This window comes from Oxyura jamaicensis, chromosome 3, assembly GCF_011077185.1.
Source record: "Oxyura jamaicensis isolate SHBP4307 breed ruddy duck chromosome 3, BPBGC_Ojam_1.0, whole genome shotgun sequence".
NCBI lineage: Eukaryota > Metazoa > Chordata > Aves > Anseriformes > Anatidae > Oxyura > Oxyura jamaicensis.
In genome coordinates, this window is record NC_048895.1 from 64,987,461 (window position 1) to 65,102,890 (window position 115,430).

The 115,430-nt window shown below is 40.1% G+C and overlaps 3 protein-coding genes across 6 annotated transcripts; all 3 read right to left on the reverse strand.

Annotated features, from left to right (window-relative positions):
* Nucleotides 1-7,255: 7,255 nt before the first annotated feature.
* Nucleotides 7,256-22,907, reverse strand: SMPDL3A (sphingomyelin phosphodiesterase acid like 3A). The gene is made up of 8 exons (XM_035321475.1): nucleotides 22,711-22,907; nucleotides 20,757-20,970; nucleotides 20,075-20,219; nucleotides 16,879-16,975; nucleotides 14,222-14,400; nucleotides 12,939-13,119; nucleotides 10,811-10,935; nucleotides 7,256-9,640 (listed from the first exon to the last, which is right to left on the reverse strand). The coding sequence occupies exons 1-8, from the start codon at nucleotides 22,823-22,825 to the stop codon at nucleotides 9,329-9,331; spliced, it is 1,368 nt and encodes a 455-aa protein (XP_035177366.1). The 5' UTR covers nucleotides 22,826-22,907; the 3' UTR covers nucleotides 7,256-9,328.
* Nucleotides 22,908-23,508: 601 nt separating this feature from the next.
* On the reverse strand, nucleotides 23,509-28,518 carry FABP7 (fatty acid binding protein 7). Of its 2 annotated transcripts, none has more exons than XM_035321476.1 (4): nucleotides 28,362-28,518; nucleotides 27,826-27,998; nucleotides 27,001-27,176; nucleotides 23,509-23,911 (listed from the first exon to the last, which is right to left on the reverse strand). In XM_035321476.1, exons 1-4 carry the CDS (start codon nucleotides 28,492-28,494, stop codon nucleotides 23,836-23,838), a joined length of 558 nt encoding a protein of 185 aa, XP_035177367.1. In that variant the 5' UTR covers nucleotides 28,495-28,518; the 3' UTR covers nucleotides 23,509-23,835. The 2 variants fall into 2 exon arrangements, with proteins under 2 accessions (XP_035177367.1, XP_035177368.1); XM_035321477.1 differs by lacking the exon at nucleotides 23,509-23,911 and adding an exon at nucleotides 25,253-25,611 and having other exon boundaries at nucleotides 27,075-27,176; nucleotides 28,362-28,517.
* An 11,892-nt stretch (nucleotides 28,519-40,410) lies between these two features.
* On the reverse strand, nucleotides 40,411-94,562 carry PKIB (cAMP-dependent protein kinase inhibitor beta). 3 transcript variants are annotated; one of them, XM_035322546.1, is made up of 3 exons: nucleotides 94,181-94,562; nucleotides 45,972-46,146; nucleotides 40,411-41,320 (listed from the first exon to the last, which is right to left on the reverse strand). In XM_035322546.1, exons 2-3 carry the CDS (start codon nucleotides 46,117-46,119, stop codon nucleotides 41,235-41,237), a joined length of 234 nt encoding a protein of 77 aa, XP_035178437.1. In that variant the 5' UTR covers nucleotides 46,120-46,146; nucleotides 94,181-94,562; the 3' UTR covers nucleotides 40,411-41,234. The 3 variants fall into 3 exon arrangements, with proteins under 3 accessions (XP_035178437.1, XP_035178439.1, XP_035178438.1); XM_035322548.1 differs by lacking the exon at nucleotides 94,181-94,562 and adding an exon at nucleotides 61,611-61,746; XM_035322547.1 differs by lacking the exon at nucleotides 94,181-94,562 and adding an exon at nucleotides 46,319-46,425.
* Between the last annotated feature and the right edge of the window lie 20,868 nt (nucleotides 94,563-115,430).

Sequence of the window (115,430 nt, forward strand, 5' to 3'; positions counted from 1 at the left end):
CTACCACCTATAAAATACATCCTGTAATGAAAGCAGACTACTTCATAATGCAGTCCTGGAAGGGGCTGATTCCTCTGATTATCTCTTGCTTACAAATGTGCCGTGGGGTTACCATAGTTCATGCAGCCTCATTAAAAGCAGTGCAAAACATGTAGAGCCTGAATGGAGATGGAATAAAAGCTCTATAGATGGCTCTTACACATAATCCATTTGTTACTGTGCTCCTGGCAAACAAAGAACCACACTGTTTATAGAACTGCTTTCTGCCAGCAGCAGGACAAATCCTTATATGATTCTAGTGGATATTTTATAATTCTCAACAAAACGAAGAGTGTGCCTTCTTCATAATGCTTGTGATTCATAACTGGGAGATGAATGGATGCAGAAGAGAGAGAATGAGAGTAAAAAAGTGAGGTTGGTTAATTAGTATCAGCTTTACAGGGAAATGGAAATTCTTGCTGGTTCTGATTGCCTAGAGAGCTGCAATGGAAGAGGGAAGGAATCTCTCATGATTTTATATGCATTTAATATATACAAACATTTAACATATACAAAGTTTAGAAGTATTTCCTAACCACTAACTTCAAGTGGTTTATAGTTCTGCATATCAGTGGGTGACAAACTCTTCTAAGTTTGGACAGAAAAAAAGTAAGAGAATATTTTTGAAATAAAATTTGGCTAGATACTGAAAACCACAATGGCAGGCACAGAATAAAGTAATGGATTTAACAAATATAAGATCTGTCTAGTTACACAATGAAAAAGTTTAAAATTGTTAATTCTAATTCTTTTACACATTTGTCATATATATGAAGACTTTTTTTTTACCCTAAACAATTAATGGAAACCACAGTTTGCAGTCCATGTATTATTTGGTTTTTCATACCCTGAGCTGAATCATGTAGATGCAGGCTTCATCCTGATCTCTCTGAGTCACACCAAATCCTAAGCCTGTCAGCCTATGTCTTGACCCACCCACCTAGAATTGGTTGATTCACATTTTTCACCACACCTTGTTCTCTTTTCCAGGAACTATGTCTTCAAGAGTACACTCTCTTCCCTCAAATATGTGGGGAAAAAATCAACAAAAACAAAAAACCCACCTCCTGAAGTCTGATTTCTGAAAACATGGTAAATGCCCTTTATGCTGTTATAAACTGAGGGGTGGGTTTTACGCCTAAATGAAGGAAATGGGTCTAGATGATTCATCCAGCTGAATACATAGTAAACTACATAGAGCTAACCATCCTGCAGTTTAAGGACAAGCTGCTGTTTTGTTACCTTGCCTACACACATACAAGGTGTCAGAAAAAATTATCACCTGAAAACAAACCACAGAAGAAGAGGTTCCGTGACAGAGTCAAAAAAAAATAAATAAATAAAAATAAATTTTAAAAAAATCTATTAAGAGGTTTCATTAGCAGCATAACAACTGCAGCTGAAGCAACAGATATTCACCTCCCCTGGTCACGATATGCCTTACTCCAGCTTAGAGCAGGAAAGGGCAGGGGCTCTTTCTAATAGCCTCAGAGCTGCTTCGGGAGGGAAAAAAATGCAAGAGGCTTTGAATGCAGCTAGGGGCCCCGAAATGGAGTCAATGTATCTGCAAAGGAAATAGCATACTATGAGGGCCTGCCCGTTAATGTTATTTTTGTCCCGTGAAGAGAAGTGGCCACTAAACATGGCCTAGTGTAAAGACATGAAGACAGCACTAAGTCAGATATGCAAATTTCTGTGGGAAAACATTCCCTCTGAGGCACTGAGAAGCTCTGACATGTTTTCACATAAGTTATTAGGTAAGATGTGATCCTATTTTCCATCCAAATGGCACTCCAGAACACTGCGGGAGCTGAGGACCACCTGCCTTCCATGAACACACAGCTGATCACACAGCAACTGTTTTTGGGTATCATGACATGAAAGCAGCAAATATGATCAGTATATAGAAATACTTTTTTTTTTTTTTTTTTTTGCTAAGGCTTTTCCTGTTTGTGTATCAGGGGTAAATATTGATTGCCGGTATACAGGAAGAGCAGTACTTAAATGTTCTAATTCTTCTTTTTTTCTGGACTCTAAAGTCCTAACATTATTGGAATTGGCTGTTGGTATCATAGGCAACTGATATATTCAAGAATGCAAACTCAATTGGGCTGGATTTCTCTTGCAACTGGGAGGTCTTATGGAATAAGTAAATGCAGTAAGAGAGTGGGAACTCTTGGATGGGTTTGACAGGTCAAAGCTCAAATGTTGGCATATTCTGGACTCCACTGAAAATTAGTTTTCATTTGAACTGATCCTATGTGAAAAGCAGTGAGTAATAGGTGATATTTAACAATTAAATAAAAGAGGAAATATATGGTGACAGTGAAAAGCACTGGGTCTTGGAAGATAACCTTAAAACTTTGAGAGATCAGCTAAGGAGACAGGCTGAGCTCACATTGCTGGAATGAGCAGAGGCACCTGCTCTGCCACCAGCAGGTCTCCAGCACCCACAGCCCCATAGAAGCCATCTGGACAAGCACCCTAAAGAGCCCCCCCAAGCCCTGCTACCCCCCCCCCCCTCCCCAGCTCTGCCCCTGACCTGCTCCCCAGGCGAACTGCCCTGCTCCTGCTGCCTGGCAAGGAGAGCCCCACCGCCCCTGAAGCCTCCCACCGCCCCACACATGGTGACTGACAGCACTGCACTTCCCCTGGGGGTTGCTCTGACCAGAATGCTTAACTCACACAAATATTTGGCAACATTTTTCAGCAGAAAATTCCCAGAACCACATTTGATGGAACTGTGGGCTGGGGTAATACAAGTGATTAATGGATCCTGGGTGGAACAAAACCTACTCAGATCTGTCACAAGATAGTTGCTATGGTTTTTTGACACAGCTTAGCAGAAATTTGCTTTGGCCGAGGGACTGAAGGAGGGGAGAAACACACACACACACACACACACACACACACACACACACACAAAAATACTATAGAAAAGTCCTCCATTGTACACTGGCAATTATTCTGGGCAAAATCCTGTGCCTGTCTAGAATCTCAAGCTCTGTATAAATACTTTCAATTAGATTTACAAAAAAAAAAAGGGGGGGGGGGAGGAGACTTTGTTAAGAACAGACAGCTTGAAACATGTCTTGTTAGCTATCAACAAAGTCTGTTAGAAATGTTGGAAGGTTTCAGCTAGGTTGATGTAAAAACAACATCAAATATCCCCTCCTGTGAGACTAAGTTAAATGTTCTTTGCAGTGACTCAATTAAGGCTAGGTAAAATGCACGGTTCATTGCAATCGTCAGCAACAACATCAGAATCTTTTAGAGGGATATTTCACCAAAGTCTCAAGTTTCAGCTGTTTTAAGAGCGTTTTACGGAGAAGGCAGTTTGCATAAGTGTAAAATATTCTAATATATGAGACATGTTCTGCCTGAAATGCCAAACAAAATAGGAAGGAGAAGTTGCCCAGAAAAAGCTTTTTGAAATGTCTAAAAGTGGGTGCTTCCCATTTTATAAGGTGTAAAAAAGCCAGAGCGGTATTCAAGAGTTTTAAGGTACCATACCCATCTGGAAGAAGAGCTTTTCTCCATGTATTTTGAGCAACATAACTCCAGGCTTTTATCACCACCCCCACACAAAGAAAGATCCTGCTAGACTGAACACTGGCGATTTAGGTAAGTTCATTGCTTATACAAGATCCTACAGAAGTTCCCATCTTTAGCATCCACAGGCATGAGGTTAAGTTATCTTGTGACCACCAAATTCAGAAAGATGCAGTGCCCCACCTCCCCAGAAACACTGTATAAGGGTTGTCCACCTATAGTCAACAAACATCAAACCCGAAGACCCAGGAGCACAACTTCCAACTCTTCATTTGGTTTTGTATACCTATACTTTGTCATGCATTTACATAACATAAATCAATGCTATATAGGCAAACATCCAGGGTAACTTGAAAGATTCTCCCTGCATAATGCAGCAGCATAGCTGTGTTATGACATTGCTCCAGTCTACAGGGGAAATTAGTCCAGGAAAAGCACTATGCTGATACAGCTGCTCTACTACTGTAACCTGAGCCTGCTTATTCAGTTTGAAGTATTACTGCATTATGTCACACAAATAGTTTTAAGCATTTTTGGAAAAACAATTGCATTCCTGAATCTCCATTAGGATTATTCATTATTTTGTTAATTAATTCATAGCTTCATTCATTTTGGTGGTCCAAACTCAGTTTTTACCAGATGATCATCTGGCCCACAAGAACTCTCATAGATAGTATCATAGATAATATAGGACAAAAAATGCTGGAATGTATCCATTGGCATGTATTGTGTTGGACAGGCAAAGTGTCAAACTATATAGCATGGGGGAGAACTTCCTGAGAATTACTTAACAGTTTTCAGTGGAAAATGCTATGTCAATATCACATTTTTTCATATAAATGTAATAGTTCTAATGCAAATTTTAATTTAGAAAGTTGCTCAGTTCCAGGGTAGAAAGAGAAAGCACACTCAGCACCATGACAGATGCAGACCAAGTGCTTGAGGGGGAAGGTGACAGGCTCAGGTGCAAATCTCAGCTTTGCTTATCTCCCTGCCTAAAACCTCGGCAAGGTCTTGGTTTTATTCCAGGGGACATATTGAAGTTTCAGGATGGGAAAATCCTCTTTTTGCCAAGCTCCACATTCAAAATTTCTCCAGCTTAAATATTCCTGATGTCTGAGTGGCTGCTTTAAAATCAAAGCCACTATAGGGTACAAGAACAGTATGTCCAGTTTTTTTACCCACTGCACACTAGAAGACATGAGAGAGGAATATTCCAGTAGTTATCCGCAACACATTTGACAGTTAGATTCAGATCACTAGATGGAAATACAGATAACAGAAGGATTTTTCCAGACAGTCTTTAAAAATAACTCTACCATTGAACATAATGTAAGTTGCATTGAAAATCTACAATTTGGTCACATTTATAAGCTTATGTTTAACGTCACCAGTGCTCCTTATACTGCTTCATTAAGTGCTTTGGACTTTTTTAGGGTTCACCACATTTCCAGCGGTATGTTTTCAGCTTTTTTAAGCAATTCCCTCATTACAATTTTAGTCAGCCACCTACTGCATCCATCCTACTGTTGTCCTAACTCCTGCTAGGGCAGCTCTGAGCAACACATACAGCCTGTTCACAGGAATTAACAGGAATAAGTCATCCACTAACACTGGAAATGTGAATTCAATAAATTATCTTTGCAACTCCCCCAACCATCAGAAACTAATTAAAGATGTCTGGAAACTAATTAAAGATGTGTGATGGTTAACATTTTTGATGATTTTTTTGTCTATGTATTTTCTTTGAATTTCTAAAGCTATATTTCACATGCAGTGTGAAAACAACATCCATATTATTCTTTGCAGACCTGCAAATAACAAAACAGGGTAGAATTCCTAGGTAGAATATTCCTCCATCAGAACAAGAAAGCTGGAGCTGACACATGACAAGTGAAATTATGTAGAGCAATGTTCTTTTTTTGAAAGTTGTAGCATTAAGCAGATAAAAGCCAGTCTCCTGCTTTGGGAAAGTAGGGAAGGAAAGCAGCTGGTCTTACTTAGACAGTTACAGTCCTTTTCTACATTGACACCGGCATAGTTCCTCTTGACTGTGCATGAGAGGGACTTCCTAGTGGTTTTATTCTTAGACAAATGTGACAACTCTCCTTGAGAAGTCTGTTTCCACAGAGGGAACTTACATGACTGTTAAACTAAACATTCCTCCTTGAAGATGCTATGTGCTCCTCAGTTGTCCACACAAGAAATGGATCACGAGGGACTACATGCACCCAGTTATCTATTTCTGTCTGCAGATAACTTTAGTTCAACACCAGTTTTACTGACAGTATGTTCACTCATTGCCCACCTCCTCCAGTCATCTCAATTTCTTCAGGCTGACAAGTGAAGAACAGAAATTATGAGACATCTCTCAGTGCCCCAATCTAAAGCAATTTAACATTGACCTCAGGGTGCACCTTCATTTTAATTTGGATCAGGATCATCCGCACCTACTGTGCTTTCATTCATGTTGCAGGGCGCTCTTGGAGAGTGCTCTCTCAGATGTGATGCAGCTGTGAGGTGCACTTCAAGGGTCCATCTGATATTCTTCAGTTACAAACGAAGCCTGCAGCAGTGGCATCAGCTTCTCAGCACCAACTCTGCTGTTAAAGTGCTCCTATTGAGCTGAACTACTTGTTAAGGTAGACATAAGTTCAGAGAGTGAACTCTAGGAGAGAATTAAAGCACAGAAACTAATGGGAAGAAGACACCATAGATGTTTTGTTTCTATCACATCCTTATTTACTTAGCTGAGCTGACCTCTGAGGATCCTTTCTGTTAGCCCACTCCTTGTGAATAAGGAGCTGAGACCTGCACTTGCCTCACGGTTCAGGATCCCCTTACGTGCCATGGCCTCTAGCAGCCAGAAACCATTTAATATCCAGAATTGTGCAGCATGGCCATGCTGCTACACAAGAAATAATTAGAATATAAATCCTAGAATATTTGAGAACTTTCTCACCTTGTTAATATGTCTCCAGTTTAATTCTAGATTAACACAAAGCTTTCATCTCCACTAGGTGGTGTGTTTTGTCTTTCTGTCACGTATGACCTTACAAAAATTCGTCCAAATCCTTCATTCAAGACAGGGACACAAAATATCATGAAATGTGAAACAGGAGTCTGGTCTACAGGGGGGCAGAGGTTTTATCAGGTCATTCCTCTTTGGTGTTTAATTGTTATGACTCCTTAAAAAAATTGCTGTCAGGAAAGGATAACTTACCTCTAGAACATTCTTAGTTCCATGGAGGAATGAAGTATGAACCTGAAACCAAAATATCACCCTCTATTTCTCCTTACCCCAGGTGACATTTAAGTTCTTTGTGATTTTGTTTAATGTTTATTACGGTGTAACATTCTTAACAGCTCTTTGTTTTATGTCCAAATTACAAGATGATGCAGTTAAACATATTCCTGGATTTTTCTTGGCCAGTTGCATTTGCACTTGAATAAATATAGTTACGTATAAGAGAAGCAGAGAATGCCAGGCTGCTTAACTGGATGCATCTTAGTAGATGGCCCCTAGCTAAATGTAACTCTTTAGGGGATACGTCCTTCTGGCTGAAACAAAAACAACTTCCTTGGCTGGTGCCATCCAACACGTGGCTTCAGCTAAATCCAGATGCAGTCAGAATTTATGTTTTTAAAACAAGCAAACAGATCATAGATTGCTATTAGACATTCGTAGGCATTTATTTTTTTTAATGCTCACTAAATAATAACTACAGACATACACACAGACAGAAAATAATCTAGGAAGCAAGAAGCCCAAGAACTCATCAACAGCATACCAGAGCTCTGTAACTAATCTGCTACATGGTTCAGTTCTCCCTAAGATTCAGCAATAAAAATATCCTTAGTGGGAGAATGTAACTAGGTAATTCTTACTGCACGTTTCCAGGATGGTTTGTAGGTATTAAGTTTAAACAGAAGTCAGAGGAATCACAAAAACAAACCAGTAAAAGAGACAGTTGTTCAAAGCACAAAACTGAATTGAACAAAACCCATCTGGCTAATTGGAGCAAAATCATCTGTAATTGTCTGTATGCTATCCACCCATAACTTTGCTTGCCCTTGGAGAAGTGACACCAGTAACACAGGCTTTTTTAAATGAACCAAACCATGAGAAAACCAAACAATAAACACATCCAACAAACAGGGAATCATCAATATTTACCACTGAAACTTTCTTGTACTTCCTCACAGTGACAGTCTGCATGGAACCCATGGTGACTCACACTATTTATATATCCAGATACATTTAAGATTAGCCAGAATAGACATCTCTAAAGAGTTTACATGCCCATGTACCTTCTCCAAGAATAAAATTGAAAATACAGTACAACTACCTGTTATGCATCATTAATGGCATTTCTAAACACAGTTGCCACAGAAGGATTTGTTTCTGAATCAAATTTAGCAAACCAGACATTTCCTCTGCTGATGGCTGATGCGTGACAAATCTGAAGTATCTGCATCTACAATTATGAACACTATAGACTTAGTGGAATATTTCAGGACACATTTCCAAGTATTTCAAGCTTGGATGGAAACAAAACCAGAAAATTCCTCAACAGCTACAATAAAGACTTTAATCTCATGAAAATAAACAGTTAGCAACTGGATTTGTCTCATAACCACTGCTACGGTCTAGTTACTCTGGAATTATATTTTATACAATAGAGTCTATATGATATTACATTGACCAAAGTTTCTAAAAGTGTGACTCTTGATGAGACAGAAAAATAGTAAAGATCATTCTTGGTTGTATGCTCTAGATAAATTGCCCCCTTAATACATCATCTTGTGCACACAGTCCCAAGAAGTGCTTTGTGCACTTGTAAACTGATACATGATAAGCTTTGCATTAAGTGCCCAACTGCTCTATGAAACACAGAAACCTGAGAAAACCAAGAAATATCATGGTTGTGCATGTTTGCCTGTATTGCACATTAGCTATATCTAATCATTGATGTTGATCAATTTAAACCTGATTTGTAGTCTGCTGCAAAATCTCATGCCAGCTGACCACTTGATAGCAGCACCAATATACACAGGCCTATCATAGGAAAGAAGCACTTGGTGCTGGATAAACACATTCTGAAAGTACACTCAGGTGTACTGAGTACTTTCAAGTATTTTCACGTTGGAGATTTGTGATCCATTAAGTCACATTCATGCTGTCATTAAAATACGCCCCTGAACAGAGGTGAATTTAAGAGGATAAGAGAGAAAAGGAAACTTGGCACAGGGACAGAGATGCCTAATACTGGCATCACATCAACAAGGTAACTGCACTCCAGCCTCAGCAAACACAGGTTCTGCAGACTTCACTTTGTAAATCGCAGCAGCAGATGGCTGAAATCCATCCCCATACAATTCCTATGCCTGAAATGGCATTGCCTACATTTATATATCACCCTGAAAGAGACTTGGATTTCCAAATAACTGGGTAACTTCTTTTCCCATACATTCTGATGCCTGTTACAGGGGGCACAGGACACTTGAAACAACAGCAAAATATCTGGCCACTATTACACAGCCGATAAACTTTTATTTACATGTGGAAAGAAAATATGCTTAAAAGAAGAAAAATCTAGGGAGATTTATTACTCCCCTGAAATTCAAGCAAATCCCACAGGTTCCCTGGCAGCATGTCAGCGCTTGAGAAAGAAGATGATCAGATTGTTTAAATCAAAGGCTCAAGTTAATAATGGCATATATTGCATTGGAGACTTCATCTCCACAATGTTTCCTGATTGATACAATCTGTGTATGAGGAATAATCCAGATATTGGATTGCACATACTTGGCAGGTCTTGCACCCCTCTTCACAGACAATGGTTTTGTCATAACTTACAATGAAGTTATTGTAATACTGCTCAAACAGCTTGCTGTGTGGCACAGACAACTGCTTGGCCATTTCATATAGGCTTTCAGGCTTCAAGTCTTCAATACCATAAGCTTTAGTCAGGATGTATTCTAATTTCCAATCCGATTCATTTTTCTTGTTGGCGTCTCTGAGGTCCAAGTAAAACTGCCAAAGATCCTACAGTTTGAAAAAAAAATAAAAAAAAAATAGGCACGGCTGTATTGCTTTCTTCCCTGCTTCATTAAGTCTCTAGAGTGATATATTGATTAGGAAGCTGTCACTCCTCATTATTCACAAATGAATAGAAGGTCATGTCCCACCCCAAGAGCTGGGCTTACACCCAAAGCTGGTACTTGCAGTGTGGTAATGGTGGGGGGATGGGGAGAAGAAAAAGGAAACACAAAAGGCAGCAGAGGCACTGTTAAAAGTCCTTCCTGTCCCAAATGTAAACCAAACTCCACTATGTTTGTGTCTGGCTTGGGTCTGGGGCAAAAGGGTGAAATGCAGAACTCTTTTCTGTGGACACTGCTTGAGGGGCAGAACGGACAGAGAAAGAACAGCCCAGGGAGAATTCAGAGGTAAGGGAGAGATGGAGATACAGGAATGAAAGCTGCACAGGAAAGAAGCAGACAACATTAGCACAGATCTCCAAAGGGAAACCCCAGTCTCAGTCAAGCCGCAGGATGTGTTGTCACTGAACTCGGCAAGGTCAAGATTTTACTTTGAACTGCTGAGAGAATGTCTGAGTTACTCAGAGCCAAAAATCACCATACAGGATTCACTATATCTCCAAAAACATAAAACCTACGGAAGTATTCTAAGTTTTCTCCTTTAAAATGTCTTTACAATTTCCTATTAAAAGTATAAACCCTATATAGGAAGCTGCATGATTATGAAAGGCATCACATGGCTAGAAGTGTGATTTTCTTCATCTGCTCTTCTATACACTGTAGAAGTACTTCATGCCTCCCAAAGCTCAGGCAATCACCAGCAAAACAACACTGGTATATAAACAAGCCCAGGATTTAGATGAACCTTTTTCACCATTGCAGAGCTGAGCTCCCTGCAAACAGTTTCAGGATTATGCCCAGAAAATTTCTGACCATCTTTGATTCTACATCATAGGAATGTTCAGAGAACAGGAAGCACTGGGTAGTTTTGCAGTCAGACAGACTGACCAAATTCTCTTTCAGATTTCATCTTCTTTGCCCAAGAAGAAAAATAACAGTAAGCACCAAAGTTCCACCGATTACCAGAATACTACAAAGGCTGACTCTCACTGTAATTTTTAGTGACAGTGTATTTAAATATTTAAGTCCTAAACAATGCTTTAAAATCCTTACTTACCAGCAAGCTATAATCAAGAGGGTCGTATTGATAGAATCTGACACCTGGGTTATTGGACTCCATTTGCCATACATTCTTCACTGGGGTTACAGCAGGTGCCACAAACAAGGAATTTACTGGCTTTTCTGCAGGAAAAGGGAGCATGAGGAAACAGTTACCTCTCAGTCATTTCTTTCTCAAACACTTTTTTATGGAGAACCAACACAACAAGAACTAGAGTGAGAAGATTAGGTACATCAGCAATTTTTTAACCTGGATTAGTTACACCACTATGAATTCCTGTATTTCCACTCGACAGACCAAAATCTGTGTGAAGTATCATAGCCCACATTCCACTGCTTATCAGTTACGTTTATCTGTACCAGATGGCTTCACACTAATTCAACTATCTAAGTGCTAAATGGTCTTGCCTACAGGTAAGGTTTCTGTACTTTGTGTATTTCTACTGAAGAAATATCCAGAACTTTGAGTAGCTTCCCTCACTCACGCTACACTTTACATGTTGCTTTATGTATTTGTTTTTCATGTATTTATAATGTCATTAGAAACACCAGGGTATCAAAAACTGACTCTGACTTCACTCATTTAGGCTAGCCCAGAACCTAGTTAGTAAACACTGGTCTTTACAGTAACTGAAACATGAGGACATACAAAAGTTTTAATAGGCAGAATATGCAGGTAAGAGTATTGAGAGGTTCTCTGTGGAACAAAAAGAAACCCTAACCATTCCTTTCTCCAACAACATCATGGTGGTGAAATAACAAGGCCAGTCTCCACAGATGATGAGAAGCTTTTAAAGCCTTGAAATCAGTAGATACTTCCAGAAGAGATAACACTGAGCTCTGTATCTCAGTATGCTGATGTTAGCTTAGTATTATATTTATCTTGAATTCTCTGAAATTTTGTCAAAAAGAAAAATGACATAAAGAGAAGACAGCGTAAAACTGTACAGATACAACACAAACTGTATCAAGCTACGTGAAATTTCACTGTTTGGATTTTGACAAAATATGCAAAATTATTAAAATACTCTGGAAATAGTTACTTGCACATGGAAACCATAATGAGAATGCATCAAGTTCTGTCTATTCTCAGTGAAATTTGCAGTAGAGGTGATGATTTCATGCACAAACGGGACAAGGTACAAAAACATGCATGTGTAAGACTATTCTGAAAATCATTTGAACCTATTAAAGGCCATTTCTTTCACTTGGGTTGGATTAATTTTTACTGGACATTAATTCCATGTTAATGGTAAGCAAGAAGGTAAATCATTTAAAACTCTGTTACCCCAGTCTGCATTTTGGGCATTGCATTTATGAGTTCATATAAAAACAAACACAGATATGGAGCCAATTAATACTGGGATATTTTATGTAAACCAAAGAATTGTACTCCTCACTATGCTATAGACACAAATATTTAACTATCTACTTGTTAGAGATCTTCTGTTAGAGATGTAAGAGTGCTTCATATAGAAATATCCATGCCTAAAATTAAGGGATTTCAAAGCAATAAACAAACTTTTCAAACCTGGGTGCTTTTCTTGAAGGGAAATTAGCTGATCTAAGAGATGCAACAAGCAGAGACTTTCATTCCCCTGCCTCCTGCTTACCCCTATCTTAATTAACTTTGAAACAGCAGGGAACTCAGCAGAGAGGCACAGTAATGATGCAGGAAACACAAGAACACAGAGCATGTCTAGTTGGCCTGAGAACATTCCCTTTGACACATTACACAATAGCAACTGGCTAGTACAATTTGCCCGTGACACTGAGAAAGTGGAGAGGAAAGAGTAGAAATTCTTGTCTAGGCATGAGCATTCATTAAAAATAGAGGAAGCCGAGGAAGCCTGCAGAGCCTCTTCAGACTTCAGAAAAATAAAATAAAATAAAATAAAATAAAATAAAATAAAATAAAATAAAATAAAACTGTCTGTCTTGCAAGGTTTTCTTTGAAAAAATCTGTGAGTGTGTGAGGCTTGAACTTTTGTAGATAAATAGCAGAATTTCACAATTTCCTTTTTCAGTTATTTACAACACAGACTGACCAGTAGCACCATGTAAGAAAACATTAATTTGTTTTTAATCAAAAAGGAAAAGATGAAGGATTCAATGAGCATCATTACCTTCTTCATCCAAGAGGACCATGATACTATCTCTATGTGTGTGGCCAAAAAACTGCCCAGCAATAACACTACTGTATTTGCGAAAAATCTTCACTAGTCTCTCATTGTAATACTCCCTGATAGCTGTAGTATTCCTTGCATATGGCAAGTATCCTACTGGTACGTGTCCTATTATATACACCTAAGAAATTAGATAGAGAAAACACAATTAGCATCTTCCTTTGAAACTGATAGTTTTAGCTTTAACTTAGAAAAGATTAACACAATTTTATTCTAATGCTATCTTTGAAATGGCATTCTGAAAGCCAGAAATCAGAGTAGTTTTATTATACAAAATACAATGAATATGTTTAAATTTATAATGAGAAATATATTTTTTTCTCAGTGCATTCTACAAAAAAGTTCTGAGAAAAATGTGATCAATTATTTCAAATTAAAATGTAAGTTAACTAGAAAAAGATTTATGATTTGGCACCTCAAGGGAATATTAAAAAAAAAATGTGTTAGAATATTATAGGGAATGGTCAGATATTCAGCATAAACACAGAAGAACTAATTACAATCTTTCTGTAAGTCTCTACGTCTGTTGTTTAGACTGAGACTGGCTTCCAACAGCACAAGAAAGGGAAAGATCTCCTTTCCCCCCACTATAATATAATATTTAAAAAGACAACAACTGTAAACATGTTTCAAACTAAACACTTTTCCTGGTCAGATGATGATCCAATCCCCACACCAATCAATAAACATGAGCAACAAGTTATAACCTCACTTCAAAACTGAATATTATTAGGCAATTTATTATTATTATAGCACTCAAATTGAAGCTTAGCTAAGTTTTGTGTTGTCAAAAGCTTTTCTAGTATCTAATTTTCACACTCATAATTACGTAACAATGTAAATGAAATACACTAACTTTTGTCTCAGACGAAGGGTGCACATTTTAAAATTGAAGGCTTAGAGTAAAAAGACTCAGAAACAAAAGTTAAAGTTTTTTCATTCGGGCTCTTACGGCACTTACACAGTAAGTGAGAAAAGGTATTTTACTGCATAATTAGAGAGAGTACTCAATTATTTTATTAATTGTTGTAGTATGTACATAATGTGCATATTCAACAACGAATTATTAACACAAATGAAACTGATCTTTGCCATCTCTTTGGTAACATTAATATTATTCTAGAATCGTATTTATATTTCCACTGTCTTTTTTTCTTACTTCCATTTTTTTCTTTTCAAAGTTTAAACAAATAATGCCAATGGATTCTGTTCACAACCCCTACCTTTTCCTGCTTTTGTGAAGATGTTTCCAATAGTCTCTCCAGCCAGGCCAACTGGTTGGCTGGGTCTGTGATATTCACAGTTACACTATTTGGGCTGTAATATAAGTTTGTGTTCAAACTGATTATCCTGAGTGGTTGAGAGCCAACGCTTGATTCAAACAGCTGTGTGTAGAAACCACCTGTGAAGTTAAGACAAACATCATCTGAAAAAAGAAAGACTTCAAAGCACAACTCTAGAATCAAAGTACAGCACCAACAATACATCCAGTCTTCCTCTTTCTAGTAAAATAGGATTTGTTTAGTCAAGCTACATATCACCTTATCACAACAGAACATCTTAATAATCTGTTTTCAGGAACATTTTGGTAGGAAAAGTTGACATTTAATATTTTATGAATTCTTGCCTGTAATTGCCTTTGTTTTTGTTTCCATATACAATTATCCAATTCATGCACAAGAAGTGCCTTGTAACATTTCTACCACAAACAGAGATGCAGTAATTGTTAGAAGTATACACTTCTTAAAATACTGCAGACACATAGGTTTGTCCAGGAAGAACTGTTTGAGTTTAGTAGCCTTGTACTTTGAAATTCATTTAGCTTTAGACTAGGACATAATTAAGAGCATGGCATACAGAACTTCAATAGGTGCAATTTCATAGTTCATGGACTTCACTAGAGCTGTGACAATAGAGCTGTAACAATATATTTAACATAAGATCTAGGAAACTACAGGCCAGTCAGTCTCAACTCTGTGCCCGGCAATGTGGGACAATGCCAAGCACAGATACAGGCTGGGCAAAGAATGGTTTGAGAGCAGCCCTGAGGAGAAGGACCTGGGGGTGTTGAATGATGAGAGGCAAAACATGAGCCAGTAATGTGTGCTTACAGCCCAGAATGCCAACCATATCCAGGGCTGCATAAAAAGAAGCGTGGCCAACAGGTCAAGGGAAGTGATCTTCCCTTTCTACTCTGCTCTTGTGAGACCCCACCTGGAGCACTGCATTCAGCTCTGGGGCCCCCAGCACAAGAAGGACCTATAAGCACAACTCCAGAGGAGGGACAGAGAGATAACCAAAGGGCTGTAGCACCTCTCCTGTTATAGAATCATAGAATCATTCCAGTTGGAAAAGACCTCCAAGATCATCAAGTCCAACCTTTAACCTAGTACTGAAGTCCACCACTAAACCACGCTACTAAGTATTCAATCTGCAGGTTTCTTGGAGACCTCCAGGTTTAGAGATTCAACCACTTCCCTAGGCAACCTATTGCAATGCCACACAACTCTTTCAGTAAAGAAATTTACCCTAATACCCAACCTAAACCTCCCCTGGTGCAATTTGAGGCCATTTCGCCTCACCTTGTCTCCTGGTGCGTGAAAGAAGAGCCTGATCCCCACCTCGCTATGACCTGTACAATTAAGGTAATTGTACAGCATGCTAAGGTCTGCCCGACACTCCTTTTCTCTAGAGGCTAAACAACCCCAGTTCCCTGCTCATAAGACCTGTTTTCTAGACCCTTCATCAGCTTCGTTGCCCTTCTCTGGACAAGCTCCAGCACCCCAATGTCCTTCTTAAAGTGAGGGGTCCAAAACTGAACACAGTACTTGAGGTGCGGCCTCACCAGAGACGAGAACAGAGGGACAATGAGGGGAAAGATGGAGTGCAGAGGGACAACTAAGAGGACAGGCTGAGGGAGTTGGGGTTGCTCAGCCTGGAGAAGAGAGGGCTCTGGGGAGACCTTATAGTGGCCTTCCAGTGCCTAGAGGGCACTGGTGCCTACAGGAAAGCTGGGACTCTTTATCAGGGAGTGTGGTGATAGGACACAGGGTAATGGCTTTAAACTAAAGGAGGGGAGATTTTGATCAGATGTAAAGACAAAATTCTTCACTCAGAGGGTGGTGAGGCCTTGTCACAGGTTGCCCAGAGAAGCTGTGGATTCCCCATTCCTGGAGGTGTTCAAGGCCAGGCTGGATGGGGCTTTTGGCAACCTGGTCTGGTGGGAGGTATCCCTGCCCATGGCAGGGGGTTGGGACTGGATGGTCTTTAAGGTTCCTTCTAACCCTAACCATAATTCTGTGATACTGATAACAGTTTTAAAGGAAAATATTGACATTAGTCTGGTAGTGATAATGCAAGCAAGTAAATATTTAGCTGATTATTTAGTAGCAGGGTAGTCAAGAAATACTGTACAACCCCAACCCAGATATATAACCAGAAGTTTCTATTCCCTTCCGTCCTTTCCTGGCTCCAGATCTAGGCACTTGCACAGAAGCAGTGTTAGCTGCTTTCCACGTGTCTGGACATGCCAGTGTCTCAACTCATCTTACTTCAAGTGCCACTTTAACATACATCTGTGCTGTAATGCATAAAAGGAACCTGCTGTGCAATAACATCTTATGTAAATTGTGAGCTGTGGTTGTTGCTACAGCTCCACTAAGCATTACAAGCACATTTCACCCCTCCACTTTAACTGGCCTTGGCAGGGAGGTTGGAACTGGATGGTCTTTAAGGTGCCTTCCAACTCAAACCGTTCTGGGATTCTAGATAATCCACTGTAACAATTCATTCTGTGAGAAAGCTAAACAAAGGCGACAAATCTATAGGATCATTAGTTCTCTAAGCCCTAGCTTTATGATGTATTACTGACATACTTTACCTTTTCTGAAGGTACTGATTGCTTCATCAGTTAGCCAAGGCTTCCAGAAATCTGCTACAGCATTGTAAACTTCACTGGTGGTTACAGGAAGCTGATCCTGTGAGACAGCAGAACTTACCTAAGTCTTATCATTCAGACACACATAGGAACAAAATTAATGTATCATCCCACCTGATTTCTCCCATAATACATAAGTGTAACCAGTAATCACCAGGTAGCACATCAGAAAGCAACAGAACTTCTCACCTTGCAGTACTGCTGATCAGGAAAAAGAAAATCCCAGTCTTAGAACTGACAGCATTAACAATGTTAATGCATTGTTAAACTAATGCCAGAAATATTTCAAGCCTTAGGAGCACAGCTAAGTAGAAAACCATACATCCTGAAAAATTATAAACCAAAGATTCACCTTCTATTTACCTTCTAAAAATACAGTCTCTTGGAGGAGAAGCTTGAACTCAGGTTTCTTATATAGGTTTCTTATAGCAGGTGATTTTTTTCACACAACTTGGGATACATAGCTCCCCAAAATTCCACTAAAGCCCTCAGAAATATTTCAGTGAGATTAATCAATATTTCCATGATATCCTGTAGTTCTGATTTAAAATGTAAAAGAAAAGTTTTTTCAAGGTTTTCACACACCAGCTCTAATAAGGACTGCAGCACTTTTCAGTCCAAGCCAAGCAATGCCCAAGTGCCATATCCTGATTACAGCCATGCTCCCATCTCATCCTGACAGGGAGATTCCAGTATGTCCTTGCCTTTCCTAAAATACCTGCTTTGATCTTTAATGCTAGGGAAGGAAAAAAAAAAAAAAAAAAAAAAACAGAGGTCCAAAAATAGGAACATTACTACAGTGCATGTTTTCTTAAACATAGAATTTGACCTTTCTAAGATCTTTGAAACTAAACTTACTTTATTAGAGGCTTAGGCATTAAGTCTCTGTCTAGAAGCAGTGCAATCAGTAGTCTGTTCAGACATTTGTTGCTTGTAATGCACAGATACTAGTTACTAAGAAAGCTTTGAGTCATACCAGTTCAGCCAGAGTTAAGTCACTAAGACACAGCAAAGTCTGATCTCAGATAAGAGGCCATGTTATGGTCTGAAGGTGGTTTGGTCTTGGGCTCTAAAAGGCAAATCAGTGTTCTGTGAACATTTGGATCAGACAGCAGTTAGGGCATTTGTTGTAAGCAGGGGCAAGAATGTGAAACAAAGTAAGACTATGCAGAAAGACCAAGGTCACAGTAAAAAAAAATCTAAAAGGTATCCCAGTGGTTGATTAACCTGAGTAGTATTTTTAACAGGCTTTGCAAGAAAAATCATCCAAGACCGTGAAATCATTATGATGGATAGGTCAGAACGCAATAGAAAGCAATAAAATTCTTCGGTGCACAGTAAGCAAACAGCCTCCACAGCTTCTCTGGAACAGCCTACAGAGTGTGGCTTGCTCCACATTACTTCCAGTCTATGGTATGTATTGCCAAGCACGTCCACAAGAAAAATAAAAATGTCTTCAAGAACAAAAAAATCCAACAACCTCATAGTGGCGAATTTCTGGTCCCATGGTTTTTTTTCCAACAGTAACAGAAAAGTATGCCAGTTCTGTGCATTAGTGGAGTCTGCCATTTTGAAGCAAAGCACCACAAAAATACTCGTGTGGTTTTGGACACAAAACTACAACAGTAATTCCAATAGGCAGCCTGCTTCAAAATGCTATTTCCTGTCCAGTTGCCCCTGCTGACCATCCTTTTTCTACCTTCAAATTTAATTTCACAATTAAACTCATATTTGTCAAAAAAGTGTCACTACATTCAAATGTCAATATCTGCCATGTGGATTTATATCTTTCTTTGTTTACGGGGTTACTGTATACAGCTTTTTTCCTTTATACCATAAGAGACTGCTGAATGACAACTATTTTCTGCTAACTTTAATTTTTTAATTAAAATAAAAGCAATATTATGAGTTAAACTTAATTTAAGGTGGTATTTAACAAATCATCAGTACTTTCTGGTGAACTAACTTTATTTCCTGTGAGTGCACATGACAAGCTCAAGCTATACTAAAAGCTTGAGACCACAAAACACTTCAGTCCCAGCTTGGTCTGGGCACTCACAGCTCCAAGCTATGCTACGTGCTTAGCTCTGATTTTCCTTCTCACATTGCCCTCTTCCCTCTCTAAGCACTTCCAATACTCCCTGATTTCAAAATCAGGGAGTATTGGAATTTAAATAAAATTCAGGCAATTAAACTACTATACCAAAGCCATCTACCATACCACATATCCCAGATAGGCCTACTTAATAACACAGAAGGCTGAACAAAAGTCTTTATCAAATTGTTTTAGTTGACCTGCTCAACATCCCTTCCGATCCCCTCAGATCCAATGGCAGAATTTGTTTCTCAGTCCCGTGTGCTGCCAGATCACCTTGCAATATGCTTTAAAGGACAAATGAAGCAACTGTTTATTTTTGTGCTATGCCAAGAAAAATATTCACAGATCACTGACTGTAAAGAAGCACTGTCCTCAGCTGCAATGGCCCACATATCCAGTAAATAGGAATATTTCTACATTTTGAATAAGGAAAGAAAGAAAAAAAGACACATTTTTAATAGTAGTGGCAAAACTATGGGAACATTACGAAAGTTATTCCATCAGTGTGATAATAAATAAATAAATAAATAGATAGATAGATAAATAGATAAATAAATAAATAAAGTCCACAGGTAGACTTCCAGTAGGTCTTTCGGCATGCCTTGAACTTTACCACATGCTGCTAGATGCACTAAGGATGTTATCTCTGTTATGTTAAGCTATTGTACGCACACCTGACTTACACATATGTATGGCTTACATAGCAAGAAAAAACATGTATTGACACACCGATGAGACCTGGTGGTTCTAAGCCATGAGGAGAGGAATGGTTAACAGTAAATTTGCATCACCTCAGGCGATGTACAGATTTTACCTGACACCAACATTTGCTTGGGTAACTTAACACATGGAAATGTACTTTGTATTTTTGATTGGAATTATTTATTTATTATTTTAAATGCTAATTGGAGAACCATAGGATACTGTTTCCAGAATAACATTTATACAAATTTCACTGTTATTTTTTTTTCCACACTTGCCCTCTGAGGAGTTAGAAACACACTCAACATGATACCTAAAAAAAATTCTTATTTGTTTTACCTGTGGCCAGTAATCATGATTTCCCAAGGCTGGGAAAACCTGAAGATCTGGAAAGAAACTACGAATCGTAGAACTCATGTTGCCAATGATGTTAATGACGAGCTTTGTTGAGAGTTCTTTCACTGGAACATGAGGAGGGCTATCTCTGAAAACAGAGAAGGTTTTATTAAAAAAGAGTTTAAGATTAGAAGTCATAAGCTATAATATAGCTTGATTCTAGATACTTCTTACAGAACCCACTACCTAATATATAGTCAAAGGACATCTAAAAAGGTATCCACTTTATATTTAATGACCTCAAGACTTAAAAAGTACAGTGCCTCCCATGATAATTCATTCCAGTCAGTTAATCCTCTGACCTTTCCTATTGTTTGCATTTTTCTACTTTCCACCCTCCCTGCAACACATTTATTAACTTGCATTAATCAAGTCATGTGGCACATGTGACAGTGAACAGTCCAACAATACCCACAAATAGTTACAGAGATCAAAATCTGTTCCTGAGGCCTTATATACTCAATCTTCCACTTATTAGCCACTCAGACAAGTAGAGACTCTTTAAAAGTAGCATTTGTGAGATACTAAACTGATGTGTTGGTGTGAACATAAATTTGTGAATTACTGCACTATATGCCTATCCAGCTGTTAAAAGCTTTAACTGTAGAGTGACTTAAACACTTACCCAGTCCAAATCATGAATGAAGCCTGCTGCTTTGAATCCTTCATGAATGTAAATGCTGACAAAATAAGTTGATACGGAGAATCACACAAAAAGTCTCCAAAAGGGCCTGGGTTAGAGGCATTGGCTCCTTTGGAAGAAGAACAAACTTTGGTGCGATCAGGGGTAACGTGGTAAGTTGGATCTAAATGCAGATCAGATACATGCCAGAACTGTCCTGTTTACAGAAAACAAAGATTAAAGAAAATGCATTATTTCTCACCAGGCTTCTAAGAATCCCATTCCTTATATAGCCCGGGGAAAAAGATAAATAAATAAATGTAATTAGCCGGATCTAAAGTTGACCAGGAATCTCTGATACTGACTTCTGAAAAGAGCAAGTATTTTACTTAAAAAATATGTAGTAGTTCTGTGACTTTCTGATTACAACTTGCAAATGTGAACTGGGTACACATGGATAACCCCATGTTTGCTCCATTTTTTTCTACTGCTGTTCCTCTTTGAAGTTTTATAAAGGAGAATGAATTTAACAAATTGCTGATTATCCCGTCTGATAAGTGTGCATGAGTGGTGCATTCCTGATAAGAGTACTTCACATAGTCTGCTTAGAAAAACTGAAAACAGAAGCAGAGGCATAGGTTTCAACAATCAAGCAGGAAAAAAAAATGAGGTTGGTAGGGGCTGGAATATGGAGCTCCTTTTCATTTATAGCAATCTGGAAACTGAAGAGCAGAGGAGGTGATAGAGGGACTTCTCCATTCTACCACCTGAAAAGAGAGGGAGTAACAATTTTAATTATTTTTCTACACCTTCCCTGGCTGGATGCTGCTATAAAAGATAATGGTCTAGAAGGAAAGGCAAGAAACAGCATGTGTGCAGATTTCAAAGAGCTTCTCCCTAGCAGCCACAGCGGCAAAAAGACTGGGCTTCTTACCAAAGAGAAGTGTATCAGCCTTAAATACTGAGTATTTTCTAGGTTGACACATTCTTAGTCACTTGTCACTTAGCACCGCGCAGGAAAACTCAATAGCATGGGAATATATTGAACAAGATGAATTAAGCTTGTACGAGACCAGCAGCCTTCAAGTTCCATGTAAAACATGAGCAATTTCTCTCTGTCAGTTTCAAAGCGTTTGGAAAAGGCAAGTCTATCGGAGGCACGGGTTGTGAAACTGGGACAGATATAAATTGATTTTCCCAAGGTCACATGCTCACTCAGCGACAGAGCAGGCAAGGCACGGCTCGACCTTGTGCAGCTTTATTTCAGGAAGCCAAGCCCAGCAGCAATCTTTCAGATCTACAACGCTGCGCCTTCTGCGAGCACAAGACGCAGAAGTGCCTGAACACTGCTGTGCGCTTGGTTTGAGACGTCTGTGATCACAGGGACGGCAAATCCCGTGCAAACAATGTCAGAGCACTCACCTGTAACTGTTGCTGTGCCGGAAATCAGGCCAGGCAAAGCACGCTGCTGGCTGACAGCACAGACACAGCACTCGTGTTTGCAGGGCATGCTCCAGGGCACCGCACGGCGGGCAGGGCACGGCTCACCTTACCTGACACCGGCTGGAGTACGGCATACCCTGCTGACTGCCTGAAGACCCTGGTTAACCCTCACCTACCTGAACAGCACTGCATTCAGTTAGCTAAAAATTACAGCTAGCTGGGACATAAAACAGCAGCAGCCTATATTTGGGTAAAAACACGCAGGGAGGCTCCAGACGGGGTTTGCCCCTCGGGTCGGGGCACACTGCGGGCTACGGGTCCCGCAGCCAGGTCAGCCGGGCCTCCCAAGGCTGGCAGGGGACCCCCGGGGCTGGCAGGGGCCTCCCGTCCCGGGGCTCCCCTCTGCCGGGCGGGCATGGCGGACCGCAGCTGCCCACTCGCTCGCTGCCCCTCCGCGGGGCCGGGCCTCCGCCGCTCCCCGCTCGCCGCGGGGCCTGCCGGCGGCCTCACTCACCCACAGCGGAGCGGGGCCCCGGGCCGGCCGGCGCCGCCTCGGCCGCTCTCAGCGAGGAGCAGAGCAGCGCCAGGCCGAGGGCCAGACGGGCGGCGGGTCCCCCCGGCGGCTCCATGTTAGCGGTGCCGGGAGAGGGCCCTGCCCGCCGACGGCTGCTCGCGGGACCGCCCCGACCGGGAGGGGAGGAAAGGGGCGAGCCCGGGGCTGCCCGAGCCCGGGCAGAGCGGGGAGCGCTTGGCAGGCCTAGGGTAGGCCAGAGCAAGTCTAGGGTAGCTTTTGGAAGGCAGGTTCTTCACAGGAAAATGCTGAGTTACATTGTAAACACCAGCCCCACTGTTAGGCATTACCATAGAGGAGCTCATTGCTCAAGAATAGTTTCCTGTGGAAGACTCGGTTTCAGTTTTGGTAGCAAATTAGAGTAATTGTCATCAATCCCCAAACTGCCCCTCCATACCCACCTGCTGAGGGTGGTTTTCTGTTCAGATCTTCTTTCCAGTGGTTTGCAAAGCCAGTTTTAGCAGAGCTGGAGGTCCCCTGTGTCAGTGTTTCCTTCACTTTCCCACTCTCTCCTCTGAACAGTGCCACAGGCACTTCACGAATACCACACTTCTCTATTTTTCCTTAGCTTTATTTATTTTGGTGTTAATATTGTTCATCTTTAGAACAGGAAAGTGCCTCACCAATAAGATTTATGACAGTTTCATATGTTACATATAGAATGCACATCTGTATGGAAAAGCCGTTTAAAAACAAACAAACAAACAAACAAACAAAAACTGAAAATAATGTAAAATATACAACATTCAGGCTTTATGTGTAAACCAAGTTTTAACAGTCTTGGTGTTCTTTGTCTCATATTTGATTTAAACTTTTTTTTCTTTTTTTTCACTTCATGCCCCATAAACCACTTGTCACAAAGATGAATGCCACTGATGGAGACCCAAGTCTGTGTTCCTCAGTAATGAAGTAAAAGCAGCTGTTCCCATCTCTGCAGAGAGGTGGCAAGGACCACAGCCAGTGTGATGAATATACACATGGGCAGATAGGCAGAGATGGGGTGAGATGAATGAAAGCTGAAACTGATGTTTAAATGAGCAAATAAAACCAAAGGACAGAAGATGCTGCTTAAGCACATGGAGGCTGAAACAGTCCAAAATAAAAAAGAATCCAGCCCCCATACCATTGAAACAAGTTTACATTTCTCTGATGAAAAGTTAGCTCCTAGATTTTAAGTGATCAATATCCACCATTTAAAACATATTTATGACAGCTCCTAATTAAGGACTGTCTTTTACCCTTCTAGTGTTCCCCATACGGGAAAAAAAAAAAAAAAAAAAAAAAAAAAAAAAAAAAAAAATAATTTTCTTTTCAGGCAGCTTCTTTGTGAAAAAGTGAAGCTGACAAATTAAGGCTTGTATTGTTGTTGGCTAGATGCCACAGTTGTGTCTGAACTTTTATTGGATGAGTGAGATAAGCTATTGAGGTTACCTTAGCCCTTAAGTAAGAAAGCTGTCTCAGGAAGCAAGAAGCCACTTCCCATGATACCAGGTTGCAGAGCTGAGGGGAGGCAGGAGTGCAGGATCAGGCCTGGGAGGCTGGGCAGGGCTCCCCTCCTGCACCTCCCTCAGCAGCCACACTCCCCCTGGTACTGAGCAGCTGAATGCCAGAGCTCCACCCTACCTGTTTAAAGGTTTGCAGCTACCTACATCTCAATATGGGCCACCAATCCCACGTGTCTGAAAACACAGGAGTTTCCAAACATGCTCCTCCATGATGCCAGCAACTGCTTCAGTTTTCCTAAGATAAAGTATAGGGCAGTTTTTACCCGACTAATCTTTTAGGGAATATTTTCCAGGAAGTTTTTAATTATTTTTTTTCTACACAGTATTTTATCTTAAATTGCTTACAGTGCATTGTTAATTCCAGTACATATTTGCTATAAAACGACAGTGCAGAGAGAAGAATCTCAGGGTTTTCTTGTATTGTTTTCCCTCCCACCTCTGTGGAGATAGATGAAAGACAAGCTTTGTATGTTGGGCTCCCCCAGTCCTGCCCTTTATCATGTCAGTCCTTTCCTCCCATCCTGTGAAACACTTCATTCTTTGAACAATGATGTACTTTAGTCTTCTGTATATTAGCAAAAACAAACAACAAAAAACCCACACCAACCAAACCAAAAACAAAGAAAGAACTCTCCTGTTAAAACAAAAACTATGGGAATCCCACAGAAATCAAAGGCTGTATATCTGCTGACCTTAGCAGGATAACCGGATAGCAAGTTTCCAGTGAAGAGAGGAGCTGAGACTGGGTTGAACCTCTCACCTCTGCCTACACACAAAGACAGGGGCTTTAAGATTTCTTCAGCAAAGAAACTACCTCTTCTGAATGAAGGCAGTTTTTCATTTCCCATGTATCCCACATCCTATACAGCCAATGCCCCAGGGTTTTGTACCACGTTTTCCTACTGCTTAACTGAGGAAAAGGAACTTTTACAACTCCCTCTAAAACACTGGAATATTGTCCCATAACATGCAAAAGGAGCACAGATTTAAAAAACATTTTATTTTCTTTTGAATCTCCATTCCAAAAACAATTCAAATATGTTCCATTTACTGTAAAAAACAAAGGCAAGTGTTTCAGAGTTTTAATGCAAAGTTTAACCTGTTGCACTATACAGCACAAGGTTGCCAATTTGATGGCATAAAGTTGTTTGTATTAGAAAAAAAAAAAAACACCCCCAAAAAAATCTTTATTAATCCTTCATACAAGAAATGTGCATTTAAGCTACTTTCAGTTATGGATGGTACATTAATCCATCCAGAAGTAACGTCTGGACAGGGATCAGGTAAACTACGCTTTCTCATAGTGACGAACAGCAACCACATCACCAAAGGTCAGAGTCTGCAAGTCCAAGGAAAAGACAGCGATGTTAGACACTAGACATTTTCTGTAATGACTAAGAAGTCCATATAAGAACAAGGTTGTTTTACATTACATAATCTATTAAAAAATACATTATTGATATTAAGTAAACAAGAGGAAAAATTTCGAAGTTATGGTTCCCACATTAATGTAACTTTATCCTTGCTACTTTCAAACCAAAGAAACACATAATACACACTTACAATACAGCTAAAGTGAAGCTAGAAATGACTGTTTAATTTTTCTAATTTTGTGAATGTAATTTCTTAAATGTATTGTTTTAATATAGATTTAACACTTATTTTGCCAAAGTTAATCAAAACATGCAGTCTAAAATCCGACTCCCTTATTTCTGTATTCTATACTGTTCTGCATAGGCATATACTTAAGGAGAATCTCATACTAAAATAAATTCATTCTATGCACTTATATGGCTACAACTGCCAAATATTCCAGTTACTGCAGTTGTTTAAAACACTAAGTGCAGTGTGTGAGCTTTGGAAGTATTTTGCTAATTGGAATATAGCATCTCACTGCATTCAAATTCCAAAGGAACTGCTTTTCTGTGTATGTGTGTTTCTGTTTCCAAAAACAAATCGTACTTTTCCTTGAATCATTGTCACACTGTGCTGCACTGACTATAAACTTTAAAAAGTTCATTATTTGTGAGTATCCATCCACACACATACTCTTTGAAGTATTCAGAAAATAAAGCCAACTGTTTTTCTCCAACGGCCAAATCACATAGATTAATTAAAATAGCTGAAGAGGTTTTATTTTGAAAGCTATATCTCTATGCCAAAAATAAGCACGGGTATTTTCAGTCTGGACATTAAATACAGTAACTTATACCATTTATCCATCCCATACTCCTGTTCCTGAAAAGTCAGGAAGATAATGGGAATTTAAAGGAAGAACGATTTTTCTTCAGACTATTGCTGTTTCAATCAGTTTTCAACAAGACAGGAAAAAATAAGCCCTTAAATTAAATATGAAAATACTATTACCTCCTGCAATACTCAAGTTTTATTTTCCTACAGAAATGCTTGTTCTGTGCAATTAAATATCATTTACATGTTCACATATAAAACATTTTTAACAAAATCTACATTATCACTGACAACAAATCATTGCCTATATAATAATAAAGAACTTCATATATTTTGCTGTAACTATTTACTTTTTTATTTTTGCTTGTGGGTTTACATGAAGTCTAGAAAGAAAGGCATATGCACAGGTTGGCCTGCCTAAAACCATTAGCAATTTTTGAATTGTCAGCAAAACTCGATGCAAAATAAAAAATAACTATTTGAAAAATCTCTGCTAGCTTTCCCTACCAATTAATTTTAGGTTTTGTGTGCAAGTAACACCCACAAAGCTGACAAAGTTTGAGATAATGATGTTAGTGGTGTACATAGATGTTCAGTGATTTTTATACTCACCATTACCATTTTGCCATCCTTTATTTCTCTAACAAAGTTTGTCTCTTTGCCATCCCACTTCTGTACATGAACTAGCTTGTCTCCATCCAGGGTTACAACAGACTGTGAGATATCAGAAAATACAGACACTCATTTATTTGAGGTATTTAAGATTCTACTCACATGTTAAGCATGCACTTTTCTATTGAAGTCTCTCTAGATCCACATGCATCTACTGAAAAGAAAAAGTAGTCCCAGCCATTTCGAAGCCAAGCACATGAATCACCCTTGTTTCAAGGGTGAACTCCATACAATTAGTATTTGTATCGAAAAAGGAAAAAGTTTCCTTTGAGTTCCAGTCTCACAGGAAACATCCTTTCAGATGTACTTTGGGGTAACTGTTATATTAAGCCCTCAACGACACAGGTAGAAGGCATTCCCTCATTTCAACCGGAAAAAGTTGCACCAAATGATCTTCTATCAAAAGAAAAGAAAAATGAGCACCCAACAGACTTCCTCAACACTGGAGGGTAGAAAGGGGGCTGAAGACATACTGTGTTGATTCAGACAAGATGCAGTGCAAGTAGACAAGATGCAATCTTGTCTTTTTCTCCTGTCCTTCACAGTGCTACAAATAGCAGTAGCAGAGGTTACATTTTTTTTTCCTTTGACTCTACCCTGCAAAGGATACAACCTCAGGGGTGGGGAGGGGAAAGAACAGAAAAAAATAAAAAAATTTAAAAAAGCCACTGCAGCCCAGGAGTTCACTTACTTTGCAGTTTCTATCATCTGGGGTAGTTTCATCAAATTCCTCTCCAAGTTTAAAGCTGATTTCTGTGTTTTTGAAAGTGCTCTGAGTCCTGATCACTACTTTGTCCCCCTCGCTGCTGATAATCACAGTGGGTTTTGTCACATTTCCCACCTGCCGTGTAGCAAACCCCACTCCTAAACCCCCAAGGAAAAACAAAGAGTCCATCAGACATTCGGTATCCTAAAACATCCTTCCCGCCACACACCGAGGCACATAAACCTCCTCCCCTGCTCCACAGCTTTAGATTACCGGTGAGAAATGCTGCTTTTCGCCCCGATCCCGCCCCAGGACCGCGGCTGCCCCGCCACCCGTCTCCACATGGCCGCAGCCCCGGGCCTGCCGCTGCCCCCGCTCGGTGCCACGAGGAGCCGCCGCGGGGGCACGGCGAGAGCCTTACTTCGTGCTCGCCCTGCCGCCTCCTGCGGCCGGGGAGGGGGCTCTCCTGCATTCCGGGCTTCCCACGGCGCCCCAGACCCGTCTCTCCCGGCCCTACCTACCCAGCGCCTTCATGTACTCGTCGAAGTTGTGGCTGTCCACCAGCTTCCACGTCGCGCAGAAAGCCTCGACCATGGCGGCCGGGTGCTGGTGCTGGGTACCGGGGAGCGCCGTGCCGCCCGCGCCGCCCCGCATATAAAGCCGGCGCCCGGCGGGGGGCCGGCAGGTGGGTTTGGCGGCGGTCCGCCCCCCAGGCAGGCCGGGGGCCGCGGCCCGGAGCCTCCCCGCCCCGCCGGGGGAGGGCGCTCCCCCGCCCCGCCGCCCCGGGGCCCCCGGGAGGGCGCTAATGGGGGGCCGCGGGCAGGCCCCGGGTGGGAAGTGGCGAGGGCTTCTGGCTGCTGGGGAGGGGAAAGGGAGCGCTGGGTGCCCAGGGTTGCTGCAGGCGGTGCCCACCTGGGGGTCTGCTGTGGGTGGAAGGGCAAAGGGATGTGCTCGGCAGGCCCGCTCGCCTCAGGACCCACCGTCCACACAGCACCCACCGTCCATGCTGTACTCCACTGCCAAAGAAGCGGGTGCCAAACGTGAAGGACTCGGCTTGAATAAAACTGTACTACCACAGTAACACCTTCATTAGAAGCTTTCCCTTTAGGCTTTTCCAGCCTCGTTTGTTCAGTGTTGGCCAAGTGCAGATCCGTTTCCCCTGCCATCTTGTGCTGTTCATGCCAATGCTGCCTGAAAGCAGTATTCGCTATTGTTGCGTAGAAACAGCGTCTTTCTTGCCTCCCAAACCAACACCATCTGGAAACTAAGAATGAGGAAAGAACGACAGAAAATTGCTTAAAACCGTTTCATCTAGTAAGATTTTTTATGCCAGTCTTTCCCTTCTTCTAGTTCTTTGAAATTCGTTGAAAGCTCATCTTCTGAGAGTTTTTTCAGAAATCAGTCTGGCGCTGTGGCTCAAGCTATGATGTGAGCTTTTCCTGACCTATGGCTGGGATAGGTTCCAGAGTCATGAATCTAGCTCTTAGCTCTTACAGCAGTACTCAGGGACTAAGTGAAAGAGATTTCCTGTGCCTTAGGAATAAAACCTCAACAACTGTCTACCTGGTCCAGCTACAGGAAATATAAACAATTGTGAATATTTTCCTAATATTTTTAAAGTAGCTTTGGGCTGTCATATGCATTTCTTTCAGGCTCTTGTGGTATGACACCTTCTTTGGGTGTAGGACAATTGATGCTTGATTTGTCACTTTTTGACTTGGCCTCAGAAAGAATTAACTCATCTCTGAACTAACACTAGGGATATAATCCTAATTCCTTTTACCACACAACACAATTTTGTTAGTTTTGATTACCTAACTAAAGATATGAACTAGGGCGCCTATTCCTCTTTAACGTTCCATCTACTTATTCTGAAGTACAGGCAAAGAAATAAAGTGTTGGTAGTTATGCATGCCATCCTCCTCTCTGTTTATGTCCAACTTCTTCTTCTGACCTGTATTTCTGAGACTTTTCAACTCATGTTCAGAAACACAGGGAGAGTAAGAGCATCACTTGAAATAACAGATCACCAACTGTTGATTGTAAGGCAGAAAGGACAAAAGTCCCTTTTTTTAGTCTAAGCTGGAAAATGCTGTCTCCCAAGTATGCAGAATACCAGCATTACCAGTGCATCTCACGTCCATGTCCACTAACCTAATGCCTGTAGTCAGTCAAACCCTCTATAACCCCAGTGTAATCAGTAAACCTTGCTCCCAAAGGCCATCCAGGGTGAATGTGGAACAGCTCTAACCTTCAGCCTTTGAATAAAGGACACAATTTTTTTTTTTTTTTTTTTTTTTCCCTACCTTTCCCCTCTGGTATAGCCCTGTTTCACAGGCCCCCAGGCATTCAGAGAATGAGGGGCACAAATTCAGGTCAACTCTGTTCAACCCTTAAAAAAAAAAAAAAAAAAAAAAAAAAATTGTTCAAGAAAAAAAAAAAAAAAAAAAAAAAGGGCACAAAACTGCCACCAGGCTCATGTGATGGAAAAGTTTGACCAACAGGTTGTCTTAGGTGGATTCCTCATAATAAATGCTGGGAGTTAGCTGCTGAGAATCTAATCAGTGTGGCCAGTCACTAACGGCTTAGCACTCTGGTTATGGAAAAGTAGTAAAATTAGTGCAGGTAGTGTTTGAAGTCAGGTTTATCTATCTTTCTGCCATGTCCCACTGTGAATCTAACACAGGAGGGCTACTCTTGCTAAAACAACACAATTAAACCTATCCTTTCAGCATCTGTTGTGTAGTACGATAGCCATTATTACTCTGTAGAGTTTGATCAATAATGTGATATTATAAGACTTCCAGATAATTTAGAGATGACTGTATTATTCAAACATTCCTGTGTGTGGATCAGCAGACCCTACAGCTGGAGAACATCTTTGCATGCATCCATGTATGCAAGAAAAAAAGTAGCAGTGACACAAACTCCCAACTTTCCTGATATGAAAGCAAGTGTCGGCACTCAAAGATCTTAGGTATTAAATCCCACTGAAAGCCAACGGGATTCAGGGTCCTAACTCACTCAGGCATTTGGGGAATCTCATAGAAGGGACTACTTTTGAATTAAGCACATTGAAAATTATGTGTAGCAGGAAGCAGAAGAGATTTCCTAGAGAACAGACTAGGGTATACTCAACACATTTTAACCTTGTATGAAGCCCTGCTGTGACTCTGTTCAGCTCTGATCTCAGCGTAATATAGAAACGACTGTATTTTAGTAGCTGCTGTGTCAGATGGAATGACGTTGCTTCAGGGCTGAGAATGATTTGATTTTTGGTGCTGCGGAAAAACCTAATGTCAAACAGGGCAGTAGAATGTCCTTAACAAAAATTATCTATGCATCCTCTAGCTGATTTGCAGATCCCAATAATAAAAATAAACAATTGTGCTTTTTGGTGAGTCAGAAAATTACTAGGTTCACTGATGTGCAGCTCCTTAGATATCCCAGTTTAAAGAAAAGAGATAAATGCCTGATGAAGAAGATGCCTAAATATGCAGCTGCACAGATGGTCATAGAATGGTCCCAGGTATAAAGGAGCTGTAAGATTAGAGTTTTGTGCTATGTAAATGTTTTGCTGGAACAGCAGACTGCATGATAGGCAAGGTGCAAGGTAATTCAGATGGGAGCAGGGAAGACATGTTTATACCACATGCCTTCTAAGAACAAGGCACATGTTAGGCATAGCTTAAGGTACATGTTAGCAGGCTTCCTATTTGTGTGAAAGTTCAATTAAAATAATGCCAGGACAGGCTAACATCAGAGCACAAGTTATGTTAAGATCTGTTCCTGGTGTCTCTGGCTAATTGGTGAACACAGAGTGGTCTATGATTGTGGATTTCATTTTGATAGACTCTCTCTGAGGATACAAATTGATGCAACATGAGATTAGGAAAGGCCTGGAAAGTAAATACCTGCTAATACCTCATTATGAACTATTATGACATTTATTCACATTAATTTAAACTGATAGGACAGCTGGTATACAATGGTTTAAAGAGTGAGGCAAATACTGCTAAATATCTCCAGGGTCTTCACTACTTCTTAAGGGTATGTTGGGGCTTGTTATCTGATATCTAATATTACTATATCTGCTATTCAGAAGACTGAAGACTGAAGCTCTCCCCAAAAAAAAAAAAAAAAAAAAAAAAAAAAAAAAAAAAAGATGATGCTAAAACTAGTCATCTTCCAGGCTCCTAGTTCTATCTATTGAAGATTAAGTTACTTTAACTTAGTACCATTAGGCCTTTGGTTATTTTAATATTTGCCTTTGCTTTCTTTTGTGTTTAAGCATAGAAAAGCTATTTAAAAAAAAAAAAAAAAAAAAAAAAAAACTTCAAAAAGGTTAACAGAAATGTTAGGTGTCACAACAGCCGCCTAGGTATAGCAAAATCAATACTAGAAAACAGCTTTCCAGACTTACAACTTAAGCATGGCTAAATGCGAGGTCATACACAAGAGGAAGAAAGAAAAGCAATCTTATAAATAAGTAACTATTTCAGGGGCAATAATGACTTTGAAAGAAACTCAGAAGGCATATGAGTAAGATGAACACACTGAAAATAATAATGTGTGTAATCAGAAGAATAGCACAAACATTTAAGCTGATTAGATGATTTGCATTTGACTAGATGCAACTTACTCTGGAAGACTTGTGTAGATTTGACCAATGAGAATACTAGTGGAGCAGAAACACACTGCATTAAGTTTCAAGGATTCTGTATTTTAGCAAAGGTACGGAATGATTTTTATCATCATCAATCCAAACTTTACAATATTAAATATACAGGTAATCTCTGAGTATCATACTCTCTTTCTACAGCCCTAGTATATGCCATGGAGGCTGTCTAACACTTACCAAGTGAGACTATTTGGCAATCAGTATAACCAGCCTCAAGACTTTGATATTGCATGAATCCCTCTGTTTTCCATCCAGCTATGGACGGGTAGGGCTGAGTCACACCCTGCCAAAGCCAGGAGTCATCCCTCAGACAAGTCAGAGCCACATCCCTCTGACACTCTCTCCTCTGAATCAGAATCACTTCTGTGGCACAAGCTACTTCTTTTGCAGTCCTAAACTGACAGAGGAATCCAGAGAGCATTAATGCACCCCTAAGAAATTTGTGAATTTCACAGTCTTTATAAATAATTTTATAAATATATATTTTTAAAATAATAATAGGTTATCAATTTATGGGCCTGTTGTTAATGGGAAAAACAAACAAACAAAAAAAAAGTCTGACGCAAATCACGCAGGAGTGCTTCTGAAATGTTAGCTCATGTTGGTTGACCTAGATACAATTACACACCTCCCTTGTCGATTCATTCACAGAGTGCAGCCATATCCCTGCTTTACACATAGGTTTGTGAGCAAGTGTTGCATCATTTTTCAGTTTTCATGAGTCTAAATACATAAACTTCCTGGAGAACAAAATTCTAAAGCAAGTTTGAGCATTGCAGGGTTAAGATAGCTCACTACTAGCTTTAAATATGGACTAATAACACGAGAAACTCGAATAAAACTTGTCATCCCTGATGTTGGGAGACAATCCCAGAGAAACAGAAATAAGAGTGAATCTGCACTCCAGTATACCAAGATGTGAAAACTCCAATCACTGGAAGTTGAGTAAGAGAACATTTTATTAAAAATAAAGTACGTATTAGCTGTGAGGAGGCTTAAGCACCAGATCAACTTACAAACTGCCTTATTAGATATTTCATCCCTGCAAGTTATAAACTATGCTAACAGCTACTGCTATTAGACGTGATACAGGAAGCAATTCAGAGAAGTTCCATATCCTGGATTATGCAAGAAATCACATAAGGAAGTCACAGTGGAAGACTTAAAAACACATCAGTAACTCTCTGAGTGTGGGCTTATGCTTTGCCAAATCCAGACTCTGTTATAGGAGAAGATGCAGATAAGCATCAAAAGGAAAACAGGCATGTAGTCCCTGCATGGATAATCATGGGAGTTACTACCTGGACTGTCCTGTAACAAGTGACAGTGGGAACGTACAGATACATCCACTATTCCTTCAACATGTATACATCCATGTACACGTATTTCAGAAGATCTCCTTCTCTGTGTGGCTGATACATAATCCAGAGCCTCTATGTATGGCAAGCTCCTTAACTAATCTTTTAATAGTTAAACAAGGCCTCTAACAGCATCTTCCTCCAGACCTTTGAAACTTTCATGAAGAAGTGGTGGGAGCTGCAGACATCCAGAGCCCAGAAGCCGCAGAGGGTACAGGAACAGGGCTGACTCAAGCCAAGACAGACTCGGCTGCTCTGCTCAAAGAAGGGCTGCAGAAAAGAAAGTGGACCAGCTTTCATTCCTTTAACCCATTCCCACCATCCTTAGACTCCCCAGGTTTATATATTCACCTTCTTACGTATCAGCATTTTATCCTTTATAAATTTAGCTAGAAATTTTCACTCACAGAAGCCCACACTGAAAACAAACAAGAAGTTACAAAGTCAAGAGTTCAAAGGCTGTCTGAAAGAAAATGCCTGAGACACACTTATTTCAGCACTTTTTAATATTGCAACACCACCTCTATTTACATGGTCACATGCTATTTTTTTTCCCTAGAGCAGCTTTCCCTCTCTCAGTGCCCAAGACAAAGGCTATTCAGGGTCTGGATCAAGGGTCTTAGGGGTCTGTCTGATATGTAAACTCTCTGTCCAGTACTTGCTGGGAGGAATAGCAATGAGTTGTCCTTCTACATCTCATTTTACTGTATATGAAGGCAACTGACGAGATTGTTTTCTCATACGGGGTGTTTAAGGCACTAACAGTTGATGTTGGGCATAAGGAGGTGTAAATAGGTCTATGAGTGAAGAACAGCGTGAGCACTGAAGGAAGGCGGTGAGGAGGTTGATGTGGGCGTCTAATGGCATTAGGTAAGACATTCAGACGGGAAAGGAATGGGCTGGGCTGGCTGAGCGATCGAGCAGGCGATCGAGCAGGCGATCGAGGCCGACGAAGCACTCCCGTGGCGGCCCGCACGCCGCGCCGGGGCCGCAAACAGCCGCGGTCTGCCCCGAGCGGGCGGGCGGGCGGCGGCGCCCTCTGCCGGCCCCACCGGAGCCGAGCTGCTTGGCGCTGCCACAGCTCTCCCTCTTTTTCATGTCATGGTTTTTAGCGAAGGAAGCCCAAACTCTGGTATTTCTGAGGCGCGGCGAGGCGGGGGTGGGGGGCGCTTCTGAAGACCGCCGGGGCCCGACCGTTGGCCTGCCGCGGACTCGGGCGCCATCTTGTGCCCGCCGGCCGCCTCCACTGGTGGGTCGTTTAGGAGTGCGACCGAAGTGCTCAAGGTTTCTGGCAAACATATAGATAAGGTTAAACCATTCTCTCAGGGATTCGTTTCTCAGTACGCTGTATGATAGGCACTGGACTTGCAGCCACTATACGGTGGATTCTCATAAAGTAGTAATAAAGCACTGGAAAGGATTGTCTAAATCATTAAGTGAGGGCCCTTTACATTGCAGGTTTTATATCATCAGCCAAATACATATATTTTCCATAAACATAAGGCTTGCATTAAAAGCCAAGGACCTGGCACAGGAAGAGTGCCAGTGAGTCTGAGAGCATTGTCTGCTGCCTTCAGTCCCAGTTGTGTAAGTGAACTCCCCCATCTGCTTGGGGTATGAACTGCTCCTCACCCACCTAAGCAGGGACATGAAGTGAAATAATAAAATAACAGATTCAACATTTATTGTTAACCTTTATCCAACACAGAGCAGCTTCAAATGGGGAAGGTGAAACAGAGTTCAAAACCACTCATATATGGTGGTATTGGCACCCTAACCCAAAGCACAGAACAGGGATGTAAACCTGGGTAGGCCACAAGCCAGAGTCAGACATCTGTTTTACTGTGGTGTTTATAAGTTGAACATACTTTTGGCTAGCTTAGCCCTTGGACCCTAAGTTCCTTGCCTTTGTACATATGGTGTGAGTGAGTTTCCATGGGAGATCTAGGTCCTCAGGTCAGAGGTAACAGACACTGTACAAGGAGTGGGTTAGAAGAGGCAGCAGGAAGAAGTGCTGCACATCTGCTAGTGACAGTGCTTATGTAGCTGGAGGGTTTAGCCAGGATTATTTTCCCAAGCATACTTAAGCCATTAGACCAATATTCTCAGAGGTGCAAGACCTCTGCTGTTTGCGATCACCTAACTTTCTGCATATACACAGACATCGAGGTACTGACTCTAATGACATGTTTGGACCCCTAGCAAAAAGCTTAGTAAGTGTCTCAGATCAGCTGGACACAGTCAGTCTCTAGCCCAGTTGTTGCCTGCTTTGCACTTCACTCTCAAGTAGCTGGCTCCCAGCTGGTGCTGACATTTCTTAAACAACTGACTCCATCTATTTGAACAAAGTACCTGGCAGACCGAGGATCCCACTAGGTGGCAGGACAGTTAAGTCCTTGTTGCTTCTAGCCAAACCACTTCGGAGCTCAAGACCATTGTTCCCTAGTGGGCTCAGCACAGCCCAGTGGGGATCCTGGAGACCCTCCATGCTCTACAGCAGGTCTGGGGCTTATGTTCCTTGGGCATAGCAAATCAGGCCTGTGACAAACTGGTGAAGAAATCCATGCAGAAATAAATCTCTGACTTTTTGGTTCTTCCTCATAGGTTTTATCTCACACAGAGCTCGAGCAGGGAGAACAGAGGAATATGAAGCAGCCCTAAGCAGTTTTCTACATCTTGAAATATTCCTCTTTGCATGTATGATATGTAGAGATATTTGGTATACACAATGGTAAAGTGTGGTTTAAACCTCTTCTAGCCACTGCTGTGTTGTCATTTTTAATTAAGGCAAGTGCAGTTATAATTCTTTGTATGATCACCACAGTATTAATGTGTCGTAACTGTGTAGCCTCTCACTATTTGGTAGTGATAAAGAAGGTATAATTCCACATCTCTGTTTGTCAGACAGTAGGTCATCATGGTGCAACTGTGAATATGCTGGGATAAAAACTAAAAATAAACCATCAGCTAATATTCTGATATGTGATTCTTACATGGAAGTAGCTAGGCATTATTTAAATAAGTTATTTCTAGAAAAACTGCAGACGCCTAACAGTGAAACAGGTGATATATGGCAGCTGACCTATCATTTATAAGAATCTGTTTATTAACAGAATCCATGAAGTGAGTATAGGAATACTGATTACTTTTAACATACACTTCAAGATTTACTTTCCTGTATAGTACACATGAAGAAACCTCTATGTGCAGGACCCTATTTGTCTGCTAGGCCCCATTTGGAAGTGTATTATGCATGTAAAAGACATATAAGTCATTACTGCTCCGTTATGACCTGGAGTGGAAGCTGCACAACAGAGAATTGGTCACATCACATCAAAGATCCATGTAACCAAGTATCATATCTTGGACAGTGCAAACATGTATGCTGTTTCCACTGAGCAGTCTCCTTGTCTCAATCCTTTGTTCGTGGACTTTCTAAAACGGGAGAAATTTTCTGTATGATTAGTAATTATGACTTAAAACTAAAATTAGATAGAATTCATACTGCAATTAGTGTAAAACGATCTTTGTCTTCAATGACAACTGAATTCAGCCTCTGCATTGCTGTACTATCAATGATTTGCAAAATCCTTTTAAAATATGCCACTCTGCAAACTGTTTTGCCATTCTTTTCATCCGATATATCTTTTTAAGCTCAGCTGATGCAATATTATATCAGCATAATGGCATATGCCATATGTGAAGGTAACTGTATGAAGAATTATAGCAAAAAAAGTTTCACATTAAAAAAAAAAAAAGTTTAATTACTCCTCTTAATCTTTCTAAATTAGAACATTCTAATAATCAGTCCTCTACCTTAAAACCTATTTACTCCTCCATTGCCTTCCAGAAAACAAATTGAGCTTTCCTGATTAATAACAACAAAAGACATGCTCAGCATGTTCACCCAACTCTTACATGGAGCTTTTTTTGATGAAGAGCTGACCAAAGAAAATTACTGTCTTAATGACATCTGGAAAAGATTGATGCCAATTTTATACATGTTTAGTGCACCTGAATTGTTTTATGCATGCACAATGAAGTTACAGGGGTTTATTTTTATTTCCTTGCTTTTTTTTTTTTTTTTTTTCTTTTAAGTATGCAGTGTGGCTGAGAATGAATAATTACTTCATTAAGTTCTAAAATTTTGAGACAACAGTTACCTTTTTCTTGGTCCTAATACATGTCTTGGCTTTATAAAAGCCCAGGACAGCGTTTTATGTTGATGAAAAAGATGCTATTGCCTGTGCTGCACTCGCTGCAAATGGAAATTGGGATTAATGCATTATAATACCAGGTTAGCCTTAATAGAAGTTTGATGGTGTAATTTATCAAGCTAATTAAGTATGTACCTAATTTTAGGCACTGATTGGTTCTATTGACTTCTGTGAGACGAGTCTGCCTTTCGAGTTAGGCACATTTTAAAATATTCTGCTGATTCAGGGCCATAAATCTGTTACTGTATGGATTAAGAGAGAACACTATCATTAATTATTCATTGGCTGAGCTAATGGGAGGGTGGTATACCCTGGATATTGGTTAAAGCTGGATAAACTGGCTCAGAGGGAAGTATTCAGAAGCACTTAATTGGCTCTTTACAGGCTCAGCCAAAGTTCATCAGGATTTATGACCTATCTTCAAGATACTAACAAAAAAAAAAGGAACCACGACTTTAGGGGTGCTTCAGACTGTAACCCTGTCTAAACCCCTAAACCCCAGGCCTGAAGGCCCCCAAAGAGCTCAGAAGGAGCTTGGCTACCTCCTATCTGGCTGAGTTAAGAGTAATACAGAACTAATAAATTCTTTGATACCAACGTTTTTCAGCACAATGTTTCTCATGCTAACCAGTGTTTGTAGTTCTAGGTATACTGGCCAGAAATATACAGCTGCCTCAGCATAGAAAGGCTTATTTGACAAGATCTAGAGTATAGTTAGCCCTGGTAGCTACTCATCTTCTACATCTGAACTGAGTACAGAAGAGCTCTCTCATGCAGCCTAGACTAACAATTCTTTAGACACAAACTGCACATGCATTTGGCAAGAAAAGTATTTCTGCATCTGCAACTTAGTTAATCTGCAACCAGATAATAAACGGGCAAACGAGGACTGACTGTAGCAATCATTTGCAAACCCCACATATTACAGATCAAACATATTAATCCGGCTTTTAATTGAGTTGCATTTTAAATCTTCCTGTTTGTCTTTATGTCTTGTGCAATGTTTCTTTTAACCTTCTTTCCATACCCTTTCTCTCAATGACAGGTTCATACAACTCAAGAACAAAGTAAGCATCAATTTTCCAGGGTGTTTAGCACCCTGCTTAAGGTTCTAAGCTCAACATCTGTGAGCAATTAACTCCACATGTGTATGTCTGTGGAGTGATTTTTATACATAGTTTAACACATTAATAATTTGCTAAATTCATCTGGTTCACTTGACTGGTATTTTAGTAGAAAAAAATCAAAATTTCTTAGGCTAGCAAAATACTTATTTACGTACCTACTCCTCTAACCCAAATTTCAGTGTCTGTTTAACGTAAGAGAAGATTCTAAATATAACCAGTGCTCCAACTGTGATGGAAGAGGAAAATTCAATATAGGCCATGACCCAGAAGAGCGTTTTAGCATATGCTCCACTTAAAGCATATAAGGAATTGTTTCAGTAATGTTCAACCACTTGATTTCCATGGGATCATTTTAACTTCTTGAAACAGTGCTTTTATGTGCCCGGATGCTATAAAGGAGGGTGGTGTACAAGAATGGGACTGCAACCCAAACAAGCATGTGTACCACAGATACAAGTTAACTCTGAGTCCCTCTCCACTGTGGTTTCCAACTCTGGTCCTCCATGTCAGCTACTTCAGACTTTCTTAAGCCACCTGTTTTGCACCAGCAGAGTAGGTTATTGACCTTTCCAACCTTGGAAGTAATTCTGAGATACTGCACTTGTTGAATGAATGCAGGTGAGTGGAGGGTATTTGGTATTGCCTCAGTTGGATGAAATCCACCCTTTACTGAATGGTCCCAAAAGACAGCCCATGAACAAATGCAAATCCATAGTATGGGTGGTAGCTGTTTGGGAAAACCTCTTGCAAGCTCTCTGCCAGCTATAAAATACACAGATATTTTGTAAATGGAATACCTGTCGATGTGTGATGTACCTACTGGGGATGCTTCTTCCCTCTGGCTGCAGCCCAGCAAAGAGACTGTATGGGCAAATAAAAGCATTTGATTGTCAGTGGTGGTTAGGTTTCACAAAGCACATAAAATGGCAGCTGCTTTAGACTGCAGTAACGGTGCATTCTGTGCATGAATCTCTGGTCTCCTACAAAAAGGGGGTGCATGTGGGTATTTTCAGGAGCATGACTTCCATAACACAACAATGCCTTTCAGCGGGGAAAACCCTTTGTAAATATCAAAAACATTGAAACATCTTCATCAGCATTAAAGAAAAAAAGCAAAACTGAGATGAAATAATTTTATATTACGCGGTTTGAGTCTTGACAAATAAAAGGAACATCAAGGATTCAAGTGAAGACAGAAAACATAATAGCTATTTAATTTCCATAGTAAGATCAAACAGTTTTAATCACTTACAAACATGGCTATTTTATTTCTGATACACATGAATAGCTACAATATTAAGCCTGAAAACAGAAATGACAGAAGTAGCAAGACTGCTGGGAGTGGGATATGTGAAATTATCTGCCATAATCACATAGAGTTTAAAGAGAGTTTAAAAATAAACACTGGTGGTTTATGTGGTATACAAAATGCTTTGAAGTCAGGAGAAAGAGAGAAAAATATATATGTACATATATATTTTTTTCACATTCATCTACATATCCTTAATGAGAACAAAAATCTCTGAAGATGAACTGCAGATTAAGTCTGTAACCTAATACATACTTATTATCATCTTAAGGTGGGAAGAATAAATACACCTTTGTGTCAGAGAGAAAGAAGCTATTTTGGAAAATTAAGAAATAGGTCTTTTATTTTAAAGAGATCATTACTTGGTACATCTGCTATTTATATTCATTGAAACTGTCAAAGAAGATTAGTTAGGATGAATACAATAACCATTAAAAAACTCAGAACAACAGATACATTCTTTAGTTCTCTTCCCGTTGGGATGTGTAGAACATTGTTTCTGATGGACTACAGTAGAAAGAAAGAAAGAAAGAAAAAAAAAAGTAGTTCCATCTTAATGCCACCTAGATACAAGGGTGTTGCAAAAGTCTTGTCTGCGCTGCTGCAGTAGCTACCACACTTCCGAACAGGTAACAACACAGGGAAACGGGAAACTCTATAAAGTCTGTTGCTGAGTTTCACTACTCCAGCAGTCCTTAAGTGTTAGGAATCACTGCTCTTTCCCTCTGCCTCTTGACTTTCCAGCAAGGCTTTGGATGATGGTACTTCTCCGCCTTCTGCTCCTTCATCTAGAAAAAACACAGAATCCAACATTTTTACCGTGCACACTCTCGGAGCTTTTTAATTACAGACAAATATTTGGGTTTACTGATCACCTCTATTTAGATTGTCTCTCTCATGGGTGCTATCACACTCATGGGTGCTTTGGAAAGGGAGATTAACTCAAAAGATAAAGAACTTGCAAAGGCATCATCCAAAAGCAATTTCCTATTGGTGCTGATTTCCCTGTTCCTTGCACCTGCTGATCAATGTGCACTTGGTTGTAAGAATCAGATTGGAGATAACTTTTCTTTATTGTTTTTTTTTTTTTTTTTTTTTTTTCCTGGGTTATTTCCAAAGTCAGGTTAGAATACTGCATTCCTCTCAGCATTGCTTGGTTTCAGGTAGATAACATTACAGTTTATGAACATGCCAGTTATCTGGCTGACCTTCTTTACCAATAAATACCTAGGAAAATTCATCGTTTTCACAAGATGAGGGGATGTGTATGTATATATATCTATATATGTATTTATTTTCTCTTGTGGTCTGACTTGGAAATTCATTCTTCCATACATTAGAGTGGAATGATTACACCAGTAGTACAAGTAAAAGCATCCTAGCATAAGTGATTTATGGTCATGATCATCATTAGAACAACAGAATTCAGCTCTGTCTCTTTTGATGCTCAGTTTCTGTCACTGAGAAATGAGAACTCTTCTTGCCTTGATTTCCTTGCAAAGCATAATTATTTACACATTATCTTCAAGTCCCACATGGCATTAACAATGGTAACAAAACAGTTTGTATACCCAAATCTAAGACCGTAGCTTTTGCAGGCAAGAAGGGGTCTGCTCAGCAAATGTGATTGTACCATCTTCCAAGTTCCATCCACTCTAACAGTCATAATCTAAGGGGTACATTTTCAGCTATTTGCCCTGAAGACTTCCCATAAAATATCACAGACAAATGAATTATATATCTTGGTCTCTACCTACCACAGCAAGACTGTACCTCTATACAAAATTTATCAGCTAAAGCTCTTGGCAGAAACTGCTTCATGTTCTCAGCTTGCTCAGTGGTTTAGAGGCTTTGGAATTTTACACTGGTAAATTAAGAAATGAGTTATTTGCCATCCTTCACTATTACATAGCACAGCACTGCTATGGAAAGGGGAGATAGAGCAATCTTCTCATTTGGCTGCTTCTGTGTGGAGTTAGATGTCCAATACCAGTGGAGTCTTGCAAACAGGGTAGAGGAAACATACTTTGCTCAAGGAAATCTAATCTCATACTTGGCAGCATTTAGGTGTGCAACAAGTGCTAAGCTGCTGAGTGCATCAAGTCAGTCATACATAGTCACCTAGAAAAAAAATCAATAAAATTTTTGGCAGAATTGTCCGCTAAAGCAGATTACAGGTGGCCAGCATAGCCTCTTTGCTCTCAAATGTCATGCAGACTCCCCTTTAACCTTTGGATCACCAGTGACACCAATCAATTGTTTAACGTGGTTCCACAACAACATCCTACCAGACCACCTATGGGAAGTATCAGCCCTCCAAAACTAACGCATCACCAGAGGTAGTTAGGCTACAGATAGCCTTCATTTCAGAATTAGGCTCTGAGAGAAGTAGCTGGTGCTGAAATCTCTCCCATCCATGTCAATTAGAACATGAATTTTTTGCAGCCTTCAGGGTACATGGGAATTTGTATCACACAGACAGGATCCTTGTATATTCATAAAGAATACATGCATCTTTTCTCAACCAGACAAATGGTATTAGCACATCCTGTTCCTGACCTTTCTCTCTGACAGCAAGTAACAGCATTTTAGAAGGAAAGGAAAAGTATGATCCAATGAGCATTAGCTAAATTTGAAGCAAGATGGAGAGAGTCCTCCTCACCATTTCCTACAATCTTCACTGAATCTTTCACAGCAGAAAAAAATAGGGCATGCTTTATATAGCCCCCTGTTCCATCTTCACTTTTCTCATTTATCCAGCCTTTTTGCTCTGAGCTGGAAGTAGCTTTCATTTTGTTAATAGCTTATTGTTAAAGCCAGAGACGGGCAAAAGAGTTGCTTGTCAGAGCCCAAAATGTTTCCCAAACAAACAATTTCCCAGTCACAGCATTTGAACTTACAAACTTCCTGTCCATTTTGACGAGTTCTCCTCATTTTGCTTGCTGGCTGATTGGAAGTTTAACTGACAAGAAAATGAGGCTGTAATTCCCATTCGATACTTGCAGAATTCCCAATTCCCAACCCCCAAAAGCACCCAAGGAGGGCCCACTCATCAGTGTGCCTAACTGTGTCCTGCATTCACTTTCTATTATCATTACTGCAGAATGCTGATAACAGCCGCTGCTCCTTCCGGGCATGCTCTGGTACAGCTATATGCCGACGACAAAAGCAAAGGATAATTCTGTGCTCTAAATTGTTCTCCAAATCCTGGCAGTGCTGGTCCTTGCATTTGTAAGGAAGCATTGGTACATTTTGCTAATACTAATGTAGCTGTGTCATTTCTTTTTCTTTATATGTTGGATGAACACCAGAAGAGGATTATTCTGTCTGGAGTGCCTATTATAAGTTGTGCTGTAACATTTCTTTTAACAAGACATTCACTCTTTCATGTTTATTTTTATTCAGGGGAAAAAATGGACAAAAAAAGGATCAGAGAGAAATTTTCCATGTTTTAAAAAGTATATAATTTCCAACTACTAGCTTTTCAGAGACCAAAATGAAAAAACATGAGGCACTTATCTACCACTGCTGTATGTTTTGAGCTTTGTTTAACATGGTTTTGTGCATGTCCCTCAAGGTTCACTGCTCTAAACAATACAAAGGTTAGTTATATGTAATGTAGAAATGAATATATCAGTGGGTTGGACTGGCCAGTTCAAGAGCTTTACTTCCACAGCTCCTGACACTAATAATAGCAGTAATTCCCATCTGCATCCCCTTTGATAAGGGAAACAGTTCCGTCTTGCTGGAACCTACTCCCTGTTCACCGCATGCAACCTGTGCCAGGTGGAAGAGCTTTTTGAAATTAAAACAAACAAACAAACAAACACCATATTTGAAAACTAAAGCATTAAACATTAAGTGTCTGTCTATACTTTGGAATGGATTTTCAGTGCTGACGTCACACACAACACAATGGGAAAGTCTGTAGGGATGTACTTCTACTTCTCATATTTCTCATATTCCTAGGGAAAAACCACTTCTCAAAGCCAAGGAGTTTGAACTGGGGCTTATCTGCTGGCATTAACCCGTGTTATTTTGAATGCACTCTGACACAATGCCCACTGCCTGCCCCACCTGCTCTTCCAGATTCCCCCAATTCTCCGCAGTACTGACTTTCAGCCTAAGTATACCTGACCATCCTTGTTGTTTTCCTTTTTTTTTTTTTTTTTTTTATGTCCACCCTCTCCCGGTTATAAGTCCTTGTTCCCTTTTTCAAAGTTAATGCCTCCTTCCAGCACCCATTCAGATCCTTATTTCCCTCTCCTTCCCACATTCAAAGCCAGAAGGTAGTGGTCCAGTCCCTTTTCATTCCTCCTGGAAGTGCTGTTTCTACCTGCCCTCTTCTTCACCACCAGCAGTCCTTTGATGTGCCCAAGATGGGTTTGGATTACAGAACCCCAAAGACATGAGTATACATGAAATGTTCAGAGGAAGAACAAATTGTAATCAAAGAATGCCCAGCAACTTAATGGTGTTTTAGGAGGCTGCAAATTCAATATCCTGTAATTGCTTTAAGCAATATACAAGCAGGACGTACAGGACATACATCCTTTGTGCCTTCCTGTAACCTACTTCAGCTCAGATACATGGACCCTCCATTCCTTAGCATGGGCTTACTGTGCTGCCCCTGCACCATTGCAGCTGCTAGAATTGGGACCACCACCTGCAGTGGTGTTTGTAAGAGCTGCAACAGTGACAGGCATGAGAAAGAAAAAAATCTTCCAAATCAGGACCTGAAAAAGTAGGAGCAAGCCATGCCCAGGGACAACCTATAATTGTCATTTCACAGGCATCAGAAATCAGACTTTTCCTCAGTCCAGTCTGAGCAGTGAAAAGAACCTGCAAATCTCGCTGAAAGTAAAAAGACAAACAAAACAAAACAAAACTTCAAATGCAAAGCCAGCATTAATTAGGCCTGTGATCATTAACAGAGCACTTACCAACCTAAAGAACATGGCAAAATACAATACTGCTGTCAGATAGCAATGTCCAAAGCTTAGTAGCAGGAGTAAATCAGTGTAAACCCTACTCTTAATTTAAATGTCTGAGTTGGGATGACAGCTGTAATCCGATCAGCAGCGCAGCTTACCATCTTGTGCTATGTTATGTCAGTGCAGGAGGAGACCCTAATTTATAGCTGGTGTGCTGGTTTTCCAGGCTACCCAGCAATGTACTGTTTTTCCCTTTCTTCAGTGAACTGGAATTCAGTTCCCAGCACCCTTCCTCAGCCTACTGCACAGAGAATCTGTGGGTGGATGTGGCAGACTCAGTCTGGGTTAAAATTAACTTGTCTTGTTAGGAGGTACAAGCGGTAACTGCTTTAGAAGGTTGAACTTAGTCCTGAATGAAGAAAGAAAGATTAATTAATATTGCCATCAAAATTGCATGACACCAGGATGCATAGAAATGTCTGCTTCTGAGACATGCAGGCATTACCTTCTGAAACGGAGAGCTCAGCCAGTTTGTGTGGCAGGTCTGAAGTCCCAGCACCAGCAGGAGAGCCCAGGATATCTGGCAAGGCATTCCGGCGGCCTGACCTTCCTGATGCTGCAAAATCTGTGACCAGGGGCTCCACATCAGTCATTGCTGATGCCTTTCCTCATAGCAACATCTGCAGATAGATCAAAAACAGAAGAAGAAAACAGCCTGGCAAAAAGAAACAAAACAACAACCATGAAGTCAGTTTGATTCTTTGGGATGGATGCTAATAAAACATGCTGCTCAACAAAAATGATAGCCATGGGCTTTGCCCCAGTGGGTCTGTTGTTAGTAAAGCCACATACCTCAATGTTGGGTGCTGAAGATGTTCATGCCTGTGCATTTCCTTATGTTGCCATTTGCACACCCGTGGAGCACAATGCACAGCTATCAACCTACAGGAAACCTGCAGATAGTCAGCAACAGACCTTTCTGCCAGCCACTTGTATGCATCTTTATGACCTGACCCCTCTTTTTAAGTGGTTTTGACACACAGCCACTGGGAAGGGAACTGAAACTCTTGTTTAGTCATACTGTCTCTACGAAGCAGAACATGTTTTCTTTATTAGGAATCTTGTTTGGACTATTATTTAGAATCTTGTTAGAACAAATTCCTTTCATGGAGGAGTAAATTATATAAAAAGACCTCTCAAAAAATAAAAATAAAAATCTGCACAACGTTTCTTTATCCTGTAAATTCCAAACCACTTGCTTTCCTCTGCTCCTACAGGAATTAACTCGTTAGCTTGGTTTAACCTCAGCTTGTGCATGTGACTTTTACCTGGACTTAATAAAACCAAGAGTGCTCTGTTCCCTCAAGCCTGTCTCAAAGCCAATTGAACTGAATGTGAAAACTCCTGCTGACCACAACGGGCTTTGGATCAGGAATGGATGTGTTTGCAGGATCACACCCCAGGACACCAGCTTCTGTGAGAACACCTGGAGCAGAAGGTGGTGATACTTAGCTGCCTGTCACACACAGGGTTAGTGAGTGAAAGCTCCCATTAGCAACTATTTTATTAAGAATCACAGAAGGCACACAAAATCACACCAGAAATCACACCAGAATTTTACACAGTAATTTCCAGTAATTAACAGAGTAAATTCTAATAATTAGCCATGAATTCTTCAATTAAAACCAATACTTGCTCTGTATGAGTGCGGTTCTGCGTGCAGTGCGAGAACAGGAATATTGTCTCTGTGTCACTGTGCTCAGCATGTGATGTGGAAAGGATACAGATGGCGTTGGAGACCTGCCTGAGGGAAGGCTATCAGGTTTTGATTGACAACTGCCTGTATGTAGAATAAGAGTTAGATGAGCAAAGTCTCATGTTTACTGTTCTTCATATAAGAAATGGAGAAACATAGTCACCACTCTAAAATTCTGCTAAGGCTGGGAAGTGCTCTCACTTCATGGACAGAAAAACCAAGGAAGATCTCTAGGCCAAACATTGCCTGTTCTGATGTGCAGGAAGGGAGGGGCAGAGCTTTGATTACTGATGCTGACCTTTTTTCTACCAAAAAGAACATTTCCCTCTTCTCCCCCAAACTTCCCTTCAGCTGTGTCACTCCAATTACAAGAATAAATAGCCTTAATCTTCTTTGTATCTCTGAATGCATTTAATAAAAGAACCAAATCCTCCTTGGCAAGAAATGAGGTTTAAGTAAAATCTGCAAGTCTGAAAGATGACTTGAACTGGCAAACAAACCACTTTAATTCAACCGAAGTCAGTGACTAAAGGTTCTGACTCTGAGATTTGAAAGCTCCATCCTACATGAAAACAGCCAGGCCAAGTCCAAATGAATCTTTCCCATAAACAGTAAAAATATAAAAGTGATAACAGACACTCAAGAATGAAACTTTGAGAAAATATACAAGGTATGTATGCCACAATTCTGGTTTAGATATGGCACTATACTGTGTATAATTACACTATTTTTTACCCACTAAAATGGGTGAGTCCAGCCCTGGATAAGAAACGTCAAAATAAGGAGAATGAATCCGAATTTACAGACACAGTCTCATGGCTTTTTGTAGGTGTTTGTATTTACTTGTAGGTGTCCTAAATATATTTCTCCACATTCTCACCAGAGAAAGTAAAGAGACTGTAAATCGCACTTTAGAACAGAAAATACTCAGCATCTTCCTTTGCTTGGTAAGGGCATTACGATTGGTGTGGCTGCAGTGCTGCTCTTCTCACTTCGGCCAGTTGGTGGTCCAACACTGTTGTGAGCTGGCAGCTGCTCATCAAAAGATCTCCAGACTGACATGAGTTAAAACACACCAGAGACTTTCTCAAACCTGCCTTGTCCATTTGTTTTTTCCTCTTTTCTCCCTTGCAATTACTTTGGAAATGGAGAAAATCCGCTCTACAGCTACAGCTGTGTCAAACCACCCTCTCCTGTAGCACAGTTTCATCCTAGCCGTCTTGGGCACTTATGTCAAATCCCTCCTTTTTCTCTCCAGCCTCTCTCTTTGTCCCTGATGTAATCTCCCTTCGGTGCATAATGCTAGGCAACCCAGGAAGATGATGAAGGGAAGTCTGCTATCCTTCCATGTACATGAATTTTGATTTATTATTTGATTTTAAAAGTGTGCAGGGGCAAATCTTAGAACACCTGTTGGACAAGAAATCAGCCCGTCATTATCTGTCAGGCTGGTGGGCACAATTCAAATATAGCTATCTAAAAATAACAGCAATACACTATCCTTTGTGTAGCAGTTACCATTATGGTATCAACATCATTTTTTCTGTATTAAATCTTAGGTATCAGAGGCTGAGGAGAAGGCTGAGTTCAAAAGTTAAGGGTTACTCACTTCTAAGTTTGTAGCACACTTCTAAGTTTGAAGATAAATGACTGAAGTATATTTCAAAGATGAGACTACTCCAGCAGGCTTATAATTTACAATATGAATCAAAACTTATGACCATTTAGGTTCATATAAATCAAAACTTAAGCCTACCTCCAAACATGGAACAGACTGTATTCAAAATATCTTTCTACGGTACTACAGCTAAATGGCATTTCTTTCTTTAACGTCCTAAGGAATTTGTTCAGTTTCTGCAGCTCCCTTACAATAGTATTTTCTAAGTCCTACATGTAGGTATGGATGTACAGCTCTTGTGCTCTTAATCTGTGTCTAGCTTTATTTTTTTCACCATTTCCATCAGGAAGTAACTATCTTCCTGAGGCTGGCATCCTCTCACACGTGTTATGTACCATTTTTCATGCTTTCTCACAGGGTAAATAATAATCAGTGTGCACAGCATCAATTTTCCCAATTCCACTCCTCCCACCAGCAACATCTACTTCAGCTTCACTGAGCTCATTTTTCTGTAGACTTATCCTAGATAAAGATATGTACATCTCGCCAATGCCAGCACGCAGTTGTCTTTCTCAGCTTCCAAATTATTGTTGTCAAGTTCCTCCCATGTCACCACTCACCAGGCTAATGGTATATGGTTTTAAAGGAAGAGTGACAGATTGCTGGAGCAGAAGATTCCCTACTTCGCTGCCCCTCTCTTTTCCAAAGCAAAAACCAGGCAGCCCAGATAGCAGAAAGGACTGGGTGGGACATGAGTTGAGCGAGGAAAGTGTCTGTTTGCAGCGGGGTCAACAGTAGGAAGGCAGATGGACTGCCAGACCAGCTCTCCTCCTGAAAATAGAGACCAATGGCTTTGGCTGTCCTTATAAATAAAAAGTATCCCTACAAGTACTCCATCAGTAAGTATTCCATGGTACCAGATTAATTTTGCTGCTCATTCATGGGCCATGACACAGTGCTAAGGGATTTTCAGGAGTATAGTTAATCTTCTCAGATAACCCTCTGAAATTCCTGCAGGACCACACAGGACAAACAGCAGACCACTCTGGTACACAAGGGGGAAGGAAGAAGTCTGCTTGTGCGAAGTGGCTACCACCAAAAGTAAAATTTGATTAGTGAACCCATCAGATCTTCAAGTGAGTGTCTTCAGAGAAAATGATGGCAGGCAAACTACCAACGTGTTTTTTTCTAAGCAAGACAGCTAGTTTGTTAATCTTTGAATCTTCTTTTGTCAGCAGCATAGCCAGCTTCTCCAGGGAAAATGAGTCACAGATTTATTTAAATAAATGACAAAGGAAAAGAACAAATAAGTCTCCCAAAACAAATTGTGTTGAGGATCAAGGCAAAAATGCTTTACAGTGTGCAGCTGTAACAGGTGCCACAATCCACGTTAAATGTCACTGCTGTCTCTTGCTCACCTTATCTACTAGAAAGTAGAAGTCACCACCGTACACATTTGTGACAGCTCTTTTTTCTTCTCATCTTTTTACTGTCTTACACAAAGACAAAATACTGTTTTTGTTCTGCTTATAAGGACAAACTGTTCTTCAGGAAATATCAAAATGGTCCTGACATCCATGTTGTTGCAACTCCATGTAGGAAACCAAACAACCAAACGCATCACTTCTTGCCACTCAGACTCTTCTCTCCTTTTGAAAACTTTTCTCTTAGGCCTTTGTCTGCACTATTGAATTGAAAGGTACACTTCCCAAACACCTTTCCGCGCCTTTTGAATGCTCATTAGTGAAAACAGACTGGAAAACATGAAATCCTCTTAGAAACACTTGAGAAATAGAATAGCCAAGTAATACTGCTAGAACCAGATTGATTGATTTTGTGCCTTGATGGTCTCTTGCTGTAAGATGTATTTCAGCATCTTGTTTTATTCAAGATGAACTTTAGTTGTTTTATTTATTTATTTTTTGTTTTACCTTTAAGTAAGAGGAGTGTTCTTCAAGCACCTTTACCCCAAAAGTCTGTAGGTTCAAAAGTGTTCAAGTAAGGAGAACAGAAAACTTATTGAATGCAGTACTTCCCACTGTGCAACTGAGAGGAAAACCACATCTCCTTGCTACGCACTTGCCTTGCTTTCACATCCTCTTCTGCTGCTGCTGCACCCTTGTGGCTTTGCCTGCTCTTCCCAGAGATGTCAGAATAGGAACATTGTCATACGTGCTAATGTAATCTTTACACTTTATCCTGAAGCAGTACAGGACCACAGAAAAGGAAAAAAAAAGCTAGGAGCAGTCATGATTTTAACGAAGACTGTCCAGAGATTATGATGATGACTAATAGTAACCTGGACATTCGCATAATTTTTGTGAGATATCTGTTCAGTGTTTTTCCCCACCAATGAAATTTGCAACACGTTCATTTGCCTAGTGGTAGGAAGCAAACAAATAAAAGGAAGCAGTCTATAGGATTTCTATAGCATACACAGACATCTTGGCTCTGTTTTGGGCTTAGAACAGGAGACCACACACTTCTTAATACTTGGAAAGGCAAAACAATATAGATAAGTATACAAAAGTTAAAAGTGAAGCACTCAGGAAAAGAAGTAAATTCTTTAGTTTTTTTGTTGGTGGTGGTGCTTTATATGTATATATATATGTACATATATATATATATATATAACTAAAGTTGAAATTAGATTATGTTATTTTTCATGGCAGAAAGATGATTTGTCTTTCCAGTACCTCCAGCAATGTTAACTAAACTAACAGGGAAATTAAATTATTTCCAGTCTCTGTGAGTCTATAATGCAGAAGCATGTCTGGGTCTACAGACTTCCTACATCTCTTGTCTCAGCCTGGGCTATTACAGCCCATATAACACATGACATCTTGGCATGACATCTGAAAGTTTGCTATGTTGTTTACAAGTTTTCAATCTGGTTTCTCTACAAAGTGAAAAAATCTGGACACACATAATGACGGAAGCTGACAATTTGTGCCCCTTGGTGACATACAATTTCTAGATATATCTCATCTGTGCTTTCCTTAGAAATGGTTCAAGATGGTGAATTAATTTTGTTAATTGTTAAGGACTATCACAATCATCTTCTGTCCAAATGCAAAATATATTTTTTCTTGACCTCTGCTTTCTCCTGTACACAGCAATTTGATTTTCTGTTTACTTCCATATAGCTTATGCTATAGGAAAGGGAAGAGAAAAAAGCTACGTTGACGTATTAGTCATGCTGCTTTCATACTTCTGGAGAATGTGCAGATGCTATGGTGAAGCTCACCTTCTGCAAACCTACACAGGGTAGAACAGGTTTACTGTGAGCTTTTAGACACTGAGTACACAGTGCTCTGATGTACAGAAAAACACATTACAAGAATAATAATAGCACTAAGTAATGGTACAAATTTCCCGTTGTGAAAGAATAAGGAAGAGAGGGGAAAGGTTCATGATGCTGACAACCTAATCAGAAGTTATTTGCAGTAAGTAATAAATGAAGTGACATTAGCTGAAGGCACTCAATACCAGGCAAGAGAATGTCTCTGAGTGACCAAAATCAATGACAGACACAAGTTTTAGTTGAAAATACAGTTCAACAGGGAAGAAAGGCTGATGCATAAGCTATGCTGGGGGGGTGGGGGGGGGGAGTCAAATGCATCCCCTTCTTTGAAATAAGAAATGAAGCTCAGTGTGGGGCAGGGGAACAACCTAATTCCTCCTCTTATATTTTGGCCATTCATCCTCACAGTCTTCATTACCCATTGCAAAATGTATATATATCCACATATCCCCTGTCATACATATACACTTTCCTATCTCTGCCACAGAGCCTCACATCCTTCCTGAAGATTTACACCTGGCCTGAAATCCTAGAAAAGTTTGTCCACCCATAGGTACATACTCAAGAAGTAACTTAGGAATTACTTAGACATAATTTTTAACTACCTAATTTTCCAGAGGCCCTGGTAACTCTAAGGTGGCAGTTATATTGTATTTATGATTTTTCATATTGCCAGAGGAACATAAGGAAGCAAGTATCTTTACTGTACTGCCGAGTCTTGTTACTATGGTCACACGTGCACCACACCTTTCCTCTGTCCTGTCCCACCAGCTTGTTCCTCAGTCTTTGAACTATGAATTCTTTGAGGGAGAACCAAAGGTGCTTTTCCCTCTGCTTTCATAGCCATTGCCCCAAAATCCCAGGAACATTTCCCAAAGCACACACAAATAAATAGCTACAGAAGCAAACATATGCATGCGTCAGTACTGCATTCTTTATGTGAATCAGGGAGTGATTTGGTCTCCGCTTGCTCTCTCTGTGGAAGAAAATGACTCCAACAAAACAACTTGGAAAGGCTCAGGCAGCAACCAGCTTATGACATGCTGTTATGACATGCCTGCATAATGCCCTCTGGTAAGGCAAGTAGTGCAGCGCAATATAACAAGCAACAGAGAGAAGATGAATTTATAGATATATAGGATATATAGGAACAGGACAATCTTATGCACTAAGCCAACACAGATATATACCCAAACTCTGTTACTCGAGAAAGCCCAAGTCCCCTTCTGGTCTTACAGGCACGAATGAGGAACATTTCCAACTAGGCCAGAGTGAATCAAGGGATACTGATATTCACAGGGAGGTTCATAGGAACAGAGATCCTTGTGGAAGTGCTTACAAAAGGGAATAGTAAGGAATAGTCTCTTTCCTTGCGAGGAAAGAGAAGTTGTCTGGTAGGAACACGGTAACAAATTGCTAGAAGACTGGAGCACAAGCATGGCAGAGAAGTAAGAGACTATAGGTGTGCTTGTACATCAGGAGAAGGAATGACTAACTGAGGTCTATCTGAGGTAAAGAAATTACCTGTCAAACTAAAGAAACAAGAAAGGGTAGCTCTGAAAAATGACCGAGGAAGAGGGATGAAATCATGTAATGAGGAGTTTATTTGGATGGCGAGTGGGATGTAGGCAGGGAGGAAGAGAGACATGGTAAAGTATGGGGAGACTTCCAGGAAACCAGTCCTACTAGAGGATGCATACATCCAGCAGAGCCTATGGATTAGCAGCAAATTAGGTAGGTAGCAGTAAAACAGGCATGTATGTACTTAAAAGTTTGTGTGTACAATTAACCCAATAGGCCTACATACAGAAAACCTGAAGAGTCTACACAAGTGACTTTAAAACACTACAGATTTATTTTTTTTAAGGGGGATAAACTATTTCCTTAACATGTCACATGCTATAATGTCTTGTTAACTGAAGATTCAGCATTTGCAATGACCCCTGATGTTGTGGGGACTCCTCAAAACAAGTAGCTACAATGCGAGCTTCTGCACAGTAGCTCCCTACCAGGGTGAGAAGTCCCTGTCTGCTTCACATTCAGACTTCCCCAGGACTCTCGGAGGCAGAAGTGGGTTTGGTGAAAGAGCTACCTTGCCATCATGAAACTCCGTGCTTCTCTCCAGCTAGGCAGTACGTGGTAACAGCCTGGCAGTGGGCAGACACCTGGTTAAAAGGCTTTGAAGTCCCTAAGCCTTCAAAACTTGGGTCTATTTCAATGAAAAGGCAAGGACAAGCTCTCAGAAGCACTTTACTGTTTTATTCATGCAAATGACAGATTACTTTTGTTTTATTATCTTTGTCATGGCTAGGTAATATTCCATAATTATATTGAAAAACATAATCATTTCTTATTTGTATGATTCTTCCTTCTTCAAACCTACAAGCTATATCTTTTAGCTTTTTGAAAAACAACAAAGATTTGAAGTACTGATTTGATTGGTTTATAAGCGCTTTTAAAAAAACAGTGTAAGGCTACATTTTGTCCTTGTTTACTGTCATGCCAATAAACAGATAGATATACATAGTCTTAAAAGATGTAGGATGTAGGCAGTGCTCATATAGGCAATGCTAGACCCAACCTCAGATTGGTCTGAATCAAACCCAGAGAACAACGTGTCCTACGTGTGGGCTTCTTCCCTGTTCAGGTTCAGTTGCACCTCACTGACATGGAAATACTCATGTTTAACCAGTTTTACTGCACACCTTCGTGCTTCCTTTCCTGAACACAGGAGAGCATCACTTTCTTGTGATGCTGTGGTTCACGTCTGCTGGACACTTTGGAAGAGCTGAAGTGTTACCAGATCCAAGCACCTACTCTTCTCCTTTGACTGAAGTAAAACTTGCCTATTTCAATTTTTCATTTCTGTATTCTGGCTTCATGGTGCCAAACACACAGAAGGAGAGAAGTCACTATTTACAGACCAAGAATTACTCACAGCAGTCTGTTTAAGGAAGGAAAAAAAAAATCCTAAAGAGAAATTTAGCATTTCATTGCTAACTACTCATAAGGGTCTGAATACTACATCTAAGGCCAAGTCAGCTTAACCTTCAGCTATTAATTGGGCAATCAAAGCACTAATGTACTGCTAAAGCACCAGAAGCCAATTTTATTTTCTTTATAGCTGCAACAAAGCCTGCTTGTCATTGTCATTAGGGTATTTCTAAATCTAGCATTTTTCGAGTTTTTATTATTTGTCTAGCTTCTTTAAGAACCAAATCAAAAGGCAAAGCTGTTGACAACTTCAAATAATTCACTAGTGCTAGCACCTATTCCACTTTATTCACAAAGAGCAAACATCAGTTTGATAGCTGCTTGGATGTTTGAGTGAAGTGTTGGGGTAATGGCTACAAGATAAGGTTCTCAGGGTTGCTACCGACTCAAGTTCTTTGCTTTCACCATGAAGGTTTGCATAACTATTTCCCCCCATAATTTATTCTTTCTCTCACTTTGGTTACTTCTTCTACCCACAAATGACCTGGGTTTCCTGAAATATTCTTCTAGCTCACTCACAAATGCTGCTGAAAGTCCAAACCAGAATACTTCTTTTAGCTTTCTTTAGTGGATAGGATTTTGGAAAGCAAAATGTTTTTGCTCAACTTTATGAATGTTTATTTAGGTAGTAAAATATTGTTTTATTAACGCAGCTCAAGGGTAGTAGAAGGTCTTGAATTTTGCAAATATAAGTGAGCTATTGTAGGATAATTCTATAAAGCCATCCTAGCTTGAAGAAGAGCTGCCACATCCAAAAGGTTTTGCAAAGACATTTTCCTAATTAATAAAATATATTTTCTGTCCCTGAAAACTTTTTTTTGCAAACACATCCTTAGGCCAACACAGGGACTGGAAAGCTCTGCTAAATCACTTTGATTCAGACTGCCTTCGGAGGAAGATGAACCAATGCATGTTGCTGTGCTTTTCACAGTAATCTGATGACTTCTAAGTAAGTCCCAGCAGAAAGCAACCACTTGATATGTGAAGTCTAACACAAACAGAACAGAGCTCACCCTGAGCTGTAAGTGAGCCTGGTGCACTGAAGCACCCCTTAATGAGTTATAGAAGTCTCTTACTGCCGTGCTTGACATCTCAGTGACTTTAACATTCACAGAGATGAAAAATCAATAGGACATAAGGTTGCATTTTGAGAGTTTGTGTTGTACTGCTTTTCTTCACCCTCTTCTAAAATTGTTTTTTAAATCTGGATCATCAGTTCCATTTCTTTCCTCCCCTCTGTATGTTGCATTCAAACTCTATTTATGACTTAGCATGTATTTTGCTTCATATACAATATTTCTTCAATATAAAATGAATAATTTTTCATGTTAATTTCACTTTTTGACACGTATCATGTTTATTCTAATATAATTCCAATCAGTCATATATCTTCTATAGCATAACCGTTCAGTCATGATAGTGAAACTGTTTACTGATTTTAGCGAAATTTTGGATAGAAAAAATCTGCCTCATCCTATGGTGACTCTCCAAGAAAATAGACTGAGATTTGAGAAATGTGTCTGCCTTTAGCTTTATAATTAAGTTAAACAATGACTTTGATTCATGAGACTTCCCAATCATATTTACAGAATATTTTAATGTGCTGATTGATTAAAAAAAAAAAAAAATCAATTACAATTCACTGAAATATATACCCTGATAGTATAAGTTTACATTTTGATCCTGCAGTTAGTTATGCACATGGTTAACTTTATCTAATTGGAAGGCTTCTGCTCTTTCCATTCAAATCTGACAGTACAGAAAGGGAGCTAAACTAGGAATATGCACTGTAACCTTCAGGCGTAGATCACTGGGTCAGATTTGTCCCACTCAGACTGGGAGACAGCAGTCTTCTCCAGTGGATCAGACGCTTAAATGTTATCTAAACCTCCACAGAATGGGGAGTATGGCAGCACAGATATTTGAGAGCATCTTGTCCCAGCTTTCTGGGAATGAGCCAGGTACAGCCTGCTCCCACTGAACAGCACTGCTGAAATTGAATTTCAAATAAATGAAGAAAATACCCCTGAACACACAATCTCTTGAGGACTAAAGATGGAAACAAGTAGGGTATATGATTAGCCACAGTACACACTAAAAACTTTTTCTTTGCAACTTATTTTGGATTAATTTTATGCTCAGGTGAAGGGTTTTATCTGCAGCACTCTACTTGCTCCTGCCTCTCTATATTTAGATGACTGTTTTTTTTGTTTGTATGTTTGTTTTTCCTTTGCAGCTCTGAAAGGATACTACTGATCACAGCGATTTATAAACTCCCTGACTTTCATGCTATTTCAGAGTGTCTCTTTTCCCTAAGAGAATAGGCCTAATAGGTGAAATTCATACTAGTTATAAGGCTAAACAAGTCAGTGGAATTGCACCTGGGATTCGTTTGGTTTAATTTCTTTAGCCTTTCAATATACTTCCATTTTATGAAAGCATGAATCATCTCTATTACCCTCCAATGCCCTTGCTCTAGGACATTAAACAGCCTTACCATCTCTAAGCTTCACAGTCATAGAGTAGCTCAGGAAAATAGACATATTTCAATCAAACTTCCAGTAAAATATACTAAGGAGATGGTTTTATGGTCTGCCTGGGCTTATCTGGTAATTGAGGAGAATTATTGTCTCTTTAAAAAAAAAAAAAAAAAAAAAAAAAAAAAAGTAAGCTCTAAAACCAGATCTCTGCCTCCAAAGATTATCACCTGTTGTTCAAGAACAAACACCAAACAGCTATTTCTATGACATGTACTGAGCCAGTCAGATAATTTCCACATAGTTGAATTAATGTTTTAAATTAATTCAATTAAAATTACCTATAATTAAGACAGGTGGCTTTCAAAGAGTCATTTCCATTTTGGTAAATGATCCTTCAGTAAACATGCCCTTCTACCAAAACATCTGGATAAAATGCTTTAAATAAGAACCAAGGGAAAAATAAAAAATAAAAATAAAATATAATAATAAAAAAACTTTTTTATATCCCAAATGATAACAAGGCTATGAAAACAACCAGTACAAATAGGACATGTTAAAAGATGACAGAGGAGAAAGTTTTTTTTAAAAAAAAAAAAGTGTGCTTTTATAAATGACTTGAATCAAGCGTGGCTAGATCCTTCAGCTATTTTTAGCTGGAACGTAACTGAGCACAGAGCTTTTATTTAACTTCCTTAATCTACATGGGCCACTGATGCATAAGGGAAGGTGGAGGGGTGGAAACCAAAACATTAAAAAGCTTTGTCCCTTGTCAAGTCTTGCTCCTATTTGTCATGCAAATAACGTTAGTTTGCAGGCCTGCACACCTATTTAACTGGATCTCTTGGTTATAAAAGTTTAACAATTTAAAAATCCTTGTTTTTATTGTTATTAATTTAACATTTTTGTCTGTTGTATTCTGAGTGAGAGACGGGCTTAATTTTGACATACCAGACCGGAGCTTTTCTCCCACAAGCAAAAGCAAAAGGAACAAGCAAGACCAGTCCAAGCAAGTGTTTTACTCTGTTTTTCTGCAGAGCAGAACTGGGTGAGATTTCCTACTGAGAGGGAGGCAGCTCACCACAGACACTGTGCTTGCTGTTCAAATCACTAGGTGACGGAGCTCTGATGAATGAGTGCCTGAAAGGACCACTTCCAAGTTGGTTACGAATTGCTTTTCTGTGGTGACATTTTGTAACCTTAACATTTTATGTTAAACTGGAATTACCGCCCTTGCAAGCTACTTGGAAGATTTTGCATCCTCCACGCAGCAGCTGGCCGATGTGCATACCTGTGTAACGTGTTGTGTGAGATCAGGAACTGCTGAATGCTCACAAATTTTTCCCATCTGCTAAGCTAATGACATCTTCTAAAATTTCTATGAGCATTTCCTTTTTTAGCACTGCCAGCATAATCATATTACAGCATGACACCAGCAGTGTAAATTAATCTTTTTTTTTTTTTTTTTTTTTTTTTTTTTTTTTTTTTTTCTCATGTAAATTCCTCGGAAGAGGATTGCTCCCCAATTTGTCTTATTAAGCAGACAGGGAAAAAGGAAAACAGATAGGCATTATCACCAAGCATAACTTCTGTTTCTAGACAGACTGAAACCAGCACAAAAGCAGTTTTGGAGGACACATTCTACAAAGATGTATCTTTCCCAGAAACACACAGACCTAATTTCATTGCTTCATGGGAACTCCAAGGGAGTTTTTTTTGCAGAAGTATAGAGTTGAGCTTTTCAAAACAAACCCCTAGAAATTATAGTAACTGTGTTAGTGTATAACTGGTGTTCTGTTTAATGTTGTTCTAGCACTCCAAACATTTACTTCTTGTTTTACATACTTCTGCATTTACTTTGCATTTAAGACTTTATCTGAAAAGACAAAAATAAGAAGGATGCTTGCCTTGCTTTCCCGTTGAACATGCATCCTCAGAGATGGTAGATTCTGTTTTTCTAGACTCCAGTCAGCATTGGAGATGAGTAGGACCTACACTTCCCTCCTAGAGTCCTATATGAATCTGGGTAGAGAACTGTAGATGATGAGATTTCAGGCAACTGGCTTTTCTGCAGATGACTACTTGTTCTTGAAGAGCTACAAAAGGCTACAGGGGCCATGGGAGACATTTTTCTCTGATCTTTGCCACATTTAAAATAAGCACTTTGCTCACTTTAAAATAAGCAGTTGCAAAGTTTATTTTATTCATGAGTTTGAGGTTTTCCTCAAAAAGGGGGGGAGGGAGGGGGGGAAGAAATAATTCTGTATTTTCTTGGTTGCAGACAAAAAGACATGACCCTTTCACAGATCTTTATGCTGCACTTGTTCTAAGACCACAGGTCACATTCAGTTCCTTATAACATCAACAGTACAGATTTGTTCAACATGACAAAGGTTTAGGAGAGAGTTGATAGAAATCTCTGCAAATATCCCTCCAAAAAGTCTTGTTCATTCATTCTGAGGAGGAAAAAAAATAAAAAAGGCAGGGTTTGTTGTTGCCTTGGAAGTTGTAACACCTATCCCGAACTTTAAAGAGTCCATCAAATTCATGAAGACTTTATAGAGACACCATAGGCCAGGTCCAAGCCCAAACAGTGCTTTGTGTTCAGTGCTGTTCGTGTCCAGTGCTCCATCTCAGGCTCCCTCTGGTCACAGAGAGCTCCAAAAGCCTTGCAGTGATACAGGTGTCTACAGGACAGACCTGACAGCCTGCATCTGAAGGGTCACATGGGCAGTGGCTCTCCCCAGTTTTGCCTGATGAATCACTCTTCCTCTCTGAAGGAGGAAGAGCTGCTTCCACAGAAAAACTGTGGGTACTGTACTTCTGTACTGCTCACCAGAGAACTCTTTAAGGCACTGACAGTCACAGCCCAAGAGCAAAATCTGAACATAAATCTGGAGGTTTTTTTTTTTTTTTTTTTTTTTTTTAATCTAACCATATTCATTATACCAAAGAAGATTCTTACTCTGCTGTTTCAATGGAGGGGCTAGAAAGACTAAAAAACCCTTCTTGATCACATGTATGTAGAGTCCAGCAAGCAGGAGAACATCAGAAAGGCTAAGCATTTTTAAATAAAAGGGTTCTTTTTTGCTTGCTTAGTTTGTTCAAAGCAATACAGAGACAAGCACAGCTCTTTAGCTAAAGCTCATTAGGAATGCTAGACACTTATGAAACTTCATAAAATATTAAAATATTAAAAAAAAAAAAAAAACAGAGGTAGAAAACACAAATGGTAGAATACAGCAGATGAGAACATAACTACTCACAGGACAGCAAGAAGGGATATTGAGTATCAGAGAAACAACTAGAACATTATCTCAATTTCTGGCTTTCAACTGACTACAGCAGAACACCAAGGGAAAGCTGAATTGTGGCCAAGAGGGAAACAAAGCCTGAACACGTTTCAAATAAATAACAACACATCCACATACAGGATCATATGCCTTACAGGTAGAATTCTGGGCTTCAACATTTCCATTTATGGCACTTCTGGTACAAAAATCAGCTTTCTACACTCAGTCCTTAATAACAGGGTCTTAGAATGAATTCTCCATCCTCCAGTAAGAGAGGCAGACTCTCCGCACTTGCTGTGCTGCTACATTCACTTCAAAGGTAGTAATTACTGCCTAGATGCTAGTTAAGGAAGCAAGCTGTGTCTATTCAATGGCATTCTGCTATCAGAAGCGATAATTCAGAAGCTGTCAATAGCCAGTCACGACGACACTTTAGCATAAAAATTGCTTTCACACTTATGAGATAAATAATACTTTCCCACCCAATTGGCATCAAATGTCTACAATAACAGATATTCCAGCATCTACACACTGAGTTTCACAGCAGCCAAGAAAGCTACCTGGAAATAACCACGTTGCTTAAGTTTTTAATAGCTGTCAGCTGATTTGCATGGAGAACTGACTTGTCAACAGGGAAGAGGGTTACCTACTATGGTCTGTTGGCTGATCTTGCCCAATTTTTTTCCCCAAAATGCCAAGTACCTTAAAGTTCATGGCTCATGTATGCCTTCAGCCCCACAGCACAGTCCTTCTGGAACAGGGGCTGGGTATGAGCTAAAAAGAGGAGGGAGCCACCAGTAGATCTGTATGCAATCACTGCGAGGGATATCCAGGAAGGCAACAGCAGCTCTGGCTCCCACCACCCCCTCGAAAATAACTTGCCATCACACAGCTACCAGAGAAGCAAATTGCCAATGGAAAAACTTTGCTGCTTTTAAAACTCAGGAGGGCTGAAACAACTTGATGTTGTACAAATAAAAAAAAAAAATCTCTTGTGTGCAGAGAGTGTCAGCAGGGAAAAACAAGAAAAGGAACGCTGAAGAAAAACAAACTTCTCAGTCAAGGAAATGACTCAACCGTTTGTACAACGGCAAGAGAGTCTCTACCTGACATTTTTCAAGGGTCAAATACACACAAGTGGAAGGGGTGATGGGATTTGATTTACCACCGGATAGGTTTCTTCCGACACGAAGGACCCAAGCTGAGTAAAACTCTACTGCTGTAAATCCAGAGCAGTGCCACAGGAGTTGTGCTCCTCTGGATGTACACCAGGGCAACTGAGATCAGGGTCATCCACAAACCGTTCATATCAGCCAATTATTTAGTTACTAAAGTGAAAAGAGCTCATATAAAACGGGACATTTTAGTGGATGTGTGTGGAATCATAGTCAGTTAGCAGAAATAGAAATCAATTTGCATAGATATATTCTCCTCTTGTGCACTGTCATCTGTATTTTGAATGTTTAATCTAGACATAAAAAGAAGAAATTAAAAAAAAAAAATGTTTAAATGGTTATATTAAGTTAGCCTTCAAATCTCTTACGTATTTATTTTAGTATACTACAAAACCACATTAAGTCTACACTGATCTACCCAATAATTCAGCGCTTCCCAACATAATGTTCTCTTCCCCGTATTTTCTCTTGAATGACCATTCTTCCCTCTGGACTTTCAGATTAAATGATATTACTCCATGAAACCCTGCACAAACCCAGCAAAAAAAACCTTGACTGTAGGTACTAGTTATAAAAAATGACACTCCAGGAAGTTACTAGAATAGTAATACAAAGATCAGCATTTTGAAGTAGGTAGGAGTTTGTTATGGAGAGAATACTGTATTTCAAAATGCTGCAAAATCAATTGTACCACTTCTCCACCTCCACCTCAACACCTTTGCAAGAGGAATTGATACAATAAAAAAGAATACATTTACAAGATAAATTGCAGTCTTCTCTGCAGCTTTTAGCACTCTGTTAAATTAGTTTTCTTCTTGTGCTTGTCAATTATGCCTGCGTTATTGGCTTAGATTAAATAACATCATCCAGAAAACTTCAGCAACACAACCATCCTTGGCCACTGGTTATGAGATATGCTTCATTTATTTTACCAGTATAGTTGTAAAATAAAGCAGGAATGGGGGTCTACCTAAGATCCAGGATCTGAAGGGACTAGCATTAGTCAAGGGAAACAGTAAATGGTATGACAGATGGTCACACCTACCTGTGCTGCTGGAGCAGAAAAGGATGTGGTTGTCATCATGCTGATACACATACACAGCCCAGCTCTGGAAATGTAATAGCCGGAGCTCTGTTAGTCCCCTTTTCAACCCATTTTCTTTCCTTCTACCTTCCCTTACCACCTCCTTCAGTAAAATGTGCCTGGTGTCATTAGGGAACCACAGAACTGCAAATGTTTTCTCAGGGTAAAACATTCTCCCATTCCAAACTTGTTGTTTACCTGAGGACTGAAAATCATGTTTTTAACTCAGTTGCTATATTACTGGACAAACGGTACAGTCAGTGCTCTGAACCACATCCTCAGCCTGAAACACTTTCTTTGCACACATGCCCTTTCAAACTTGACATTTCATGTGTTGGTTTTAGCTGCTTTATAGTTACCTAAGTGCTGAGGAGAGGAAGAAAACAACATGCAAACATAAAAGGTCTGTTGATGGGTTCTCTCTTTTCTGTTTTAAAGTTCAAAAGCATACATATAATACATCTTTTCCGCTCTACAGAGCTTTCACTAGCTAAAGGATATTTTTTTTCTGAACTGTTATTGCAGTTCCTGAAACTGTGACTCAGCAACCAGTCTCACACTTAGAAATTTGGCAAATGGCTTGGTGCCAGATAAACTATTATCCATCTAACAGCTTCCTCATAAATAGCAGGATGCTCTAATGCAAACTCACCTACTACCTGTGTAAGGACAGATTATTTTCTGTAAATCCAGGTAAACTTCATTGGTCTTGCAATGCTGAAAGCATTCAGAATTTTCCAAGCAATGTGATGTTTGGGCTGTGGAAAGTCTATTCTGGCATACCATCACTAATTAAGAAATAATTTTACAATTCTCATTTCAAGAAACTTATTTTCCAAATAATACTGCTGAGACTTTTCCTTGCTGGCTTTTTCCATAGTAAGAAGTTGTACTCAGTTGTTTTTTAAACAGATGAAGAAAGTCTTCTCAATTTAAGTTCAGTACGTTCAAGCGCAGTTAAGTCTGTCCTACTATATGCCAACCAAGCTATCTTGTACAAAGTCTGTAAAGGAATTAGACTATGAGATATGTAATTGATGTCCAGAATGCTTTTATTTTTATAGATTAAATGCTTACCTATGCATATAAAGGTCATTTCAGGTTATCTGTAATTAGCATTTATTTTGTGTTAAGGCATGGATACTGCATTTTACATATAGCTCTTACACCAGTGTCTGGGGACATATGTCATCCAAATTCTTTTTCCTCTAAATGCCGTTCCAATGGCTATTAAGGTAAGGTGACTAAAGACGAAAAGAAATCTCTCTAAATTTGACAGGATATTGGAACTGTTCAGGCTCATACTACAGCTGATGAAAAATATCCAACCAAACAAAAAAGAAACAGCTTCTCTCTAAAGTGAATAAAGATGGGAGTAAAGCTCCCTGTTAGCAGCCATAAGCAAAACGAAGCTTTTTGTGGATTGTCACTATGAAGGCCCAATACTGTCCCTGACTCCATCTTGCCTCATTTCTTGTTCCACAGACCACAGTGCTTTGCAACATCTGGGAGTGGATTCTTCCTCCTTCTTCAGCCAAGGGCATGTGTACACATAAGATGGGTGCCACAATACTTTCATTTGAGGTACCAGTCCTGCAAGGAGGAATGAATCCAAACCACGTAAGTAGATGCTGAAGCGTCTACAAAGATTGATGCTTCAGAAAACTGCTTCAATCTACAAATCTCATACTTGAAAGGAAAGCCACCTGGAACTAAACAACTGATAATACCTGGGAGAAGGACATGCCTAGGTATCCTACCCATGGCAAGGAAGTTAGGTTGCCAGGAAGTACCTCCATCCATTCACCAGCAACTTCATCAGAGGAAGAAATAATCACCTCTGCAATGACTCCTTCAAATCACTGAGCAGAACTCCGTCCTCCTTTCAAAAATGTGCTGAGAGGGGAAGACGTAGGGCTCTGAAGGAAAACTGGCTTCAGCTTCTGTTTCCTAGGTGAATGCTTTGCTCACTAGGGAAAAGATTAAGCTGAGCAACAAGCACTTTCCATTGTGCATAAGATAATGGAAGTAATTCTAAATTAAATTCTGTCTTTTTGAAGTCAACTAAGTTTTGCCATAATCTTCACACTTTAACTTCTAATACAATGCCTCCTTCAAGGGAAAAAAAAGAATTATGTCACAGAAGTTGGGGTCGGGACTGACATTAGTCAGGCCGCCACCTGAAACACAGAAGGAAAATATTATGCTTGAAGCCTAAAGATTGCTTCTGTAATTTATGCAGTGACTGATTCTTATACAGGAAGAGTGCGCCCTTGGTGTCATTGTAAGGTTCACAATTCCACATTTCCAACTGAGTCCTTGGATGACTGTGCTCATTTTGTCCCCACAAATCACGAATTCTTACCTGTCTTCTTTTTTAACTATCTCTCAAATCGATGGAAAAAAAAGTGTTCACAGCAACGAGCTGTCAGTAAAACCAAAGCAAAATTAAAGTAAAACCACTGTGTGTTTATTTAAGTAAGACTTAACACTAAAAGCATTGACCATGTTCCAAAGAACTGCTGAGTATTTCTCTGAAAGAGTATTTGCTTTGCATTGCCAATATTACATTGGCAAGGTACTGATAAGGAAAGCACTAAGAGGACCCATCCCCTCAGACGCATCCCAAGTTAATCACTGGATTTGAACTCAGCAACTGCTGAGAAAACAGTGGTGACAAGATGTCAAGGCAGGTATAACTAGATGATATGAAGCACCTTTCAATAGACAAACTGATGAGCCTACACCACTGTCCACTTGAGGCCCTATGTTTTCTGGGAAAGACTCTTTGCTCTCCTTACGGTTAGCCAATCTAGCAAATTTCTGTTTCAAAAGTAACATTTGGGGGGAAATGATGCATTATCAAAGATTCAAGAGTGTCCCAAAGAGAAAGTGTCTTATATACTTCATCATAATTTTAGAAGCATTACATGTAATTAATCAACATTAGAAATCTGACCGAGTCCTTTCATTATAGGAAAGAAAATAAATTCTGCAATTTTCCTAACTTTATTTCACTTTGATTATTAAGTCATTATTTCAGGCTATTCGTTGGTACATTTTAGATGATGTCTTCATCTCTTCCCATTCTGTATGAATTCTAACTTTGCTGCTGAAAAAAAAGCAAAAGCTTTCTGAATTTTTCCCAAAATCTGCTGAAGAGGGGAAAGGAAGAATTAATATAATTAGGAAAAATACAAACGAGTTCAACTTCATCCTGTCTAGTCTTCTAAAAGAATTCTACATATGAAAATGGATTAGGATCACCAGTTCCGGGAGAACTCAAAAACCTAATTAAAGGAAAGTAAAGTATCCTACTTGACTTTGCTGAATACTTTACAGATAGATGGAGCGAACAAGACAAGAAGAAAAAGCGGGGTGGGGGGGAAGGTGGAAGAAAACTCTGATGGTTTCTCAGACATCATGGTCTCCTTATGCTTGCTTCTGAATATCAAACAAACAAATTTAGGGATATCCCAAAATGTCAGTCTTCTGGGGAAGAAAAAGGAGCAATCATTTCAAAACAAAATTTTCCTGTTTGACAATTGCTTACACGTCCTGGTTAAGTACCTCTTTTATGAAGACAAGGTAGGGTTTTTCTCAAAGAAAAGGTATGTCAACATCTCAAAACCAGCACACTTTTTATCATGCCAAGGCTCAGTTGGAGGAGATCGGCAATGATATTTTGTATTAGTGGTAGGTCTCTGAGAGTGGCATAGGACATGCAGTCAGGAGGAGATAGCTGGGACAGAGTCAGAAGCATAGGATAAAGCATGGCTGAAAACTTGGTGATATATAATAACAGAAAAATTCAAGTTGGAAGAGACCTCAGGTCATCTGCTCCAATTTTCTGCTCAAAGCAGGGTCAACTATTCAGAGCAGTTTGCTCAGTCATGTTTTGAATATGTCCCAGAATGGAGATACTTTTCCAAGGATGGAGACTCCACAACCTTTCTGGGCAATCTGTGCCTGGGCTTAACTGCCCACGTGGTGAAAAATTTTCCCTTACCTCAAGTCAGAATCTGCCCAGTTCTAGTTTATAACTGTGGTTTCTTATCTTCCCTGCTGTGCAACTCTGTAGAGAGCCTAGCTCTGTCTTCTCAGTAATCCTTTGTAGGTACAGGAAGGCCAGTCTGAGATCCCCCTGAAGTCTTCTCCAGGCTGTTTCTGCCCCAGACCTTCAGCTTCTCTTCATAGGCTAAATGTTCCTCAGCTTGATGGTCTCCTGCTCCAGTTTATCAACATCCTGTTTGTAAGGCAAGGACAAAGCTGGACACATTCTTTCCAGGCATAGCCTGACAAGTGCAGCCTGGTATTTCATTACACCTTCCTTGCCACCAGCATGCCCTGCAGAGTATGTTTATCTCATTGTAGCCAACACACAAAGCAGGATCAGGATGGTCACAGTCACAGGGAGTTTTCAGGTTGAACTGCTTTTGCCCACAGGTGTGCAAAAGACAGGGAGCTATCAACCGAAGCAATGTGACTTTGCATCCTAAGAGCCTCCATCTTTCTGAAACTGGGCATGGCACCAGCTTTCCTGTTAGGCAGAGCCAAATCACAGTACTCCAAATCAGGCATCAAAAATCAGCTTTGTTCTTCTGAATGGGGCTGGCACCGAGACTGGTTTCCAGATGGTTTTCTGTTGTGCGTTTCTATTGCATAGAGGAACACAGCAATACCAGAGGAAAAAGCCTTTTTCCAGAGAGAAGCAAGAAATCATGGAAACTGAAGTAAAAATATGAGGGCTAAGGCAATAATTAGTAAATTAAGTCACTTCCTGTGTTGCTCTTTTCTCAAGTAAGGAAACAGCTGTGGAAGCTCTCACTTTCATGCCAAACAAATCAATGCTTGACTCTCCAGTCTGTAGTGGCCTTGGCTGGCATTTTCCAGTCTCATTTATACAGTTATATGCAAAGCAGACAATTACCGTGCTTATTATATCTTTATTGACAAAAATGGTCTTTGAAAGGACAGATGCTCTTGTTTACCATCCCCTCAGATTTCAGTCAGTCTCTATATCAGTGTTTGTACTCTATGCTATACCAAGTCTGACTTCTTTTGCTCTTTATCTGCTTTTGATATGCAATTTTTCAAACAGCTTGATGCCTGTATTAAGGGCTGGTTTGATTGTTTCCGTCTTTTAAAGTGTTTCTTACAGCTCACTGATCTCAAATTCATTGATGAATATCATTAAAACTCAATGGGAGAAATCAGTTTAAGGATTTGACCCCTGTACTAATTCTGGCTTCTAACAGAAGCTAAGTATGGCTGAAGGGCACACCCCTAATAATACTGTAGGGACACAACAAAGCTGAATTAAAGGACTGCTGACATGACTCACCTTTAGCTATTTAACTATGTTCCATCTATTTATTGTATTTGAGCCCACTTTCTACATGGCAAAAGGCAACTCAAACACAATAAATGTTAATGCCAAATCAATGCACTGAACTGCGGTGCAATATCAAATCAAATGCCACTTTTACTCCAAAGCTGTAGAACTATTCGTCACTGTACCACATAGCTCCAATCCATCAGAGCACTCAGTGAAGTGTTTAATTCTTGTAGTTGGATGCTTAAAAACACATACTTAAGCACTCTGTAGAGCTGGGGCCATAATTGCTTATTTGATCTTGTTTTCTAATTTCACCTTTCAAAAAGCAGTCACAGGCTTAAAAGAGACCACCAAGAGACAACAGGTCCAAATATTCACATTTCTACTCTAAACTCTAAAGAGTCCTGAGTATTTTTTGACTTTTACAGATATTGGGGAGAGCTGAAGTTACTTAACAACTTAAAAGATTAAGCTTTACTAAAATTGCAGAAATTTGCAAGCTTTCATCAGAAAAGTTTCTGTCGTTATTAAACTCTAGGAAAATGTTATTTTCTAATAGTGGACCTTTCCCTGACATCCAAACTCCTGTATCTGGTACACTGACAGACATGTAGTCATGGCCTAGAGACCAAACCCTCTGAGGAGACCCAATGAAATCCCAAGTCATGAAAAACAGGATTCACCTTGAAGCTCATCTCATCCTGCCTATGGGCAACCACAGCAGGCTGAGCCTGGAGCTCCTTGCTGCTGATGAGAAGCAGGCGGTGGGGTGGAGGAATTGGGGCAGGAAGGCACGGTACCCTCTGATGCCATGGCTTCTTCACCCCATGCCTCTTGACCACGAAGCCATGTCATGGTTTCCTCACTCTGTACCAACTTGCCTCTTTTCCTTCCATCTTACTGATGCAGAATTCAAGCTAATAAGCTCTGTGAGCTTATTATTCTTCAAATGAACTATAAAGTACCTGTCTTGAAGCAGAAGTTCAGGATCTACAAGCTGTGGAAGCCAAAAGATCAAACCTTGAAGACAAGTACTGTGCAGACAGAGGGTCAATTGTAGGGTTAGGGGCACAGGTTAAAAGTTTATGAACAAGAGTAACATTACTGCTGGCTGAACTGTGAAAAGGCAAATGTGTGGCTGCAGTGCTAGGGCCTATGAAATACAAACTGTTAGCAAGAAGAATTTTGAAGAGCAACGCAATTTAATTTTAATCACCGGTCAGAGATTTGGGGAAGGCTGAGGAGGAGGAGGTTTGGGCTTGCCGTGTCCACAGTGCAACCCCAGAGATGCTAGTGTGGAAGTAAACACCTTTATTGACAGGACCTAGCAGAAGGTGGACATAAGTAGAGCCACATGGACGTCACCAGTGCACCTATGGGGTGGATCTGGTAGCCTGAGACACAGAGAAAGTCACAGACTCAAAAGGGGCTGGAGGAATGTCAGTCAAAAGCATCTTGCCTTTCCTCTTAGGCTGGTGGAGCTGATGCTGCCTGTGTGTCACACAGAAAGGGAGAGGGGATAGCAATCTCCTTCCAATACCAGTATGTAATCTTGGTGACTCGCAGTCAGCAAAGTCACACAGACAGACCTCAGTCTGAGTGAGGCTGCAGACTATTTCTGCGCAGGTTATCATACTGTGCACAGGATTTTTTAAGTGCAATTATAGTCTCTGACATTCTATCTAAAAAGAGTTATCACCATAGTAACGCCAAAATCATACAGCTCGGCACACCTGATACCAATCAATCTTGAAAACATCTTTTTAAAGAAACAGGCTCCTGGAAAACTGCAGTTGGAGGTTCCTTTTTGCTACCAAGAAGATGCTCTCTTATAACAAAAATGGAAACTGTACATTATAATCTTCTCATTCCTGCATTCAATCCTAATACCTATTTATCAGTTTTAAAAAGGGGATAGAAAATAAAAAGGGCAGCGGTTCTGTGCTGGAAAGAGTGACAAACGATGAAGTACAGCTGGCATGTTAATGATATGTTGCATTTTGTCCCTTGAGCATTAACTGTGGCTTCTGAGATTAAAATTTGTGCTGAAACAAAACATGGACATTCCAACCGTAATGCCTCTTCAAATTCCCAGGATACCAGCTTTCCCCTCAAGTGTTAAAAAACAGAAATTTTGTCAGCACTTCCTTTTTTCTTTCCAAGCTTGCAATTTACTTCAATTGATTAGAGTTGCGTTTCTCTGCATGGGTAAAAAACCCTGAAGAAAAGCACATTTAAGGAAACGATTTTTCCAATCAGTTTGCAGAGCAGGCTGCTGGGCACTACGGCTTCCTGAAGTGCCTTCTGCCATGGGCCCTCCGCACACATCTTGCAGCCAATGCACCAACGAAGCTGCTGATATAGCGTGGTTTTGTCTGTTACTGGTTTGTTTTTATCTCTGCCCTAGCAGCCTTTGGGCGATATGTGCAGTGTCTGCTGCTGTGCCTGTTTCCACAGCCTGCTGCCTTTCATTATTCTAGCAAAGCCACTGCTAAAGGCGGATGGAAATAATTCCATCATATAACCCATGTACAAAGTTCGACTAGCCTCAGCAAGTTAGCCCTGGTATTTCTTATTTGATCCTATCCCAATTATCACTGCATTTTGAAAGCCTATTACTTCTTAATTTTCCTTCAAAAAAGACTGTTTCTCTTCAGATGGTTTCCATCTTTGTCACCTTCCATTCATCTATATTTTATTTTTCAAGTAAGTCACCGCTGTAATCATTCATTGTGACAGTGCCTCTCTTTTATTAGGCATGATTTCAGAACAGAAGAGCCATAGAATTTGCCAATGCCATTGATTGACAATAGCTGGATATCTATCTACCATAATGCTAGTAACAAATTTGCTTAGAAATTCTTCCTCCTACACTCATCCTGGAGATGAGTGTAAGAATATTATGAATAAACACTGTATCGGTCTAAGGAGGTAAGGAGACATCCTTCACTAAGCCTGCTGAAGCCTGTCCCCATTTTGCCATTCTCTCAGTGCTGACCCACCAGAACAGATGATGTGCACACAAACTGTTTGAGCTCCTCTGGGTGACAGTGCACTGAAATAGATTAGAAAAATGCCTCCACAACTCATTCCCAGAGAGATGGTCATATCCAGGACTGATTAACTTCCTAAATCATTAGGTGACCACTTCAAAGAAAGCTGTTATGCTCCCTTCACTTTTAAGAATGTTATCAAGATTTTTATAATAAATAGAGTAATTTGGTACTTATGACATACATATAAGGCAGCTGTTAAGATAAGCACTTACTTACATCACTTTGCACATATCACAAGTGAAATGTGAAACCACAAAAAGGCACAGATATTTGTATTGCTTAGATAGGAAAAAAATCCAGTTGCCTTCAGTTTTAGTGCACTGTTGGCCTCTTTCCTACAGGTGTGCTCCAAGTCCAAAACAAGGAACAGAGACAGAACTAAGCTGCTGTCTGTTTTGAAGCTAGAAAAATAAAGGGAATTGCTGATATGTAAACATTTGCAGCAGAACGTTAACACACATCATTAAAGTTAAAGTGCCAATTTGGTGAAAAGCAATCATCTTTGTAGTTCACTTGTACAAATGAAGTTCTGCAGTAATTCCCCCAAGATGTTGCCATGCAATACCTGAAAGCAATATGAGGTATTTGTGCTATCTGCAGCACTTCAGAAACCAGCACAGGTGGTCATGAAGCTCTATTATGCACAAGGAAGCTGGGCTACACATCTGCTCTCATAGGGCATGGATGTTAAATTTATTCGGCTGCACTTCTGACTTGTCTCCCGGCATGTTGCATTAGTCTTCATCAGGGCAGCAAATCCCCACAGGTAGAAACATTTGTTCCAAAAGCAAAATTAAGAAGCCACTAACAGTTAACCGAATTTCAAGCTATGCCATGGCCCAATTACAGTTTTCAAACTGCACAGGAATCAACTGCAGAAGAAAAGCACTGATTTTGGTGAGGATCAAAGACCATAATTTGATTATATCAGTTACCTTTTCTAAAGATAAGTGGCAAGGGAAGATCAGGAAAGTGCAAATGAGTAGTTAGAGCAACTGATAAAGCTACATGTAGCCTTCTGAGCTTTATCAGCTTATTGGAAAGAACTGAAACCCCATCCTTCCCAAATTCTTAGTTTAAAGGCAACAGTGTAATATGTACAGTGAAACACACAGAAAGAGTCTACCCTCACCCTGAAAGAGTTTAGCCATAAAAAACTCATTTACCACACATTTCAGCCTGGAAGGACTTCCTACTCCGCCACCAAGGAAAAACCCAGTTAGGGAAGAGAATACCACATTGTATTTGCCACATCAGAACGTTGATTCGTTTCCCATATTCACTTATAAACCAGGGGTCATCACAAAGAAAGGTGAGGGTCGAAACACTTCATTAATATTTCCATTACCTTCTCTAGCAGATCGTTGTATGCTTTTGCTGACTTCAAGATCACAAACTCTTCACTCCTATGCAGCTGACTCAGGAACACTGTAGAAGTCAACAGCACTGCAATTTTGCAATGTATGCTAAACTGATGCTTTCTGTTAAGGTCGTCTTTCTTTACCTCTGTCCTTATGCATATGAGCTTCAAATATCAAATATCAGACTGTGGACACGACTTGCACCTTTAAAGTTTTTTTTTATTTTTTTTTTATTTTTTTTTCCCCAGTGCTGTCTTAGAAATACAACCTTTATGTAAGTACTTCTACTCTGTGACTTTTTTATCTCCTGATGTTGTAAAGTATAAATAACTATAATAAATAGCTTACTAAAGATTTATTTATACAAGTAGAGACATCAAACCATTATCTGACAATATACTTTCCTTTTGTACTACTGTAAAATTGTAGGGAAATTATACTGGCATGACAAAAATTTTGCCCATAAGAAGCAAACAACTAGAACAGCAAACCAAACAAGCAAAGTAAGTCAGTTCCCCTTTCCAATTCAAAATTGCCTCCCTGGCACCTGTGTCAAAGACGCTATTTTGCTAGCCCAGTTTTAATTTCTGAGCCTCAGTATTATCCCCTAGAAGTATTTGCTCACTTTTTTTCCCCTCCACTTTCTGAGACTCAGAGAAGAGCAAACAGCAAAGACAGAGCTTGGCTTCTCTGAAAGGATTTGCCTTCATCCTGAGATAGTTAATACTGATGCTGTACTGGGATACTGGGACTTTTATTATTATTTTTTTTTCTTGATTTAAACTTGAAAAACATCAAAACCAACAACATCCCTCTGAAGCACTGAGGAAGAAGGGCACCAGCTCAGAGCATCGTGGTAACTCAGCCTGAAGCTGTCTGAATAGCATCAAGAACATCTGAGGACAGAGACATGCCTTCTAACAGAGGATTTATGGTTTTCATTTACCTGGGCTTTAGACGGAGCAACCACTACTTACTAGCTATGAAACCTCAGAGGAATTGCTGCTACCAGCCGCAGCCCACGCTCCCCTTCTCCAGCCATACCAGTGAAGGGCTGCAGCAATACGAGGGTGTGACAGCCAACAGCCCCTACCAACAGGAGTAGACAACCAGGAGCAACACAGACACCCCCTGCCAACCCATGCAAGCCTCCCTCTGGCAACTGGGACTCGCAGCTTGGGGACGTGTGTGTGCTCCCAACCCCATATTCCCAGAGACAGACAAAAGCTGCATTGTGCAGAGCCCTGGAGCCAGCTGGCTGGTGAAACAGGGGTTATGCCTGGGCCACCTGGTTAGCCCTCCCCGCAGTATGGGGGCATCCCTTTTTTTTGTCATGCACAGTTTAAGACTCCTTCTCCACCTCCATCCCCTTCACTTCTGTCTTTTTGCAAATAATTTGACCTATTCAGAGTAAAATGGAAATTCTGGGGAATTTGAATGTGCTAAATGACAAATACTTGGAGCATAGCTTTGAGGACCCAGATGTCTGATTCACGCATCATGGAAAGTCATGACAAATGTCAGTGCACTCTCCAGACACTCACCTGCCACTGTTTTCCCAAGGTAGCCTGGCCTTTCACAGTCATTCTCAAGATAAAATGTAAAAGGTTACTGACATGGCAACAAAAGAAGACATGACGTATTATAGCTGCTCTTATGATTTTAGTGCATGCTCTCTTTTCAGAATGAATCAGAACCAAACTAGGCCAGCAAAAGCATCTCCACTCCTAACTCTGGCTTCTTTTGGAACCAGGAGTGAAGGCAACTCCAAACACTTACCTCCCACATGCATCCATTCCTTGTCCAGACTGTGAACTGGAGAAAAGTAACCCAGAGGAGACGGGTCTGTCCCATCACACATGGAAAGAGCTAGCCGGTAGACAACAGGCTAAAGAAGTGCATATTAAAGAGGCCCCCACTGTTCAGTTCCCGACACACCTACCATTTGGCTCATTCTGTCTTTGGGTTAGTTTGCATCTTTCTTAGGAGGCAGCCTCCAAAGTGCTGATCTCTGCTGAAAGACATTTTATGCCAGCTAAGGAAGGCCACAGGCTTGCTGGCCAGGTAAAGCCCTGCAGCAGGTGAGGGACCAGAACGTCAGCCTAGGGACAGAGCTTTCACAGGCTTCCTGCCTGCTCACATGACAGCAAGTACAGCATCTCTTCGGCCACAAAAGGACAACTTGCCCTTTCCTCTAAAATGTAAATATGGTGTGGGTTCAGTCTGTGCAGTGCTTTTACAGAACATCTTTACCATGAACACAGAGCAGTTTTAGAGATTTCACCATCCTTTTTGTGAGAAGTTTCTACATGGTCTCTCCAATGCAAAAAATCCTTTATCACAGTCCCCCCCCAGCCCAGTATAATTCTATTGATCTGGATGTCAGTGTTGCAAGCGTCAGTGGTGTACCTACATAGTCCATAGAGGCTATGAAAAAAAAAAAAAAGTGCGAGAAAAAAGAGGTTTCTATATTAAAGAAATAAAGATATGAAGTTAACATGGGTTGAGTACCTGATCCAACTTACAATCAATGAAGTCTGAAGGCAGAAAATTTCCAGGATCTGAGAGTCAGGATAGGGCTCAAAAAGTGGGCTGTTGTATAGGCTTGGACCAGCAGCATAGAGTTCTGCCTTTAGGACATCTCTGAATCTTAAGAAGATGCACAACTCATGCATTCCTCCTCATGCAGCCTATGCTGAATGTGAAGAATATTGTCAGGCCTGATTTCCACACTGTAAACCCATATTTTAGAAGTTTATCTTTCAAAAATGTATGCAGCTTATCAATTTCCACATTCTTACCATTTCCAGACAGAGATATGTGGGCTCTACATCAGAACAGATAAAAGAGGTTAATTCAATTTCTGATCTCACGTTGTAAACTATTAAGCTACACAACTTGTGTCACAAGCATTATCTACAGTGAAATAAGGGGAAAAATGTATTTCATGAGTTCTGCTTTTATCAGGTCTTAACAAAAATGTCTACTAGCTGATCAGTAGGTTAATCTTATGCTTAAACCTCATCCACTTACAGTTGTGGCTCCTTCCTCCACCAGTTATGTGTGTAAGCAAAGAGCACTCTACTGCTTCAAAATAAATTTCACAGCTGCAGAGAGAAAAAACCTTTTTAGTACCCTGTGTTACTACTACTTACTCATAAGTATTTCAAACTCTTGAGATATTTAAAATCTGTTCGCAGCATTCAGGAATAAGCACCCTGAAAAATGTTGTTTGCCGCAACAGAAAACTAATTTTCAAAAACAAGTCACTCTACAGCAAAGAGGCCTCAGTAAGCATCCTTCCTGTAAAAACTCTGACTGTAAGCACTTACTGAATTACTGACTGCAGACCTGCTGAGTTATCTGCACTTCTCATGTGGGGGCTCTACAAACTCTGGCTGAATGACACAATGGAAAAATCATCTACTCTAGTTAGGCTTGATTTTAATGATGTAAGTTTACAATTTTTTGTTGAACTTACATTTTCTTCTCATCTTCAAATGCGACATTAAGGAGCTCTACACTCCTGCTCAATAAGATCTTATAAATCATCAGGATCATTTTGGTTTCTTCCAGAGCTGTGATGAGTTCCTATTTTACTTAACTCCTTTGAGATGTCTGAATGCCCATCTTCTGAAATCAAAAGAGCAGATAGACAACCTGAAGGGTGGTCACTGTGCATAACAACCCGTCTCACCTCAGTACTTCTTTGTGTGCTGAGAGGCAATGCTCCTGCCTCCAAAACTGCTTACCCTGTAAAGTACCAGCCATGTACCAGCACACCTGAAGTGGACAAGGAAGCAGTGGTGACAGCTGGGCTAGTGACGAGGAGATAATTATAACAACTGGCAGATGGCACCGAGGAAGTAGCAGTGCCATGAAAAGAAATATGAATCTGGCAGTAGTGAGGCTTGGCTTTGAAAAGACTATCATTCTGAATTTCCTGATCCTTGGCCAGGACCTCTGTCAGAAATCAATACTGCAACTTCCCACACCTCCATAGATGTATGGTTTGCTTTCCATTGCACATGATCTTAGCATTTCAGATATCCACAGGATCAATAAGCAACAAATCTCAATTGTTTCCAGGACCAAACTTGCTTGATGTCATGCAGGTGTCATTATGGAGCAATGACTGGATGTCTGAGGCAAATCTATCCCGGACCTGAAAACTGGATTCAACCTAAAGAGATGATTGAGGGGTCTAGGAAGTAATTAATATTGTTGAGAAATTCAAGAGAAAGAGAGCAAAAATCTATCATCAGCTACTAAACACAAAGATACTGCATCTGGCTCAAGTAAGCATGAGCTGCTGAGCATTGTACAAATGGAGAACATAAAGGGGAAGTACTGTTGTGTGTTGATAGTCTTTTTCCAATCCATTTGTTTTTGACTTCTGTCAGAGGCAAGACACTGTACACTACATAGCCATTCAATCTGATCCAGTACAGCTGTTCTTGTACTCTGCAGGAAAACATGAAAATTAAAAAACAAACAAACAAAAACAACTTACAAATGAAATCCCCAATGTGTCACTTCAAATCAAATGAAAAACTTCCCTCCCCTTCCACACCAGAGACGTCCAAATCATTCAGTCAACATTAATTTGGGTAAATCCATTTCTTTCTGGACACCCAAGTACTGGCATGGCACAGCGCAGCACACAGAGATTTCTAGTTTGGTGTTGGCATCCTGGTGCTGTGGCAAGGCAAAACATGACATTTTCAATGAAGAAAAGATCACAAAAAATATTTTCAGTTTTGATTTCCACCTCCAGAAGCTAGTGTACAAGACCTTCCCCAGCCAGCCTTACAGCAGTCCCCTCCAGATGGGAAGAAGTCCCTTCTGTGGCAAGAAAAAGTCAAATGGGTCTGCTGATTTTGGAGAGGCATAAAGCAGAATCTGGAAGTGGAAAATACAGGGGTATTTTGGGCTAGTAAGGCATTTTGTTTTCAAATGAAAATGGGAAAAGACCCTATTAACTGTTCATTCAGTTTAGTTTAGATTTCAAAGAAACTGAGACAATGAGAAAGAGCTCTAAAGATTGAAAAAGCTCAATCAGAAAAGAACATTAAGATTATCAACTTTGTCTTCCTATTGAAGTTGTGTGACCCCTCCACTTGTGCTGAACTCTACTCAAATGTTAAAATGGAAGTTTTGCAGCATACAGAGAGATGAACACACAGGTTTTTCCATTTTGATAATCCCTAAAGCCCTGCCACTCTCCACTGGTGGCTGCAGAGGCATCCCTCCAGTGCTGCAGGTTGCCCTTCTGAAAGGGCAGCAACTGGAGAAATCAATTCCTAAAGCAGTGCTCTTTCAAGCAAGGTGATACCAAGGAAATTTAAAAGTCAAATGCCTCAGAGAAATAACACCTGCTCTCCTGTCTACAGAGACATCCCTGACATTGGGCAGTCAGGACATGACAATTTATGTGCTACATCTGCATAAATAAAGCTATCAGCATAGATGTGAGCACCGAAGTCAGCAGTTCCAAAACTAAATCCCTCTTTAAAAAAACATGATTAGAAGGAAAAGGATGACAGAAGCCCAGAGCCACCTTAGCCACAGCTTATGTGGTTGCTTATCAACCTTCAGCTGAAGCAATCTGCTGTCCCACCAGGGCTTGCTTGCCAAAGGCTGAATGAATGGCTTTTGAAGGTGAGGTTCAGGGAGCCCCAGGGAAAGAACATAAATCACATCTGATCCCTAAGGAGGCGGAGAAGAACAACAGAAGAAGGTTTTCTTCAGGTTTTGTTCTTGCAATATGCAGACCACACAAAGCTGCAGCTCAAGGTGTTCCCTGAGGGTTAGGGCTGTGCCTCTTAGCTCTCCCCTGAACAACAGCATCTCTGCAAAGAGCACGAGAGAGAAAGCAGAAATCATTAAATCCCAGCCCTACCCTCTGCGTACCCCATCTACAGAACAGATTGCTTTTCAATACCCCCCAGCAAGAACTCTTGCTGCTGTCAGAAGGATAATTCAATTTTACCCATAATGAAAACATGGTATTTGTATTTTCAAGTAGCAATAACAACAACAACAAAAGCATAGCTGATGTTAGCAACAGGAGGATGACAAGCCTAAAGAGAAGCAAGTGTGTTTGAACGCTACCATCCTGCGTCCAGAATGACCACTGCATGCACCATACTGCCTCACCTAGGACAGGCTGATTTTCCCTCCCCAGATTCAAGCCACTTTACCAGTGCTCATCCTCTTCCCTTTCTCCCACCCACGCTGTTCTGCACAAAACCTATGTTTGTTAGCACAAGGGTCTCTGTCATGCTGGCTGTAGGACCACGTTTGTCAGCATTTCTTTTATCCGAGCAGGCTGACTGACAGCACATTACTTTGCATCAGGTATCACCGAGATCAAACCTCAGATAAACCAAGGGAAGGAAGCCTTGGCACACTGTATATCCAAGGATATCACATTGATTATAACTAAAGGTCACCTCTGGATTCAGTGTGCTATGAAACCAAGCCTCAGGCATCCTAACGGTATTCTTGCTTTTCCGTCCTCTGTGTATATGGTTTATGTATGACAGGAGACTACTTATTCAGCTTTTAGCAGCCTGTAAATGAATGTAATTCTGATTTTAATTCACTAGCTTATTATTCCTGGTCCATCCCTCAACTATGCACAGCAACAGAAAGAATATATTGATGTTTATGCACAGACCACTTTGCTCTTAATAGGTCACTTATAGCAGACATGATTTAAGAAGACATCTCATAAGTCAGCACTGGTGAGGCATCCAGCTGCAGCCCCAGCACCACCACGCTGCAGAAGATGGGGGGCTGCCGGGGGGGGTATGGAGTGATTTAGGAAGCTGCAGCACACAATGTGCAAGGGGAGGCTGGGGGATGTGACACCATTCAGCCTGGAGATGACAAGGCCAAGGTGAGACTGCCATGGCAGTCCTCCACCACCTCCACGGGCTTACTAAAAAGAGATCCAGGCTCTTCTCAGAGTTGGTAAGTCACAACAAGGAAACTTGCTTTGGGCAGAGTAAGAGAAGATTTATAGTGAGAGTGGCCAAGTCCTGGAAATGGAGCTCAGAGAGGCTGTGGAAGATCTGTCCTATCGAGATTTTCAGGGCTCAAACAGAAAGCCCTGAGGAACCTGTCCTCACTTTGATGTCAGCTGCAATAGGTAGGATAGATCTCACAGAAATGATGAGTCAGGCATTGGAACGGGTTGCCCAGGCAAGTGGTGGAGTCACCGTGCCTGGGGGTTTTTAAGGAAAGGTTGGACATGGTGCTTAGGGACATGGTTTAGTGGGTGACATTGGTAGTAAGGTGATGGTTGGCCCAGATGGTCTTGAAGGTCTTTTCCAACCTTAATGATTCTGTGATTCTAAGCATGGCCCAGTCCTCAAAGTCTGTGTATTCAGCCAACTTCCTTTTGAGTTTTTTTGGGGTGAAAAATATTCATGCATAGCAATGCAGGCATACCATAAACTTTTTCACAAATAATGATTTTCCATTATCATCTGCGTGGCACAACTGAATCCAGAGGACATCACTCATTTGCCTCATTAAAGAAAACAAACTCCTTTGTCTTTCAAGAAACTTGGTAACACTGTTGTCTGTTCTGCATTTTGAAGGCTTTGTCTTACAACTCAAAGTAATGTTTATTCTCAGGATTATTATAGATTAGAGGACAATTTAAATTTTCCAGTGAGCATGCACGTTTTCCTGTGTTCTGCTTTACAGGATCTCAGGCCTACACAAGCATTGCCAATGCTCTTTGTTGAGACTAAACACATACTCTGTTTTCATTCCCCATCATTTAAAAGCAGAAAAAAATATATATGTTTTGAGGCAAACAGGTAAATGCAAAATATCTGGTTGTGCCGTCCTCCAGCTGTAGTGGTGGAGCCAGTGAGGATAAGCTGGAGGTCTATGAGGAAACGTACCCTTGTTTCACAGCTCCCTCAGCTAATGTTGACCTCCAGCTGGGAGGGCTGCTTCCTACACAGGATGCCCCACAACCACCAGAGGGGCCCCACTGCCAAACCACACTGTGGGGCTATCTGTGAGATGCTACAAGCTAAACCCTGAGAACCTCTTTTCTTCTGTTTTGTTGCTTGTGGTTTGTGGTGGTGGTGGTTTTTTAAAGCCTGAGCTACCCATGAATATAAAAATCCATACAATTCTTCCATTATCTGAAAAGGCATTGCTGATTCAAGGCAAAGTCTCATAACAAATCTGTGACTCCCCAGATCCATTAAAACAGCTAGTTAGCAGATGGGAAAAGGCAGGTACATCTTCTAACTAAAAATCATTTCCTACAGATTTCCATGATTGATTACAGATTTATTTCCTGATTATGCAGACCCACTCTTTACAACACTTACAATATTTCATTACATTTCCTGTCCAAAAAGTGGTACAATGTAGACCAGAGCTGCTCCTGAGCTATGGAGAAGAAAATAAGGTAATGTTTGCTACCAAAACAGAAGACTAATTCAGTAGTACAATTACAATGCAAGAAAAAGAAAATCAGTACAATTTCTGCCAGCCTTCTTTAATAAACCCTATTAAACCCAAGCCTCAGCACCAGACCCAGCATGAAGTTGTTAAAGATGGAGTGATCTTTCTGTGGGAAATTTATGACCAGAGGAAACATCCTAGCCTTGGTATTTTTATAGCACCCATTTATTTTTAACTGGAGGACAGAGAGATCCAAGATATCAAAGACTACTGAGTGTCTCCTACCTTGAAGGAGGAAAATAACCCGAATCAGGACACCCGCCCCACCTCCTGAACTACATGTTTACAACTGGGTGCAAATGCTGTTGCCACCACACTTTCATTTTGTCAGCCAGCACCCTCCTCAGTGGAGGAGGAAAGCATTTGCAAAGTCTCGCTGGATTCACCCCACTCACTCTGGCTATAAAACAAATAGTGACTGCTGCTCCTGTTCCAGAGCTCGTGTTTGCTGTTTGTCCTCCTCAAATTAATGTGTTGACAGAATAAACACAAGGAAAACAAACCATCTGCAGGAATGATGCGGACAGTACATGTAACTCTCCTCAGAGGGGGCAACATGCTGTGCTTGGGGCAACTGAAATCGTCGGCCTACTCTGCCCCAGTGCCTGCACAAGGCTGAGGTGCCCCCAGTAGCCCGTGGCAGAGCTGTCTCCAGGGCAGGAGCGGTGCCAGGACATCATGCAAAGCCACCACAGCACCAAAGCAGGCATCCACCCACACTTCACAGTGACAGGCAAACACCTTCACAGGCCTCAGAGAGCCAGCCAGGGTTTCGGGAGAGTTTTGTTCCTGCAAAACGCTCCCACCACATTACACGAGCCCAACATTTCTTCACTTCTCTGCTCTACATAACTGATGCCTGTTGTCAAAGTCACCACATGCAGAAAGCCACAAGGCCACACAGCACAAAGCAAGCATTCCTCACGCCCTTTCCATGCTTTGCAGACTTCATTTTCCAAGTCACCAGCTGGCCAGTCACCCCAGCTCTACGTGCTACTCCTACGTGCTCTGCCCCCAGCTGCTTTGCTTCAAGTGAATGTCCCACAGACTCAGCGCCCCAAATGAGAAGTGCAGGAAAATTATGTGCTATGTTCATCCAATTTATGACCAAATATTTTTGTTCCTCTAATTTAGAAAATGAGGGAACAATGTCCTCTAGAAAGTAAATGCTACAGAATTCATTTCCCCCTACCCCCTGCTATTTTGTTTAGTTTAAACATTGAAATTGGAGTCTCATTAAGTGTTTGCTGGCCATTTAGCACAGTTAAGCTCTATTTTTATCTAGAGCAGTATAATTTCAGATGTCACAGTTCACCAACAACTACTAAGCACCATGTTCACACAGGCTGGAGCTCCAGTTCCAGAGTTGTTACTGGAAATGCCTCTTTCTCCTGAGTGGTAGCTTTTCCACTGAAACATAATTAACAATATAACACATCACTGCAGCTCTTCTGCACTTCCATTTGCAAACAAACTGGTGCTAATCTCCATCAAAATCCATCACTGCTTGTCTCCTCAGCTTCCCTTCCTCCTCACCCTCCCTCCCTCCCTCCCTCAATTCAGAGACATAAATATACAAGAAAATGTGTGAAGACACTTTCTGAAGAAATGGAAAATGGAAAAGGATTGTCTGCTATGTTCCTCACTCAAAAAAGCCTATGTGCCTTTTAGACACTGCAGTCCATATGCTTATTTTCTTAACAAGTTTTGAAATACACACACTGACACCAGACATAGCCATGCCTTAATATTCCTTACTCAGCTTAAGGTGTTTTTTTTTCCCCTCCCCACAGAATTTGCTTCTCTGAACAATTCCAGAAGAACTCCAACTGCTCACAACTTAGGTGCTTGCTGTGCTATCTTCTGGAACTGTGCAAATGCAGATCCAAAAACATCGAGCTGTTTTTAGCTCCCACACAACCTTAGACTTAGCATCTTCCCCCTCATCACATCCCATGTAGTGATCATCCATCTATCCTCATGTCTCTGAACACGAGGATACATGCCCTACACTCTCTCTTGCACAATCAAACCTTAAACAGGTCTCCATTAAAGAGCACCTGTCTCCATCTGCTCCTCTTACGGCCTCAGCCAAAAAACGTAGGACAGGTCAACATGAATACCAGAAAAATCAGCACTAGGTCTTACTCTGCACATATTTTGTTCAGCTGTCTAGATTGACCCATATTCTTATGGAGCAGCTCAGAATGGCATGAAGAGGAGCAGAGCCAGGTGCACCTGCCAGCTCTGCTCCTGTGTGGTTTGTAATTGTTACCTTGGAATTTGAACCCCTCTTCTACACTGTGAAATATGGTTCAAATACAAAGTCACAGCCTTATCAACCTGCTTAAAAGCTTCTCATCAAGAGATTGGGTGTTTTGCACCTCAGCAACACAATTCTTCCTCTCACAAGGACAATGGGATTAAATATCTTTCCCCTGTGTTCATCCCTCTTTTAACGACACTTATACCTTCTAATTCAGCATCAGACCTCTTACTCCTTCATTGAACACTTGCATGACTTTCCATAAGCTCTGGAAAGTATATCGGCATTTACTTGCTATTAGGCAAGAGATTTTTGGCCTCATAGTTCCTGGTAAGACACCCTAACAAATAAGAGAAGTTTCATTTCAAATGGTAATTACATCTCACCTTTGCTGGGCTGTCCTTGTCTTCCAAACCTAAATTGCTGGGCTGCCTCACTCATCACAGACACAGCAGATCAGCTGCCATTTATACATAAATTTTGACTCACATCAGATGATAGCTAAATCTGTCAGCCCCACTTTACTTCTTCTACAAAATACTGCCATTGGAAAGCCTTAACAAGAAAACTGAAATCACAGGAAATGTCCTCCACTCCAGAGACTACAGTACCAGTTGTTATCTCTGTTCTCCAGTTCTCAGCCAGGTATATTGCAGGAACAAATGCATTCATTCCTACCCTGAAAGAGGCAGGTCTGCTGAAAAGCCTGGAAAGCCTGGACTGGAAGTTGTATCTTTTTGGTGGCTTTAATCAAATACAACCAAAACACAGAATCAGAGAGTGGAGAGGGGGACAGGGGACTGCCTGCACGGTCCAAAATCTTTTTTTTTTTTTTTTTTTTTTTTTTTTAATATGCTTTGATTAAGCTCTAATCTTACATACTTTCTGAGTTCTAGGCAACAAAATTCTTTAAAAAACAAACAAACAAAACAAACAAACAAAAAAAGAAATTAGGCAAAGATACAAAATTAAATAATGACCATTTCATAATGTGTGCTTAGAAACATTTCACAGCAAAATACTTACAGCAAGACCTGAGCAAACAATTATGTTTTGGAAGTTCCTTTTTTTAAAAAAGTACATCTCTGCATCTCATCTTTCACTTTTTTTTCCACAGTATAAACTTGCATTTAGTTTTAAGCAACAGAACTTAAAAGTTCAATATTTTTATATAAATTTAAAGAACAAGCAACTTTCAATTTCTTTATGGTGCAAAGATTTAATTGATATTGTTTGGATGTGAAAAGAGGCAAATATCACTCCATGTGAGGTTGCAGAATAGGTCAGCTGGGTACATTCGTTCAGCTTCCTTCTACACTCTTTAGATGCTTTACCAATTATTAATTCTTTCTAAAGAAGGCTCCAAACGAGTTCCTTCTTTGCATGACATAATTTAACTCTCTACAAAGGCCGGCTTATTAACCAGTCACTTAATTAACACAGTGACTACACAGCTGAAGTTTGTATTATTTCCATCAAAATAGATGAGTTTCTGTAATAGCATTCAATTTCCATGGCAAGATGCATGAATTGTTAGTTCACTCAAAACAAGTAATTGTCTCTACTTAAATGTGATTACAGCAAGTAGGGTTATATTTGGGATTATTTTCTATAATCAGTAAAGTTTAATGAATTAGTATTATGAATTAGTATTTATTTATTTTACTTTCAAAACTTGGTAGAACAGAAACAATACACTGGCTCTATTGGTAAATCTGTTCAAGAAAAACATCATCCCATTTATTCTATTTTAAGTGCTACTTCCAGCTAGCTTTAAGTAATGACTGTCTGGAAGGAGCAAAGGTACACAGAAGTGAGATAATCCATTAATAAAAAGAAGTGCATGGAGAGCAAGTATACTCTCTTCAAACTATCAGAGATAAAACTACCAAATTCAGAACAGCAAAAGCTACTGTCATCCTCTCATCATCCTCTTCTTCATAAAGGCATCAAATCCTGGCTCTGTGTTATGAGACTTCCCCATTCAAGTGGAGAGTTTACAACCACATCAACAAAAGGACCATCTATTAGTAATCAGGAGAGATTTTTCTTCAGTTCAATTCCTTTCACTATTCTAGCTCTTCCAGAAAACAAATGAAAGTTCAAGGGGAAAGAAAAAAAAAACATTCTTCATGCACTCATCTTCTTAAGCTTTTTTTAAGCTCTCCACTGTAAACAGCAAGCACTGTTAGTGACAATTTCTGAGTAATGATGGGGAAAAGTGAGGAGGTGGTTGAAAGCACCGCTGGCTTGTTAATGCAAACATCTTTATACTACTCAGGGAACATATGTGCAATCACTGTTTATGAAGCAACTTTGACAACACTGAAAGGAACTTTTTGCTTTATGTTTGTTTAAGTGAGATTATGTTTGTTTTAGAAACAATTGCTTTTATTTTGCCATGTGCACATGTGCATGTGTTAAACAGAAGCAAGCCACAGTCTTAATAACAGCCTAGTGAGTGACTGTCTTGTCTGGAGACTTCATTATCATGAGGCTTCACCACACTGCAGCTCCGCTGAGAAGACACTTAAAGAGAACACAAGAACGGTGGAGTAGAATTTCTAAAATTCGAGGTTTCCAAGAAGAAAACCAGGAAATATATTTCAAAGGACCTAACCCCACTGAGTGACCTTTTTCTTCAAAGCCTCAAAATCACGCCATTACAAGTGATGCCTAATTCTAAGAAAGCAATAGGATTAGTGTTTAATTTCTGAACGCAGAACATAAGCACCACATGCTAACACTTAGGCAAAAGATATTTACAGAAATCCCTGCCTATTCATAATACTACATTGTGCCTTGGAGAAAGCTTCTCTTAGGTTAACAATGCAGCAGCTAACTTAATTAGACCTGAAGCCTGAAACAGAGCACATGCAGCACAAATGATTTTACATAACTGAATTTAACCATATTAAATATATTGATAATATAATCTCTTAAAGACAGGGACTGTGAAACTCTATGCTGTTTAAGTGCCTATTTGTTATTTCTTATTGAAGGTACTTGTCACTGGCCTTCTTCTAGTCTGGGAAATTAGGGTTCCTCTTCCCCATTACATTTTTTTTTTTTTCATGCACAGATGGTAATATAAACTTAACAGCAACTTCTCAAAGGCTCAGCTTTGAACTTCAGATGATGCGATCCCTAACAGCTGTGCCTGGCTGGGCACTCACTCAGGATGTCCCCATCTCAGCCCCATGGCAGCAGGCTCTGTGCTGAAGCCAGGCCGGGCTGCTCAGGGCTGTGTGGCGCTGGGACTGGAAACCCTGAGAACTGCACCAGCATGGCCTTCCCTGACAGCCTGTCCCACGGGGGGAAAGTTTCTCCCTGAATCTGCTCTGAGCCAGCCTGGGTTCAACCAAGGCCCTTTGTCTCCCCATCTCCTTCCTATCCACCACCTCTCGTGAGCTGGGCCAGCCCCAGTCCCTCAGCATCTCCTCAGAAGATCCATCATGCTCATGATGCCCTACGAACTCTAGGTACTCTTGCTTCTCCCCCAGGGGGAGTGCATCCTATTTAATCACATTGACAGCCCTTGTGAACTTCAGCTGCATTACCATTACTCCTTGCTTCAGGGTGGAGCTGCGTTCCTGCATGCAAGCAAGGCTCTGCTACAGGCAGGACTGCAGGCAAACCGCTGTGCCTGTCCTGTCATCTCATCATCCAACTACAGTTTCTCTCTGAAAGAGCATCCCATTCGCTCTGGAAAAGTGGCAACAGAAACACAGAGCTCTGTTCTGCTCCTTGATGCCAGAACGGTCTCCCTTTTTTCTGAGTATATAAAGCCAATCCTCCAGATTTTTATTCATACAGCAGCAGAAAAGCTCCAACACTCCCACCATACCCTAGATTTAAATTTAAATGAAGTGCCATATGATTGCCCAACATCTTGTCACACCATCCGCCAAATCTAGCAGTGCTATTCAAAACTGCCTAAGCCCTGAGAACAGTAGATATACTTCAGGTATTGGGCAAACCACATTGTTCTGTGTGGTGCCACGGGGGAAACTCTAGTTACATTTCAAATACTATTTTCAGAACTGCTTGTCCACTCAGAGACAGAATTTCTAAAGACCATCTTCCAAACTTCTGTTCCCTTTATCATTCATATCTAACCAAACCTTGTCCAAAACAGACAGAAGAGACCAAGTTCTCCACATAAAAATACCTACACAGCAAATCTTGCCAATGCTATTTAATGGACACTCTCTTAATTAAGGACTCTAACATCTAACTTTATAGTTGCTAATTACTTATGAACAAAGCATACCACATATTGCTCAAGAATTATAGCTATTTTTGATGAGGAAGAGGGAGGACATATACTCACCTTAATATTAATCTCTTTGGCATCACACAGTGGTATGTGACAGAGCACTTTCATTAGTTTGTACAAAATATGTAGCAGCTGCCAACACTTCTGATTCTAAGAAAATACCTTGTAATGAAGACATCATAATTATCAATAGGTGAGGTTTTTAGCTAGAGGATACAAATAGCACAGGACTCAAAGCTAGGCAAAATAGAATTGAATGGAGATGTCAAGTCTGAGTAAGAAGGAATATATTATCCAGACAGAATACAGAGTTGCATGAGTTTTATTAATGTTTATCTAGTGTCTCAGTGACCAAATGATGACACAGACATCATGAAATACACTTCAGGTATTTTTATAGCATATATGAAAATATTCACATCAACAGAGCTTCTAAGATAACTCCAAGAGGTTTCCTATTCAAGATATGTTATGTCATGGTGAAAATTTACTACCTTTGATGCAATAAAGTCCTGAAACTATAAAGAATCAGTGCTAGTAGTTCTGGGCATACAAACTGAAATTTCCTCCTTCAATTTCCTTATTTTGTTTTGTTGGTTTCTTTTTCTTTTAAGACTTACCACACAAGTACTGCTAAATGTTTTGTATTTAGAACTATCTCAAAAAGTGAAGGTTATCCTCCATGTCATCTTGCTCCATTAAGAATAATAATCATAAGACCAAACCCAGAGATCTGAAGGCATTTGGTTTTGTCTTATAAAAATGGTTTGCGTGCCACAGTAATATTCACTTCCATATTTATTTCTGTTGACCTACTAGCCTCTTTTCACAGAAACAGAGGTGCCTAATGGCAATCCCATCCAATGCTGATTGAAAAGCAGGGATCTGGGGTTCAAATGAAGGAAGCTGTCTCTATCTAAGAGGTGCTGAATTTAGCATGTCTTCCAAAGACATTTCAATAACTTTGCAGTGGCATTAATGAACACAGTTTCAGGTTGCTCAGGGGGCTATTGAGAAGCTTGTGATTTCTCAGTTGTAAACCAGTTCTAAAGGTTCATAAAAAGGCTCATAAAAGGTGGCCTATTTGCCCACAAAGGCTGGAAATTAGCAGGTTATTTCCCTGTCCTACATCAGTGTGTTTAGATCTGCAGACATAAACATGGGCTACGAACCCACTTCATCTTCCTCTTTTGGATGCATTATGTGGACAGGAAGAGGAAAGCCAACAGAGAGGAAGATAACATGTTGCTAACATTGAGGGGAAGAAAAAAAAAAAAGAAGAAGAAGAAATTGCTTTCTGATTGGTTATTGCTTCCCTGGGATCCTCCTAAGGAGAGCGCAGCAAAATTGTAGATTTTTAATTAAGAGCTGCATCCTTGCAGCACAGTCTACCACAGAATTACCATTATCTCTCAAGTCAACAAGGAAAGATTTGTGCTATGTATCAAAGAAAACACATGCAGGAGAGTTTCTGCTGCAGATATTCAGCACTAATGGTGTTGTGGCAAGTTAGCTGCAACACCTCCTGTCCAAACACCTTAGCCTGGGTGAATCTGACACAGCTCCACATTCAAAGATTGCTCAAAGTACACATCTTCCCACATGCAACAGAAATACAACCAATTTAGCAGAACCATCACCTCCCCTCACTGACACTGGGGGATTTTTTTTAGGCTGAAGTCAGCTGATCTGCTTTAGCTGCATCTGACCAAGCTAAAAGGCTGCTTTGAGCCCAGCTGCTGGCTTTCACACCCCAACACACCCTCCTGGCCTCCAAACGTGGGCCAATGCCCTCAGGATGTTTCCCTTTCTCTGCAGGATGTTACTGCCCTTCCTTCCCCAACCTGCCAACATAACCCCAGGTGTTTCCACACCCTACCAGATCTGCCAAAGAGATTCAAGTTAAGCGCTTTTACTGGCAAGGTTTTTTAAGATCCTCCGGATCCAGTTTAACTGAAACAGACTGGGTAACACCTACATATGCTGCTACATCCTGTGCTTCTGACAGAGCAGGAACTTCTGGTGATGGGTGGGCATGAGAAGCAGCTGTGGGAGAAGCCTCTTCAACTAGCTAGGACAGGACCAGAAGAGGGTGGTTGTGCCTGGTCTCACCTCAGGAGGTGAGTGGGCAGTGCCATGTGGCTTGGCCAGGCAAGAGCCAGGAGATCCTGATTCTTGAAAAGGGTTTGGATAAGACTGTTTGTCTCCATGCAAGTACAAGAAGATGAGGTAGAGCAAGATGTTACACCAGCATACGTTCTTGCTCCCATAGAAAAAGGCATTTTTATGTACCTCCTTCCTTCTAAGCTGGTAGAATAGAGTTAAATTTAACCGCTATACAAACACAATGCTCTGTACCAAGTGTGGAATGCAGATTTTAATATTTAAATAATTTCTGAAATATGTAAAGGAGAGCTTAGTGCACCTGCATTGAATGCAGATGAGTATTTGACAAGAAATTAACACTAACCACTAAGCGCTCTACTCAGTTGATTTACTTTATATATGTTCATGCACATGCAGTAAGTCCAGTTGATATGATTTTTACAATAGGAGAAGACTAGCAAATCAACTATATCGTCAAAACTTTCTAAAAAGCACCCAAAGGAATTTTCTAGAGAGGTAACAGAAGAGAGACGAAAGGCAAGTATTGTGATGGTATTGATGTTGGAAAGGCAATTAGGGAGAAAATGGGCAATTGTGCAGAAATGTAGCTCTTTACTGTAGTTATATATCAGAACAAATTATCAGAACAATGATCGTCACTTAAAAGTCAATAAAAGCAACATTTATTTATAATAAGTCCCTGCTAGATAAACCCACTATGCACTTTAATATTTATCCTCTGTTATCCTTCTCCTGTCATGACACATACATTGTTATGACACCATGCTATGAAGAGAAAGCAGAAGAGAAAGTTTGGATTCAGCTGTAAGCAGAAGAAACAGAAGTGATGGAAGGAAACAAATTACAACCTAATCAAAATCTTGTAAGCAACTCAGAGAAACTGACTGGGAGAAAGTACATTTTATTGTGACCACAGCAATCAAGTGTTTGCACTGAGGCAAGATAAGAAAATTACTGCACAGTCGGCTATCGACCTGTATTGAGAAGTATTAAATTATGGGTTAGGAAAGCAACAGGTCAGTTTATAAAGTCAAGGAACAACAGCAGCACTTACATGTATCTCATTACCAGAAACATCTCAGTTTATTTCGAACCAACTACGGAGGAGAAAAGGCATGATCAAAACCTCCTAGAGACTGTGCACTCTCAAGGAGCAGAGAAATTGAAAACTACAATCACCAACCTTATGAGTAGCAAAAGCTATGATGTTCAGCATCCTATGGAGCACCCACATGAATTTTCTGATGTCTAATAAGCTGAATGCTTGCTACTGCTCTCCCGTCAGTGGGGGCATCAACATCATCTCTCTTATCTCCCTGGTCACCAGCAGTCTTGAGGTTTGTAAGAATATCATCACTTTGAAATCTCTACTCTTCTATTTATATTGGTTGAAATTGATCCCCATGGGTAAAAAAAAAAGTTACTGGTGGACAATGAGAGGAGCTATCAGTTGGACAGCATTATTATTTCAACTTCATCTCTGTAGGAAACCAGGTCAAAAAATATACTTAGGACAGAAGGGAAGAAATAACATAGAGAAACCTCTAATTGAGAAAATTCCTAAGTTCAGAATTATCAAGTCTAGTATACAATACATTGTTTTATGCGTGAAAAGCCAGATTGGAGTTTTTCACAAACAGGACAGTATTCCTGACTTCTTAGAATTTCTGCTAAGCAATGCTCTTAGGTTGCAATAAAAATCTGGATGATCTCCTTATCTCCGTATCCATTAAAAAATAGTGTCAGAAACTTAATTTATTCTAACGCAGATTCACTATTCAAATACTGCTACCAGAAAAGATCACTTTCACTGATTTTTATAATTCTCCCTTTTCGGTGCTGGTAGTCAGTCTTGGAGCAAAAACCCATGGGTCTGAGAGGCCAGCCTGGATGCAAAACAGAGGAATAAATCAGGCCATCAGCAAGCTTTGAGAATCCTAGACTTCTGAATGACAAAGACATCTCTGGGATATGGCTAGACTTGTTGTCTTCCTGGCACATCTGATACTCTTGTGTGCTGCCTTGTTCTCCAGAAGGCCACAGCTTCATTACAAATCTTCTGGAGAAAATTCATTGCCTGAGATTACTCAAATATGAGTTGAATCAACATGACACAGTAGCAAGTGTCAAATCAAAAACACTACATCAATAATTAATTTTGCTGTAAGCTATTGCTCAATTCTAAATCTTCAATTGTTTCGCTGCTCATAAAACTGTTTGAGAACAAGGAAGATGCTAGGAAGACATTGCAGTGAATGAAGGCTCCTTGGCCATCAGGAGAGTGCACAGAAATTTCCCTCACTGTTTCCCCAAAGCTTCACTTTTCCCCAAAAGAGAGGTCAACAAGGTCCTGGAGCATCTTCACCGGAATGAGAAATCAATCAAGTCCAGGAAAAGGCCTGGTATGAGTTCAGGGAGTTTACAGTCTCCCAGGAGAATGATCTTTAGCTTATGGAGAAAAGTACACATATGATTCCTCACAGACTGATCCCAGGTTTTAGAAACCAAAGAAAGGAGGTACATTCTGAACGATTAATTAAAAACTTTCATCATTATACTAGCCATAAACCTTATTTGAACAGAATAGATCAATAAATGGACACAAAACAACACTTTTGTTCTTCCAGACATTAACAATATGCTATGAGTTTTTCTATTTCATGATTTGCATCAGTATTTTTAAACTTGTCATGATTTTGAAGTCCATGGATATTTTCATAGCATTCACATGCATATTTTGCTGTTTTGCTTAAATTTGTTACTGTCTTGATATATTCCAACAGGTCTCTATTCCAACAGGGTTTATTTCAAAACACCTATGGAACCAAACTTTCTAATGGTTAAGTGATTGTTTTTAGAAGTTATTTGGATATTCCTAGTGACGTTCCAATTTATTTTACCTCCATATAAGTAGTTTTTATCAACATTTAACATGTAACATTTCACAGATATTGTAACAGAGACATTTATCATTTCACAAGGAGTATTAGCAATTGAAGCTAAAAACAAAAACACCACACCATCATCATCCTTATGACTTGTTCAGTGAGGAAAGGTAAACAAAGAGTCATGGCCTTTACTTTAGGTGTTTCCAGGTCTCTGTTCTGATCTGTTTTTTTGCTAGGTACAAAAGCTGGTCAAGTTATACTGGGTAAGTCAACACACCCTACATATTTTCACATTCATAATTCCTCCCTCTGCTGCCCTCAAAGTCAGCTCAGATTTTCTTGAAAAAAAGTTTCACTACTTTCAAAAACTCAAACATTTAAGAATGGGGTACACCTGTACCAACCAAACAGCACGATGTAGATCACTTTGGGTATCGCTGCAGGAATATTTTGAACACCCTTTTACTTCGTCCTTCTCTAAAAGCCCTTGCCTGCTCTTCATTGTCCACAAAGGACTTTTTAGCAGATGGAGATGAGCATCTACAGGAACTGAATTAAGAAAAACTGTCTTACTGACAACACTGTTGCAAACAGAAAGAAAAAATCCTGTCTTGTGAGTGGTCAAAATCCTATCCCTGTAAGGACTTTAGTTACAATCACAGAAAGATGAAAGCCAAGGATGTATTTTAACTGATTTTCCAGGACTGTCTTTTGCATCAACAAACTGAACCCCATGTTACTTCGTTCTCTGCGACTTTGCCCGTGTGACTTTGAGCGTGGACGTGAAGCACAGAAGTGACCTGTCAGAAATATACTGTAACATCAGTGAGCAGTGCGGCTATGTGAATAACGCCGCTTATCCCCACTCGCTACTTTCCAGTGTCCTTAGCGCTGCTTAACTTGGCCGCCCGAGCAGACTACGAGAGGAGGGCGAAGAACTGCGGCCGAAGCACCCCTGCTTGCCTGCCTGCCCCGGGAGACCCTCAGCTCGGTTCCTCCCCGACGAGACGCAGCCCAGCGATTCCTCCTCTTCGCAGCCTCTCCAGGCGCTCCCGGAGCATTACCACCCCCATAAACACCACTAAACACCCAAAACCCGGCCCCCAGCAGCCCCAGCACCCCCCAGTAGCCCCATGCATCCCCCAGTAGCCCCCGGTCTCCCCCCGCTGTCCCTGGCAGCGGGAGGGGACGGCGCTTACCTGGAGCCGGCCGCCGTCTGTCTGTCGTTCTGTCGTTCCTCTGCCTTCCTCCTCCCTTTTCTTTTTCCCCGCTTTTTTTTTTTTTTTTTTTTTTTTTTTTTTTTTTTGTGGCTTCGCCAGCAGGGGAACGCGGGCCGCCCTCCCGCTCCTGCCCGAGGCGAGCAGCCGGCGGCTGCCAAATTGCGCTGCTGCTGCCGCCGCTGAGAAGTTGGTGGCGACCGCTGGCGGCCCTCGGTGGCCGCGGCAAGGTCACGGGGCTCGTGGTGGCCGCGGTCCCCCCGCGCCTGGCCCCGCCGCTCCTGTCCCGGGCCGGTCCCGGGCCCCGCCGTGGTGCGGCGCTGGAAACATTCGAGTTAGGGGGAGGCTCCGCCGCACCCGGGGCCACCGGGAAAATGTCTTATACACACAGGCTCTGAAGGCTTTTTAAATGACCTCGACACCTTAGGCATTGATTTTGACAGTTTTTACATTGTACCAAAGGGCTCTAGACTGACTATTCATATGGAAGTCCTTTTTTATTTTTTATTTTGAAATCCTATTACAACCAATACAGTTTTATCTGAGCCTTAATCCTGCCATCTCACTAGATCCAGACATACCCAAATGATGAGAAAACTCCTGTAGTCCCAAAGTCCCAAACGGACAACACCCTCCGAGATGTTTTCCATTCGTATCCATTTCTCAGAACTGCACAGATTCGACTAAGGATAGGTATCACACCTGTCTGGCTTTTATTTTTCAGTGGATACCCTACAAAGTATGTCAAGCTTTTCATCATAATTACCTAAGATAATAAATAAAGACAGTAGAAAGTTTAGAATTCTATTTATCTCAAAACTAAAATTGGGATTGCTGAACCTAAAATCCCACCCTATAGGCATTTTTCTAGTGTGAGTTAGCAGCACACTTGGGGTCCATTGTTACAACTCTTTAAGCCTTATTATTATAGTAATACAATTTACAATGGGAACTTTAAACACCTAATAACTCAGTGCATGGTTTAGGATTGATTGATTGTCTTGCATTTCTGTTAGACCTTTCCAAATGTCCCCGTGACCTCTAGTTTGGAGTCATGTCTCTACACTCCAAAATATTTTTCCTTATAGTATAATTTACTACCTATCCTTTAATGATTAGTCCCTTTGTCATTTATTTTGCTATTTGGGCATCTGGTTTGATTTAAAAAAAAAAAAAAAAAAAAAAAAAAAAAACACCTCATAACTATTATTTTTAGTTTAATGACTAATATAACTTACAGGAAAAAAAATATAGGAAAGATTTATTCAGAAGATAAGGGGAACCTGCAGTTATTTGCCCATGTGGTCAGTATTTATGTGATAGATTTACACTCAGAAGCTCATTTTTTGCTGCAGGAACTGGAATTCAGTGTGCTGTTCACCTGTAGTACATCATTTGCTTGAGGACACATGAGGAAAGAATACACCCAACTGCTGTACACACCCCCATTACAGGTATTAGTGCCAAAATGGATCTAGCTGTCTAATATTAATGAAGGCCTTGTCATCCTTCTAGCCTATCTGAATGTCTCCTGAGAGAAACCCCAACCTATGTACTACTTCAGACTGATGCAGAGGTAGAACTTACTTCTGAGGTAGTACAAATTTCTTTCCTGCACTTTTCCCCTTGCAACCACTGTCTGCTGCATACAGGCTGGATTTGGCATGTATTGTTTGACCTAGGGCTCTTCAGACACCTGATCTGGCCCAGACTTGCAGCCACAGATGCCAGTAAGTGCAATGGTTACCATAGGCAAGACGTTCTTCTTAAAGGATGTGCATGTTCCTGCTGCAGCACTGAGAGAAGAAACCTTTCTGCAAAGGAGCAAATCAGTTGCCTCACTGATATTCAGTCGTGGAAAGCTGTTTTCAAAGCAGCTGGGATCAACTGCTGTGGGCATGCCTTGACATGGAGCAGTCCACTTAAAACCACAACAGGGATTCTTTTTCCTTTCTTCATTATAAACTGTTATTTCTTTTATTTAGTTGCATTTTCCCCCTCTTTATAGCAAAATCAATGTCACTTGAAAAACAAATTTTATATCTGAAAGCTAAGAAACTTGTGATGTAGCTCTGTGCAGTCTCTATATTTTTAGACATATGGAGGATTAGGAAAAAAATCCTAGTGTACTTTAATAATATTCATCCCAAGCCTTTATTTATAATGTTGGATATTTCTGATAGAATGCAATAAAAGATTAAATCCCAAAGAAGCTTCTAATAAAATTGTAAGGATCCAGAGAGAAAAATATTGTAGATTAGTATTTTTGAATTCCAGCTGAGAAATTTGTGAAGATTATGTGTTACTGTGGTGCCTAGAGCAAGGGAATGAATTCAGTGGTCCACATCCTTGCTCATCCTGTGACCCTAACATTTTCCACCTGACAGCTACAATTTCTAAAATGAACAGGTTATCAATAAAGTCAAAATGAGGCAAAAGCAAAACACAGGACTGTTAGAGCCTCGGGGCTGCCTATCACTCTGACCACCTTAATTTCAGTGCAAGAATTACTAAGGATACATCTATCTGAGGAAACGAGGGAGGGCACAGTTTTACAGCATGGCTAAGTCAAGGGGCTGCCAAAAAGGGCCATCTCCCTTCATCCATCTTCAGCAAGCCACCTCAGGAGGTTGACCTGGCAGATGAACATGCCCATCACCTGCAGGCAGGCCCTAAAACTCTCTTGCTCTCAGTGTAGTGGCCCCACTGCAGTGGGCACAGACAGGAGAGGGCAGGTACTGGAGCGAGGGAGCAGCAGGGGCTGCGGGATCACTGTCCTGCTCCTCAGCCTTTGCCATGAAGCAGAGGGCCCTTGCAAAGCGCCCTTCCTGGAGCTGTGGGTAGAGCTGCACTCAGCTGGGATTTCGTGGGAGCTGAACAGCTGTGGTTGTGGCTACATCAATACATCAGAGGCTCAGGAGGCCTTTTAAGCTGGAGGCAGTGTTGCCTCAGTAAAGGCTTCTGAAATCTCTTTTCTTCTAGAGATTTGGCTTTAGGAAGCTGACGTTTTGCCCTTATTGGAAGCATCATCTTAAGAGATTCAGAATAAATGAATATTCATTGTAAAATATATATATATATATTATTGGAGGACTATAAATAAACTGGCAGGGTTAAAAGGAGTAAAAGGCGTTATGTGAAGCTAAAAATCATTTTTCAAAAAGTGGAAGTTGTGTGCAAACAAGGGGGCTTACATAGAACATAAACCCAGACAAACTAGGCTTAAAACTATAAACAAAGACTTCAAAGAACATCTAGCTAAAGGCACGTATTAAAAATAAAATAAAATAAAATAAATAAAAAATAAAAAAATAAAAATTAAAAAAAAAAAAAAAACTTTTCTCAGGCCATGAGAACTAGGAAGCTTTGTACAGCTGGTAGATAATCAAGGAACAGAAGGATCACAAAGGTCATGGCAGAAGTGCTAACTAAACTCTTAATTGCAGTGTTCACTACCAAGGAGTTTATAGAGGTCCACACACACTCTTTCTTTACAAAAATAAAGACTTAAGAATTATCTCACATTGAATGGTTGGAAGAAAAAAAATAGCTTACATAAATAATATGAATAATGAAATCAACTGGCCTATGTCCTGCCCATGCAGAAGATCCTATAGAGGTCAGATATTGAATAGCTGGTCAACTCACCAAAGTGTAAATTTACCATTCCAATAGTTTTTGAAGTCAAACAACTAGATCATGACACAAACAACCAGATCATGAAAAGGGCTCCAAGAGGGTATTTGTATTTGAGGTGTTCCATTTTTAAATATCCTAAGGAATAATATCAGTTTGCATGCAAGTAGATCTGAATTAATGGAGAAGCATTGACCTACCTTTTGTGGAGGGAAGCCATGCCTCACAATCTGTAAAAGCTTCAAGTTTCTTGTTTCAAGTTTCAGTCATCTTGGTGTCTTTTAAATATTATTAATACTTCCGTCAAGGTCTTTTAGGAAAGACCCATGAAGACCTTTATAAAGAAACTCAACTATCTTGAGATTAAAAGAATTAATAATTACTTAAAAAGACATTAAATGAATATTAAGGTACATCAAGGGATATTAAAGAAAATGGTCCAGATGCAACTTCTGTCTCAACACAGGGAAAGAGGCACTAAATGATATCCTCAAAAAGTGTGTTTGAAACAAGTAAAAGGAAGTACTCTTTACACATAGCACATTATTAAATGACGTTTTACCCACATAGTCAGAGAATGATGTAGAGGGGGAAAAAAAAAAAAAAAAAAAAAAAAAGTAATAAAGTGTAAGTTATGGAAGAAATATCCATAAGGTATAATTAAACATACACACACACACAAAATATTTTCCATTCTTTATAAGTATGCGTCCTCTAATAAAAAACCAAAAGCGACAAGTCTTATGATAGGCTTCAGAAAAAGAAAAGAAAGTTCAAGAGCATCATCAGCATCACAGCTTTATGACCTGAAATTTGCCTGCTTGCCTAGGGAAAGCACAGATTCTGAGCACATTCAGGGATATTGCTGGGGAGGATGTTATTTGGAAAAGACTTTTCAGTACGAATACTGAATTTTTATTTATTATGTACCAGTATTTTCATTACAATACTGACAGCACCGCATGGACCCCCTTCTAGTTTGCATAGCACAATTATTCAAAGTGGTAACATTTTCTTCTTTTTACCATCGTACACCCATGTTGATCAAAAAGAGGGCACTGCCTCCAACATATCGCTCTCCAGCAATGGGTCCCTATTCAGTACAAATCAAGAGTTAACTCCACAGAAGTTTAAAGGAGGTGAAGCAAAAACCAGGCTTCTGATTCCTGATGTTACATGTATGCATCCAGATGTATACAAACTTCCAAACACACACATTCTGTCTTCTACAATATAGCATCAGGCTTTACATCTTGCAGTGACCTAAAGCAGGACGGACAACTATATATGTGCTTTGAATTAAAGCGTTCTGAGGGGAAAGGAGATTACATTGCCTATATTCAGAAATGTCTGTTCAGAGGATCTGCAGCTGAAATGTGTGTATCAAAATGACAAAGCCACAGTTTGAACAGAGATGATGCTTTTGAGCCTGGAGTTGGCCCTGACAAGTTGCATGTGAGACGTGCCCCGCAGATATCCAGCTCTTGCCTACCCTTCCTCATCTCCAGGCTCCCACATGCATGCATAAAAGGATTAGATCATTTAAAGAGCCTGGTTACAAAATTGTATTGAAACGTAGATACTGATGCAAATTGTACAGCCTGTTGGCACTGTATGAATCATGCCAGGCCTAGAATGAGTCTACATGAATTCCAAGTGTGCTGCATTTCCATTTCCAAACTAGTCCTCTTTTGATATTCATATTGCAAGTTGCCTTCATTGAGATTATTTTCTTTCTTCTTGCAATTTTCCTTTGCATCTATTAATGCTCTCGCCAAGTCTCTATACACATAGCTGATTTCCAAAGCTTCTCTCTCCCTGTTCTGTTTGATCTTCAGTTCTTCCAAAGGCATGTAAACAGTGGCAATCAGAAGTCAAGATAAAGAAAGAGGCATTTCATGAACCAGTCATTACAGCCAAATTCTTATTAGAAACAGAACCAAAAGAATTAGGAAAGTTCACACATGTTCACACTGTAAAGTTGCTTTTCTGAGTCCCACATATACTTACAGTTGACTTGTGTCCTACCATTTCAGTCATCCTTGCTTCTTTCCCATTAAAAGCACACACAACCCTTTGATGCCTGTTCCTGTTTCAAAGGGAACATGAGCTGTTCCCGTGCGTCACCTCCATGGAGAACACAGACTCACGTGTAGCCTCACCAGTAGCACATGCACAAGGCAGCCGTCTTCTCTCAAATGCACCTAGAAGAAGGAAGATGAGTCAACCTGGTGATATTGCCTCTGAGGCATGTGCCTGCTGTAATGGCTGCTGTGGTGAATAGCTGTACTCAGATGATACATTTGGGAGTGGTTATAAAACACCTGTCATTAAGAGTTTGCATTTATTGAGCCAGACATGATGCTGATGAATTTGGTACCCATGTGGATCAGCTGGCAAAATATGTACAGCCCTGCAAGCTTCCTTTTGATCCTTGCTATCAAAAATCACACACACACAAAAAAAACATTTTGAACAAATATAGTGGTTCATAAATTCCTGACATAGCCTGCTGGGTGAAAAGTTCATTAAAAGTCACATTCAATTAACAAATGACTGTCATCACCAGATGTGTATGTCCTGAGGAAAGTTTAATATAAGTCAGCCACAGCCAAAATGACAAGATAAATGGTGATTAATGCTTAGCTGACTGTTTTACAAAGCATCACTCTAAGCAAAGGAATAACTCTGAAATAAAGAGCCTAACATCAGAACTTAAGTTAACTGGGGTGAAAATATGAAATAAGGGAAAAAAGATGAGGTCCATTAAAATACAGAGAATTGGAATATGTTTATAGTCATTCTCCAGGCTACATTTCCATGTTTCACACAGCTGAGAAGAAAGCATCTCCTTTTCAGATCATTAAATAGACAAACTTTCTGTTCAGATAATCTACAACAGCAGAGCTCCAAATCCATCCCCAAAAGACAATGAAAGCAAGACAGAGACTCAAAAATGACTTGCTGGGCTTCTGAAGAGAAGCAGCACTGCAATGTACAGCTTAGAAAAGCCTAAGTGCTGCTGTTCATGAGACTTTCTAGAGTTTTGTGGGATGTCTTCCAAGTATAATACAGTATTACCACAATGCATAATTTCATCTGCTCTGCTCAGAGAACCTAGGGCCTTTGTTGATATAAAACAGTTAGGAAGTTAGCTCAGCTGAAAGATTTGCACAGTTCCTTATTTTTGGGTTATCAGATTCAGGTCCAAACACTCCTTCAATACGTCAACTCCTTTTAAATTTATCTTTCTATTTATTTTTCCTCATTCAATTGGAAAGGTACAAGGAGGTTTGAAAACATTTACTTGTGTGGCTGTCTGCAAGGTGTTTCTCTGTGACTGCAGTCAGTTCACTTACAGAGCTGCTAACATTGGATGCTACAATAATGTCACACAGTGCATGAATTCTTGGGCTGAGCATTTTCACATTTTCTAAGCTAGCTGTCCTCTGCACACCATAGCAGTTAGACAATAAGACTGTATGGGATGAGGATATCAAGAACATATATTTCCAGTCACCGTTAGAAATGTTGGGAAATTGTCCTACCAGGACCAATCTTCTCAGATGATAAGGATAGGTTGCAATTACTGAGGAAAGGTGTTGAAAAGAAAAAGAAATGAGAAAAAAAAAAAAAAAAAAAAAAAAATGAAACACAAAGAATACTCTCCAGTTTTCTCACTTCAAAACGGACAGGTTTACAACATCCCGCTAGTCCGATTTCAGCTTTCCCTCTTCCACGGGTGTTTAACCTGTCTCTCAAAGCTGGCCAATGCAACATGACTGGCACAAAGCACATGTTGCTCAGCTTGCAGAAATGCAAGTAGCAATGAGACATCCCTTCTGCCTACACTTATGTGAACACAAGGTGCAACATATGCAGTCTGACAGCACGTACAGTCAGCCAAAGCTCTTGACATCAGGTTAACTTCATCAGCAGTAAGGACCGCTTGTGTAACAGTGTGTGGTGAGTTGGTTGCCATAAATAAGGCTAAAAGAGCTACAGCCTGGTTCGCTTCTGTAAGCTTAAGATAACACATTCATTCATTCCCTGATAAAATGACGCACATGGGCTGCAGTGATATCTTTGCCAGGTTTTACTTCTCATGTGATTTATAACATATTTCATACTTCTGTAACCATTTCACAACATTGTTCTCTGCTCTTTTATTTTTTATATTTTTAAGCAAGGCAAGTAATATGTGCAAAGCAAATAATACGTTACCTTTCAACTATAAACTCCCAGGGCTATGGAACACAGCTTTTTTCAAAGTGCCAATCCCATCTAAATAACCAGCCACATTAAGGCATCCAGCTTACCTTTGCTAGGTTCATCCTCTGATTTTTGTTAACTAAGGAGCACTCTTCAGCAAGCATTGTGTGAAGGAGCTGGAGATTACAAAAGCATATAAAACAGCTTCTAAATGGCTCCAACAGCTGGAAGAGCAAAAAAGCTCTAAGACATTAATGAAGCAGAAGTCAGCAGAGACAAAAATAAGAGAAACAGCATCGTTTTTCAGAATTATCTGCATGCGATCACAAGGCATCAGAGAACTAAAATCAGGATAGGCAGGCAAGCCTATGACTATTAATTAATTTGGCATTAGTTGTTTTAATTTGGAATCTAAGTAATCTGGACTAAAATGTTTCAAATAAAGACAACACGATGCAACTAATTGGAAATCAAAATTTCAGAGAATAGAATGGACTCAAATTGGAGTTCCCATCTCAGATGTAGAGATCATTAAGTCAGGGGTGATGTAAGCAGTACATCTGCACTGTGTCTTTCTGGGGGGTACCCATTTCATAGCTGGCTCAGAGAATTCTCCAGGGAGAGGGCACATGAATACTGAAAAGCAGCGAAAAACTGTTCAGAAGAGGGGTGAAAGCATATTTTGTCTTAAAAAATAAATAAATAAATAAAAAATAAAAAAAAGGCAGAAAGAAGACATTTTATGAAAGACCTTCTCAGAATGAATCAGTTGTTTGGAGCATGTCAAGTTAGCTTTACAAAACAGGCTGTTTCTATGTACTCACCATTCAGAAACCTACAGTGAATCAGTGAACTAATTTCTTTTGGGAAGTTTCTCAGTAGTGACTTTACTGGAGAATTAATCTTTATAATTCAGCTGTCAAGCAGTGTGACTGATCACCTATAGTCTTATTCTTGCTGCTTCATTACATGGTTTCAGCTTTAAGCAGACTTTTTCCCCCCCAAAAAAATAATAATAATAATAAAAAATCCTTACCTAGTCGTAAAATTAATCTCAAATTTAAGCAGCCTCGAAGATCAAAGTTCTTAACTTTGTGTTTATTAGTTTCAGTCAGATAATTATAGTTATCTGAAAATACTAGAAAAGCAAATGTTTTGTTCTCTAGAAAACTTGGGAAGAAGGATGAAAATTAAGGCACAGAAGATGGATTAGAAGATACAGCATGACCCTCTTATGTAACCTTGTGCAAGACGCTCTGGGCTTCTGTAGAAAGGGGATATTAATAATTCAGAAAATCATTAAGAGGATAATCACTGTGGATTGGAGGTCTAAAACATTATACCAGGTAATGAGACCATAGAAGAAGAGAATAAGAATGAACATAACAGATTTGTTCACTTCTGAGGCAAGCAGTTTGAACAAGAATTTAGCTGCTGGAAAGGCTGTCAGGGATGGAGCAGGAAAAGAGATGAGCTTTTAAGAAGCAGAACTGAAATATTTTTCCCCGATGGTAATTAAAATGTGGAATGTCCAGCCAAAGCTACCAAGACAATTCCAATAAAAATCATATTCAAATAAAAGTTGGATGTTGTCACATGGTACCAATTAGAAACTATATCTTTGTGCAGAACCAATGGATGGGTCTATCTCCAATTTACTCATACATCATGTGGTATCAGGACGCCACAGCAGCATCTTTGTTTGTAGTCTTTCCATTATCATGAGACCAGTTACAACGATTCACACAGAAGTCTGATGACTACAGAAATGGTGCATGTGGTCTTTCAATAAATCAAACTTAATATGAAGTTCCTGCCATGACAGTCTAGCAGCAGTATAGAGCTTTCATACATTTCTAATCATCACTATGTAAAAGGCACACAGACTGAGTTTTTTTTCCACTTTCATAATTCCCTAATCATCCAGTAGAAAATGGGACAGTTTACGATAGGCAGATGGGTGGTCTTCTAAATCAATTAAAATATTTGAAATAAAAATATATTTATATAAAATATATTTTTATAAAAACATATTTATAGTCGGTCGGTGTGTACCAACTGAATATAACACAGGAGTGTGACTGCTTGGTTGGGCAAGTCTGGGTTTATCCTGCTGCTCTCCACTTTCATTCTCCATCATTGGGATTACAAAATATATACAGCAAGGATCTCATCTACCTCCTGAAACACATCTCAGTGTTATCCTGAAGCTTTGAGTCCTATTGAGAAGATAGCAAAGTTTAAAGCCCTCTCTCCTCAGACTCTTGAGTGAGAAAAATAGCAGTGGGTTAACTATCATCCTCTCATTGACCACACAGGGAAGCTCAGGGAACCAGAAGTTAATGAGGCACATCATTTAAGAAAGCATTAAGAAAGCTTTTGAGTGGCCTTCACTTTGCCACATTGCAAGAGATAGATGAGGGTATTTCTTGGCCTCTGATTTAGCCCAGATAATGGGTACTGGACAGTGACCTTTATCAGACCCCTAGCACCATTCAGTCCAGCACCACGATTTATCTCAACTACCATCCACATTGCCCTGAAACTATCCTAAAACCACCCTGCTCTTTCACTTGCTTTTTCAACTTCCAGCACTTGACATGCTGCTGTCAGAGATGTTACAACCTGGGAAGAAGAAGAAAAAAAAGACAAATTATATTTTATTATTTTTCTTGGAGCACCAAAAATGAAACCTGCCTCTGTTGTTGTATAGCCTGTAAAGCTTTCTTTTCTTATCCGTGTACCAGGTGGGTAGGCAAGAATGACATCTTTGTCTCCAAGCTCTGATTCATTACTAAGTGCTGGCAGGAAATCTCATTGCCTTTTTTATGAGACATGTCATGTCCACCTAAAACAGCTTTGCTACATGAATATAGGCAAATGCTATTTGCAACTTGGTCACTTTTTGCCATATCAATTTGCCCCAAAACAAAGCAGGTTGGGGGGCATTTTAGAAGTGGTGGGAGGCTGCTGAGAAGTATAGTGCCAATTCCCACCAGCATACAGCACCACACCAGTCTGACTGTCCTACCTTTAACCCTGGAGTTGAAACAGGGGTTAACCTCATTCAGCATTGAAAGGTTTCTGTCAGGGTAGGTGTGAAACTCTGTCTGCTCAGGACAAACTGTGCTAAGAGTAAGATGCCAGTGTAAGGAGGAGCTGGCAAAGGCCATCCTGACCATGCTGCTGACTAATGCAGGTTCTGGAGGGCCAGAGGAGCCCAGTTGCCCCAGGCTAGGGATCTGATGCCTGAGAGATGGAGGGAGGTCAGGCAGCATTTCCTTTAGATGAATACGTTTCCTGTACAGCTGCAACACATTGCCAATGGCATATATTGTCTTTGAAGACAGATGTTTTGTAGGATAAATTTGAGTTGCCATGACATACAAGATAGAAGATACAAAATACAAAATACAAGACATAAGATTAAATATAAGAGAAATACTTTTTAGTCAGAAAGGATATCTATATAAAATAAATGTATTTATACAAAATATAGTGGAGCAAATCAAGCAAATTTGTTGTAATATTCTGAAAAAGCCTGAAAAAAAATAAGAAAGCAGATCTAGACTAGACAATATTTACTGGAGATGAAACAGCAAAAATCCAGTTGCACCAGTACTAAACAAGGAAAACAAACAAACAAACAAACAAACAAACAAAAAACACCAAAAAAAAACCTTGTGCCAGAAGATTAATAAAAATGACCATGACTCTTCTTCCTGCCTTAGGTTACAATAAACCAATCTGCAATAAGCAGAAATCAGAAAACTACTAGTAATGAATAAGCAGTATTGCCACATTATTCTTAGTAGCAGACTAGATAGATATCCTCTAAACTCTTGCATAGTTAAACAAATATCCCTCTTTCTCAGGTGTCAGTTTTTAAGTACAGGAGTTGGATCCTCCAGGGAACATGTTGAATTCACAGCAGACTATGTAAACTTTTCCTGACATCATTGTCATTGCCAGATATCTACCAGTGTCCCTCTTTTAACATAAATACTTCAAGAAGAAAAATAATCTTATCAGAAATAAATATAGGCAAAATGACAGTCTAAGGACAAAACTTAAAACAGCTTTTTTAAAAAAGGGCAGGGGGAAAGAGAGGTGTTAGCACTCCCAAAGAACAGAAACTTTGTTGCTAAAATAAGCTGTATCTCTGAGGTCATGAGGTTAACCATGTAGGTTATCCAGAATATTATCCAATAGACCTCAGTAACTCAGGAGTCAATAAATACAGCTTATTTGTATTGAAGCAAATACCTGAAATACATTTGCATTTAGTACCTCCTTGAACTTTTATCTTTCTTGATAATGTCTTCTGGGTCAATGCTTGAACATCAGAGGTGGTTATAGGTCATAATTTAGTACCTGAAGCACCATCATTCTTATGTACCCTAGTGAGCTTGCCAGTTGGAGCAGTGGAAGAGGGGCATGCCATGGATACTCAGACTTTGCAGCAGCTGTCACGTTATCTGCCAGCTCCATCCACTGATCAGCTGGACTTTGGTTGTCTCCAATCCAAAAAAGTTCTGCTCTAGTCCCTCAACAGTGCTTAAACATCTTGAAATAAGTTGTGAGGCTGTTGAAAGAGAGACTCTGTTAAGGGAAATTTAGGAAATATAAATAAATAAGGAAAAATACTAAGATTCCTTTATTTTTCATGATAACAAATTTCCCCATGCAGTATAGTGAACCAGATGTATGAAACAAAACCTTGCTATGCTTGGTTAATTTCATATGCATAAAGAGGAAATAAATGATGAAAATATTCCAGAGAAGTCTTAGAAATAGTAATGCTTCTGAATGTTGCCTCTAGCCTGTGGCTTTGCCACCATTATTACAAAGCAACTATTCTAATACCATTACTTCAGTGTGGAATACCATGAATGATGAGACAGATTTAGCAGTGAAAAAGCATTGTTTTTCAAACCAGCCTGTTAAGCCAAAGAAGAAAAATTACAGAAGGTTGTTAATATTTTTCAGTGTTATTTTTTTTTCTCACAATATTAAATCAGTTTAACTTTTGATTCTGCAAAATAAGTTGTCCATACAAGAAAAGAAGAAAAAGAAAAAGAGGAAGAGGAAGAGGGACCTAAAATTAGGCATGATTTCTGGATGGCCCAAGTGGTCTGCTAGCTGCAGGTCCAGAAAATCAGGAAGTTCAGCTGAAGTTGTTGGGACTACAGAGGACTTATGTACATATAATTTTAGGCTTTTATATCTGAAAATGATTTTTTCTCTCTCTCTGTAAAAATGAGTTCTATATGAAGTCAAAGGATTCTGAAAATAAACACCAGTTTGCTTTCTTGAATGCATTGATCAGTATACATGGTGCCTTTTACTGTTGGGTTATATTTACACATAGGCGATAATGTACAACTCCAAAAAATAGCAGCGAACCATTATGGCTTGCCAGAAGGTCATCCTGAAAGCTCAACAGACTGAGAGAGCAGTTCTCCTGTTTAGAACACAGACATAAATCTTTCCTACTAACAGTTTTGTTTAGGAGATAGGACTTCTTTGCATCCACATCTGAGTTTATCACTATATATTCTCACACTGGGAAATATGTACAGTAGGGTAGAATGCTTACATGTACAAGAGTTGACTGGAAGAGTTTTGCTGTCTCTCTTACTCTCACACTCTCTTATACAAGTTGTTACCAATGCAGAGCTCCTGTTGTTGTCCAACCCTTCCTCGTGGTCAGTACTTCAGGACTTTACCCAAGCCTAGCCCTGCCAAGCACACAAGTATTTCTGGCTCACCAGCCTCCCAGAGCTCTGCAAAGGAGGCGTCTTCACCATAACTCATCAGACTGTGGGCATGATGTTCCTTCCTCAAAAATCTTCTAAAACCTGTACAAATGATGTGTTCCTGCATTGCCCCCTACATTGTACTGAGACGATTAAAAAAAAATAAAATAAAAGGACAATAAGGGATAATTTTGGACAGAAAAAGGACAATTTTGTAAGTTCGATTTCCTTCATAAAAGAAGCTATTGATGTGGAAATTGTTATTCTATTTTTATATAAAATTATTATGCTACATGAGGAAGAAATCTTTTATTGTTAAAAAGAGAAAAATGTAGATACTTTTTATCCCTTAGTGTATAATTCTATACTTACCTAAGAATATCGCAAAGGCTGCCCTAGGTCAGAGTAAAAGTCTCCTTGCCCAGCATTATGTGCCTGACAGACGAATAGCAAATGCTTCAGGAAAGAGTGTAAGTGAAGGACGAGCAGGTGGTGATAGCTTTGCTATCCTAGTTGTAGCAATTACCATTTTAAGGATTTCCTGAATACAGGCTGCAACTGGACAATTATGTTTAATAGCCCTTGATGGATCTTGCTAGCAGCTATTAATCGAAAAGGGAGCCTCTTTTGTCATTTCATGACTGATTAGTTTCTTTGAAAGCTCTTCCTGAGGACCTTGTGTAAGGCTTTTTAAAAATCCAGGTACACTGTACAAGCCAAATCACCCTTATTCATATGCTCACTAACTTTTCTAAAGAGTACTATTAGGTTTGTGAAGCGTGTGTTCCCCATAGGCTGAGCTGTGCAGGTGTACCTGGAGCCTTTGGAAAAATTGGTATCACATTTGTTGTCCTCTGTCTTCTGGGAGAACTGCCAGATCCACTTAAATAATACTTAGGGGTTCAGCAAATTCATATTTTATTTTGTTCAGAATAGCTGGTGAACAACATCTGATCCCACCAATGCTATTAATTTATTTGAAATTAGACCTACTTCCTGAAATACCAGTCCTAATAGCAAAATGATCCTCAGCTGTTTCTTTCTTGTTACTTCAACAGGTAAATGTTTCTACAGAGCAAATAGTAAAACCCTACTGTTTTATCTCCTTGTTATTATATTTTAGGATTAGAGTATTGCCTCTCATGACTGGCAAACTGTATGTTTAGCAGGAGCACATAACTGAGGGAAATAATCTCCTCATTGCCTTTGAAAATGAAGGGAAGGTTATTGATAAGACAACTAGTAACAACTGCTGTATATCAGCATAGATCCAATAACATCCCTGCAGATACAGAACAACCATTGAAAATAAAAATAATAATAGTAATAAACTTCTCTGAAAAAGTATCAGCTTTCTGTAACAGTTTGGCTTTTATATATCAGTATGTATTTTAAAGGTTACTGAAACAAAACAAAACAAAAAACCTTACTGCAATAATAGACTGCTCCAGATACTGCTGTCCAGAAAACAGATTAAGCAGATGTTGGCTAGACCACTATCTTCCTCTAGCCTAGGCCTTAACTGTGAGGTATAAAAGTCTGAGGTCATTTAGAATGAAATTGTCTCATTTAAGTCTTGCCTATTAATCCTGAGCTAAAAATACCTAAATTTCTTGACTTACTTTTAGATGAGACAGTAGTTACATGTATTTTTCAAAAGAGATGCAATTAACAAAATGTTACAGCTTGAATAATTATATATGCTGCCTACTATATATAGAAAAATAATCACCTTTTTAATTAAGATTGCGACAAGTATCTCCATTAAATTCAATGAAGACAGGTGACCCTGTGCCAGTTAAGGTTTTGGCCCAGATGTAAATTTCACTCACAATTTATGAGGTATTTGTAAAAAATCAGGAAAAGAATTTGCCTCCAAATTAGCCATTACTAACAGAAATAAGTAAAAACCAAATGGATGTGTGCATATAATGTGGAAATGAAAAGTGAGGTGCCAAGAAATTCATCTGAAGTTCTGGTATGGCAGATCATTTCAAGTAATATCTTAATGCAAACAGGTACATATGTGTGCACGTATTTGTGTATGTGTATATGTACATCGATGTGCAACATGCAGATATGTAAATGCACACATATATATATGCACATCTACATGAAAAATGAAAAACAACAAAAACTGTGTGTGTCCACACCTATTAGGATAATTTATACGCACACACACAGGTGGTGATAGCACAGCTTTAAGATCTGAACTAATTTTTGTTAAATCTGCTCAGAGTAAAAGCTGAGGAAACCTTCTAAGGAAAAAAATAATAATTTCTCAGCAAAATCTCAGTGAAGAGAAGCATGTTACCATCCACTCCCAAGTTACTCCTGAGTTAATCAAGGATCCTGGAGGCATCTACTGTTCTCCCAGTTGTCTATGAGGTGTTTGAAGAGAACCATCAATTCTGGGACTTCACACACAGAGGATGTGCCAGTTCCTCAGCACTGTCACTGCAGCTGCTGGTTGCTTGCCTTCACCAAAAATCATAGACTCTCAGCGTTACATGAAGAGCATGAAGGAGCTGGTTTGGTTTCTAACTGAAAGGTCATACTTACTTTGCTAACCCTGGGGGAAGGAGGAGGGCTTAGGCAGGGTACCACTCACTGGCTGATCACTTCCCTACAGGGAGATGGGAGCATGGACAGCACTGGTGCCACAGAAGATCTCACAGGGATGTGACAGCGCAGAACAATCCAATGCTCCACCAAAGGAGAAGCAATTCATATTGTTGGCTAAACTGAAAGATACATTACAAGTAAAGCTTCCTGCTGTTGGCATCTATTTGCCAAAAAATGATGAATAATATGAACACAAAGCTTCCCATCTTTGGACCACTAAGAAAGATAGGAATAGACTGAAAGTTGTCAATATTGGGTTTTAAGGGCATGCATCACACACTGATGAAAGGCAGAATGCCAGCAGCAGTGTACAAGATGCCCATTATTTAAAAACACTGGATCGTAATATGCTACTCAAATTGAAGGTGTTGTATTGCAAATGTTTCTGTCTTTTCCTGTTAAGAAGATAAAGCATTATGTCGAGATGCGGAACTGTCTTGTTATTTTACCTTTGGAGAGATTTTTTTCCAAGCAGACAATAGCAGTGTCAGAGGTAAAAATTAGCTTTCCTCCCTCACTTACAATGTCTGTGATGAGGCTTAGCAGGAACGTTAATAACAGCCCTGATCCAACCTTCATTTTACCTTCTGATGCCAAGAATGGACTGACAGCAGTTTGCACAATCTGATGATTTTTTTTTTTTTTTGCTTCATGACAGTAAAAAAAAATCTTTTTTTTTTTTTTTTTACAGTACTGTAAAAAACATTTCAAATTATTCATTGTTTTCTAAAGATTGATTAAATCAATACATATTTATTTTTTAAAAATATGTTGCTTATCGATTTCTGCTCAGTACTACATTTTTGAAGATGACAACATAATTTTATAAAAATATATAGTAATGCTCCACCATTTGAATCCACTACATCATTTAATTTTACCAAAATAAAAAGGGTTTGTTAGAACAACAACAACAATTGTAAGAGGGAGATCAAGACAAATATTTATTCTCTACTCCTATCTGTTTCTTGGAATTATAATTAGATTTACATCTACTCCAGTCCTTTAAAATCATGGCCTCTGAACTCCATTTCACTTCAGTTCTATCTCATATCAGTCTCTGTACAGTCCACCAGAAACAGGAGTTTTATGTTTTGGGATTATGTAAATTCTTTTGTGCTCGAAGTCTCTCTGACAACAGAGATATAAGCCTGGATATCATAATCTGTTATCACAGAAATTATTGCTAACATTTCATTTAAAGGATCAAGGGAAAAAAAAAAAATAGTAAAAAAAGGATTTTTGTAGATTTCACTTAAATATAGCTTAAAACGAAAGGCACGTAGCGCTGTACACAGATTTATTGTAGGAATAGATGCCTGTAGACTATTTTTCTGTTAACTGTTGAGATGAAAACACCCCCCACCATCCCGTTGCCGAGCGCCGTGCACAGCCGTGAGCCGTTTCCACTCTTGTGTTACGCTGCCCTCTAGGGGATGCTCGCCGCACGGGTGTCGCCGTGCCGTGGAACAAAAGCCTTCCTCGTTTTCCTCTCTCCGTTCTGAAGTCGGAAGGCTTTTCCTTCTCAAAAGATTTTTTTTTCTCCCTTCTGAGGGTCTTGTCTCTATATTCCCTTGGCAAAGAACATGGGAGCAGAGGGGGGAGATACTGTCTGGATGCACTCACCATGTTCAGCATCATAAAGCTTCTGTCTGACCTGTCCTGGATTACACTTGTGCTATTATGCACGTGGGAGTCCCTAGATCTCCGACACCTTTAACATAAAATGATGTATTTGGAAAAGCCTTGCCTAAAATACGCCTCTTTACTGTATCTTCTCTATAGCTCGCCCTTCCTGCCAGCAGTCTGAGGACATGGACTCAGCAGACAAAATGGTAACCAAGGCTTTTCTCCACAGGTTAAAGTGTGTATGGCCATGGTTGTGACCCCCCACAAAGCAGCTCAGAACCCTTTACATAACTGATGCTCACTGAAGGGGTAGATGGAAGTTACATATGCAGACCATGGGATAGACTGGTGGTCTCTAGTTTGGAAAAATCCTAACTCATTTTCCAATATGCATCTGACAGAAATCCAATTTCTAGGAATAAGCTCCCTAACAGAAATGAGAATAGAGGAAATATATATATATATATATATATATATATATATAATATAAAAATATTATTATATAAAAATATTTTCTAAACATTTTCAGACAGCTACTCAGATAACAGACATCAATGGTTCTCATATCTATACAAGTTCAAGAAGTTCACAGGAAAACAGGAGATCACATTTGGAAAGCAATCTGAGGCAGATTTCTGAGTGTGAAGGGGTTCCATCCCTCTTCAAACTGAATAAAACTCAAGCACTGCAATGGAAATAAAGAGACTCAAATCTAACAATGCTGCAAGAGGGTTTTCTAGTGGCAGGTGGACTGACAGCAACTAGTTAAAAGAAACTCCATTACAAAGGAAAGTATTTACCATCATTGCTGAAGGTAAAACAAAGTCCTAAGTATTTCCATAGCAGAATATGAACAGCCAAAACAGTGCTTCAAATTCCTGAAGAATAATTTTGAGAAACTGTATCCACACAACCAAGATTTCAGAGAATAATTAATAGTTGGCAGGCAAGCTGTATTTCTCTTGAAAGTGAAATAAAATTTCAGAAGATAAATTCCTGTAGCAGATCTTCTCTCATGTAATTTCTTGAAAAATATGTGATGGAGGAGGAGGACTTGGTTCAGTGAAGTGTACGTAATGCTTCAGTATCTTTCCAGAGCAGATACTACAAATAAGACAGCAGAAATTATTAACTACTCAGAGAACAATGATGTGATTTAATAGGTTGAAATAAAAGAGATCAGGTAGCTCTGGGTAGAAACTGTCTGTTGGCTATCAGAGCTTTTTGTAACGAGAAAGAGTAGACTATGAAGATCACGAGAATACTGAAGAAGAAAATAAAACACATTAATTATTGATTCAGTGTTAGGCTTACATGGCAAGGACTTGGTAGCAGAGGTTTTGCAGGGGTGGCCTCTATGAACAGAATCCAGAAGCTGCCCCATAGCAGATCAGAGCCAGCTCCAAAGGGACCCGCTGCAGGCCAGAGCTGAGCCAATAAGTGATTTTGTTTTTACGTCAGTGAGAGCAGATTTAAGAAGGGAAAAACAAACAAACAAACAAAAACAACAACAACAACAACAAAAACCACTAACACTACTGTGCAGCAGCAGCTGGGAGAGCGAGGAGTGAGAATCAGCCCTGCAGCCCCCCAGGTGAGTGCAGCAGGAGGGCAGGAGGTGCTCCAGGCAGGCAGCAGCAGTTCCCCTGCAGCCTGTGGAGAGGCCCCTGGTGGAGCAGGCTGTCCCCCTGCAGCCCATGGGTCCCACACGGAGCAGATCTCCACGCTGCAGCCCGTGGAGAGGAGCCCACGCAGGAGCAGGGGTCTGGGGGGAGCTGCCGCCCGTGGGGGACCCGTGCTGGAGCAGTTTGCTCCTGGGGGATGGACCCCATGGTACGGAGCTGTGTGGGAGCAGTGCTTGAAGAGCTGCTGCCTGTGGGACGGCATCCCATGGGAGGGACCCCACAGGGAGCAGGGGCAGAGAGTGACCATAAAGGAGAGGCAGAGATTAAGTGTTAGAGACTGACCGCAGCCCCCAGTTCCCCTGGGCTGCTCAGGTGTAGGATGTAGAAGAGGGTGTATGGGGGAAGGTGATTTTAGCTTGCTTTTAGTTTCTCACTCTTCTAGTCTGCTAGTGATGGGCAATAAATTATATTAATCTCCCTATGCTGAGAATATTTGGTCCATAACAGTAACTGACAAGTGATCTCCCTGTCCTTATCTCAATCCTTGAGCCTTTTTTCATTTTCTCCCCGTTCTGTTAAGGAAGGAAAGTAAATGAGCAATTGTGGAGCTGAGCTGCCTGTTGTTGTGAAACCACTACAGACACACATTTGGAGACTCCAAAAAAATTAAACCTTCCTGAAGGAAAGGTAAGTACTCCCATTTTGAGAGATTAGACAGGAACCCAGTTCATTAGATGAAGCTAGCCACAGTGTTGCCTGTGAGGTGATGTTGGTCCTGCAAGATCTTCTGTCTATTGCAGCAGTACTATGTAGAAGATGAACAAAGCACACTTTACTGGCTCAAAATAGCGCACAAACAAAAGTGATCATTAAGGATTACTATTGTGGCTTTACTGGCCTAGCTGAACAGGCTTTAAGACTTTCCCCCCACCCCTGCCCTTCTGCTGCCACCCTGGGAGCAGATGGATGGAGGGTGAGCACCTACCTCACCTACAGGCCCCAGGCTTGGGCTCTAGTAGGAGAAAAAGCAGTGCTTGCTGCCTTCGTCTCCCCATATCTTTTCTCTTCCTTGTCGCACACTACAATTTCACTTCCATTACCTAACACAGGTAAAGGTCCCATTGTATTACAGTATATTATCCCATTAATATTATGGGGAAGATGGTTCAGGCTTCACATTCACATCAGAGGGCATCTGCACCCAAATTGCTGTGTTTGCACAGAACTAGGAGATACGGATTTGTAATAGGCTAAGGAGAGCCTGATGGCTACTGGCATGTGGACTTCAGAGAAAGAGCAAATGTATCTACCTAACAGTCCATTGTGTCTCCCACCACCTAGTACCTCAATTTAGCAACATTTTTACTTTAAATACCTTTCAAAACCTCTTTTAACCAATTGGTTAGGACAGAAAGGTTGCATTCTATTTCAGTTCAGCATTCAGTGTCCCCTAAATTCGATGTGCTTGCATTTCAAATTAATAGGTATAACCACTATGTAAATTATTCCCATTCCTTTTTTTTTTAATTATTATTATTGTTGGACAACAGTCTTAAACCATCAGATCACAAAAGTTCCTTCTCAGTTTTTTCTCTTCATATTTTATTTTGAAAATACAGCTAACTTTAAAATCAATTATAGATGATAGATTCAGCAACATTCATAGATAACTCCAGGCTCAGCATGAAGTACCTAACTTCCTAAGTTACTATGAATGTAAGTTTGTGAGTAGCATGAAAATATTCC

What these genes read in the sequence shown, in the direction of transcription:
- SMPDL3A (XM_035321475.1), bottom strand. Translation starts at nt 22,825, where the DNA reads ATGGAGCCGCCGGGGGGACCCGCCGCCCGTCTGGCCCTCGGCCTGGCG. An exon ending in GGGGCCCCGCTCCGCTGTGG is followed by an intron (nt 20,971 to 22,710) that starts GTGAGTGAGGCC and finishes TTCTGTAAACAG; the next exon opens with GACAGTTCTGGCATGTATCT. An exon ending in CTTCACAAAAGCAGGAAAAG is followed by an intron (nt 13,120 to 14,221) that starts GTAGGGGTTGTG and finishes CTAATTTCTTAG; the next exon opens with GTGTATATAATAGGACACGT.
- FABP7 (XM_035321476.1), bottom strand. Translation starts at nt 28,494, where the DNA reads ATGCGGGGCGGCGCGGGCGGCACGGCGCTCCCCGGTACCCAGCACCAG. An exon ending in CGAGTACATGAAGGCGCTGG is followed by an intron (nt 27,999 to 28,361) that starts GTAGGTAGGGCC and finishes TTGGGGGTTTAG; the next exon opens with GAGTGGGGTTTGCTACACGG. An exon ending in ACTTTGTCAGCTTTGTGGGT is followed by an intron (nt 23,912 to 27,000) that starts GTTACTTGCACA and finishes TTTTCATCAGAG; the next exon opens with AAATGTAAACTTGTTTCAAT.
- PKIB (XM_035322546.1), bottom strand. Translation starts at nt 46,119, where the DNA reads ATGACTGATGTGGAGCCCCTGGTCACAGATTTTGCAGCATCAGGAAGG. An exon ending in TGAGCTCTCCGTTTCAGAAG is followed by an intron (nt 41,321 to 45,971) that starts GTAATGCCTGCA and finishes TGTTTTTTCTAG; the next exon opens with ATGAAGGAGCAGAAGGCGGA.